The 131034-nt window shown below is 36.8% G+C and overlaps 5 protein-coding genes and 1 pseudogene across 9 annotated transcripts; 3 read left to right on the forward strand and 3 right to left on the reverse strand.

The window, feature by feature from the left end:
* Positions 1-30043: 30043 nt before the first annotated feature.
* LOC113039226 (urokinase plasminogen activator surface receptor-like) lies at positions 30044-31663 on the reverse strand. Its single transcript, XM_026197109.1, has 5 exons — positions 31462-31663; positions 31241-31369; positions 30817-30948; positions 30500-30640; positions 30044-30399 (listed from the first exon to the last, which is right to left on the reverse strand). The coding sequence occupies exons 1-5, from the start codon at positions 31508-31510 to the stop codon at positions 30188-30190; spliced, it is 663 nt and encodes a 220-aa protein (XP_026052894.1). The 5' UTR covers positions 31511-31663; the 3' UTR covers positions 30044-30187.
* A 3550-nt stretch (positions 31664-35213) lies between these two features.
* On the forward strand, positions 35214-39454 carry LOC113038972 (phosducin-like protein). The gene is made up of 5 exons (XM_026196792.1): positions 35214-35316; positions 36136-36319; positions 36447-36628; positions 37052-37339; positions 38720-39454. The coding sequence occupies exons 2-5, from the start codon at positions 36145-36147 to the stop codon at positions 39002-39004; spliced, it is 930 nt and encodes a 309-aa protein (XP_026052577.1). The 5' UTR covers positions 35214-35316; positions 36136-36144; the 3' UTR covers positions 39005-39454.
* Positions 39455-40309: 855 nt separating this feature from the next.
* Positions 40310-59269, forward strand: LOC113038973 (protein transport protein Sec16A-like). 4 transcript variants are annotated; one of them, XM_026196794.1, is made up of 31 exons: positions 40310-40459; positions 43333-46255; positions 46369-46484; positions 47827-47921; positions 48010-48127; positions 48210-48396; positions 48475-48643; positions 49285-49427; positions 49717-49778; positions 49881-50019; positions 50121-50360; positions 50534-50631; positions 50721-50802; positions 50891-51008; positions 51089-51200; positions 51315-51420; positions 51909-52049; positions 52133-52246; positions 53066-53240; positions 53327-53709; positions 54033-54080; positions 54504-54665; positions 54759-54839; positions 54916-54972; positions 55059-55179; positions 55772-55912; positions 55986-56074; positions 56355-56408; positions 56777-56836; positions 57215-57292; positions 58285-59269. In XM_026196794.1, exons 2-31 carry the CDS (start codon positions 43382-43384, stop codon positions 58348-58350), a joined length of 6429 nt encoding a protein of 2142 aa, XP_026052579.1. In that variant the 5' UTR covers positions 40310-40459; positions 43333-43381; the 3' UTR covers positions 58351-59269. The 4 variants fall into 4 exon arrangements, with proteins under 4 accessions (XP_026052579.1, XP_026052580.1, XP_026052581.1 ...); XM_026196795.1 differs by having other exon boundaries at positions 48213-48396; XM_026196793.1 differs by lacking the exon at positions 40310-40459 and adding an exon at positions 42421-42962 and having other exon boundaries at positions 58285-58350.
* Positions 59270-59750: 481 nt separating this feature from the next.
* Positions 59751-62138, reverse strand: LOC113038974 (uncharacterized). Of its 2 annotated transcripts, XM_026196797.1 has the most exons (8): positions 62045-62138; positions 61734-61826; positions 61224-61335; positions 60944-61056; positions 60753-60852; positions 60495-60616; positions 60325-60419; positions 59972-60160 (listed from the first exon to the last, which is right to left on the reverse strand). In XM_026196797.1, exons 1-8 carry the CDS (start codon positions 62136-62138, stop codon positions 60119-60121), a joined length of 771 nt encoding a protein of 256 aa, XP_026052582.1. In that variant the 3' UTR covers positions 59972-60118. The 2 variants fall into 2 exon arrangements, with proteins under 2 accessions (XP_026052583.1, XP_026052582.1); XM_026196798.1 differs by lacking the exon at positions 60325-60419 and having other exon boundaries at positions 59751-60160.
* A 30-nt stretch (positions 62139-62168) lies between these two features.
* On the forward strand, positions 62169-64284 carry LOC113038975 (60S ribosomal protein L28-like). Its single transcript, XM_026196800.1, has 5 exons — positions 62169-62322; positions 62875-62968; positions 63617-63740; positions 63844-63962; positions 64150-64284. Exons 2-5 carry the CDS (start codon positions 62885-62887, stop codon positions 64237-64239), a joined length of 417 nt encoding a protein of 138 aa, XP_026052585.1. The 5' UTR covers positions 62169-62322; positions 62875-62884; the 3' UTR covers positions 64240-64284.
* A 5105-nt stretch (positions 64285-69389) lies between these two features.
* Positions 69390-120778, reverse strand: LOC113038976 (collagen alpha-1(XXVII) chain A-like; annotated as a pseudogene).
* Positions 120779-131034: the final 10256 nt, after the last annotated feature.

A 131034-nucleotide genomic window follows, 5' to 3' on the forward strand; every position in this document is an offset into this window, starting at 1 on the left:
ATGAAAGAGCAATAGATAAATGGCAATAGATTCTCCATTTGTGATTTGATGCCAAATGTTTTTATGTGTTTTAGAGGTTGAATTAATATCAAATATCAAAGTTACTACCCAAACTATTTCTGAATAGGATGTCTACTTAATAAATATATTATGAAATATTTCATAATAAATTATGAAATATATGGTTCAGAACACTCAAACAATGAATGGAAATCAAGAGTTCCCGTATATAAACTAGTGGATAAGTTTGGTACTGCATCCACAAAATCGTACTTAAAGTTCATCAGCGTATTAACACTTTGCATGCATGTTCATGACACTAAATTAGAAAAACTCACAAAATTTCAAGAAAAACAAAATAGGTTTAATAGTATTTCAGATATTTCAGATAGAAAAATGCTTATTTTTACCATCTTTGGCTGACAAAATATATTTCTGTATTGAAATAGTATACTTCAAGTTTATTTTATTAAGTATGCTATACTTAAGTAAATTTAAAGTATATAATTTTAAGTATACTTTACGTAGAAAGTATACAAATATCATGGTTCTAGTAGTATACTTGAAAGTGTACTGTTGCAGTACTACTTGGGGTTAAACTGGCCCACTTTCTAGTATATACAAGTATACTATAAGTCAAGTCAAGTCTGTTTTATTTTCAGTTCTTCCACATGTACAGTATATACATACTCAGACCCTTTGGTGCATACAGATAGCACTAACAGTAGAACATTAAATACAGATAATAAGATAAAATATTATTACATGATTACAAAGTTTGTTAAGTATAACAGTAGCAAACTAGAGTACACAACTAGTTTACCTCTGTGATTGAAGGTTGTACTGCAGTTATACTAAAAGTACACTTTGAAGTATAGTCTCAGTAAACTACTAGTTTAGTAGTTTTATACTGCAAGAATACTCACAAGGTTTCTTTAAGTGAACTTTACATCATACTTTAAGTATACTACCATGTCCTTATTTAAGTTTTAATTTGTATATATTTTGTTATATGAATATCTGAACATACAAAACATCCAATGCAAGAACAGGGTATCTGCTTGTAAACAAAAATACTTTATTCTAGCTTCATGCGTTCTTTTTTTAAACACTTCGATGTGGGTAAGTTTTATAAAAAACAAAGAAATATAATTTTGAACAAAAAACTGAAAAAAGACTGAATTGGATTCAGAATGAATTTTTAGTATCTGTTGATTCTCTTTCTTCTTCACTTGGAAATTCTGTACAAAAGATTTGTACTAGCGCCCTCTCTACAGTATAACAAAGAAAACATGGATTCTAGGAGCACAAGAAAAGTTCAAATACATTTAGACTTTTATATAAGTATAAGTCAAGTATACTTAAATATCGTTTTAATATATTTCTGAGGAGTACATAAAGCCCATTTCTGAGAAGTACATAAAAAGTAATAAGCATACTTTCCTATATTTGGTTTAAAAGAAGTATACTAATAGCACACTTGAATAAACCTATTTTTCTTAAGGCAAGCAGCACCATCTCCATCAGTCAAATATATCAGCTGTGATTCAGCTGATGTGAAGTTTACTAGTCCAACTTGTGTAACTGTTGTTAAACTCATGCATTTTGACATTTTACTGGTACATCTTATTGCATTTTTTTTTTTTGCAATTTGCACAAAAATCCTTCAGATCCATACACTCGTAACAGCTGAAAGAGTATCCTTTATTAATAAAATAATGAGTGAGAGAAAGTGAGAAATACATTAGTGATCTGTATTTGCACCCAGTAGCATTACAAACACTATTTGTCATTTTACTTTCAGTGAAAAGAATGAACAGAAGAAAAACTGAGATTTGCAGACCCCGCTCTGATCAAGAGGTGAATAAATTGACGTCTGTTTCAGTGCTCATTTTATAGTTTTTAAAAGGGGAGGGTCTTTATAAGCAAATGACAGTTTAAAAGAAGTAGACATTACTGGAAATGTAACCAGAGTTATTAACCACCATCTACTGAAACAAATCAAGCAGTAAATCAGAGACAGTTGTTAATGTTCATGATGAGATGACATTACTGTATGTTTAAATGTTTAGCCAGATAAACTGACCCCAAACACCACTGAAATAAAGTGTTTGGATCATCGCCACTCCTTATGAGGATTAAAGCAAGTTATTTTCTTGCAGCTCCATGTTTAAACTGCTTAGAGATTGCCAAAATTGTTACCACAATGTGAGTCATCTTCATATACACACATATATATATATATATATATACACAGTATTATTCAAAATAATAGCAGTACAATGTGACTAACCAGAATAATCAAGGTTTTTAGTATATTTTTTATTGCTACGTGGCAAACAAGTTACCAGTAGGTTCAGTAGATTGTCAGAAAACAAACAAGACCCAGCATTCATGATATGCACGCTCTTAAGGCTGTGCAATTGGGCAATTAGTTGAAAGGGGTGTGTTCAAAAAAATAGCAGTGTCTACCTTTGACTGTACAAACTCAAAACTATTTTGTACAAACATTTTTTTTTTCTGGGATTTAGCAATCCTGTGAATCACTAAACTAATATTTAGTTGTATGACCACAGTTTTTTAAAACTGCTTGACATCTGTGTGGCATGGAGTCAACCAACTTGTGGCACCTCTCAGCTGTTATTCCACTCCATGATTCTTTAACAACATTCCACAATTCATTCACATTTCTTGGTTTTGCTTCAGAAACAGCATTTTTGATATCACCCCACAAGTTCTCAATTGGATTAAGGTCTGGAGATTGGGCTGGCCACTCCATAACATTAATTTTGTTGGTTTGGAACCAAGACTTTGCCCGTTTACTAGTGTGTTTTGGGTCATTGTCTTGTTGAAACAACCATTTCAAGGGCATGTCCTCTTCAGCATAGGGCAACATGACCTCTTCAAGTATTTTAACATATGCAAACTGATCCATGATCCCTGGTATGCGATAAATAGGCCCAACACCATAGTAGGAGAAACATGCCCATATCATGATGCTTGCACCTCCATGCTTCACTGTCTTCACTGTGTACTGTGGCTTGAATTCAGAGTTTGGGGGTCGTCTCACAAACTGCCTGTGGCCCTTGGACCCAAAAAGAACAATTTTACTATCATCAGTCCACAAAATGTTCCTCCATTTCTCTTTAGGCCAGTTGATGTGTTCTTTGGCAAATTGTAACCTCTTCTGCACATGCCTTTTTTTTAACAGAGGGACTTTGCGGGGGATTCTTGAAAATAGATTAGCTTCACACAGACGTCTTCTAACTGTCAAAGTACTTACAGGTAACTCCAGACTGTCTTTGATCATCCTGGAGGTGATCATTGGCTGAGCCTTTGCCATTCTGGTTATTCTTCTATCCATTTTGATGGTTGTCTTCCATTTTCTTCCACGTCTCTCTGGTTTTGCTCTCCATTTTAAGGCATTGGAGATCATTTTAGCTGAACAGCCTATCATTTTTTGCACCTCTTTATAGGTTTTACCCTCTCTAATCAACTTTTTAATCAAAGTACGCTGTTTTTCTGAACAATGTCTTGAACGACCCATTTTCCTCAGCTTTCAAATGCATGTTCAACAAGTGTTGGCTTCATCCTTAAATAGGGGCCACCTGATTCACACCTGTTTCTTCACAAAATTGATGACCTCAGTGATTGAATGCCACACTGCTATTTTTTTGAACACACCCCTTTCAACTAATTCAACTAATTGCCCAATTGCACAGCCTTAAGAGCGTGCATATCATGAATGCTGGGTCTCATTTGTTTTCTGAGAATCTACTGAACCTACTGGTAACTTGTTTGCCACGTAGCAATAAAAAAATATACGAAAAACCTTGATTATTCTGGTTAGTCACATTGTACTGCTATTATTTTGAACAATACTGTATATATATATATATATATATATATCAATTATACATTTGTTGTATTCCAGGTTAAGGAAAATTAATGATAAGTTAATGAAGCTGAAAGCAGAAAGGCAATGACAACACAGGGTACGCTGAGATGCTGACCCTGTAAAGGCAGAAAATTTGAGAAAATACAGAAATAGATGGCACAAAAGAAAAATGCATGTGAAACAAGCAGATCTGGGTGCAATGGAGAACCGATACAAGTGCAGGTTTTGTAGAGATGCACAGCAGAAGTGCAGATTAAAAAAGCTGAGACTTGACATCACCATAATATCCTGAACCAGACAATGATCCACAGATATCCAGTTAATATTAGGCCCAAGAATGGAGTTTTATGTAGGTTATGCAGACACAGGTAGATTAAGGAAAGTTAAACTCTTTTGCCAGGACTGTCAACATGATAGTTAAGACTTGTCACCTAAAACATGAATGAACATTTTGAATCATTTTAAACATCAAAATGTAGCATTTTTCTCTTTAAGATACTGATTCAGTTTTAATAAATTGTATTGTTGGCATAAAATTTTGTGAGAAGATTTGTACATTTTGTAAAGAAATTTGCAGTTTTGTCAGAAGTTACATTTCCAGTAAAAAAAAAAAAATAACACACCAGCATCTCCATCAAAATAAAACAGTGAATTTAAATCCATCATGGACTTACCAATTTTGGTTACTGCTTTTGAACTAATGCATTTAGAAGATCCACTGGGACATGTTTTTACCGTCTGATCTGAACAAGACCCCATCACACCCATACATTACATTTACTCATTTAGCTGACGCTTTTATCCAAAGCGACTTACAATTGCTATATATGTCAGAGGTCACACGCCTCTGGAGCGACTAGTGGTTAAGTGTCTTGCTCAGGGACACATTGGTGCCTCATAGTGGATTCGAACCCGGGTATCTCACTCCAAAGGCATGCATCTTATCCACTGCGCCAACACCACCACCACACTTACCTAATGGTTAGAGGGTTGGACTCCCAATCTAAGGGTTGTGAGTTCTAGTCTCGGGCCGGACGGAATTGTGGGTGGGGGGAGTGCATAAATGGCTGCCCACTGCTCCGGGTGTGTGCTCACAGTGTGTGTGTGTGTTCACTGCTCTGTGTGTGTGCATTTCGGATGGGTTAAATGCAGAGCACAAATTCTGAGTATGGGTCAACATACTTGGCTGAATGTCACTTCACTAATCACTAATCACTAATCAATAACATTACAAACACTCTTTGTCTTTGTACCTGCGGTGAAGAGACTGAACAGAAGAAAAACTGAGGTTTGCAGATCCATCTTTGATCACGAGGAGAATGAAATGGAGTGTCTCTCTCAGTGGTCTTTATGAGAAAATGAAAGTTTAACAGAAGCAGACATTACTAGAAACATATGTTTTACATTATAATCCAATGAGTAAACCGTGTCCTGAGTGACTTTTGTAAACGCCAACGCCACGTTTTTTTTTTCTTTTTGAAAAATGTTAAGGCGTTGTCACATTTGGTATATTGTTTCACAAGAAAAAGTTGACAATGGCACTTCTTAGTAAAAAACAAACAAAAAAAAAAAACCTGCCAACGTTTTGGTTACAAGAAGCAGCCGAGGGTGTCTTTTGTTGCTATAACAAAGGATGCAATAATACAAAAACATAATGATGATAATCTTAATTAAATAAAGTACCAAAGCCAAAAAGAATGAAAGGGCAAGAGAGGGAAAGGGGGGATGGTGAGTGACCAGTTAGAATTGTATGTTGTGCTGCTGCACACAGGGTGGGGCATAACCATGAGTTTCCTTTTCTTTGAAATCATGCATGATCAAATATGACTTTAGTGGAAAAACAGAAACTGAGCCTGTAATGACCCAGAACACAACAGACTGAGATATTTAGATCATATTCTCAAGTACATGACTAAAATTAGTGTGAAAAGTTTTATTATTATTATTATTATCATCATCTGGTCCAAAAGACTATTAGAAAAAATATACTTCTCTTTATTTGTTTTTAAATATAATTCTAATTATTATGGTTTATTATGGGTGGGGGGTTAACTATTAGAGTCACCATTGCCTCGGGACATTGCTTTTTTGGCATTCCACTCAACTGTCACTCTATAAATTCTAAAATAATAACATGTATAATAGTTATTATTATTGTTAGTAAGCAAGGGTCATACCCAGCAAAAATAATAATTTAGCTTTATTAAATATTAATTGAGCAACGTAATTTGTGTAAAAGGATGTAGAAAGTTTATGATTAAAAAATAAATACAAGACAACTAGTTGGGCCTTATGGCAATAGTGATTGCAAATGTAAATATAAGTATTATTTCGGGGGTATATGTACTTTATTAAGTACAATAAAAAATGACTACTTGTACTTTGACTTGATTATGTTTCTTATGTTTGATTATCCCCCTTAATACCCCCCCCCTTTTGGGTAAGAATAAAAAGCATGACTTTCATTCCATCATAAGAAAATATTTCTGGAATATGCATCTGAAATAGCATGTATTTACACAGTTTATGGGCCCTATCATACACCCAGCACAATGCGACACAAGCTGCAGCGCAAGTGTGTTTGCTAGCTTAATTAGAAAATGCATTTGCGCCCATTTGTGCACCCATGGGTGTGCTGGTCTAAAAAAGAGGTGAGTTCAGGTGCATTGCTGGTAAATTGCTATTTTAAGGAGCTGCAAATAGACTGCGCCATAGACCAACTCAAACCTGGTCTAAAGTCTGTCGCAATGTTTTTTCTTTGTTATTGAAAAAGTGTGTTAGTATAGGCCGGTCCGCAACACGCATTCACGTTGCTTATTAAACACTATTAGCTCCGTTTCATCTCGTAGACGTGTTCTGTCTTTGCGCTTACCAAATTCCACTGTGTAAATGGCAAATCTGTCGAGGCATGAGCACAGCTGGCTCTTAAAGGAGATGGAAGAGACACTGATTGGTTTACTGCACGTTACGCACCCCCCCCCCAAAGAAAAAAACCCATTACTCATTAAGAGAATGTGGACAACCCTTTTAGACCATGTGCCCGGGAGTGCCAACCATTTTTCCTCCGTTAAAATAGCAAAAGTGGATTTGGACACACCCTGAGTGCACCTGCGCCGTTTACACTTTGCATTTAGAACGTTAAAATAGGGCCCTCTGTATCTCAGAGGGAACATGGATTCATTTAAACTGCAGATACAGTTGTATAAAAAGGCATATTTTTTAGTTTTTAAAATAAAACTTGAACTGACATTTGAAATAATTTAAAACATGGGGGGGGGGGTTGTAGTCGAAATTTGAAATTTAAACCACCAGTAGGTGACAGCAAGTGAATGTTAATGATTGAGTCACTGAGATTCAACCAATTAATTCAAACGGCTGGTTCATTCAGAAACAGAGCATTTGAATGTGTTAATGAGTGAATCACTGAATCATTTATTCAACCGATTTGTTCAAAAAGCTGATTCATTCAATAAGTAAACACCGTCCATTACTCAGAGATGCAAACAGTGCTGTGAACTTTGTTTGGACATATTTTTGTTGGCAAAATTTTGCATAAACATTTTGCATATGTCTAAAATTTAAGTCATTTATCGCTTAACTTGTACAGTATAATATGATTATTAAATGTGTTCATGAATCTGCTGAAAAACGGTTCTCTTTGTGTTATATAGATTAGGTTAACTACAACTACAATAAGTCTACAATTTAAAATGCCCAGAAGTCTATTTTATTACTCTAGTTTTACGAGACTAATAAATGAATGTGCATACCCTCGGTGTGTGATTTGGTAATATGTAGGCTACGTGATAACATCAGATTGCACATCATTCCTACAACACTTACCATATTAATCGCAGACAATGCTATATCACACACTGCGACTTGAGTGGAAAATCAAATTATCCACAGTTGAGCGTGTCGTGCTGCATTGTTTGCACGTGAGCAAAGGTGTTTTAAGGAGTCTAACTTGCAAACGCCAGACCATTGATTCGTCAAACCTGCTTTCCTTCAGTCTGTTCTTCTGACTATTTTGTAGTAAGTAACAAATATACTTTTGGGAAATGTATAAGACTAAAAGTCTTTTAATTAGCAAATGTAGTGGAGTAAAAATAAAAGTTGGCTGAAATATAAAAACTCAAGTAAAGTACAGATACTCCCAAAAAATACTTAAGTACTGTAACAAAGTAATTTTACTTCATTACATTACACCACTGCTGACAACCCAGGTCCTTCCACAAACTGTCTTCAACCACTGGACCTCAAAATCTCAAGGAAGAACAGTAAGCTGAGCACAGACCTTTCAATTCTCCATATATGGATGTCTGGATATGGAGCACCTTTGGACTGACTCCACCTTGATGTCCTAGGACCATTTCCAGAATCCAAGTCAGGCAACCATTACATTCTTGTTATAATTGAAGAGTTTACCCGCTGTGTAGAGGCATTCCCTATTCCTGAACAAGGAGCTGAAACAACCCCAAAGAGGTTGGTGTTTGACTTTATTCCCTGCTTTGGAGTTCCCCTTGATATTCACACTGACTTAGGATGGAACTTTGAGAGCTCACTGTTCAATGAAGACCCAGAACACACCTACCATCCAGCATCAAACGGACAAGTGGGAAGATTCAATAAAACGTTATTGCAGATGATATGGTCTTACGTGGATCAAAGTCAACAGAATTGGGATGAACATCTTCCCCTACTCACTGCGGTATACAGGAGCCCTGTGCATTCAGCAACAGGTTTCACACCAAATCAGCTGATGCTGGGGTGAGACATTTTCAAGGCACATGACATCTGGTTAAGGACAGCTGAAGTTAACAGAAAGGGTAGAGTTTGTTCATGAACTGCAAGCTATCCTGCAAATTGCTCATCAAGTAGTGCGTCAGAACTTACACTCTGCTCAGATTCGCCAGAAGAAGGTCTACGACTTACAAACCAGAGAGAAGTCCTACCAAGTCCTACCAAGTGGGTGATCTTGTTTTAGTGAGGGTCAGTAGCATGAAAAAGAGATACAGTCCAAGACTTCAATCTCCATGGCAGGGAACTTTGTCACAGAATTCCTTGGACCAGTGCTCTACCGAGTCAAAGACAAAAGAAGTGGGAGAGCTGCATCATGAACTGCATCACTGTATCATGATCATTTACAAATCTGTGATCACATGACCTGGATGCAGCGGATGCGACAGATATACACCGGCACTGAGGAAGGCTTATTGGTTCGCTTCTCTCCACGCCTCCAAGGACACTGATAGACTAACAGACGAGAGCACAACACTATATTCAATCACAATGTGTTCTGATGAGGGGGATTTAAAACAGGACATAAAATATTGTATTACTTATAAAATATGATATTTTGATGTCAAATTCTTGGTAACTTTTATAAATGGATCTCAGAGAACAGTGCCATTCATGACACCTTTAAAGTCATACTTTTTTACTTTTGCTCATGTATGTTTTTGGCCAGATACTTGTACTTTTAATTGAGTAAAATTTGCACTGAGTAGCTGTACTTTAACTTGAGCAAATTTTTGAGTACTTTTTACACCACTGGTCTTTGGTGACAAAACAACAAAAGTTAATATAGGATATCTGTTTTGTATGAAATGGCAAAGTGTTTGTATTTTGTTTCGTTATTTTATTAAGTTAATTTAGAAAAATGTGAATTAGTTAGTTTAAACACTTAACCTAAAAAAATGTGCTCTGAAGCATATCCAAACATTTGTGCAGAGAATGGAAAAGTCAGTGCGATCACTTGCATTGTAAATATTTTAAAATACGCCTCATTTTTGCTCACAAAGGTAAGAGAAAAGAGATCTGACTTGTGTGTTTTCTACAAACCTTTGGACCTATACAGCCTATACTGGGCGGCAATGATGCAAAAGAAAGGATGTTGATAAAGAGAAGTTACTGAAAAAAATCAGGCCAAGAGTTTCACTTCAATATTCTGAATTGCTGCAATAGGTGAACATTTTCAGATTAAAGGAAGTTGTGATTTTTATTTTTAGTTAGTGTTTTGTGAGAAGAATAAAATAAGAATCAGCCCTGTACAACATTAATGTAGTACAACTGAAATAATTGTTTTTAACTGTTATCTATTTAGTTTTGATGAGAAGGCTAGTTTGAACTTGCTGCTTGCTAGCAGCTGCTTTCTTCATGGAAGCTTTGCATTCAAATATTTCAACTCAGATAAGTTTTTAGTTTCTAATTATTTACTTTTGTGGCAAGCAGCAATGTAATAAGCGGGAAAATGTAGATCCAGCCAGCTGTTATCACTAAAATAAAGATGTACACTGATGATGAATGATGATGCATTTATAGACATCATCTCTTATTTATAATCTTAATTCAAATGATGAATGAAAGTCTGGCAGTAATCAGTTTTGAGTGCTACTGAAATGTTACCCTGCCTGGTTTAAATTTTTCAAAATTATGAATAGTTGAAAATATTACAAATGTAAAAAATGAATCAATTTTTGAAAAGTTACACTACTAATTATATTTTAAATAGGGTAACTTGTAATCTGTAACCTATTACATTTCCAAGCCTTCACAACACTGTGGGACAAAAAATGTCAAGTGTTCACAGAGCTTTATTTTTATTTTCAATACTTCCCATTTTAAAATTAACTTCTGAATGTATGTTCATTAATCCCTATAGCAGATGACATAATTAAATTTAGTGGTACTTCTGATTAAGTGTTAAAATGCAGTTGCAAATATTGTACAAAATAATTATCACCACTCTTCATTTGCACCAATAAAACGTGCAACTTTTGTTTTACTATCAAATTCTATGCAATATCTATTATTAATTTTTAACATACATTGGAAAGGTTTCAGTGACCACTCACGAGATCTCTGCAAAAAGTTTCACAATTTATTTCCAGAACATGATGCAAGATGGAATACACTAAGCCTTGAATACTGCTGCAGCAAGTGTGGGTATTCAGACAAGGGGTTTGTGTCCAAGTAGAAGATGTTGTTTGGCTCCTGCAGGCTAATTATTGAGTGATTAACTCTGGAGTGCTTGCACCTGAACATGTGACACGTGCAGCAAAGAGCCAATAACTGGGAACGTGTGGAGAGCATCAGCAAAGCATCATTTTGATTAACTTCTCGCAAAAGTCAGTGCAATTCACTTTTCTGCTGAAGATTAAGAGAGGCCATTATTAAAAATGTAATAAATTCAAATGCATTTTCAAGGCAGGAATATAATCTCCTGCTGCAGTAAAAGTTTGGCAGCAGAAAGAAAATAATTTATATATACACAATTTAATACCAAAATTGTTAAATTGTTAATACCAAACTGTCAGAACAGTTTTTGTGTTTTTTGTCTTGTGAGTCACAGTGTTTTTGTATGTCTTCATCGTGTCTACCTGTCTTTAAGTGTGCATACAGTCATGAGTTTCTGCTTGATGTCAGCAGCACCACATTTATAGAGTTAAACTCTGCGCACACCAAAAGAGTGTTCTCAGTGTAAAGAGGCAGACCACTGAAAAGCTTCATCTCTACTCACAAAACTGAAATTGCACAAACAACCAGCTCTAGCGATTTGCCAAACATTAAGCCAGATATCAACAGACAATGCCCCATTCACAGAAAACCCCATCGCTTCAAAAGGTGCAGAGCCTTCAAAGCTAATAGCGTTAAGGAACAGAAATTTTTTTTGAAGGAGCATAAAATCGGTTTCAGATCTTGTTCTTCAAATGATCTTGTGGCCAAAGACTGTGAGTGCACAGAGTGTGGCAGTGACAAACATGTCACAGCTCTTCATCCTGGACCACCCCCATGGATGCTAAAAGCACCCAATACAGACCATGGCGGGGAGAAAGAAAGTGCAAACTCTTCCATTAACTCGGAATGCACAGAGGTCTGTGGGGATGCCAATAGCTCAAAAATCTGTCTCATCAGAGTTCACCCCAAGTGAGAGCCAGACAAATTAACATCTATGCTATTCTCGACGATCAAAGAAATCGTTCACTTGCCAGGTCTGATTTCTTTGTCCTCTTTAATCTCAAGAGCACATAATTTCACTACACTCTGCGCACATGTGCTGGAGACACAGAAATGTCTGGGATGCGAGCTAGCATCCTGAAGCAGCAAAACAACACCCACATCTCAAATCTATTACTCATCTCATCCCTCCTCTAGATCCAAATGCTCAAATACTTCTTCTTCTCTGACGTGATATCATCCAAGTCCACAAAGTAAGAGAGCAAAACAATGGGCCACAAAATCCTGCATATGCTCAAAGACTGGACCTAGGCTGGGTTGTGGTTGGCGAGGTGTGCCTCAGCGCTGCCTACAAGCCCTCAACCGTGAGTGTTTACCATACAAACATTCTAAAAGATGGACGTCCATCCTGCTTTAGCCCATGTTCCAATAAAATCTACCTCAAGGAGAATGTATCTGCACAGCCAAGTGTTAAAGTCTCTTTCCTTCCCCAGTTTGCTCCCAGCCCATTAGCCATCTCAGTCTTCGAAAAAACAAAAAATTACAAAAAGATTGCCCCTTCAATTGAGGGAAGGCAGTTCTTTCAGTTGATGGACATGGAGGTGTTCATGGATGACACTAATAGCTGGGTAGCGCCCCTTCCATTTCATTCTTCTAGACAACGCCTTCCAAACAACAGAGAGCAAGTTCTGAGTCGTTTCAACTCTCTCTGTCGCACTCGCACACTACACAAGAAACCAGAGATGAGAGAACACTTTGTAGAGTTTATTAAGAGGATCTTTGATAATGATCATGCTGAACTAGCACCTTCTGTGACCCCAGGGAAGGAGTGCTGGTACATCACCCACGCAAGCCTGGTTAAATTTGCATAGTGTTTGACTCCAATGCACAGTTCCATGGTGTATCTTTGAACAATGTGCTGTTAACAGACCCAGATTTTAACAACAGTTTACTGGGAGTCCTGCTGCGATTTAGGCATGAGCCTAAATAGCCATCACTGCAGACATAGAACAAATGTTCCACAGTTTCGTTGTCAGAAAGATCATAGGAACTTCCTCCACTTTCTGTGGTTCAAGAACAATGATATGTCTGAAAACATGGAAGAATAATGCATGAAAGTTCAGGTCTTTGGCAATAGCCCTTCCCCAGCTGTTGCCATTTATGGTCTTAGACGTGCTACCTTGTACAGTGAAGCGGAGTTTTGTACAGACGCGAGACATTTCATTGAAAGCGACTTTTATGTTGACAACGGACTTAAGTCACTTACTTCCATCAGTGAAGCAATAAGTTAGCTTAAGACCACCAAAGAAATGCTCACTATCTCTAACCTAAGACTCCACAAATTAGCATCCAAAAGGCCTACTGTGATGCACGCATTCTCTCCAACCGACTATGCTAAAGACTTAAAACATCTAAATCTAGACACTGATTCAACCCCTTTGCATCGCAGTCTTGTCTTGAGTTGGTTTCTCCAGAATGATACATTCCCATTCCACGTCAACCTCAGTGACAAGCTATTCACACACAGAGGAGTCCTGGTGAATGTAAATAGCTTGCACCCTACTATTCTACACAGACAACAAAGTTGCTCTGGGGTACATCTGCAATGAGACCCAAAAATACAGAAGTGGCGGTACATTCCAAGCTTACAAAAACCTGCCGATGTTGCTACTAGGCCAGTACTTGCGTGCCACCTAACTGAAACAAACTGGCTCACTGGTCCACCTTTTCAGCAACATTCAGCATTCACCCCTGTGAAAGAGGGCCCCTATGTTCTCATCGATCCGGATACAGACATGGAGGTGTGAATGCATGCCACAACCTGTTTAAAATGGTCTCGGTTGTCACTGCTTCGAAAGATTTTCTTCTTGCAAATTTTTAAGGGATTCTGGATAGTTGGAGCAAAAACACACATTAATGGCATTCTTCACAAGTGCATCACTTGCCGCAAACAAAGAGGTAAACCAGCTGAACAGAAAAGGGCAGACCTCCCACCTGACTGCATCAGCATGGAGCCACCCTTTACTAACAAGTGGCTGCTTTCTAATCCTGGGACTAAAGGAATTTACAGAAGTACTACCACCAAGTGCATAGCACAGCGGAGTAAGGCTAGCCTGGTCGACTTTGGCTTCAGAGTTAGTGGGTGATTTTTTGGCAAAAAACTGCTTGTGCCATGCACCACAAGGTGGAATTCATTTTATGATGCTGTGACAAGAATAGTTGAAATACCCATGACTGACTTGAGTACCATCTCTAATCGTTTAGAGCTAAAATGTATTAGTGAGAGGGAGTTTTAGTTTCTGAGGGAATACTGTGCCATCATGAAGCCTCTCACAGTTGCTCTGGATATCCTGCAAGGAGAAGAAAACTGTTACTATGGCACCCTCCTGCCCACAATAGAAGTTTTGATGTCGAAGCTACTGGAGATAAAAGCCTGACTACCTGATGCCATAGTTCAGGTAAGAAACATTCATCAATATTCAAAAGAAGCTTATAGATGTAAACATTAATATTTTTAGCTGAGCAAGCACCAATACAGCCTAAGAAATGTAAAGAATGAAAAGTGCACAACATAATTTTTTATTCTATTCACACACACACACTGTAGTGCATACCCACTGGATGAAAAATAAGGTAAGACCTAGTAAGGACCTTTTGTTGCTTCAAATAAATAAGCACACATTTGTTATTAAAAATATTTGTTTGTTAAAAATAATGGTTAATTTAGTAGCCACAGTGTCATTTCTGTTATATCTTAGAACAATAATTTTATGCATAATAAAATGCATTACGTTGTATTGCTAGGAAAAATGCTGTTTTTTGTTTTTGTTTGTTTTTACATTTTTATGGACATATAAAACAGCAGATTTTGCACTTTGCACTTAATTTGTGGTTAGGTTGAAAATTGCTCATATATTTCATTTTTAAACAGCATTTATATTTTTTATGTTTTTTATTTTTGAAAGCATATAATTTATGGTTGTCAATAATAGCAGTTTTTTGGTGCTGAGTTTCTTGAAATTGATTCTGAATAATTCATATTGCTTTTATTTATTTCAAAATGTTTTGTTTTATGTTGCACATTGTTGATAGTTTTCATACTTCAGCTGTGAAAGGAATGTTTTTAAGGGCTGCAGGAGTAGACTAACAAACTGAAGAACCCCCCCCCCCAACTTTTCCCCATGCACCACTGAACTCTGAACCTAAGCACTCCAACCAGATCCCACATCCCCAGGCCTTTCCACTCCCACCCTCTGACTAACACACTATGACCTGCACCAGACACTTTGTGCAGAAGTGGTCTGCTTACTACCTCATTCAGCATTTAAATGATCTCGTTCAACTTCTTCTGTCAGTTTAAATAAAGAACTGCTCTCTGTGCTTTTTGTCACTTTAATCACACTGAAAAAGCTGTTTTGCACTACAATCATTATATCTGCACTGTTTGTTTACTCCACTGGTTTGCACTCTATCTGACTTGTTCTGCTATACTTATAGTTGTTGTTTTTTTACATTAGCTTATTTGTATATTTGTATAGTTGTATTTTATATTTATCTATATTTTATGTTCTACTGTGAGTGTTATCTGTATGCAGCAAGGGTCGGAGAGTAACGCAATTACAATTCTCTTTATGTATGTGCTGTACATGTTGAAGGACTGACAAAGCATCTTTGACTTGACTTCAATATAATGGTGTATGAAAATATATGCCTATGCATTTTAAAAGTTGTATATATATATATTGTAACAACCCTTTGTTTTTTATTTTCTTGTTTCTGTCTCTCTATTTTTTCGAAAATGTTTTGCCTTGGCCAAACACCCACACTTGCGGTCTTTGCACTTAACGCATTTCCTGTTTTTGCGCCAAGTAAGTTTCCTGTTTTTGGTCCACGTGAGTAAGAAGACCACAAGTGTGTGTATAACTTTTCATTACCTGATGGGACACACTTAGTTTGGTAAGTCCATAGAGTAAATTTTTTTGAGCTGTTGACTCTGAAACGCAGTTTTCTTGACATCTTTCAACTATTGTTATGGGAGTATACATGTATTTCTCGTAGAACAATAGTCACCTGCGAATTACACATAATTTATTTCTATAAAATAATAATTAAAATAGCTATTAGGAAAAAACACAATTTTATTATTTTAAAATTAAAGGGTTAGTTCACAGTTTGCACAGAGTGGCCAAGTCTCATCCATAAGATATGAGGGAGACAAGCGGCTTTTCCACAGCAATATAATTTTTTATGGTAGGCCTAAGTGGTTGCAATCAATTTATTTGAGCTATATTTATATACACTAATTTAGTTGATTAACATTCAGCTAAATGTATTTAAATGCTGCAAAAATAAATTGATTATTATATATCATAATAGCAACATTATTAATGGACAACTATGGCTATATCTGGGAAAAGACATCAGCGCAGTCTGGCGCAGAGAAAATAAAAATAAAAAAGCCCAAGATGAAGCCTGTGCATCACTTTCAGGAACCTTCATAATCCTGTGAACCTTTTTTGACTGTTGACGTTAGTAATGTGTTTTAATGTCAGCAATAATTTAACCACCAACAACAACGCATTTGACTTAATATTCTAGTTTTCATGACTTAAAATATATTAAATAAAAACAATGAGGCAATAATTATTGGTTAATTAATAATAATCATATGGTTTTATTGAATAACACTGTTAAAATATAATGTACAAAATAAATAATTTGCATGATTACAAATGCCTGCAAAGGGCAACAATGGCCTGGTAATAGCTGTTGTTACACTTACAGGACGATCAAATCCTTTTTTAATATTGACCAAATATTTAATTCAAATATCCACTTAATTTTTTATTTTGGACACCCTTTTGTGATAGAAATGCTAAAGCCTCTTTAATTTCTTCAACAAAACATGTAGACATCACAACCCTTGCAAAAATTAGCCGTGGCTTTATTGAAGTAAAACTGCTTAATTTATATATTGTGGGATTTCTGAATGCTTAAGATTATAAAATCAATCAGACAACTCTATTAATAAAGTCATAGCCATATGTAATTGTCCAGGGCTCAATTGTAATTTATAAATAATACAATTTAATTAAAATTTATTTATTTACTTTTATATATTATTAAAGTTCTATTTTGGGCCATTATATAGCTACGTTTTTTGTTTGTTTAGTTTTTTGAAGGAGGGTACACAGCAATACAATTCTGCTTAGGGCAACCATTTGGCCAGCAGTGGCCCTGCTTCTATTTCCTGTTTCAGTGAATCCAGCTGTGCTTCAGATTCTACAGCTGCAGCAGAAACTGATTGATACACATATTTCTATTCTTCAATAAATAAAAAAACTTGTCAATCATGAAAGTTTGCTTTTGGCTGTTCTACTATCGTTAACCAATCAACATATTAAAATTCTTAGAAACAATATAACTATAAACCATAACAATACAACTTACAAGATCAGCAGATTTATTTATGTGAAATAGCCTACCCAAACAACCACAGACACATTTGTCACACATAAAAAAAACACACACATCTCACATATAGACCAATATAACAGGTTTAACGGAAGTATGTTCTGAGAAATCACACAATAATGATCTGAAAGTAATATTTAAAGTTAGATTGGTGACTCAGTTTAATTACTGCAGATTAATATGTAGCTGAACTGTTTCTTCCAAGATGTTGTGTCTTAAAGGTATCCTCTATAATTGTTCCATGGTTTATTTAAATATAATAATAGTGCACTATACACCTTTGAACTGCATGGGAATTCTCACCCCACCATTACTCAAAATGCAATGTTTTGCTCTAATGTTTATAAATACAAATTTAAACATATGGCTATGAAGTAAATCTAAAATTCTAGCAAACTGCTCATTCTTGAATCAAGATCTATGTCTTTTATATGCCCAAAAAACGTGCATAGTGCACATTTAAATACTAAATATCAATTTATATTTATTTATATTGTATCAGACAAAGGCGGTCAGGTCAAAGAAAAGTAAAACAGGAGAACTACAAATTATTACTTTTTTTATTTATGCATTTGGCAAACACTTTTATCTAAACTCTGTTTGTGCGTGTTTTGCTCCCTGTGACCCAGTTTCTGTCTCCCGTGGTGTTTGTGTTCCCTGTCTCTGTTTATTAGTCATTCCATTCACCTGTGTTTCCCCAATTAACCTGCCTTTAAAAAAGCATAGTTCAGTTTTGTAGGGTCTACCAGTTATACAACAGTATGTGTGTGTGTGTGTTCCTCCTGTGTTTCATGTTGGATATATCCCTGTGTTGGATTAATAAAGACTCTCTCGATTATTATTGACTTTGTGTTCCTTCTGGCATTATATTGTGACAATCTGCTTGTAAAGAAAAACATTTTATTCTCGCTTAATGCATTCTTTTTTTTAAACACTTTGATGTGGGTAAGCTGCATAATAAATGTAGATGGAGTCGATCAACACCCCTAAGCTTGAATGTAATTATTACCTCTTCATTGGTCGACATTTAATTCCATGAAGTTAGTTTTGATGCTGTTTCATGTCAGATGATTGTGTTATATTAAATGTCTATGAGTAGATGTGTACTAGTACTGTCACCCCCCATTTTTTAAATAGGCATTAAAGTGCACTATCCACAATACAATTGCTGTAATTTATGAACACTTTGGAATATAAATATAAGGTTGGTCTCTTTTTAAAGAAGAAAATTAGCAGATTTTGGCAAAAGTGGAACTAAATAATAAAATGTGTACTCTAAATAATATGCACTATATTAATTTTATTTTATTTATTATAAATATTTTACATAACAGGTTTTACTCTAAAATTGGTATAAAATGAAAGCCTTGTGTCTAAATAAGTTATGTTATAAATTTGAAGTTGAAGTGAAAAAAAATTAGGTTCCTGTGAGATTTTATTTAGGGCATCATACCACACACAGCCACTGGGAGTCATCAAAACTAATTTTGCTTAATTAATTTTTCTCTAGATTTCTCTTTGAATTTTATTTCTATCTCAAAATAACCACCAAATATGAAATACTGAGACTCAGAGCTTTCCAATGATATGTTTGTTGCCAAGATTATAAAAAGTTTTGGTTGTAGAAGACCGTAATGCATTATGTTTTGACACTTGACCCTGAGGAGGAGGTGACCGCCTTTAGAATTTAAAGTACCATTTCCATGGTCAAACAATGTCGGATTTCAAAATGGTTCAAAATGGTTTCACAGGATGAATCTTGGGCTTCTAAGCTTTCAAATGATATATGATGATTGCTAAAAGATTTTATAGAGAAAAAGAAAACAACAAAAAAGAGTGCCAAGCGTCCCACAGATGGGACGGTGACAGTTATGGGGCTAATATCCCGGTTTTGAACAGGTTATTGGCTGCATGTTTTTAGGTTTTTAATCTGATCCACTACTTCATTACCTTCTATTCCTATTTGTGCAGGTATCCAAAATAAATGTTTTGTTTTTGTTTGTATTCTGAACAAACTGTAAAATGACTGACGGAATGTCTTGTCTAGTTGAAGATTTGCCACTCTTTAAACTTGATAGTGTACTGAAAATGAGTCTGAACATATGAAGGTATATTAATGTCTTCAACGCACTGAAGAGCCAAAAATATGGCAATCATTTCTGTAGTATAAACTGACAGATGATTAGATGTTCTTTGTGCTATTCTATACCTTTTTGCTTTTCTATAGGCTACTCTTGGAACATATATTGCTGCTGCTGCTGCAGTGTCATGTTTCAGGATCTTTTTTTAGATCCCTCTGTGTATATGAGTCAGGGGCGGACTGGCCATCTGGAGCACCGGGACTTTTCCCGATAGGCCGCTGGCCAATGTGGGTCGCCCACCCGCTACACAAATATATATATTTTTTTAAATGACGGAAATCATAACATTACATCTCTTTTCTACGCAAATGAATGAGTGAGTAGATCACGCTGCCTCGGCCGATAAGGAGTGTGTTTTGTTTGCATGAGTGTTTTTTGCCCTCCCTCCCTGTTTAGTTTGGTTTACTCCAATGCATATCATAAAACGCCCCATTTCACGTCGTCTGATTTACAGAGAGAGAGAGAGAAATTTATATGAAACAGCGATTATCAGAGCAGCAGGCATAGACGTCACCCCATATTGGGGACAGACAGTTGTTTTTTTTCGTTGTTTTTGTTTTCCGTTTTTATATATATAAATACAGAATCTGGATTAAAATGTGTTTGATTTAAGCCTACATTTCAAAATTTTGTGTCATAAAATTATATCGCGCATACAGCTCAACTAACGCGATCTTTATAAAGGTGTTTAAACAACAATACAGGGAGTGCAGAATTATTAGGCAAGTTGTATTTTTGAGGAATAATTTTATTATTGAACAACAACCATGTTCTCAATGATTCCAAAAACTCTTTAATATCAAAGCTGAATATTTTTGGAAGTAGTTTTTAGTTGTAGCTATTTTAGGAGGATATCTGTGTACAGGTGACTATTACTGTGCATAATTATTAGGCAACTTAACAAAAAACAAATATATACCCATTTCAATTATTTATTTTCAGCAGTGAAACCAATATAACATCTCAACATTCACAAATATACATTTCTGACATTCAAAAACAAAACAAAAACAAATCAGTGACCAATATAGCCACCTTTCTTTGCAAGGTCACTCAAAAGCCTGCCATCCATGGATTCTGTCAGTGTTTTGATCTGTTCACCATCAACATTGCGTGCAGCAGCAACCACAGCCTCCCAGACACTGTTCAGAGAGGTGTACTGTTTTCCCTCCTTGTAAATCTCACATTTCATGATGGACCACAGGTTCTCTATGGGGTTCAGATCAGGTAAACAAGGAGGCCAAGTCATTAGTTTTTCTTCTTTTAGACCCTTTCTTGCCAGCCACGCTGTGGAGTACTTGGGCGCGTGTGATGGAGCATTGTCCTGCATGAAAATCATGTTTTTCTTGAAGGATGCAGACTTCTTCCTGTACCACTGCTTGAAGAAGGTGTCTTCCAGAAACTGGCAGTAGGACTGGGAGTTGAGCTTCACTCCATCCTCAACCCGAAAAGGCCCCACAAGCTCATCTTTGATGATAGCAGCCCAAACCAGTACTCCACCTCCACCTTGCTGGCGTCTGAGTCGGACTGGAGCTCTCTGCCCTTTACCGATCCAGCCACGGGCCCATCAAGACTCACTCTCATTTCATCAGTCCATAAAACCTTAGAAAAATCAGTCTTGAGATATTTCTTTGCCCAGTCTTGACGTTTCAGCATGTGTGTCTTGTTCAGTGGTGGTCGTTTTTCAGCCTTTCTTACCTTGGCCATGTCTCTGAGTATTGTACACCAGGGCTTTTGGGCACTCCAGTGATGTTGCAGCTCTGAAATATGGCAAAACCGGTGGCAAGTGGCATCTTGGCAGCTGTACGCTTGACTTTTCTCAGTTCACGGGCAGTTATTTTGCGCCTTGGTTTTCCACACGCTTCTTGCAACCCTGTTGGCTATTTTGAATGAAAAGCTTGATTGTTCGATGATCACGCTTCAGAAGCTTGGCAATTTTAATAGTGCTGCATCCCTCTGCAAGATATCTCACTATTTTTGACTTTTCGGAGCCTGTCAAGTCCTTCTTTTGACCCATTTTGCCAAAGGAAAGGAAGTTGCCTAATAATTATGCACACCTGATATAGGGTGTTGATGTCATTAAACCACACCCCTTCTCATTACTGAGATGCACATCACCTAATATGCTTAATTGGTTGTAGGCTTTCGAGCCTATACAGCTTGGAGTAAGACAACATGCATAAAGAGGATGATGTGGTCAAAATACTCATTTGCCTAATAATTCTGCACACAGTGTACACTTCCACTTGCATGTATTAGACAATCGGAATATCAGATATTTCATGCCATAGCTAACACATTTGTGAATATTCTGAATAAAAAAGGAAAAATGACATAAAAGCAGATCATCATTCATTCGGGAAACACAGCTGCAGGTATGTTGCGTTTCATGCATAATGGGGAATCTTTGGGGATTTTGCGCTCTTCTTCGGTCAGAACCACGGAGAGCGATTGCGGTTAGGTCTATGCACCGAAACTTTTAACAATGCTACAAAATATTTAAAGAGCATCAAGCTATTACTGTATTTATGTTTACGCACAGATAATATAACAGTAGGCTATATTAGTCAATATTAGTCAAAAAGTCAGTGATTGGATAACGGTTTTTATTTATTTATTTATTTGTTTTATTTAACATTTTTAATTTAAGGCCCAGCCTCAATTGGTCTGGCCCATCCAAAACTGGAATCTTGGCGCCGTGCCTGGGCCACACTGAGCCGTGCTTAACGCCCACAGACGTGAAAGGAACAACCTCACATCAAGCGCAAAACAGCGGTGTTTGGAGAAGCTCCCAGGCAGCTCCCTGCAGCGGCACAGAGGCCTGAACCATATACCTCAGTGCACACATATGGACATTGGGAATTATATTGTTTACAATGTAAGTCAATTTGCATTCACGCTGTTAATGGCTTAATCTAACCCGGACATTTACATCTCGCAATCACACATTTAACTACCCTAGCTAACCCAGAACTTGTTTGTCCACTTTGCAGCCCCCAACAAAAAAAACCTGGAACAGTATGTGTCATTGGGTTAAAATCAAATTATAACTAAATATACACAGCTTTAGCATACATCAAAACATGTTGGAAACGTTCGTATACATTGAACATCTCGTTACAATCTAGTGTTCAGTCGCAGTTAATTCTAAATGCAATGTAATTACAATACGCTAAAACGCATGTGAATTAACTTTGGCCAGTACAACACTGTTTTCATCACCTGCTGTAAATGGACCCAGCCACAGCAGAAAGCCTCATAACTTTCCAAACACTTGTGGCTTTAAACTACTGCATTGTGTAGTAACTTAAACCAAAAACAAGATAATTCCCAATGTCCATGTGTGCATGGAGGTAAATGGTCCAGGTCTCTGTGCCGCTTGAGAGCTTCTCCAAATACCGCTGTTTTGCGCTTGGTGTAACCTAAAAAACGGTATTTCATTGTTTCTATGTTTTCCATATGTATCGTGAGAGGTACTGGAGCAGTTTTTAACGCAGCAGTAACTTCCAGGCATGGTAAAACAGAGCAGAATTGCGAGAACCTCCTCTTAACAACACATTTAAAAAATCCTGTTTCGCCGCCGGTATCATTCGTTGTCGCTTTCATTCTGTTGTACTGCGGAGCTTCTGTCACGAAAACAAATTCCTCGTATGTGTAAACATATCTGTCAATAAAGCTCATTCTGATTAGGATTCCAACATGGCGGAGACCGTGATATCGAGGGAGGGGCTTTGTGCTATGACGACAACTTCTCATTCTCAAAACGTTCACTTAAAACATAACCGACTGTGTTTACAAGAATACTCGAAGAGACAATTGTTTTGAGATAATTGTGTGTGTATGTGTTCATTCAGAAGTTACGATACGCGAAAGATGAAGTAATACTTTGTACACGCATTGTCTGAAATGCTGCTCTCAGCTGTGAACGAGTGCGCGCAAGCTCCGAACGCGCGCAAATTGTTTAAAACAAGTGCAAACGATCAACTATGATCCGTTTCACTCCTTCAAGCGAATTAACAACTCGAATCAAGTTAAAATTGTTACATCACTATTCAAGATAGCCGTCGGTCAGAGCTGTGACACATTTTGTAGCCTGCCTTTTTACGATTTTACGTGCCCTGCATCTCAGATCTATTTAGTTTGTGAACCATTGGTTTCAACACTGGTTTCGTTCAACAAAATAAATTATTATTTTAAAAGATTAACTCAAAAGAATCATCTGTTCACGAATTGGATCATGAACTTCTAATACCAAGTCAAAGATTATCTATTATTGAACATCTCGAATAAATAAAGACTCCAAGTTCATCTGTAAAGCACATAAAGCTATCGTTTGACTTTATAAACTTATATTTCATGCACGATTCGTGTGGATCTGTTAACTGCATGCAAAGTGTGAGTTCTAGGAGAAGGTTTGTGTCGTGATGAGCATGTACAGCTGCTGCACGCAGGTTTGTTTGTTTAAACGGAGGATCAGTTGCCCTATTGGTTAAAATCCCCAAACTGTATACTTAAATATTAAATTAATAAATGACATCAAAACAGGGGCGGATGCGTTATGATGTGGTGGGCTGCTGTGGGCCAGAAAGACCAGGGCCACTTTTTGGTCCCAGTCCACCCCTGGCCAAAGCTGATTTCACAACATTGTTACTACACAGATGCACCAATGCTGCGAGATCCAGTAAGAAGCATCTGTATCGCGTTCTTATCGCTAAGTAGTTCTTTACATATTCCTTAACCTCTCTCTTAAACTTATGGCACGATTCCCGACACGTTCGTACGCTAAGTATATCTTCTGTAAGTCACACTTTCGTAAGGTTGGTCTGGACCATTTGTAAGCTCTCTCTTAGTGTTGTTTGAGCTCAAGACGCTACTGTACAGCAGTCTTTAGAAATCAACGCAGCGCAGTACAAGTCATGCTGACAATGTTGTGGCTCAACAATGATTTTATGTTATGGACATTTTAAGACTCATAATAAAATATGTTCGCAATGGATACAGGCCTATTTATGAAGTTGACTTTATGTTGTATCAGAACTTATATGGAGGTAATTAGCCTAGGCGATTTCGTAATGTAATTAAAGCGTTTAAATTGGCAATCACTTTTGATAATTAAAATCTGGCGAACAATTTGGCTCTAAATGGCTAAGATCTCTAAATGGGTAAGCATGGTGGTGTCCAGTAAGCGACCAACTATGGCAACGATCCAACGTGTCCTTGTATTGAATCAAAGACGGCGCCGGCCACGGAGCAGTTTAGTCAATGTCAGTTTTTATATTCGGCAAAACTTAAGCCCTTTTGACATATATATTAAAATATATTTAAAAAATATATTTAAAAAATTGCCTACCAAGAAAACTCATTATGGAGCTGCATTAGGCTACTTTCTCAGACCTGCGCTTGCCAGGCTAACCCCTCTTTCACCCCTATTTCACACCGCGAGCGTGAGCGCACAACTACATCGTCACTGCAGCAGCAGACTCTCGCGAGTATTCACATAGACATATAAATAATTAAATAAATATATATAAATAATTGCAAATCGTGTTCGGCAGACAGTATAACCATTTCAAACAATGGGTATAATTCTTTCAACATTTGTTTTTATAATAATACACCATACTTTCACCCAAAACGATTAATTAAAAAGTTTAAATGGGTAGGCTACATACATATTTGTTATAGCCTACTTACTTTTATTTTCTGGCATAATTGTTAAAACACTAGAAATTGTCATTGTTGTTAAAACTCTTGACATGCTAATTCTGTGAGCACGTTTTGTGTTAAATCACATTTATTTTGTCCATCATAAGTGGCTTTCACTTTAATTGAGCGTGAGCAGCACAGCAAAAATAGACCGGACGCCGAAACCCCCGCTGCACTGCTTGACGCTCACGCGCTGCTCCTGGTCCCGGTGTGAATGCACTCATTGATTAACATGGACGCCGAAAAAAATACGCGCTGCTCGCGCGCCTCTCATGCTAGCGGTGTGAAACAGGGGTAAGGGACACTTCGGGGAACACACTTAGGAACATAAACAACTTTGGTAAGATGTTTATGGGGAACCGGGCCCAGAAGCGTAATGCTGACTGAAACCATGGTTTTGTGGTAGTAGTTGAATGCATTACATCCTTCATTTACGGGTTTGTACAACCTTTTGAGAGAAAATTCTCTCAATGACTTTCAGTGACTTTTAAGTATTTCACACAACTATTTCCAGAACTTTAAAGCTCTAAAATGATCCAGTTTGAATATTTTAATGGGATGAACAAAATATACTTTGTGGTAAACAAACACTTATGTAAAATAAAAAAATGACATCATATCACAATTATATCAGTAGAAAGCAGCAGAGAAGCACTTATTGACTTAATACTCATTAAGTTCTACTTTTTCTCTATATTTTGAAATCATAAAATCACTATAAATATAAAATCATTAAAAACAGATATTGTTAGAATTTTACACTTTTTAAAAATGTAATAAAAGTCAAACATTTTTCTTTAATCAGACATAATCACTGAAGTTCGTCAGTTCCGTATGCTAGAAAAATAATGGTACATTTAATAAGAGTGGTATATATAGGCCTATACATTTTCTGTCTATCAATAGTAGATGTAAAAGTACATTTTGTATGCATCTTAACTCAGGTTTACTGCTTTGCTATCAAATGCAACCCGATCTCACGGCAATTCGTAAATTTTTCACAAGGTGGCTTATTCGTACGAATTCGTACGACCACACTCGTACAAATTCATACGATTGTTGCCAAATCGTACGTATTTTAGGAGTTGCACAATTCGTATGAATTTGTATGAATGACCTACACCTAACCCCTCCCCTAAACCTAACCGTTAGACAAATCGTATAAAATCGTACGAGTGAGGTCGTACAAATTCGTACGAATAAGCCACCTCGTAAAATACGTAGCCTACGAATTGGCCGTGAGATAGCGTTGTCAAATTTGTATAAACAATAAACAAACGAAAAATAAGCAAAAAATAAACATGAAATATTATTAGTAACTGCACTTATTAATGCAAAACATTTTTTTTTTCTTGGGATTAAAAGATCTTTATTTTGAATACACCCACACATCATCCCCTGCCCACACATCTGCTCCTGGCGCATCGTCTGTAGAACTTGATGGCGCTGGTGCAACTGCTCTTAAATGATTTGAGTCTGGAGCCCTGCTTGGATCGTTTGTGATTCTGATTGTAATCTTTCTTGCATTGTCTTGAGCCTTCACTTTGCCAATTATAAGCTATATTGTTAGTAGCTGGATAGCCCACAGTCATTATGCTTCACCATATCGCCCTCTACTGGATGTAGAATGCTCTGCAGTACATTTTGTCATTTCAGAATGTAAAGTTCTACTACTGTAGTTATTTTGCTTAAAGTAACTCAAAAGTAATACAGGAGTCATGTAACACATTACAATTCTGAGACAGTAATATTGTATAGTAAGGAATTACTTTTGTATGACAGTAACAAGTAATCTATATAATGTATTACAGTGTACTACGCTGAGACTTGTCATAGCACTTGATTTTGATTGCTTTCTATTGTCTTCATTTGTAATTTGCTTTGGATAAACGCATCTTCTAAATAACTAAATGTAATTGCAATGTAAATGTCATTCTGACTGCACTCATTCACTGCAGAGGATCGGTTGGTGAGCAAGTGATAGAATGTTACATTTTTCCAAATCTGTTCTGATGAAGAAAAAGTGTCCCAAGGGTGAGTAAGTTTTTAGCAAATTTTTCTGTTTGTTTAATCAAAAGCTCTTGTGGTGTAAGATAAGGGAATGAGTGTGTTTATTTTGTAGCTGATGTGTAATAAGTTCAGCTACAAAGGTATGCAATATTTTAAACATGTATTACATGTTAGATCAATTGTTGGTCATTGCACATGGTTTTGAAAGCCTCCATACTAAAAAAACAAACAAAACAAAAAACAGCGCAGACATGTGTCTGCATGGTATTTGTGAAGAAAATGTCAGCAGTTGTGTAGGCATCGGTGAGTCAGAAAAACAAACAGGATGTTTCTGTAAGTCTTCTGAGCATTGTAAATGCAACAGTTCCAACATTTATCTTGTCATCCAAATTAAAAGGTGCATCCAAAAATACAAAAAGACATACAAGTTCTGTTGTTAGATGAGCTACTGTTATTTTATTATGTTTTCTAAAGCTATCATATTTTCTATTAGATAAATGGCAGGGCATTTATTAATACATTAAATTAGATTAACATAACACAGATACACAAATAACCTATGTATTTGTGTGTTATATAGCTTACAGAACAACATAAGCTTACAAAACAACATATATATTTGTTAATTTAATATATACATTGGTGGAAATTCTTTATAAATACGTGGACTGATTTGTGCTTTTGTGATGCACATACTATACAAAGGCATTAGTGGTTTTCTGAAATGCGAAGGCAAAGTCCCCTCTGTGTGTTTTTAGTGCAATGTAACAGATTCATGTTCTATTTCCATCTGATGTTTACAGTTTCTGGGTTAAATGCATATAAGGAAACAATTTTTTATCTCATAACAAGCAACCAATACGAAGATACATATTTATATTATTAACTATACTATTAATAGCCACTTCAATTTAACAAGTTTAGGTTTGTGTGTTTAATATTTTTACATTGTGTCAAACATAAATGCAAAGCACAGTAACGAGCATCTTTGTACAAACTTGTTAGTTATTATGTTTTATATTATTAGTATCACCACTTCTTTCTGGATTAATTTGATGAATTATTGTGATAATGTGCTTAACTAAACTGAGTCTCTAGAATAAAATCAGACTCACTCAAGATCACTCACTAAAGTCACTTACGTTCAGTTGGGCTCAAGGGAGTTTACTTTCCTCTGAACCTTTATCTGTACAAAGTCTGCGTCTGTCACAGACACTTGTGACTCATATTTCCATTACATCTGTCGGGTTATGTGGGTTCTGTGTGTGTGTGTGTGTGTGTGTGTGTTTGTGAAAAAAGGCTGTCCAGTACTATATGAATCTGCATTTGTATACCCTTCATGTGATTCAGTTTTGTTTATTTAGTTTCTTTTGAAATTTTATAACCTGCATTTCAATACGGTTACATCATCTAATAACTTATAAATATTTTATCATCTTATAAATATAAACGAATGTATATTGAACATTCTAAAATAGGCTATTTGAAGATGGGATATAAGATTTTGTGATTAGTAAAAAGTTTTTAAAAAGTTTATAAAAGTTTAGAACATGTATCACTAGCTTGTAAAAAAGTTAATGTTTTCATTTCATTCGCCACTTTCACTTACATTTTACTATATTTACAAATTCTCTCTGAGCAATTTACTCACATCCGAGCAACATTTTAATTGGTATTTTTATCCTGTAAATAAATCAATAAATATATGAGTGAACATGATTGATACAATCAGAAAATACCATATTAATACAACAGAAAATGCACAGAGCTGTAGTGTAGTGTTGTTGTAAAGTTGGTGTTTTTCTAGTGTACAAAAGATCATCTGCCGCCACCTGCTGATAAATGATGCTACAGACACTTTCGAATTTGATTCAGTTACATTATGTTCCAAAGAAGTAGGTAAAACAAACAAATAAATAAATAATTAAACCGGAAGAAGTTTATTTTACCCTTTATTTCTTCTAGATGTCACCCTCTTAGCAACGGAAAAACTGTTGATAAATTCTGTAGCTGAAAAACACTGTCTTTTACAACATGATGCATTGTTGCAGGTCAGCCCTCAAATCTGGCCCAGATCCACTTTCATGCAGAGTTTAGCTCTAACACTAATCAAACAGACCTGTGCATGTTAATCAATGTCTTCAGGATCAATAGAAAATCACAGTAGGTGAGTTTGATCAGGGCTGGAGCTAAACTCTGCAGCGCATTGGTCCTCCACGAGAGGATTTGAGGATCCCTGTTGTAGATTAAACCAGTGGTTTCCTCCCAACACTTCACATTTTGCATTTTTGGGAGTCTCTACTAATAAGTTGATGACCTGAATCAGGTGTGTTTATTAAGGTGACACTGAAAACTGCAGTGTTGGGGTGCCTCAAGTACCAAGGTTGGGAACCACTGGATTAAAGTGTCAGTTCACCCAAAAATTAAAATGTTGTCATTAATCACTTATCCTCATGTCGTTCCGAACCTGTAAATGCTTGGTTTGTCTTCAGAACACAATTTAAGATATTTTAGATGAAAACCTGGACTGGCTTGAGACTGTCCCATAGAGTGCCAAATAAATAACAGTGTCAAGGTCCAGAAAAGGCATGAAAGTTGTCGTCAGAATACTCCATCTGCTATCAGATGTGCAATCTGGGTTATATGAAGCGAAGGGAACGCTTTTTCAAAGGAATTATCGAATAAAGTAGTTATTTTTGTTTTCTTCACTTACAAAAAAAATATATCTAAAGAATTTGCATACTAAAAGATATTTTTTAGAGGTTGAAAAAGACTGGAAAAAACAGGACATTACATAAAAAGGTCAAGAAACTTCCATTGGACCACTTGGTTTGACACCAAAATATTTTATTAATTCAGTACTGTATATCTATTGTTTCTAAATCTAAATCAGGTTCAATTAATCATATTAGGTCTCCAAAGATATTATAGAGAAAATACAAGATGTATATGTTTGTGAACTGCATCATGGTTTGTCTCTGCTGTAGCTCTGCTGGATTCAGTGCAGCAGGATGAAGGAGAGCAGAGAAAGGCAGAGGAACAGGAAGCTCTGAGAGACGCTCTGAACACCGTTACCCTCAGAGACGCTCTGAGCACCATTACACAGATTCCCTGAACAACATGAGATGACCTCCACATTGCTAACCGTTGAATGACAGATTTCTTTAGAGATACAGCCTTTTACAACCAATGGCTGGCCTCGGGAGTTCTCTGATGAAAAGACAGAAAACAAAGGTTAATTCAGGCTAAGCTAGCAATTGGTATCATTTGTATCAAATGTTTAAAATTATGATGAGACAAAAATAATGACTTGAAAGTTCTTTTTCCTCCAGATTCTTAGGTGTTACTGTAAAGCAGCCGTCTTCACTTCCTGAACAGCTCAATATGTTTGAGCAGCTCTTCTCATCACAATAGTAACATTTCTTTCCATTAGGAACCATAGTTCTGGGATCTACGGGAGGAAATTGTTTTTATTTTTTTTTGTACAAAATATAATGGAATAAATCTAATTAAATAGCTATTTTCAATCATAACTGCCAAGCTGCACCCGACGTTTAATTTCCTGATGAAGTAAAATAAGTGTTGACTTATAGAGAAGATATTCATTTGCATAGTAAAGTGCAATACCTGGAGCATATTGGATGTTACACAGGTCTGTGTCACAGCATTTTATGACATTCCTTAGAAAGCCAACATTTTGGGAACCACTACGACAGTCAGCAGAACAGCCTTTAACCCTTGACATAGTAGTAATGCCCTCTAAAAATATCAATGATACAGGAAAGACCAAATTATTTTACTTTTTTTGATGGACAGTTTATTTATAAATATTTTAAAGAAGCAGTCAGAGTAAAAAAAAAATAAAATAAAATAAAATAATTTTTTTCATTACAATGATTTTTTTTATACTAATTGAATTGTTAGCATAACAACCTGAAAGATAAACAAAATCAATAATATATCAATTCTATGAGAAGTTAAATTTCCACTGTTATAATAGCATCTTCATCAGTTATAAAAGTACAATTCAAAACATCCTAAATGGACTTACCAACTTGCTGTACTACTGTGGCACTCATGCACTTATATTTCGTGGGGCATGTGTTAACCTCTTGATCTGAACAAGAAACATCCATAGGACCATTGCGTCTGCTGCACTCATAACAGCTGAGAGAGTGTCCTTTAGTAATAAGAGAGGGAGACAGTGAAAGAGAAACATTGATTATCTATTTATAAATAAATATCAGTCAGTCAAGCTATATGTCTTTTTACCTGCAGGGAAAAGAACGAACAGAAGAAAAACTGAGATCTGTAGATCCATTTTTGATCAGAAGGTGAATGAGATAACTTGCCTGGTGGAGCGCCCATTTTATATCTTATCAGAAGGGGAGGGACTTTATGGGAAAAGTAAAAAAAAAATAATGTTAATAACCTTGAAATGAAATAGTCTAGCTTATTCAGTTTGTTATGAATAATGACAAAAAAAAATATCATATCAAATAACATTCTTCCTGTAACATTTTGCAATATATATATTTTTTTAAATTACACCCCAGTTTAACAAATTAATAAAATGTGATCAATGTATTTTACAACTTAATAAAGGCTGTACAAAAATAAATTTGATGATTTTTTTTCCTGAACAGGTAGTTCTGTACAATAAGAAAGTCACAGGTGTGAAGCCTCAGTTCAAAACCAACTATTAAAAAAAAGTAAAAAATTTAAAGATGCAATAGCTGCAAAGGGAGGATCAGCTTCCTTTAAACACTTGTGGTTCTGAATTCATTTACAAAGTAAGTGTTCACCCGAAGCATACGAGTGTTCAGGTGTTCACATGCTTTTGGCAATAATGTGTTATTTTAAACTGACACATATAAATGGCAGTATTATAATTATTTTGTAGCTTCAGAGAGGATAAAGGCATGCATTAAAAAATTTACCAAAATAACAAAATCACCTTGATCACCTTCAGCAAAAGTTAAAATCCTTAACAAGTTATTTGTCTGAACATATGTATGATAATTTCAGGCATTCTCATTAGCTACACAAACCAGAAACATGTTAGATCAAGTGACGTCAGTTAACCTTTAGTCATTGCATGCGATGGTCATTTGATAGCATTGTGAAATACAGTAGGTGTTGTTGTGGCTCTGTTCTATAGTGATAAATAGTGAAAGGGGAAAAAAATCACAAAGCTGTTTATAAACTGAAGGCCTTTATCCCTGTATGATATTCAGTCTATATTTTATAGAACAAACTTTAAACTTGTATTCTTACATTTTATCCTCTAAAAGTGCTCAGAATCACAGAAAAGAAGCATCAGTGTGTGCTGTGTGTCACAGTGCAAATGTGGTCTGGATGTGGTGTGTGTGTGTGTGTGTGTGTGTGGTGCGTGTAAGTGGAGTGTGTGAAATGAGTGTCTGTGGTTGTGTGGATATCACTAAAGAGGAAAAAAGGAAAAACAAACATGATAACCAGAATGCTTTTTGTAAGTCTCTTTTTAATTTAGTTTTTTTTATTGTCATATTGTTACAATACTGTTTAAAAATAAGCATACACAATATACATTTTTGATGCACATTCTAAGATGAACATTTCACAGTGGTAGTGGACATCTGAAAATAAACATTTTATTTTATTTATTTGTTTTGTACTGTGCACTCTATTTTTCAGTTGTTGCTTACACGGAACAGTATTTACCATACAACACATAAAATAGTATAATTCTGATTATATATTTATTAACATGAATATACTTTTTATTATTTATTTTATATTATATATATATAATATAAAAGATTTATTCAGATAAACACCAGAGTCAGTCAGTGTAATCTAAAGACCATTGCGATGTTAAATTGCGAAGATCTTGAGTTTTCGTTTAAGGGCGTGTCATGGTGGTGCGAATTTCGATGATTTGCCATGAAAAATGAAGTTGCTATAACTCAAACATACAATGTCCAATCTGCACCAAACTTCACATGTTTGATAAGACTCCTGACCTGAACAGATCAACATTCCCAAATTTAGTAATAGTCATAGCGCCACCTGTTGGCAACAGGAAGGGAATGCTTTACGCTGCAATGAACTACTCATAGAAATTTAATAAAATTAACATTTTATTTTGGTCTGTCTAATCTAAAGGCCTTTGTGATAGTGAATTGTGAATATCTTGAGTTTTCGATAAAGGGCGTGTCCTTGGCGTTGTGACAAAATTTGATGTCTCGTCATTGGAATAAAATTTGTAACTCAGGCATAAAATGTATGATCTTCCCCAAACTTCACATGTTTGATAAGAGTCCTGAACACAGCTGAAGGCCAATATTCCAATGGGTGTGGCAAAATGGCTCGATAGCGCCACCTATACACTTTCAACATAGCGCGCCTCGAGCTCCATTTCACGTACATGTACAAAAAACGGTACACACATGTGACACAACAATATCTACAAAAAAGTCTCTTGGTAGGAAATCCGAATCCCAGCTGGAAGTTGGTTATTTAGAATTTTCTCTGCAAAATTGGTGTCGTTTTTGCCATTTTCAGGGGTTGTACTTTAACAAACTCCTCCTAGAGATTTATTCAGATAAACACCAAAGTTAGTCAGTGTAATCTAAATACCTTTTCGATGTTAAATTGCGAAGGACTTGAGGTTTCGTTGAAGGGCGTGTCCATGGCGGCCTGACAAATTTTGATGTTTCGCCATGAAAAAGGAGGTTGCTATAACTCCAACATACAATGTCCAATCTGCACCAAACTTCACATGTTTGATAAGACCTGAACAGATCAACATGCCCATATTCAGTTATGGCCATAGCGCCACCTGCTGGCAACAGGAAGTGACATGTTTTACATTGTAACACACTACTCAAAAGCTTTGCAATGTTAAATTATGGAGATCTTGAGTTTTTGTTAAAGGGCGTGTCCATAACGCCATGACAAAATTTGATGTCTCTCCATAGGAAGAGAAGTTGTTGTAACTCAGGCATAAAATGTTCGATATCCCCCAAACTTTACATGTTCGATAAGACTCCTGGCCTGAACACATCTGAAGGCCAATATTCCATTATAATGATAGCGCCACCTGTTGGCAACAGGAAGATTGGCACATATAAATGACTTTGACATATTCCACTTATATTTACGACATTAAATGCATATTTCTCACTGTTCGCCTTTTTTTACTAACGCAGCTGGCTGGCGGTGAGCCCAGGTGCGAGGGCCCGTTCATCGCTGCTTGCAACTTTAATGTTTATATGTTTCTTTATATTTTACTGTTTTTATTATTATTATTATTATTATTTATTTATTATTATTATTGTTCCTCAAGATAATTTTGGCTGGTTGCTATGCTTTTCTAGAGTGTTCTAAGTTTGTAGACATTGCTATAATTACAAAAATTACAGTAATGACTAATTGCAACACTAAACACTGTTGTGTGTGCAGGTTATGTGCGCACCTAATTAACCATATTATATATAATATATTTATTTTTTTTGACAAATTTGTACCCAGACCTGAGCTAAACCTGACAAAACTCTCTTTTGAGCATGTCCTCATTTTATTATGGTATAAAAAAGGGTGACTTGGCTAACGAGGGGGTGCATAATCTGGCAGGGGTGCAGAATTCAGCACAATACCAGAAAACAACAACAATAAATTTGAATTTGCTTCCTATTAGATTGTTTTTATTAATGTCTGAAATTACCTCAACCCAAAATGTAACCTTGCAATAATGCAAATATACAGAAATAAATAACCGTTGTTCTGACAAAACTTGTGCAATATTGATGTGCGGTTGCCCAGTAGAGCAATCTGGTCGTTTCTGTATCAAGTGTGGAATGTATAAAACATGAATCAAGTCTTGGCTGTATATTTTCTAGCCCTATCCTAGTAATGCCTTGATTGGCTACGCAGACCTGGCAATCCTGTACCGTAAAAAAAAAATTGTCACCCAAACATATGTGAAACGCCTTCTCTCAATCGTTTCAAACTCTTATTGGTTGATACTCGTGTCAATCATCTCTTCAGCATTGTGATTGGTCAGTACTTGTGCTTCCGTTGTAGATCCAGTGTTGCATCTGAAGTGGCTGTTTCAGCGATAAACTGATATAAAAGAGACACATATTGGTAAGATTCAGTCGGGTTAACAGATGATAAATGGTTTAATATTCATAAAACACATCTTGTTTATAATATATGTACTCTAGTTTATTAGTTGTGTCGTGTTCTGGTGCGTTAACTGACTAGCTAACATACTACGTTAGCACAAAGAAGGGTTAGCATGTTAACATAGCAAACACTAATCGGGATTCTCACGTACTGTAATTTATATAATTTAGATTTACACTGATTTTCAATGGACAAATCATACTCCCAGTAAGTGAACAGTGATTTCTCATGTCATTAAGGTAGTTTATTACTAAAACATTAACGTTACCTGATGTGTATAGTTAGGCAGTGGGTTGTTTGACAGATAGCTGTTCACTAGATAAATCTAGAAATATTTCTTACGAAGTAAAGGTTATGGCTTTATGTATTTACATTAATAGAAGGGTGGTTGTTGTTGTTTTTTTTTTTTGTAACTTCAGTCATTAATCTAGATTTCCTCTCCAGAGTGGATGAGGGCTAATTTTAATTTCTAATTATAATTTTCTGATGAGGATATTTTGAACTAGATTTTTTTTTACCTAATATACCTAGGTATTATAATGTTGTGACATTGTATTTATCGTTTATATTTTGAGAAATTCAATTAATATTGTTAACTACTTGAACTATGTGATGTGTTACCTTTCATCACCTTGTATTTGAGTCTTGTTTAGTGGTTTGTATAATGGAAAGCTGTCTGTGCTGTCTGCTCATCTAAAAACTGCCGATTTTGATGTTTCTTGATGTTCTCAGCGTGTTGGTTGTATGTTTTCTGTGTGTCTTTCACATGTATCTCAGTTTGACATCATGACGACACTTGATGATAAGATCCTTGGGGAGAAGCTGCAGTATTACTACAGCAGCAGTGAGGATGAAGAGAGCGATCATGAGGAAGAGGAGAACGCATCCAAAAGCATCCGAGACCAGGAGGTGCTGGATGTGGAACTGGACTACAGCGCAGATGGCAGTTCGGTCAACACTGGTACGGTTAAATGGCAATTATGAAAACAAAATTTGTACTTCTATCTCTCACAGACTCTGATTAAAAGATCCTGCATCCATGTTCATCAACCACACTTCTGTGAAACTGAATGTGTTTTCTCCCACAGGGCCGAAGGGAGTGATCAATGACTGGCGTAAATACAAACAGCTGGAGAACGAGCAGCGCGTGGAGCAGCAGAAAGAGATGGAGCGACTCATCAAGAAACTCAGCATGACCTGCAAGTCACATCTAGAAGAAGAAGCCGACAGACAGAAACAGAAGGAGCTGCAGGATAAGATCGCAGGCAAAGTGAGAAGCACTCTATACACAAATTATCATACTGAATGGCACCGAATATCACAATATGATTGTCTATTTTATTATCATTATTTTTTTAATTTGTAATATTTTTCAATGTTAATATTTTTTTGTTAATATATATTTTATATTAAATTTTTTACTTGTTTTAGTGCTTAAAAAAAAAAAAAAAAAAAATATATATATATATATATATATATATTGTTGACTGAAGTACATAAAATGTTTTAATTTGAATAACCTTAATTATTTATATCAAATGGACATTACGTCTCATGTTTAAAAATAAAAACAAAATAGTAAAAATATAAGCAAATTGTACTACCTTTTTTTATATTCATTGCACTTTGCCCTCCTCATTCCGAATATCATCAACAAAATTTAATTCTCCTTTTTTCTTGTATTTTACTTCAGATGAACCTCCGTGTGGATGATGAAGAAGAAGAGGAGGAGGATGATGATGATGATGAAGCCTTCCTCCAGCAGTATCGGCTGCAGCGCATGGAGGAGATGCGGCGGCAGGTGTGTGGAGGGCGGCGCTTCGAAAAGTTGATTGACATCTCATCGGGGGAGGAGTTCCTGCGTGCCGTAGACGAGGAGGGCAAGAACACTCTGGTGCTGGTCCACATCTACGAGCCAGAGGTGCCCTCCTGCCAGGCCATGGATGGAAGTCTGCTCTGCCTCGCACTGCAGTACCCAATGGTAACAATGATGAAGAAATGTTTTCATTATAGGGCTTTAAAGGAATAGTTCAGCAAAAAATTTACTCACCGGCAGGGCATTCCGGATGTAGATGTATTTGTTTATTCATCTGAACTGATTAGGAGACATTTACATGATTTGCTCACCAGTGGATCCTCTGCAGTGAATGGGTGCCGTCAGAATGAGAGTCCAAACAGATAATAAAAACATCACAGTAATCCACACAACTCCAGTCTTGTGAAGTGAAAAGCTGCATTTATAAGAAACAAATCCCTTAAGATATTTTGACTTCAAGTCGTTGCTTCTGGTCCTTTGTCCATAATAAGATGTCCTGCGTTGAAAAAGCCCACCTCCTGTGTATTTAGAATTGTTTTGGCTTGTAAGTTGTGCTTGATCTATGCAGATTTCTCTCCTGATTCAGACAGTACAACTGTTATTATGGATAAAGGATTCATATTTTTGTTGGAAGTAATGGTTTCAAGTTAAAAATGTCCTGATGGATTTGTTTCTTACAAACACGCAGCTTTTAACTTCACAAGACTGGACTGGAGTGGTGTGTATTACTTGAGCCCTTTTCACACTGCCATTCCGGCAAATACAGGGGTAAAGTGTTCCTGCAATTGTTCCCCGGGTCGCTAGATTTGGCACTTTCACACTGCCAGTGATGACCCGGTATATGTGCGTGCTTTCACACACAACCCTTGAAGATCCCGTAACGACACGTGACATCAGCGCGTGACGTGTAATGTACGAGTCGACAACGCTTGGCACGTTATACTTTAACTGAAGCAAGCAAACGATCTCTGCGTCAGCGCGGAAAGTGAGGAACTAACTGATCTCTGCGTCATTACAGTTTGCACATATGTTTTCGTCGCGAAATGTTGATCTTCCTTCAAAACAGCCGGTAAAAGAGTCGCGCGATAACGCGCGTCATCACTTCGATACCGAATTAGATCTGGCTTTTGTTCACACAGCGCTCGTTCCAGATCGATTACCGCAATGTTACTAGGTCCCCGACCCGGGTTAAATTCGGTAATCAATTCCGGGACGTGGTTGCTTTCACACAGAAGGCGACCAGGCAATGTTACGGGAATATTGCGGGTCCGACGTGCAGTGTGAAAGGGGCTTTGTGGTTTATTGTGATGTTTTTATCAGCTGTTTGGACTCCCATTCTGGCGGCACCCATTCACTGCAGAGGATCCATTGCTGAGCAAGTGATAAAATGCTACATTTCTCCAAATCTGGCGAAGAAATAAACTCCTCTACATCTCGGATGGCCTGAGTAAATTTGCTGAAATAAAAAATTTTGGGGTAAGGTGTTCTTTTAGTTTGTATTATGTTGAGATTTCTTACTTCTTTGTTTCTCTCCATGACCTGCAGGTGAAGTTCTGTCGAGTCCAGGGCTCTGCGGTCGGCACCAGCGCTCTTTTCCGCAGTTCAGCTTTGCCGGCCCTGCTGCTGTACCGTGGCGGTGATCTGGTGGGGAATCTGGTGCGTGTGTCCGATCAGCTCGGAGATGATTTTTACGCCACAGACGTCGAAGCCCTGCTGCAGGAATATGGGCTTCTTCCCGAGAAATACACACAGTCAAACAAACACTCATCTATTCGCAATGCCGCTGTCACTCACCCTGACGATTCTGACAGCGACCTGGATATAGACTAAATGTGTGATGTCTGTATACATACATGCACACCAAAATATACACTCTTGTATACTTCCACATAGTGATTCAGACCCAATACAGTGACCAAAAGCAAACAATGGCTGCAGCTAAGTAAAATGTGAGATACACTACTGTAAACTCTGGATCTAGGCATTTCACAGATCATGATTACTGGAACAATACAGTAGATATCATTAGATGTGTTTATATGTGTGTCTTATTTCTGACACTTCCGGAATCGGGATGGTTTCTTTATGCAAAAAAAATGCAAAACCCTTCAGAGAATCCTGCATCGATGTTTCACTATTTATTATAGTTTTAGATGTATGTGTTTGTTTATTTGTGTGTTCTGGACATATTAGTTTGCTTTAGCCTCTGTTAGTTTTATACATTTTGTAAACATATCCATCAAGACAATTGCATAAAATAAAAACATGATTGTAAATAGACCCTTGTCTTGTTTACTTTCTCTGCATGTTAAGGAAAAAAATTGGTTTACCACTTATTTTATTTTGCCAATGCTTACATTTCTGGTCGCTTTCTTGTGTTTTAGTTAGTGTAATGTATATATTTAACAGGCTACTAGTGTTGCAGTACTTTTTTTTTTCTAATTCATGTTGAGTTAACCACATTTCTGACTTATTTTATTCATATATAATGTAGAATATAAAATAATGAGAAAATATGCATAGTAATACATAAAACAAATATTTTAATACAAGCAAATTCATACAAGTATAGAAAAAAACATAATTAAATTTTAAATAAACTTAAAATGCATAATTTAATAGATTTCATAGAGGAATAACATTTCCCAATATAACCAATCATTAATCCAGTATATTAAAACCATATTTTTTAAGTAGAATATATAAATATAATGTTATGTTTTTATTTACTTTGATAATGTAATCTAAAAATATTTAGAAAGTATTTTGAGAAACTGTATGGAAAAAATCTGCTCTATTGACAGTATGGTATTTATTTTAGAGAAATATGTCGAATTAGTTTCAAATCTGAGAATAAACAGTGGACCGCTTCTCGCATGTTTATGTGCAAAACATTTAGTAAATTATTTACACTCCTAAATCAACAGAGGGCGCCATTAAGCTGTAAGTCAGTCAGGCCAGCATTTGATTTTAAAACAATGCTGTGAACGTACAATTAATACAGTAATTATGTTACTATTATATTTTAAAGAAAATTACAGCTCACACTGAGTAAATTGTGGTGTTTATGTAATATTTTATGTGTGTGTTTTTTTTTGTCGTTTATGGGGAGGAGCCAAACTGGAAATATCCATGACGTCACATGTACACGTCTCCAAGCAGGACGCGTTCGGCCAAGATGGCGGACAAGTGTCAGCCGCGGTGTCCTGCACTTTTCTGAGAAACTCCAGCTGTTCTCGTATCGAGTTTTGTTTGTATCTGGGCATCTCGACTGGAAGATAACGGGTAAGAGATCCCTTATGGACCAGTATGTTTGGCGCCGGACAATTCAGTGATTTGAAGGATTAACTGTAGTTTTTTAGCATGCTAACGGCTAGTGGCCCAGTCAGCTGTCACCTGTGATTGCTCGCATCCTCTATTTACATTTCTCATGTTGATTTTTTTGAGTTTCTTCTCGTGATCTTTCTAAATTGTACCGTCGAGGTCTGTAGTTACATTTCAGGCTTAATCGATTAGTTACGTTGTGGTTTAACTACTCCTTTCTGTCTTTTTCCTGATTGATTTGCACTGCTTTAAGTTTATTTAGTGTGTATGTTTTGTTTTTACAGTTTTTCCACTAAGCATCATGATCCACATTTATAGCATTCCATTATTTTTGTGTGTTTTCAATACATCGTTGCAAAACCTCTTTTAAGTACAATTGCTGATGTAATTATAGAGACAGGAATTAAAGACCAGGATGTGACATCAGTGGGTTAAATCCAGTGAGGGGCGCTATACGTGTCCGTCTTTAAGCCGGATGTAATGCAATATATTGCAACATTCTTTCTATATATGCATCTTGTGTGTTTGTGTGTGTGTGTATATTTATTTATTTAAAAAAAGTTTAATATAATGCTTTTAGCCACAGATGAGAGTGTTATAGGTCATGAAAATCTTAGCAGACACAAAACATCTTGTAATGTTACATTACCAAGAAAAGTAGCCCACTGTATGGTAACACAATTAGACTATTATATGGCACCTCAACTGAATTATCAGCCCTTGGGCTCCAGAAATTCAATTATATCCTTTCTATCTGTTCGCAGTATTGTTTACAATCTGTTCAAATGCAGTGTTATATCTGTGTGTTTTGTGATCCATAATGGCTAAAAGTGTAAACCGAAACAAGATCACTGTGGATGTGGAGCATCTGTTTGAACAGCTTCTGATTATTGATTGTTTGTATTTCCCTCAATTTAGATCAAGACTGAAATGAAACCCATTAAAGTATAAGAAATATAGGTGACCAACATAATGTTAAAAACTACCATATATATTCAAGCTTCTTTAAAGTTACTACCCTTTGACTATGTTACAGCTCTGCAAAGAGCTTTCTAAAAAATAATGATAAGTGCAGTTATACCGCCATTCGAAAGTTTGGGGCATTTCATTGATATAATAATAATAATAAAAAAAAAAACAGTAGTAATTTAAAATATGATTAAAATATGTATTTATTTTTCATTTGATTATTTTTTCAAATGTAATTTATTCCAGTAATGGCAAGGCTGAATTTTCAGCATCATTACTCCAGTCTTTATTGTCACATGATCCTTAAAAATCTTTCTAAAATATGCTGATTTGATGCATATTATTATCAATGTTGAAATCAGTTCGCTGGCAATATTCTTCTTCTTCTTATTTTTTAAACCATGATAATTTATTTGATGAAGAGAAGGTTCAAAAGACCAGCATTTATTTGATGTAGAATTTTTATTTGAATATTATAAATGGCTTCGCCATCACATCCTTGCAGAATTAGTAATCAATTGTTTTAATATTTCAAAAAATAATCTTACTGACACCAAACATTCAAGCATTTAAGTTGAATATTGTAAATCCAAATGGTTTTAAACATTATAGGAAATATTATATTCTGTCAAATGTGTCCAAATGTTTGACCAGCGCTGTATTTGTTAAGTCAATTCACCTTTATTTATATAGCGCTTCAAACAAAAAAGATTGTGTGAAAGCAGCTGAACACCATTAATTAGGAAAACAGTGTGTCAATAATGCAAAATGACAGTTAAAGGCAGTTCACCATTTCATCATTCAGCTCAGTTCAGTTTAAACAGTATCTGTGCAATCATTTGCAGTCAAGTCAACGATATTGCTGTCAACTATGCATGCCAGAGGCAACAGCGGCAAGGAACCAAAACTCCCATCGGTGACAGAATGGATAGAAAACCTTGGTAAAAACCAGGCTCAGTCAGGGATCAGTTCTCCTCTGACCAGACGAAACCAGCAGTTAAATTCCAGGCTGCAGCAAAATTTGTCAAAGTGGTGTTATTTTAGTTGCAGTTGGTGTGACTGTGAACATTGTTGTTTAATGATAAACAGTGTATTTTCATAATCAGAATCTGATTATGTCCCCTGTGTTGTAGATTAAACTGTAGAGGTGAGGCCCCCTGCTTTAAAATAATGTCTGACAGGTTTCAAAGTTCAGTGTAACTTAATGCACATTTCTAACACCAAGCCCACAGTGTGCCTAATATCAAGTTTCTGATCGTGGTGACTGTTTATATGCCATCACAGTGGAATACTGCAGGCTTCACACCTGCTCATCATAAAGCTTATGAATCTCTGATGGTGTTGTAATGTTTGTTCAATGTTAGAAACTTGATCAAAATTGATGCTACTTTCACAAATGATCAGCTTATAAAACAGATGCATGTCTTGTTCATGAATTGGTGAGACACTCTGTTTGCAACCCTCTACGGACACCTTGGCAAAAGAATCGCCATTGGTTAGTAAATGTTTTAGTTTACTCGCCAGTCTAAAATTAAATATTTGATATACTATTTTTTGTACTATTTTACATATATATGAAGATTTGAAGTGATTTACTCTCATTTTAGAGGGTTGATTTGTGTCTACTTTTAGAGGTGCCACATTGCCCCTTTGTTGACATTCTCAGCAAATTGTTTAAAGCAGAATAGTCATTGTTATTTTAGCTGAGCAGCTATTAGCAGTATTAATTGAACTTTAGATATATGTAAACATAATGCATGTTGATAAGATGGTAAAACCAAAAAATATACTTAAACCATACTTATGGTAAAACCATACAATCTTTGCACCAATATATGACACAAAACTGTGTTTTTCAACTATAGGGAGATCTCCAGTAAGTGTAAAAACTTTGGAGACCTGTGAGTGTAAACGATGCAGCCCCCTCCTCGGACAGGTCCTCCTGGGGCTAGTGGTCCCCCGCCTCCCTTCGGTGGACCCAATGCCTTCAGAAGAACCAGACCTCACAAGCATGGGCCTGCAGCTGCTATGACACTGGCTGCCCCACCCACACAGCCAGTGACTGATCCATTTGCCTTTGGAAGACAAAGTTTTTCACCCATGGCAGGGGGCAGCCAAACTCCTCTCACAAACAGCAACCCACTTCCTATGCAAGGTCCTCCCCTGCCCGGGTTTAACCCGATGATACCACCACAAGGGCCAACACCAGGAGCAGCGCAGGCAGCCTCTCCTGGCCCACCATCAAGAATTTTTACACCACAGCCTGTTCCCCCAGGGCCCGCACCAAGCTCTAACCCTCGGCATGCAGAACCAGGATACTTGAATTCCCAAGAACCAATGGCCTACATAGCACAATTACCTAACCCTGCTCCTTCCTTCAGCTCTAGTTCATCACATCCACCCTCCACTGTCTCAACACCTCCAGTTCAATCCCAGACTCCTTTTCAATCGCAGCCAACACCTCCCCCACCTTCTCACTGGGTGCCTGACCACAGAAGCCGCCCACCTTCTGTTCAGAACTACTTTCAGCCAACTAGTGATCTCCCATCTCAGCCTTTTCAAGCTCAAGCCCCACCTCCTTTGCCCTCTTTCCACACAGCCCGACCAGTGACGCAATCTCAGAATCAAGGTCTGTCAGATCAACAAAATGTGGCTGGGCCTGCTGCAACTCAGCAACAGAACTCCCACTTCCCGGCTCAGAATTATTTCAGTCAGTCAGGTGGAACCTCAGAGCCATGGTTCAATCAAAACCCACAGGATCCGTCTCAGCGTGCCTGTCCTGTCTCCTACTCTGAAGTTCCCAGTGATTCCGGAACTCTATCAATGTTTTTTCGGGGCAATGATGTTGAAAATGAAGAAACTCTGTCAAGTGAGGGACGTGTAAATGGGATTCAACACCCTTTCCCTTCGACGAATGAGTTCTCTGGTCCATATTTGAATGACACTGGTAACATTCGAGCTGGGGCAGGACCATGTGATTCTGTGGAGAATCAGGAATTTGTTCCAAACCAGGAAGTACTCCCTAGTGAGCCTCCTACAGGCCATTCCTTTGAGGGGGTGCCTAATTTGGAGACACCTGACACTGGTCCACGTCTTGCTCGCTCTTCAAGTGTTTCATCCAGCTACAGTAATGTCAGTCACAGCAGTGGACATGGTCCTCACAGTGGTAGTCACATGCCTCGGCGACAGCAAGGTGTTGTGGGAACATTTATCCAACAGGAAAGTCCCCGCCCACCAGATCACCCTCCTTTGCATCCTTCCACTGGTGGATACTTTGAACAGATAGACTCCAACCCAGCTGCAGAGGCAAGTCCAACTTTCCCAACTCCTAGCCCACCTAAACCAGTTGGTGTGTTCCAAGCGAGTGCAAATTCTTCCTTTGAGCCTGTCCGCTCACATGGTGTAGGAGTTCGACCTGCTGAGGTTGATCGTGCACGTGTGGTCATGGAAAAGGGTGGTCGTGACATGCAGCCTGGCAACCTAGAACAACCCCCAGACAACTTGGAGACCATTTACTTACCGCAACGCCGACCGCCATCTCGAGCTCAAGCAGCTCGACGCCCAATTGAGAGTCCCGCTACTACACTCTGGGCTCAAAATGACACTGCCAGCCTTGGTGTTAACATACTGTTAGCCCCTGCAGCGCCCTCTCTGTCTGCAACATTTGTTCCAGAACATCCCTCTGAAGTCATTCAGCCACCGGAAGATGGTCCTCTTGATTTGCATCCAACAAAGCCAGATCCACAGCCTCCCTCTGAAAACCTAGAAATTCCCCCAGACTCCACACCTCAGGCAAGTTTGGGATATGCCTCTTTGCTGGTGACGTCGCCTCCCGTTGAGGCCCTGAACCAGCCTTTGTTGATTGCACCACCTTCAAGTTTGGTGTCGTCTCAAAACCTCTCACAACCCTCTAATCAGACAAGTCCTCGACAGACAGCAACACCTGTGCACCCACCACCTCAGTCTTCTGAGACCAATCAAATGCCTCAGGATTCTCCTCCAACAAATCAGCCACAGCCTCTTTTCTCTCAGACGCTAATAAACTTTGACACTACTTCCACTCAAGGTATCTTGAATCTAGCACGAGAGACAAAAGATGTTCAGCCCACTGTTCAAGAACCCCGACCCGTTCTCTCAAGGGCTCAGTCTATTAGAAATGATAGCCAATATCTTCCACCTTCTGTTTCTCAAGCTCAGACTTCTGCCCCTGCCACCACTCACAATGAATCTTCGAAATACGAGCTGCTTGATTTTTCTATGCATCTACCACAAGTAACAGTCCCAGCTGTCTCTCAGTCTGCCCATCCTGCTAGCTTGGTGAATAACACACAGGGCTTTTACCTGCAGGTCACCAAAGATGCACAGCAGGGTGGGCAGTCAGACAGTGAGGCTCTGCCTCTTCAGCAGATCTCTAACCCCTCACGGCCCTCCAGCAACCATCCCAACAATGATCCCACTCGCACCTCCCACCCTGCCCATCCACCTCCATCTCAACACCAGCCTCCTCCACAAGCCCCTCCAACTCAACCTGGTGCCCCTCCTGGTTCTGGATCTGCCCCACCTTCTTATCCACCCCAGTCTGCAAACTCTGCCCCCCAGCCACTTCAAGAACCCCAAAGACCTCCTTCATCTCTAGCTGGTCAGTCAGGGTATGGTGCTCCTCCTGTCATGCCACCTGGTCCGGTTTATTCAGGGTATTACCCAGGACCCTACCCTGTGAACCAGAATGGAAGACCGCCTTATCCACCCCAGTACGCTGTGGATGCCAGATCTCAAAGTTACCATCAGGTGCAGTTATATAATGATCTAGTGTGTTTCCACCTAACAAAGCTTCTAAATGCTAGACTGAAAACATGACTTAGTATAATATTCATATTTTTCTGTATGTTTACATTTTGTAGGAGGATCCTCGATACGGCTGGTATGATGTTCAGCTTCCCAGCAGCCAGAATTTTGACCGTCAACCAGAGAGGTCGAGTTCTAGAACCAGTCAATACTCAGACAGACCCAATTCCAGGTCAGGTCACCCACCCTCTTTCTGACACTTTGAGCCTGTTTTCACACTTGGTCTCTAATGCTTGGTAGCAATTAGAGTTTCTAATCCTGATTCTGTTTACGTTGCACATTTGTGTCCAAACCATAGTAGGCTTGCATTCCATAACTTTCTAGAAGCAGCTGTTTATATTTATTTATTTACATTTATGCATTTAGCCAATGCTTTTACCCAAAGCGACTTACATGACTTGCTAGATATATATTCTGTAATTTTTTTATTTATTTACATTTTTGCATTTAGCAGACGCTTTTATCCAAAGCAACTTACGGTGCATTCAGGATATACAGTTTTCATATATATTATCCATATTTAAGAAATTTGAAATCATTTGACAGTGGATTAAAAAATAAATGTGTAAAATAAACATACGTATACTTTTAGATGACAAAGTATTTTTCACAAATAAATAAATATTTTTTAAAAATTTAATTAGAAAAGGAATTAACCACTGTAACCATTAGGACACTCACACAAACTTCCTATTCTGGGAAGTTTGTGTGCATTGGGAATCATATTATTCCAATAAAGTCAAGGTAACACTCGATTTACAAACAACACAGTGAAAATGACATAAATTGAACGGTGGACGATTGCATAACACGCAGCATAATTTGAAATGACGTAAAGTTTAAAACATTCAATTTAAGACGGGTTGACCGTCACACAGAGAACAAGCAATCAAGCCGGATAAAAATGCAAACTTCACAAGATTGATTCTGGATTCGACTCAATTTGTAAGGTTTGTGAAATTTAAATATTTATTAGCCATTCAAAGATTTGTTTAAATGAAATAAATGCGTATTTTCTTAATGCTGATGGCAAACGAGGAAGTATAATATTTGCCTTTGTATTACTAATATTATAAAAGCAATCGTTATAATACTTTTTCTATACATGAATTCCATTGTTTAACCATTCTTTCTGATTATTAGACTTCTATTCATATTAGACAGAACTGTTAACAATGACAGTAAACAAGAGAGAGAGTGTAAGCACTGTTTAAACTCAGGCGCTGCCTTTCTCAGCTCCATGAAAATAAGTCCCTTCTCGAACACATCGGCCGAGCAGAAAAACTTATTGGCCGATACCGATATTTGAAAAAAATGCCAAATATCAGACCACTATTTTAAACTATAATTTAACAAGCACAATATGGTTCCTGAAGGCAGCACCTGTAGACCAATGTTTCAGCCAGACCCAGAATCTGATGTAAGTCTTTAGCTCCAAAAGCCCTAGTTTAAAAGCATGCTTAGATTGAGCTTTTTGTACTTTTGTTTTTAACTTTTTTCATTTTTAATCTTAGACAGGGGAATCATGAAGATCTTTCTAGATCCAGCCGTAGTGCCTATGATGACTACTATGCAAACTACTATAAGAGACAGTTTGATGCCTATGGAGGTAAAGACAGCAATTCAGACACTTTTTCGCAGTGTACCCAAGGGTTAAATTTGTTATCGGTTTTGTGCTTATGAGTGTGTGTATTCAGATAGGAGCAGTTGGTATGATCCAAATGCTGCTTATGATCCACGCTACAGAGCCTACTATGATCCAGCATATGGCTGGTACTATGGAGATGCCTACTACAACCAACCATATCTAAACAGGTACACACATACACTTGTGCAGTCAGTATTTCTGTACATGCTGACACCTCTGTAACTGAGTCTTCATGATAATGGTTGTTAGCAGAAGAGAGGACTATGATGTTCCATGGCGGTATTACCCTTGGTATGACTCTAGCTTTGATGAGTGCCGCGGACGTGACCGAAACGCTGATGATTTTGACCGCCGTTCGATTCACAGTGAACAGTCAGCACACAGTGTGCGTTCATCACACAGTCGGCGCAGTAGCTTCAGCTCCCGGTCACAACAGGTCTGTGTGTGCTTTAGATCTTATTGTGCCGGAGTATGTGTCTGTGCAATGTTTATGACTAATTTCTTCTTTGTACAGAGTCAAGTGTATAGAAGTCAACCAGATTTGGTCAGTGCAGCCTATGATGCCACTGGGACTACTCTTCCAGTGGATTACACCTACAGCCAGTATCCTAACCCTTCAGATACTGTAGATTACAGTCAGATTCCTTACTCTTCAGACAACACCTGGACCGCCCCAGAGCAGCGTAAGTATCACACACAAAGTACAATGTCTACCATAATGTGTTGCATTTAATGTTGGGATTTTTTTTTAGCCACAGCCTTCTGTGATTTCATTATAATTTTTCTGCTTGTACACCATGAATCCATTTTACAAACCGTGTTTTTAGCCTGTCCTGAATCACTAGGGTGCACCTATAATAAGTGTTTATATTCGGACTATTTTAGATTGCTTCGGGGGTACCACAGCGGAGTAACCCAGTACCTTTGTGATTCTTCATAGACATAAACATAGAGAAGTAGCTCCAGCTACAATGTTCTTCCGCAAGACGCAAGCAGTTCTGTTTATTAGCCGCTAGAGCGTCAAAAGTTCCCTACCGCAGCTTTAACAAAAAATCGTAAACCGGAATCGATCAAGAAAATTGCAGTCAGTGCATCTCTAAATTCAGTTTAGAGATTTTTTTTTTTTCTGGTTTTAGTTAACAGTAATAACCCTGGCTTGACATAAGTGTTTCCCAGCATTCGCTCTAGCATTAAAACACTTAAAGCATCAAGTTTACACTTAATGCACATGCATTAATTAAAGCTTCCTGATTTTTTTCAACGGGAAGTAAAATGGTCATGAACCATTTTTCTCTGTCTTTCTTTCATTTTTTTTTTTTCTCAGCTCCTCCAAGGCCGTTGACCCCGGAGAAGTATTCTGTTCCTCATCGCTGTGCTCGGTTTGGTCCTGCTGGTCAGCTGATCCTTGTCCAACCCAACCTGCCCTCTGCTGGTCAGCCTACACTTGTAGAAATCCACAATATGGAGGTAACAATTTAATCCAAATATCCTGATTTATACATCAGTTGTGAGTCATCACTGATATCTATAGAAATTTCCTAGTTCAAATCTAAAATCAGCTTGTTTATCAAAGGTTCCTAGTTAATTACCTACATTGTAATTTAAAAAAAAAAAAGTATTAGCCTTAAAAAAAACTGATTGAGATACCTTGCAAGTAGATGTTGTTTAACTTTGTCCTTGATCCACGACATTGCAGTTTTGTCATATATTATTATTGTTATTAGCATCTGATATCTTGGCTGTGATGTTATTCCAGACGATACTGCAGGATTCTCCAGAGCAGTCAGAAATGCGTTCGTTCCCTGGCCCGCTCCTCAAGTAAGAGTCATCCTTTAGGCATACACGTGTATACTCTGGCAGTGTTAGAGCCACGTACACAGTCAAACAATCCAGTCATCATCTTTGTGTGCATGTCCACAGAGAAGAGACTCATAAGGTGGATGTCATAAAGTTTGCTCAGAACAAAGCCCAAGAGTGTTTGCGAAATGATGACCTCATCGACAAAGACTCCGCCTACCTCATCTGGGAGTTCATTGTGCTGCTGTGCCGCCAAAATGGGGTGAGTGTTTGTGCAGCCCTAACATTAGCTAATCATGTTAGGTTGCTTGTTTGATACCAATTAGTTCAAGCATACTGAATGTTTTTTTGTCTTTGTTTTAGACGGTAGTGGGCACAGACATCGCTGACCTGTTGCTAAAGGAGCTTCGCTCTGCCTGGTTGCCGGGAAAATCACCCAATGAGGCTAATCTCATCGACTTCAATAATGAAGCAATAGAGCATGCCGAGGAGGAAGAGGCGGGGCCAATATCCCTTCTGTCAGACACTTTCATGGGGGTGCCAGAGAATGTTGGCAAAGAGACCGAGCGTTTCAGAGAACTTCTACTATTCGGCCGCAAGAAGGCAAGATAAACTGAATGATTTTTTTCTCCCCATTCAGCCATACAGATTTTTTTTTGGTTTTGCTGTTCCTTAGCTGATCACATGCCTGCATATTATTTTATATGAAGGTAAATTGTGTCTTTTTCTGACCGACAAAACCATAGTGGAAAGACAGTTTTGTGTATGTTTGTTAGGACGCCCTGGAGGCTGCTATGAAGAATGGCCTGTGGGGTCACGCGCTGTTATTGGCCAGTAAGATGGACAACAGAACACACGCCCGTGTCATGACCAGGTAAACCACATCTACTTAAAATGACCTAGGGCTGTGTGCTTTCACAGCTACAAATAGGGCTAAATTGTGTTCATATTTGTCCTTTTCAGATTTGCCAACAGCCTGCCTATTAACGACCCTCTTCAGACGGTGTACCAGCTCATGTCAGGACGAATGCCGGCTGCTGCTACTGTACGAGAGAGTCTGTGTGTGTTGGATGTATAAATATAGTCATTTATACAATACTTGTCTTCATATAAAACTTCTGTTTCTCCAACAGTGTTGCGGAGATGAGAAATGGGGCGATTGGCGACCTCACCTGGCCATGGTGCTGTCCAACCTCACACACACTCTGGATCTTGACACGCGCACAATTTCAACCATGGGGGACACTTTAGGTACATAAATGTAGATTCAAAGCATACACACATATTGTAGATGCAGCATTGGATCTGTAAGACTGTTCTGTGTTTCACAGCATCTAAAGGTCTAGTGGATGCAGCCCATTTCTGTTACCTGATGGCTCAAGTGGGTTTCGGTGTGTACACCAAGAAAAGCACCAAGATGGTCCTTATCGGCTCCAATCACAGGTGTGTAATAACACATGCATATATGTATGCACACAACTGTACACATCAGGGACCAAAAATGTGCAAATAAACATTTGTTTGCACTAACACCTATTCACTCGGTCTCTCTCCCAGCTTGCCATTTTTGAAGTTCTGCTCGTCAGAGGCGATTCAGCGGACAGAATCCTATGAATACGCTCAGTCTCTTAGCTCTCAGCCTCTCTCTCTGCCAAACTTCCAGGTGAGACAAACACATAACATGTATCCACTCTACTAGGAATGTTTTCACAGCCAGCTAGTTAGTGACTGACTATTATAGATGCTATATAGGGCTGCACTGTATACCAAAACAAAAAATCGATATTGTGATACAGTTCAATGCAATAGACAAATTGTGAATAAATTGTTAAGCTGTGTTTATTTTCATCGACATATAGTGGCTTGGTTCATTTCCTGTGAATCGAGCTGATTTGTGAAGCCAGAAGAGCATATCATGAGCTGTACGTGTGTAAATGAACACAGTGCCACACCTCACTCTGAAACCAGTAGTACATATTTATTTGCAGAAAAAAAAAAGTGAAAGTTACTGTTGAGTTTGAAAAGTTAAGTTAAAGTTTAGTTTGGTAACTGAAGGATATTTGAGTTCGTTTTCCAATGCTGTGCAGACTTAATCTCTATAATCCACACAAGTCCAGGAAGGTCATGACCTTTTCCCTTTGACCTATACAGGTGTTCAAGTTCATCTACGCGTGTCGACTGGCGGAGGCGGGACTCTGTGCTCAGGCCTTCCATTACTGTGAGGTCATCTCACGTACCCTGCTGAGCTTACCTGAGTACTACTCACCTGTGTTCATCAGTCAGCTCATACAGGTACACAAATTAACACTCATCCGAGGATTCTGCCTTTAAATTTACACTTCTGCCTAGTCCCTTCTTCTTGTGTTTGATTACAGATGTCTCTGAGGTTGAGGTTTTTTGACCCTCAGTTGAAGGAGAGACCAGAGCAGGAGTTGTTCATAGAGCCTGATTGGTTACTGCATCTCAGACAACTCGATGGACAGATCAAGGTGTGTGTGTGTGTGTGTGTGTGTTTTATCCATAAGTCATCATGCCAGTGACACACATTGCTCTGTTCCTGTGTAGTACCAGTAAATAAATCATACTCTTCGAATTCACGGGATGACACTAAATAGGGCTGATAGGTGAAAAAAAAAAATCATTCCATGGATTACTGGGATTATGAAATCTCTAAGGCATTGATTTATTTATTTAAATATGTGCATTTCAGAGTGATGCATTTCACTGTGTTCATTTACATGTTCATTTTTTATTATTAAATGCTATATTTTACAGTGAATTAGTATTACATTGGTAAAATTCGTTGGTATTCGTTGGTATTTTTGGTAAAAAAATTTGTTTAAAAAAAAGTTTATTATTATTAATTATATTGATGCGTAATCGCTATTTTATTTTAGCAAATTGTGCAGTCGTGCAAGAAAGTGTCGAAAACCTTGAGCTCTTAAAAAAAAAAAATCTAATTTTGAATCAAAGTAACAATTTTTAACAGAAACAAAAAAAATATATTTCACCCAAATCAACAATAGGTCTGTAATATGTTTTCTTAATGATCATCATCATCATCTTAACACTTTTTATAATTATATTGATACATTATTGTTGAATGTTAGAAAAAAATGTACAGCCCTGCATAGAAAGCAAACAGCTGGATAACCCTTTTTTTTATCACATAAAATTTGTCAATTTTTATATAATAAATAAAAAAAATCTGTTGCACTTTCCCCCATCTCAATCAGCCCTACAGAGATACTGGTGTACGTTCACATTAGACTGTTTTCTGATCACGTGCATGTTGTTGTGCCTTTCAGGATGGTGCGATCACCTTACGTGCAGATCGCAGCACCCCACAGCTTTATCACTGCAGTACACCCAGTTCAGAAGACCAGTGCAGCCCGCCTGACCCCTCGACTCTGAATCCTGATCCCCACAATCCTCTAATGACCTCCCTTTTGCCCCCAGGTGGTGTTCAACTCATGCCACCAGGTACGTCCCATTAGAAAATGTGAACTGAAGAAGAATCAGTTTTGATTCTTTGATCATTCACCATCCTTTTTTATCGTCTGCTTTAGCTCCTACCACTATTCTTCAGGATGGGGCGGTTCCTCTGCAGCATGCCCCGCCTCCGGGGGAAAGTGTTCCATTTTACCCAACAGCCCAACAGGGGCAACCACAGCCAAACTTTGGAGCACAGTTCCAACCTGAAATTCATGACCAATACATGCCCATGCCACCCCAACAAATACCCCAACAAATTCCCCCACAATTTCCGACGTACAGCCCTACAGAATTGCCTCCACAGATGCCACTAGGAATGCCACCTCAGATGCCCCAGCCAATGCCAGGGGCTAAACAGGGCTCCGCCCCTTCCTCTCCTCAGCAGTTCCCCCAGTCATCTCCAACATTCACTGCCCCTCCTCCACAGGGGAAGGACTTCTATGACATGGCACGCATGGTGAGTTAGAAAAAGCTAGAAACAGTATTCCTATTTAGCGCCAAACTCACTCTGGCTGTTATTACTTTAATAAGTAATGCCTTGCATAAAATCCAGAATCATTACTTTAAATGGAATATAACACATTTTCTTGGGTTTTGTTGCCTGTTATTCCAAGTTTACTGCCAGCGCCAGTGTAGGGTTATATTGCTTATTAAAATGCATTAGATTGTATTACTCATGCAAAGAGTAGATTGTGTTAAATATTGAATTTGTATGGAATATAACACTTACAGAATATTCTATGAAATGTATTAAACTGATTAATCTTGTTGTATTTAAAGGGCCCAGGCAGAAGGTCACGAAGCACGTCACAGTCGTCAGTGCAACTGGTATAGTCTATACATATACATACACACAGTACTGTTCAGTTTTTTTATTGTAAATTATACTTAAATATAGTAAAATTACAGTAAAGGCCTTTATGATTTTACTAAAGTAAATGAATGTGTGAATCTGCACAACTGTGCTCAACATTAATAATAATCAGAAATGTTTCTTGAGCAGCAAATCAGCAGCAGCCTATTATAATGATTTCTGAAGGATCATGTGACACTGAAGACTAGAGGAATGATGCTGAAAATTCAGCTTTGATCACATTTTGTAATATACATTTATATATACAACAATTATTTTATCTATTTGAATAAATGTAGCCTTGGTGAACAGAAGAGACTTTCAAAAACTAATTAAAAATTGACCAACCACGTATTTTTAAACATAAGTGTTTAATCAAATGTTGGCTTGACTTGCAGGCATCAGGTCGTCGGTCTCGCACTACGTCGGAATCGTCCAATCATTCTGGACGAGAGCGCAGCAGTTCTCTCATCAACCAGAGCTCTCCACCTCCCCCTTCTATCCCAGAGAGTCCACCACAGGACGAACCCAAGAAGACCAAGAAAGACTCTCCCAAAAAAGTACATACTCGTATAAACACATACAGCCACCCACTGGACATGCACTAGAAAATCTTTCAAATGAGATGAATGTTGCACTTCATTCTTCATCAGGGAGCGAGTGGCGGCTGGCTGACCTGGCTGTATCCAAAACGAAAGAACGAAGCGCATCTGCCAGACGACAAGAACAAATCTGTAGGCACCTACTTCCTACAACATCCCACTTGTCTTGTTTCGCAGCATTGATTAAGAGAATGCTTTGATTTTTCAGATCGTGTGGGATGAAAAGAAGCAGAAATGGGTGAACCTGGATGAGCCAGAGGAGGAGGTACAGCGTAGGAGTTCATGCATTTTAAATTCTGTATTGTATTGTGTATGTATCGTTGTGAATGATGGGATTTGTGTGCGTTTCAGAGCAAACCCCCTCCTCCTCCACCCACCGGCTTCCCCAAAGCTCCAGTGGGCGGGATGGGGCCACCAGGAGTGGGTGGTCCACCGGGGGGGCCACCTGTGAATATTTTCTCCAGGAGAGCAGGTGCGTCACCTTTTCTCTTCCTAATTACTACTTAGTGAGAAATCTGTCCATTTATTCTTCCTCTAGTTAAATTATAAATATGTATTTCCTCCGAAATACTGTAAAACAGTCATTGCTGCAGTGTTGTTTTCGTGAACTGAAACTAAAATCATTAAAAATAATTTGTTAATTGAAAGAAAGCTTATAAAATTAATTAAATGAAAAAGCACTTTATATTAATAATAAAAAATAAAAAAATCCCAAATATTAAAAGGATGCTTTATAAATAATGGTATATAAATAATAATGAAATACACGGTGCCAAATATATTTTCATTTTTAAATGAAACCAAAACTATAAAAATCAATAGTTAAAAAAAAAAAAAGCAATTTATAAACTAAATGGACTTGAAAAGGAATGTAGCAAAAATACAGCATGTATTAATAAACAATAATATTTATCTGTGTATTTTATTGAAATATTAAAAAATATTAAATGTTGGACAGTTTTACCAAACTGATTCATGAAAATGAATCAAACTTCCCAAGCGGTTTAAAGCAGAGATGCTATGAAAGTGCTCTTGGCTGTTTAGTGAGCGTTTGTGTGTTTCAGGCACTAAGAGCCGTTATGTGGACGTGTTGAATCCCGGTCGTGGAGGATCTAAACCGGCCGCGGTTGTACCGCCTCCTGCTGATCTGTTTGCTCCCCTCGCACCCATGGCCATGCCAACCAACCTCTTTACACCAGCTGGAGGTGTGTTTGTGTACATCAGTGTGTTCTGTATATCAGTGTGTGTCTGTGTGAAGTCTAACTCTGCTGTTTTCAGCTCCAGACGAGCAGCAGCAGCCGATGGAAGGTAGTGTTCCAGACGCCGGTGGAGAAAACACAGAGCAGACTAGTGCCACAGTCCCACAGGTACACACTATCAATATAATTTAGACTGTACTTTTGTCCCACAACCATCTTTTTTTGTGCATTAGCAGCACACAGCAGTTCTCAGTGAAACATTGCCTTGTTTTGGTTAACAGTGGAAACTATTTTTGGTACTTCCCAGATAAATGTCTGATTGTAAACGTAGTTAGAGAACACATGACATTACCTGAGCTTTTCTACATTTAACATTTCATATCTCTTTGATTTGCTCATATTGCTTTATTTATTTGTATCTGCTATAATGAATGTGTTTTCCATCTAGATGTTTAATCCGAATGCTTTGCCTCCCGGCTCGGAGGGGACACAGTCTGGAGAGGTCAGATCCTCCTTTAATACCTTATCACTTCTTCTTTAAAGCTGCTTCATCCTGTCACGCCCCGCTCCTTCACCCGTGAATGCATATTAACACAGTTATAACCACACATATGCTCACACTTACTGCCTCTGAAACACACACACATTGTAACTTGCATCACTAACTGTATTCTATGATTATGAGCTTTGATTATGATCACACAAAGAGCATGAGTGTGTGGGAGTGTGTTTGAGAACTACACGCTATTGAGGCGTGATGCAATCCTATTTTAATGATTGACAAGAGATGTGTGATTTAAGATGGCGGTGCATGGGATTAATCAGGGTTTGTGGTGTTTTTGTTTGTTTGGTTTATTCCTACTGTTCTAGCTGTCACGTTCTAGCTCAATGAGTTCTCTATCACGAGAAGTGAGTCAGCATTTAAAGCAGGTATTTTCAGCTGATTCTTATCTGAAACACACACACGCACACCTTTTCCAGTCACTGCTGTAATTAAACAACAGTGCTTTTTTAACGCTGCATAGAAAACCCCTTCACACATGCTGTCTGCACGCTTCTAACTGTAGCCACACCTCCAGCACGACGCCTGTAAGTTTCACCAGCAGCCCTGGCTGAGTAACCGACCAATAGGAAGGGCTCTTGGATTTCAGAGGCGTGCTGAAGATCGAGGCTCCACCCCCTTTTGGTGCACAACATATTAGCCAATCACGTGCTGCATGCTAATCAAGACTTTCAGTGGGCATGGCTGTCTGTATCCATCGAGATTGGTGTTGATAATAAACAGTAATCGCTAATGTGTTCTCATAGGTTCCTGCTCAGCCGCCAACGCAAGGAGCTCCACCTACAGGAGGCGTGACCTTTTATAACCCCTCCCAGTTTGCGCAGGTAAGAATCACAAGGGACATTTTAAGGTGGTTCAGTGTTTTTATTGTTGGCTAAAACAATTGCAAAATCACTTTTGCTCATTGAAAGAAAGCTGAAATAAAGTAAAATAGAAATGTTTGATTAAAATGAGGATTTGCAATGTTGTTTTTGCAACTAAACTAAATAAAATGTTTAAGTTGAAGTACTAAATTTACTAAAATGAAAACTATATGAAAAATATAATATAATATATAAATATTTTATAATATTACAAAAATAAATGGAATACAAGAAATATTTTGCAGAAAAGCACATAGTGATAAAACCTGAACTAAAATGAAAAAGAAATATTAATTAAACTATTAAATTTAAATCAAATGAAGACTATAAATCTAAAAGAAAAATTCAAAATATTAATAGTTTTTAAATAATTCTAAAATAACACCGTGCCAAATACATTTAAATGTTTCATGTAAGAAATTAAGTTTTTTTAAATAAAACCGAGTAAAGATCTAGTTGAAAATAATCAGGTGATACACTAAATGAGCATGAAGAAGGATGATATTCGTACTATTACAACAAAACATAATGAATAAACTTAAAAAAAAGAAAAAGAAAATAGATATCACCATATGTCCCACAGTACATTATTACAAAAAATAGTTTTGTATTTCTAAAATTCATACACTTCCAGAAAATACCTTTGGACATTGGATAAAACCAAGTTAATTTTGATAGAATTAAATAATTTTATAACACTTTATTACATTTGTTTTAAATTAAACCTGTTGAATTATAGGAATAGAACTCTGGTAATAAAAGTGAGTTTGGAAAAATCTCCATTTTGAGCCTTTAAAGATGTGTGCTGTAATTGAAATATACAGATTCAAATAGATAAAATGCAATAAAATGAAAATGGATGTTTTCTTTCCACTATTCTGAACCAGTGCATGAAAAAACAATCGTTTTTCCATAGAAACAGACTTGTAAATGTCTTTCTCTGTCTTTATCAGTCTGTTCCCACAAGCCGTGCTCGACCTGGTCGTCTGGGACCGAGAGAATACCCCGCAATGAAATAAGAGCATCGCTGTAGTTCTAGATCAAGCTGTGGTTCTAGAGCCGATTGGACTGAAGTTTGGTTCCTGCCAGGACTCCTGGAAGCGCTGGCATGCCGCCCTCAGCCTCCCGAATAACAACATCGTCGCTGTCATGATTATGGTTTTCCCATCCGTGCTGAAGTTGAATGGACCGGACTCGCTCATTCTCTGTTACTCCTTCTAGACTCTTCGTACCCATTACTCACTAACTCTAGCGTCTTGTTCTGCCTTTGTACGGACCAGCGGCGCTTCCTCAACATGAGCAGTGTGAATATAAGTGCAATATGATTTTAAGCCCTGTGTAACTTGATTTCCTTTAGTAGTCTGCTCATTTCAGCAGGGCGAGTGTGAGTGCGTTTGTATGCATGAGTGGGGAGGAAATGTGGGCGTGTCTTGCTGATGGACGCCAGCCAATGCATGAGTTAGGGGGCGGTCTGACCTGTTGTCATGGGAACAGTGCAGCACCAGAATGTTTTAGATATTTATTAAGCTTCCGGTGGAAACGCCGTCACCGGACGGGATCCGTACATCAGAGTGAGCTTGTGTATTCATCTCTTTAACCGTCTCCTGAATGAATCCTTCATTTTGCCAGTAGCTAAGAATCATTCATTTATATGATTTACCAAAATCTGTGATCATTGTGCGCATTTTTGTTTTGTAAAATATCACTTATTATTTTCCTGGGTTCATCTCGCTCTCTGATCGGTTGTCTTCGTATCTCTTAATCACAGCCATTATTCCTTTGCTCATTCCGGGGTTCTTGTTCCCATGGTAACAGCGGGGTTTTGTAATTCCAAAGGTCAGCTCTGTTTGAAGGAAGCTCTGACTTTTCCAGTGTGTTTAGAAATTGACTGTACAATTCTTGATAAAGTGATAATAAAGATATTTTTGAGCTCTTTAATACTTGAGGTTTTTTATTTCATAATAAAAGTTATGAGGTTAATATGAGGTCTGCATGCATGAACATTTAAAAGAATCAGTATTTAAAACAATTGTTGATGGATATCAGTTATTTACCATTCAAAAAGTTTGGGGTAGGTAAGATTGTGCAAAATGTTCTTCCAAATTTTTAAACCAAGGCTGTATTTATTAAATAAAAAATACAGTAAAAATATATTTACAACAGCGAATATATGTAAAATATTATTGCAATTTAAAATGTGCTTCTGTTTGAATATATATCATAAAATGAATTTTCAGCTTCATTGCTCTATTCTTCATTGTCACATGATGTCAGGAATAGAAAATAAAATATGCATTTATTTCAAATGAAAATCTTTTATATATTATTAATGCCTTTTTACTGTCACTTTTTAATTTAAAACTTTTTCCATAAAATGTGTCTGTAATGTTTTTTGGAATGACTTAAGACTGTACAAAGCTACAGACATAAACTGTGCATTCTTTATTTACTTACAGCTGATTGACAAATGTAAATGTGCTCATGAAATTGGAATGTAAAAGCCATGACCTAGTGGTTAATGCACATGCACTAGACATATTTAGCTGAGGTGCTCATGCAGGTAAAGCAGATTCAAATCCAGCCTGATGCAATTCCACCTTTTGTATCTTCACAATCTTCTCCTCTCCAATTTCCTCATGTATATCAATAAAAGTGTCAAAAGTCCTAAAAAGGGATTCCATGTAAACAATGTCTTGAATTATACAAGTAAACTACTCAGCAATCCAGGCTTAAAAGTCCCAAGTACAAAGTTCCTTGTAGTCACGTGATCTGCAGAGACTCCAAGCCTCAGGCTGACATTTCTGAGTGTTTTGGGCTCAGAGCGCCCACCTGTGGACAGAGGAAAACATTTATTAAAAGTGTTGTTCACTGCTTTTCTTTTAGCTAAAAGTGAGGAGTATTATTTTAAAAAGCCTACACAAATGCATACTTTGTCAGCAAGTATACAAATTACAATAAAGCCATGGGAGTGTGTGTATATCTGGTTAAAGTACCAATGCACTTTTTGCTCTCTGAACTGCGACTTCCAGCATGCTCCGGTTGGACAGAATCTGTTTCAGCATTCGTGAATCCATTTCCAGCAGCATCCCTAATGTTCACACATTCATCAAATCACACAGTGTGCACATAAACATCTCAAATTCAACTGAGCAGAGTAACTCACCGGTGATGTCAGCACAGTGGGTGGGGTCTAACTGATGCACAGCATTGAAAAGCGTCTCGCCAATCGATTCCACTTCCTCTCTGTCAGAGCCGTCACTCACATCTGTCTCCTCATCACCCTGCCTGAGCCACAGATAAACACAGCAGTTCTTTCTTGCATGTTTGAAACTCAATATCTTCCCAATACACTGCATCAGATTTACTGAATGAAATCCAACACTAGCTCAATGCTGCTAATAAAAAATCCGAAGGCACCTACTCCTGCAAGGTCTTCAGTGCGATTTTAACTTGTTCCTCGAGGAGCGAGTGATCCGACAGCAGCTGAAGCACCGCCTCCTTCTTCTGCTCCAATAACATTCCTGAATATTTGTCATGGAAACATTACAATTCCAACAGCCTTTTTGCTTATTTGCTATTGTTTTGTTTTTGGCAGTATGTGAGTAAATGTACCTGTTATTTTCTGTGTGTGTCCAGTGCTGTAGAGGTCAACAAGGTCATACAGCTGTTCACCCACAGAGTCGGAGGACGCAGACGCCGCATCATCAGTGTGAGACATGGGATCACTAGGAACAGAATACGACAGAAGTTATATTATGTACTGCCTGAAATGTGAAAAAGGTTATTGATCTTCAAACATTATGTAACTGTGAGTATCGTACACTGTTGCCATGTGGTCTCAAATTGACAAACTGTGTTCATTATTTTGCATTTAAGTTCAATTTTGTGAAACCTGTTGTCAGGTGATGTGAGAGCGGAGAGTGCTCTTTCCAGTGCTTTATTCAGCAGACCTTCATCATACAACATCTGAGACACAACAGAAGCAGGCAACTCCAACAGCATACCTGCAAACATCACACAGCTACAGTTAAACTAGAATCAATACGACAGACAGACAGACAGACAGAAAGACAGACGACAGACAGACAGATAGATGACAGACAGACAACAGATCGATAGACAGACAAAAGACAGATGACAGACCGACAAACAGACCGACAGACAGACAGACAGACAGACAACAGATCGACAGACAGACAGACAAAAGACAGATGACAGACCGACAAACAAGACAGACAGACAAGACAGACAGACAGACAGACACACAGACAGAAAAACAGACAGATGACAGACAAACAGACAGACCGACAGACAGATAGACAGATGAAAGACAGATAGATAGATAGATAGAAAGATATATATATAGAGAGAGAGAGAAAGAGAGAGAGAGGTAGGGTATCACCTGTAAGTTTAGGAGTCATCTCAGTGTATTTAGGATATATCAGATCATATAGTTTCTCTCCCAGAGTCTCCACATCTTCATCATCCTCCATCACTGCAGCAATGGGTGATGAATATTATCTGATTATTTAATCATACGAATAATAATAACATCTGTGTGCACGCCGCTGTCATTTATCTGATCTATCTCCCCTCAGTGAGGCTGAATAGGAATCATAATAATGTATTTGCAGCAGACATCCCAGAGCTGGGTTGTTGTGGTAAGAGAACGCATGAAAATGACGTGGAGCAGACAGAGCGCGTGACGTATACCAGTTGCACCACTGACGTGAGCTGTGCTGTTCGTCTCCATCCGCGCTGCGCAGAAAACATATAGTCCTGTTGAAAATATACATTTGAAGAACATTTTTTAAATACATTTCCAAATAACTATTTGAGAAGACATCTTAAGCATATTTTGGTAATTTTACACAGTCTGAAACAGAAGGTGAATGACTAGTTGACTAATCCTCACAGAGGCGTAAGGAAATACGAAAGCTCCACCGGAACTGGAACTCCTTCCTTTCCCTCGCTCTTCCTCTGCTGAAAAGGTAGCGTGGTCGTCTTGTGTTTCTTTTTAACGGTCGATTAAAAGGTTTATAACGCACATTTCAGCATTAGACTATATATTTATGTCGAATATGTTATAAGCTGCGTATGAACTATAGCATTTAGTGTAGTGGCCATAAAAAGGATATTTTTCTAAAAGAAAAAGTTGTGCTTAGCGAGGCCTTCAGTGAGTGACTGGTCAGCACACCGCTAGTTAAGATGAAATAAAGTTTGGATTCTCTCACAGTCTATGCTTTACTTATTTTAATAAGTAGGTTTATATGGTATATGAGGTTCTTCGGGTTGGCGATTAGACATGATTACTGGCACTATTCGTCTGTAACGTTATATGTTATGTATAATGAGATTAATGGAAACGTAAATTAAAAATACAACGGAGAACAAAAACTAGTAGAGTAATATAGAAAAAAAGTTTATTAATACTTCTGAAATATATTAAAGTGCAGTTCATGGATGTGCATTTGATGTTAAACTGTAATTGAATATGGTCTGTCTGTATATATGATAATTGTTGCTTTGTTTCATGCATTCAGGACCGTCATCATGGCATCACCTCACCTGCAGTGGATGGTCATCAGGAACACCTCCAGTTTCCTAATCAAGAGGAACAAGCAGACCTACAGCACCGTGAGTCACTCCATTCAGCTAGACTGAGGACGCTGCTGAGACAGGGCTTTACTGGGTTATTGGATTGGTTGTGTTTAATTCTTATTATCAGTTAGCTGGTGTTATGTATTTCTTAGTGGTGCATGCAGAAATACAGGTTCAAAAGAAAGAATGCAGGCTTTGATTAAGCTCAGAAATTCAGAATTACTTTCTAGTTGTAAAAGTGCTGTTCATCAGCTGCTGTGTTACTGTAATGAACTGGATGAAGGAATAGGAAAACTGACACTTTTGAATATAAGTGCATAAGCATGATTTATTTGCCTGACGTATGCCTTTGTTTCCAGTATCAAATGGATGTCATGACCTGTCTACTGTTTCTTCAGATCTGTGTAATTTCATGAACTTATTTCAAGGGACATTTAGTTTGCACTGAAATAACCTTGGTAAAAATAGTCGTGATGTTATTCAAACTATGCAGTTATTTATCTAATTTCAGTGTGCTTTTAACTGTTATTTGTGACTGTCAGAACAAATTTCTGATTCCTCTGGAGAATTGCTGTAGTTATTCCTCTGTATTAATAATTTGACTGAAAATAGTGCATGTTTTTGTTTTGCTGCATATAAAATAACCGCTGCTTTCTGACCTCAGATATTCTTCCTGTCTTTCAGGAGCCAAATAATCTGAAGGCCAGGAATGCTTTCCGCTTCAATGGTCTCATTCACCGCAAGACCGTTGGCATCGAGCCGGCCGCTGATGGCAAAGGTGTGGTCGTCATCTTGAAGAAACGTTCAGGTGAGTGTGCACTTACAGGTTCAGGGATTAATCTAAATGTCTGCTCTGAATCTGTTTTTAAATGTCTGCAGGAATTTAGATTTTAAAAGCGTGCTTGTTTCAGGTCAGTGTAAACCTGCCACCTCCTACGAGAAGATCACCATCAACAAGAACTCTCGCACAACTCTCGCCAGCGTGAGGAACATCATCCGCAAAAATAAATACAGGAAGGACCTGCGCATGGTGAGTTCACACAGCCCAAAAGCCTCTTTTAAACATACATTTTATATTTTGTTATTTGTAGTAGAACACATTTTGCTTGTAGGAAATACTTCTAAACAAGAGGTTGAAGGCTTCAAAGTGAAAGCATGCTGTTTCCTTAAAATCAACTATGGAGTTATAGTTGAGTTCTGCTCTCTCTGTCTTCCAGGCTGCTCTGAGACGCGTAAGCGCCATCCTGAGGAGTCAGAAGCCTGTGGTTGTGCGAAAGAAGCGCACCAGGGCTCCCAAGAGTTCATAATTATTTGCAAATAATAAAGCTTAATAAAGCGCTTCTGTTCAAAGTTTCTTTATTTCCAGGTCTCATTTGTATCAGTCCACACACACACACACACATGCAATGTATTGAACCTGAAATGTACCTGTACAATATACTTTTTTTTTTTTTTAACTGTTACTTGACATACATCAAATTTGGATTTTCTTAAAGTTGGCTAAATTTTTCTTGGTTATGCGTTTTATCTAAACTCTGAACTGAATGCAGTTAAATGTTTAATGGATTGAGGTGTTTGTCATACATCTAGATTTAATGGCATGCTTGAGTCAAGCTAAAGTATTGTGCCCATTGAACATGATGTTTTATGTAAAAGTTTTTCTTCTGTGCATTGCAGAGGGACTTTTCACTTAGGTTTTTTTTCTTTACATGAGGGTGTAAGAATCTTGCCTAACCAAATTTATATGTAAAAAGTAGATGTAAATGCATCCTGCAGTTCCTGCTGGTGCTCTTGTTTTAGCCATTGAGGTCTTAAAGTCTGTAAGCTAATCAGCAGAAAGCTGAATTCACCTCGAACGGAACGTGCTTTGTTCCCTTTAATGTTATTCTAAACCTGGCTCCTTAAAACTTGCACAATATATTATTGATAGTGTAATTAACATAAAATCTTCCCCTCTGCTGCAGCTCTCAAATCTCATTTGTTTGGAATATAAAATATGTATAGCACATTTTCTATGGTGTATATAGTGTGGTGACACTGCAGTGCAGGTGTGGAGTTGATCCGGTTGCATCAGTAGAATCTATGACCATGCTCTAATTCATGAGTTCACCTAATGATTGGATTGATCAGGATAAAGCAGAGCACATCCCTCTCAGATGAGTGTGTCTTCATCCTACAGTTCTGATGTCAGGTGTATGTTCAGGATGTGTCACTCGCAGCAGTGTGTTGTTGTTGTTGTGTGCTGTCCAGCGTTTGAGCTGCAGGACACCATCCACGCTCTGATCAAGGATAAGATCCACTTCCACGACCAGCTGGAGATCCTGACCAGAGAGCTGCGCCAGCTTCTGTTACAGCACAGCAGTGGTGTGATCTGCTCTGAACCTTGAACATCTTGGATTCTGTCTGTCATCTTCAAGTTAAAGGCAGATTAATGCCAACTTTCACTTATTAAAAAGTTGTGTGATGTGTTTTACTCCAGCTCACACTCATGAACACGATGAGGAACTTCATCATCACTGGGAGGAATGGTCACAGCACAGTGAGTTTCAAAACAACGTGGAAGTTTGTACCAATAGCCAACAATACATTTTATGGGTCAAAATTATCAATGTTCCATAAAGATAATTTGTTTTTGTTTTTTTGTGAATGTGTGGTTACCATATCAATGATTGACAGATCACAGACACTGACTACTGTTTAAAAGTTTGAGGTCACTAAGGTTTTTTGATTGAATGTTTTAAATAGGATACTTTTAACAAGCAAGGATCCTTAAACTGATGTGAAAATGACATTAAAGACATTTACTTGTTAAATGTTACAAATAATTTCTATTTCAAATTAATACTTTTATAGAACTTTATATTTATATAATATAACTTTATATAATATAATAGAACTTTATATTTATCGAAGAATCCTGAAATATAAAGCAGCACAACAGTTTTTAATGTTGATAATTATCGGAAATGAGTTGCAAATAAGCATATTGGAATTATTTCAGAAGAATCATGTGACACTGACTGAAGACTGGAGGAATGAGACTAAAAATTCAGCTTTGATCAGAAAGAATAGCCTTTAAAATTTCATTTTAAAATATATTTAAATAGAAAACCTTTTACAGAATTGTAATATTTATATAGAGTTGTATGTAGTTTTTACTGTATTTTTGTTCAAATAAATGCAGCCGTGGTAAGAGGCTTCTTATTTTTTTAGATCAAGGTTCTGCTGTTTCAGTTGTAGTAGCAGATAATTTTTTTAAAGCAATTGTAATTTATTCTATGACAAAATATTATGTAATAAAATATCTGTTTTGGATATAGGTGTAATAGAAAAGACATCATAAGCATTTAAAGTCAGAGTGATTATTTATATATATATATATATTATTTTGATTTTAGTTTTAGTACTTATTTCAGTTAGTTGCCTCTAATTCAGTTATCCAAAAAGTTTTTAGTTTTACATAAAACTGTCAATTGAGTAGTAATGGATTGAAACGTGTTGTAGGTATCACACCTGAGACTCACCTGCTGTTGGAACATGCTCTCTGTGGACACCACCTCCATGGCTCCGCCCACTCCACCTCAGGACACGTCTCCTTTGTACTGATCACTTTTTTAGTTCTTGCACACATTCTTTTGTGAAGAGTAGAACTACAGTGTGAGTTTATTCAACTATTTGACATCATCCAGAGCAGGTACATCTAAATCCAGTTCGATCAACACTGATTGTAAATCTTGGTAAAGGATAATACAGACTACAGAGTAGTTTATCAGGTCAAAGTTTAAGGCCAGTGCATGTGTTTTTTTTCACCCTGAACATTCTAAATTCTTGCCAAATAACAAACTTGAAAATGTAATGTACTTATAAGCTTATATTTGTACAGGTAATTTTTTTATTTTTTGGAGTATGTACTAATATGTGCCAGTAAAGCAGGTAAACCCGTCTTCAGGTTAAATACTATTAATCTTTGTATGTAGAACAAGGTCAAAAGAGTTTTTTAATGCAGCTATTTTTTTTATTCAAATTGCTGCTGTTGCAACACACCTGGTTGAAGTGAAGCGATCATTTGTATTAAACTCAACAAGCAATCACTGAAATAAACCGTTTGATAATGTTACATGATTTTAATAAATGGACAAATAAATAGTGTACTTGTGGTATGAAATTGTGTATTTTTTTCTTGGTATGTTATCCTGGGAATTTTATAGTTAACATCATGGAAAATCTTAGATTTTTAAAAATGTATGTTCTAATTTATTACTAGGCCTATTTGATTTATCCACATTTGCAGTTCATGATTTATGCTGTTTTATTTGAATGTGCAAGTCAAATACTACAATAATAAAGTGCTGTAGAGGTAAAACGATTTGAACTTCTGTGTTTACAATTATGCCAATGCATTAAAACAATATAAGATATACCAATTTTCAGTTTTAAGCAAGATAACAAGGTATTTTATACAGCTAAAAAATTACAGGAAGCAGATAATAATGGACAGAAGCCTTGTGAAAATGCACCCGTTCTAACGTTAAAAATAGTGTCCACTGATTCATAATAGGACTATACTATTTTATATTATTAGGCACAATTATCTGATCAGTAAAAACATTTGTAGCTATATATTTTGGTAAATTTTGACATGAATGGATATGAGGCTGTGAGGGACTCAAGTAGGCTACAGCGTTCAATGATTTTGACTGGTGTTTAACACCATATGGATTGATCACATGACTAACGTCTTTCAGGTTAATAAACGTTCATTAAACACAAAACTCAATAGAAATTTTTGAAAGTTATGAATTGTGGAAATTACTTGATCTAGGACCTTTACACACGGTGTTCCTCGAAAAGACAAATGATGATATATCCCATCTTTACATCAGCCTCGTTTTCATACGCGTTAGATTCAATATGGCGTCAAACCTGATTGAAGTCTGCTGTTTTGTACTAATCAATCAACGGCACCAAACGAAGAATTTGGTGTAAGAAGATTTTTATTGGGTATGTAAGCATTAATTCCAATTCAGAGTCCACATATTTAACCAAGTACCAACAATGAGGAAAACTGAGGACGTGTTGAGAGAAGAAACTGATTGCGATGAAGCCGACAGAGATGAGATTACCGAGCCTTGAATTTAAGAGTTGAATTTTCACAAACAGAAATGGCAGAGCATTGAGGTAATCACCTTCTGACACTGAACCTTCACATGTTTTAAACTTCAGAAATAATATAGAACACAGTCCTGGTACAGTACGACTTTAGATTATTATTATTATTATTAATATTATAGACAAAAATAAACAGGATAGAAAAATAAAAACAGATTGAAAAAAGCAATATAATGTCTTCTCTGGAACCCCAAATTTACACATAAAATAAATCTATCAACCGTAAGAGCAGTTGGCATACGGATAATTAAGTTACCTGGAGAGAAACTCTGTCACAACAGATAATTTGGTTAAAAGCGCGTTTGTAAAATTTAAATAACATTAAATTAGCAAAAGGGACTGACTGTATACATCAAAGCCTGCAGAATTATACATACGATCATGAAGAATAAAGAAACAAAAAGATCGAACAGAACATCACTAGCGTCCTTTTTGTAGGGAACCCAATATTTCGGTTGTATTGAGATTACGATCATTATTTGCACATGATGATGGACTTTCTGATGACAATTCCAGCTACAGAAATGTTTTCCCTTACAAAAGGCATTCGATTGTGCTAGTGAGGTGAAAGTACCTCACGTCTGTACCACAGAGGAAAGCAAAGCACACAAGCCTATCGCGTCGTGCATTCAACATGCACAGATGTGCTGCAAAAACGCTCATCGCATCTGAATTAAACATGGATTTTGGCTTGTGTTTCTGAGAGAACCTTTAGAGTACACAAAAAAAACATAATTCAGAACAACATGGGCACTAGACAAAAGAATCTTCACAACAGCTTCAAATTAGCACCAGTTAGCAAGATAAACCTTTAATGGGTGAATCTCACAAAAACCTGTCCATAACAAGACTTAAGTCATATTTTACCCCAAAATCAAAAGAAATACATAAACCTCTGTGATATTTCGTGCTTGAGAGTAAAAAAAAAAATTATGGATAAAAAATGCTAAATGGCTAAATGTGACTTTTTATTTGCAATTCAGATTCCAGGCTTGAAAGAAAAGTCTGTTACTATACTGTTATCTTTTCTCTATTGTTGAAAAAAATGACAAAAAAAATAAAAATAAATAATAAAACATATATTTTGCATAGTCAAAAGATTGCCTTTGAGGTCCACTTTTTTGCATTGTGATATTTCCATGACACCCACATTATTGCCTGAAATACTTATTACTGTTATTCTGTAATATTTCAGCAATGACAAAGTTCTGTATTACTGTAATAATCTTTAAACAAAATAATTCAAATTATAATAGTAACTATAAAAATATGAAAAAGAATTTTTTTTGGAGGGGGGGGGGGGGTGAATTTGTTTCACAAAAATGTCACCATGCAAATTTGTGCTTTCCTTCTCTTTTCAGGTGAAATATGACCCAGATGTGCTTTCAAGAGGGATGCACCCTCATAAACCCTTTGAACAAGACACACCCATTTGATTGAGACACGCCCCCTTAAAGTGACAGGCTGTTTTAAAAACAAGGGCCATGTATGTTGATATGCACAGGTGTGTCTATACGTTTGCTAGAAACATGCACCTTCATATGTTTATTGATCCGTCACATAAACACACACACATACACACACACACACACTCACAGTCACACCCAAACTCATTTACACAAACACACACACACACACACTTCCCTGTCTGATGGAGTGTTAAAATGACACGTTTGAATGACAACACCCCTGAAAAACCTTCCTTAATGAGACACACACTTAATATATAATCAATAATCAATTATTTTTTCTTCGTTTTCCTATTGCACTTTAGCATTTTTTTTTTTACATGTGATAAAATTACCATATAAAAGATCCGATAAACAATAAATGTATATGTACATATAATACCTCCCAATGATCTTATTTCATCTCTTCAATATACTGCTGATTCTGCTGAAAAGCACAAGTATTATAATAACTTATAATTATAATTAATATTATTATTATTATTATTAATAATAATTTGAAAGAGAGCAAGCACCAAAGAAATAGGCTGAAACAGACAGAAAAGGAGAGAGAAAGACAGAGCCAGAGGGCTTGGCAGTTTCTCCGGCCCGGATGTCCTGAGTGTTCATCCCTGTGAGATGATTGGCTTGTTTTCTAGAGGAGTCAAATCTGATTGGACATCCATGGCTGGTAGGGGCGGGATTTCCTTTAGAATGTAGGAGTCTCTAGTGCTAAATCCCCCAAAGCCCCGCCCATACCACCTCTTTCTGTTTCTGCAGTCCAATCAGTGGCTGAATGTCGAATGGGGCGGGACGTAGGCGGGGCCTGTGTGTTTGATGAGCACACACACACTCATAATCTCCCACACACTACAGGAAGCACACAGGTCCGACTTCTAGGTGAAAGCGAGATGAGGCCGTTGTCTTTGGTAGGTTGCCTATGCGTACGACAGGAAGTAAGGCAGGGTCCGACACCCGGAACAGGAAGTCAGTGTGTTGCCAGCGACCATTTAGTTGCTATAAAATACAAAACACCTAATCAGTGAAGACATGCATACAAAAGTGACTACAGGAAATTAATTTGTGACTAAATTCATGTGTTATTGTTAACTACAATTAAAACAATAAAAACAATTGTTTTCGTTATTGGAAATAAACTTGAAATTTAATTTTCTTTGCACATAATGCTAAAATTTATGTGGCTGTTATTAAGTGAAGGTTACTAAGGTGCTTTGGATGGTTGTCAGGTGGCTGATAGCTTCTTGAAGGGAACGCTCACCCAGCAGGTGTCTGTTAACACATCCGGCTCCAACGTCTCTCCGGTCCACGCCTGGAATTGAACTGCATTCTGGGACGGTGGCTCGGAGGGGGCGTGGCTCCAGATTGTCACGTTCAAGCAGTGGATAGTGATTCGTTGCTCCGCTCCGGCGCTCAGCAGATGCAGGAAGTTCATCTGGACACGTCCGACACTGAACTCCAGCTGCAACCAGACAATGAAAAAGCATTATTATGAACTGCTTTTGTAAACAAATCCTTTCAAGATACAAGGACATGCATTTATCAAATCAAAAAGCAATGATGTAACATCTGAATGTTGCGGACCTTGGCTGTGGTGATGGGCCTGAGGCAGGTACGTCCGCCACCGGTGAAACTGCACGTCACTTCTATAGAGTCTGAGGAGCAGCCTAGGTTTGGGTCGATCCAATAAGTGCCTGAAAATAACAACACAAATATATTATGAATATGAAAATGATAAATGCTTAATTATTACAACTATCTACAGATTCTATATGTGGTATTTAGCTCTACAATGAAACTATTTTCAGGTGCAACACACGCACCATCGTTGAGCGTGTCCCGGCAGCCGTGCAGGTCCTTGCAGAGTCGAACGGGATGATCTCGTGTGCCCAGCGGGTTCTTCAGGCTGTGGACCAGAGAGCTCAGGTAATGGAGAGTCCGCAGGATCTCTGGAGCCTGATCCAACATGGGCATGTCCATCAGCCCCCGAGCCTGAGGGAGCAGCAAGACAGCGTTAAAAACACAGTCAACGGTACAACTGGACTTTAACATCCTGCCAAGGTTCTTTCAAAGGTACGAACAATTCACATTCTTCTAGTAATCTAAACAGAATGTTTGTTCAGATGTGTTCTCAAAACATTAGCATTAGAATGTTTTATTTCTGAAATGAAATGAAACTTCTGAAACTACTTGTTTTAGAATGTTTGGAGAACATTCAAAAGTAACATTGCCTTCATGTTTGATTTTTTTTTTTTTTAAATTGAATGTTCCCTTAGTGTATGCATAACTGCCCTGAAAAGAAACATTTTTAAAACATTTAAAAAAATGCATGTTCAGAGAACATTTAGAAATAACATTATCATAAATTAATAGAAACATTAGCAAAAATGTTCTTAGAACATATGTTTGTTAAGTAGATAAATGGCCAATAGAACATCAAAAATCATAGTGAATTATTTTTAATAAACAGGCTATGTCCTTTGTGTGCGTGTGTGTGTGTGTGTGTTTGTGAATGATCTCACCTCTACTTTCTGTGTGTGTGTCTCCATAAAAACTGGCTGGGCCAATCCAAGTCCAAAATCTTGTCTCTACAACATACATGCACATGAGCAAACTTCATAACGCAGATACACAGAATATAACACTGAATGTGTGAATAAATGAACAAAATAAAGTGAATCAATACAAAATAAACCAAAAAAATATATCATTTAAAATAAACAAAGAAATAATGTTATTGAAAAAGCTTACCAATGCCAATGGGATTCCTAGTGGACCCTGTAGAGAACCGAATAGTAAAACAATCAATCACAAGCATCATGAATAATACTGATATTATTTAAAACAGTAGAGATAGGTGTGTATGGGGTTACTTCAGTTTGGGGACAAAATTGTTCCTACAACTGAGTAGAATCTGACAAAACGTCTTGTTGGGGACCATGTAAAACAATATACATTTAAAATGGGTTTTTAACATTATAAAAATGGAACAGTTTCTGGGTTATTCTGCTGTCATTAAGCTTAGATACGAATCATTGGACATATATGCTAGGTCCTAAAAAGCTCAAGTAAGCTCAAGTGTGTTTCTGTTCTGAGAGAGTCTATTAAAAGAAAGAAGTGTGTGTTTTACCGGAGGTCCAGGAGGTCCACGTGGTCCAGGAGCACCCTGAAAAACACACAAATAAACAAGTTACAAACAGACAAGCGTTCTTAAAATAAACACAAGCAGCAGATGATGGGAAATGCTGTGTGTGTCATTGTAAAGACTCACTCGAGGTCCCTGAACACCCTGTGTGAAAAAAAAGAATGTGTTTATGAGAAACCTGTAAGATATACTGTGATATCAAGATCTGAAGAGAAAGAATGAATCATGTCTCACCATCTCTCCTTTGTTGCCAGTGTCTCCTCTCGGGCCCTACAGAGAGACAGCAGTGTGAGAGCAGAGGTCAGCAGAGGTCAACACACACACTGCTCACTACAGTTGTGTGTAAAGTGATGTATACTCACCGGACTGCCGATAGGGCCGATCACACCAACAGGTCCAGCCAAACCCCCTCTACCCTGAAACCAACATGGAAATATTACAACAAAAAGAGATGTTATGACAGACAGACAGACAGACAGACAGATGTGTACATGCTCACCATGCTGCCCTGTGGCCCTTTAGGCCCCTGAATGCCCTTCAGTCCAAAGTCTCCAGGAGGCCCCTAAATTAAACAAGCCAAACATCAAGCCCACATAAACAAACACACAGTTGTGCCTAACCCAACATTAATGCTGGTGTGTGTGTGTGTGTTATGAGCAGCACTAGAGGATTTATGGAGTGGAACATTCAGTGGCGACCGACAGTATTAAACACATGTCTGTTTATCACTGTCAGGACCACTGGTGGTCTCTTTTTTTTCCATAACTCTAGTTCATCTAGTTAAACCAGAGGCATGAATGAGTCTGAATGAATTAGGACGCCGCAACCACACTGCGCTTGTCCTGTTTTATGAGCTCACGGCTGCGGCTTTCGGAGAAAGTCCTGCTCCTTGACAAAAATACACCTCGGTGTGAGCGTGAATTATGATGCTCTTCGAGCGTGTGGATAAAAACATGCTTCCCAAAGGAAGGACCTCTTTCAGAACGGATAAATCTCATCTCTGTTTGTTTCTCTTGGGCAGACGCACACAGACGATCACATTTCTGTTTTTAACCATGAATAATGGTTTAAATGGGATACCTGGCACTGGGTGATAAAACTCACCTTCGGTCCAAACATTCCCAGCATCCCTGGAAAGCCGGGTTCCCCGATGTCACCCTAAATCAAAGATTAGTATTAATATTTCCTTCCAAGATGAACTCTGGGTTCTTTTGTAAACAGGATACAGTCGGTTGGGGAGTTCGTAGGGATAATAACAGTATTTCTGGAGTATTTTTGTCTGGGTGTAGTACTCACAGGTCGGCCCTTAGGACCCCGGGCTCCCTGCGATCCAGGAAGACCCATTCCTCCCTTAAAACCTCTCTTTCCTGAAGGGCCAGGATGACCAGGAAGACCCCTCTCACCCTATTCATGCACAAATATAACAAATACAATACATCAATAAGAGAAATAATAATATTATAATTAGCATTTTGTCTAGGATGCTAACGATAAATCAATCAATCAATCAACTTTTATTCTTTCATGTAATTATTTTTGTATTTTTCCTAGGATGTGAATAAACAAAACAAACGCATAAATAAGTGATAACGGTGGTGAAATGTTATTCTCTGACCTTTGCACCAAATGATCCCTGTGGACCTGGTAAACCGATGACGCCAACTTTTCCAGGTGCTCCGGGTTTACCAGGCAAACCAAACTCACCATCATCTCCCTGATCGCCCTGAAACAAAGAGAAGGATGTAACTAATAGACCTGAAGACAGAGATCAGGTCAGGAATCAAAGATCCGGTCTGGAATTCTTACTGGTATTCCTCTGCTTCCATCTTTTCCTGGGATCCCGTCTGTGCCAGGAACGCCCTCCTGTCCTTCTCGACCCACTGTGCCTTTCGGGCCATGCAACCCCACAACACCCTGATAAGAGAAAATACAGAGAAAACTGTCCATTTAGAAAGTGATTAAGGAAGAAATCCTTTCTAGTGCTGATTTTAATTACATTTTCATGTAGTATTGTTATTTACTTTTATGCTTTTATATTTGGCAGATGCTTTTATCATTTGAACTGTGTCTGTTTGCTGATGGGAACTTTACACCAATGATAATTAACCCTTATTTCTTAGTGAGATTCACCCTAATAAAACAAAAGAGCTGTGTGTTCTTACCGGTGTGCCTCTGCTGCCACGCTCTCCCTGGTGACCCTGTTTACCCTTCTGACCCTTTGAGGCAGAGAGGAAGTGATAGAGAGTAACAAAGCATGTGAGAAAAACGAGCAATGCCAAGACGAAAACCACAGGCATAGAAGTAATCACATACAGCACGAACGTACTGTACACACACATCTAGCCCTTATTGCTGAAGTATGTGACAAGACTCTGATTTCTACCACATGTTGTTTAAGTCTGCCATTCCAAAACATAAGTAATGAAATCTGAAATCCAGTAGAAGATATGCACACATGCTAACACACACATGAGCTGCAATCATAGCATTACCTGTTCTCCTTTGGATCCTTTAGGGCCTTGTATTCCACGTGGACCAGGATCACCCTAAAAATGCATTACAAAAATAAAAAAAAATTTCTTCTTCTGTGCATATTTGAGAGCAGGCATGTCTGTAATTAAGATCTGATATCATATTATACGCACAGGTAGACCAGGAGCACCAGGTTTGCCTCGAAAACCATCAACACCTTGCTGACCCTGCATATACAAAACAGAGATAAAACCATTCAAACATTTTCATCATGAGAAATAAAATAGACTTTAAAATACAACAACAAAAATTATATATATATATTTATATATATATATATATATATATATATATATATATATATATATATATATATATTTACCGTTTATGACATTTCTCATTTTATTTTAAGTTTATATACTAATGTAATAAAAAGTATAATATTATTGCAATGACACTAAATTATCAAAATGATTCAAGAACTGAAAGAATAATTGTCAAACAAAAAAGAAAAAAGATTAACAATGTAAATCAAACTACATATAAAAGGTTACTTAAGAAAATCTATAAATTAATAACAATTTATTTATTCATATTTTCTTTTTTTATTAAAAAAAAAAATTTAAATATATTTTTTGTGGAGAAAATCTGAAGAGTGGTGCTTGATCATGAAAATCTCACCATCTGTATAAAGTATAAGCAATGTTTTTAATATTATTGATGCTTTCCTTAACAAGGATTGCTAATAATATTGTATATAGTCGCTATCCAAAGTTCTATCATTTATCTATTAAAACACATACATCTTCACTCAAACCATATTTTTGCTGGTGGTAATTTTAGTCAGATACTGTCTTGAAATAGTATCTTCATGTGATCTATAACATATTTTTTATGTTTAGCCAATTACCATAAAAGACTGCCTTTAAACAATCTATTATAGGAAACGGTCACATGATGGTGTGCGCTGACAGTGCACAAGCAGCTTAGCTAATGCACTTCATATGAAGTTAGACAATACTGGTCTTTCTTATCTCACCGTGTATCCTGGATCTCCCGGTTCGCCCCTGTCTCCTCGCTTTCCAACTGGACCCTGAAAATACACAAACACATGCATCAAGCTGCAAATATCGCTAATGAAATTAGAGGAAATCCCAGACAGATATAAACAGGATAATAAAAGAGACTCACCCGGAGTCCTGGAGGACCAGTAGGACCCTCCACCTTCCCATCATCCCCCTGTTCACCCTAAAACATTGCATAATGTGAAACATCAGATGATCACAGAAAACTGATTCAAGGCAGTTCATATTAGTGTGCCTAATTATATATGGTAATATATTATATGATAATATTATGATGCCGTTTCATTTTAATATTCATTTGACATTGTGTTTTAAAAGCACTTTCAGGTAATAACAATGTAGTTTAAACCTAAGCTTTATGTATTCAGGTCCACGTCTAGCATAGATTCAACCATGATGGGTGACGTTATTGTGCAGGTCACATATGTCAAAATTTATATAATATATTTTACCTTTTCACCCTTTGGTCCCGGGGATCCTATTGGACCTTGAGGTCCCTTGTGACCCTGAGAGAAAGAAAGAGCTTTTAAGCACTAGCGGACTTGAGTTGATAAATCAGAGCACTGATGCGAGTACTCACCTCGTATCCTGATATTCCCGGATCTCCCTGCATCCCCATACGCCCGGGAGCACCCTGGGACACAGTGGGAAAGTTAAAGTCAATGTCAAATTTACTGTGCTTTTTAGCTAAATTCATAGCTCAAAGATGACAGAGAAGGAGAGGTAGACACGTTTCTTGTGCAGGTTAAAAGCAGAGAACTGATGCATCTGTTTACCACATGTCCGATGGTTCCTCGAGAGCCCTTTGGTCCGGTGGTTCCGATTGGTCCGATCTTTCCCATGGTTCCAGTCTCTCCCAGGTGGCCGATATTACCTTTGGCACCCTGCAGGCAATGTGAAAGTACAGTCAATACTGTGCTTAATAGATTAAAGATAATTGCATAACTTCAACCAAACAAAATGTTATGTTGAACTGGAATGTCTTACCTTAAACCCTGGCTTCCCTCTCTCACCATTTTTACCAGGCTTTCCTTCAGGACCCTTAAACACACATGCACAAATGAGGGAAAGCAACGAAAACAACCCCACCATCAATTAGCAAAACAAAACTGTATCTGTTATTTTTAAAATAACTAAAACTATTAAAATAGTTTTTTACCTGAAATAAAGCTAAAGTAAAATATAATATGTGAAATATTAATACAATAAAATACAATATTTGGCCGAACTACAACTATTTGGAAATCTGGAATCTGAGGGAGCAAAAAAATCTAAATACAAAATCATATACAAAGTTGTCCAAATGAAGTTCTTAGCAATGCATATTACTAATCAAAAATTAAGTTTTGAAATATTTACAGTAGGAAATTTACAAAATATCTTTATGGAACATGATCTTTACTTAATATGCTAATGATTTTTGACAAAAATAAAAAATCAATAATTTTGACACATACAATGTTTTTTTAAGCTACTGCTACAAATATACCCCAGCGACTTAAAACTGGTTTTGTCATATAATATAATATAATATAGTGTAAAAAAATGTACTTAGAAAACTAGAAAATTTAATTTAAATCTTGTCTTGGAAACTAAGTTGAGGTAACTTGAATTATTAAAACGAAAGTATGTAATAAATTAATACAAAATTGAATTAAATTAATAAAACTTAAGATAAAATCACAATTAAAAATTTAAATATAAATATTAAATAAACAAGTTAAAATAGAAAATATAATTCTAAATAATCTATATTAATCAATAATATTATAAATAATACTAAAATAGTTTTTTCCCCATGCAATAACTTTTCTGAAGGGCCAGGGTTCTGTAAGTCATTTTTAGACATACTTGTTGAGATTTGTGTCAATTTAGTTTTCAAAAAAAAAAAAAAAATGTTTTTAGTGATAAATGTAATTTGTAATATGCAAAAAAATTATATATTTTTACTGATCATAATCCAAAGGCATTAACCGACCACTGTTACAAAGGTTACCTGGCAGATTTAAACATATATATATAATTTGTAAATATTGAATCTTTATTCATATGTATATTTTAAGATTGCCTAATCTTTTGGGTTTTACTTTTTGGGTAGTATACTGTTGTTTCATTTACTAGCTGAAAGCCCTGTTCGCAGGATGTGTTTTGATGTATAAAGTAAAGTATGAGTGTGATGTTCACATCTGCATCACTCACTCTGACGCCAGTAAGCCCAGGGTCGCCCATCGGCCCTTCTTTTCCCTTGATTCCCGGGTCACCTCTGACACCCTGCTCGCCCTCTCCGCCCATGTCACCCTTCTCACCCTGTTCAAAAAACACATTTTTTTGTTCTACATTTTTTTGTGGTTTAAATATTGTATTTTTGAAGAGATGTGAATATTTGATTACCTTGGCACCATCAGGGCCAGCCGGGCCAGCCTCTCCTTCTAAACCCGGTTCTCCCTGTAGCAAACAAACAAAATTATGTTTTTGTGCATTCATATACATCAAATCCATGTTTCACAGATGCATTAAACACACACCCTCGTTCCGATCAGTCCTGCTGCCCCAGCGTTCCCCACAGCCCCCAGTGACCCCTGCAAAAATGATGAAAAGACAAAATAAGAGTCCGGACACACAGGCAGTTTTATTCTTTCTAGCAAGTTCATGTTCCTTTTATTTAATTACACAAGTCCAGTCAGCCAAACAGGAATTATGACCAATGACGTGTGACAGCACATCTGCGTCTGCCAAGCGCAGGCGGACATTATCTAACTTTAACAATGCAAATATAGTCATATGGTTCCTCTTCAGACTGCGATTGCGACACATGCGCTGTGCTACTCATTACAGAACCTCACTGGGGCCTTGAACTGCCAACCAAAAGCAGATTTAGCAACAGTTATTTAGTGCAGCATAATAGCACCTCGAGCAAGAAGATTATGGGAAATGGGTAAACAATAATTTCAGGCTCTTTTCGTGAATAGGATACAAAATAGGACCCAGAGCTCTTAAAAAGTAGCTATTTTTCCCCAACAAATGGGCAGAAAAAGGAGGAAATTGTTGATTAGCAATCTCCAGAAGTCTAACTAAATGTTATATGGGCTGTTATTTTCAATTTCTTTTAAAGCGTTGTATGGAACTTTTTCAAAGCTGCTTCTAAAATTCATGACCTTTATTTGTTCTTTTCTATTTAGTTCAATAAACATAAAATAGACAATTAATTCGATAAAACACAAATTCAAGGTTGCCCAAATAAACGTATAATATATACAATATAATATAATATAATATACAAACTACTAGTAGAAAATGTGGAATAATTAAATTAGTTTTTCTTCTGCTCGTCAAGGCTTTTGATCAAGATACAGGAAATTACTGTAAACAGTAATACTGTGAAATATCATTACAGTTTCAAATGAGTATTTTCAATGTGAATATATTAAAAAATTTAGTTTATTCATGTGATGTAATGCTGAATTTTCCCATGATCCTTCAGAAATCATTCTCACGCTGATTTGCCGCTCAAAAAACAGTTGTTTTTATTGTCAATGTTGAAAACAGTTTTGACTCCTTCATATTTTTGTGAAAACCCTGACGTGCTACCATTCAAAAGTTTAGGAAATTAATACTTTTATTCAGAAAGGATGCATTAAACTGATTCAAAGTGACACTGATGACATTTATAATGTTAATAAAATGTTATTTTTATATAAATAGTGTTTAAAGAGCCCACAATTTATCCCACCTTTTCTCCAGGTTCTCCTGGAAGTCCGGGATCGCCAACTTTTCCCGCAGGGCCCTGGGAAAAAGAGAGAGCATACATTTTTTCTATTTCCATGTTTTTTTGTTGCCAAAACAGATGGATTAATGAGCTAAAATTACATTTATTAATCAGTTATAAAGTATGACAGAGTGTGCAAACAGGATTAAACGGTAATCATTTTAATCTCAGTATCATTTACAATCAAAGGAACCAAAACAGACAGAAGTTGTGTGTTTGTGTATGTGTGTATTACCTTTGGCCCTGGATTTCCGGGAGGCCCGAGTGTTCCTGGGGGCCCTGGAGGTCCCTGGTCCCAAAACAAACAAATCATTTATTAGTAATACAAACACACACACACACACACACATTTCAACATTACATTCTCCCATTATCTGAAGCCAAATAGTCAAACTGTGAAGCAGATGTGTATGTACAGTCTCAAAGACTGGAAGAAATACTGCAGATCTTATTTACATTGTACAGCTACATAATCACAAACATTTAACAAACTACAAAAGACAACAGAATGCCAAGAAAGGCTCATGAACCTAATTCTCATTAGAAGTCGATTATTCTATATATTTCAGGGCTGAACGAGACAATCAAAACTCATCTTCTAGAGTTGCTCAATACCCAGAGGACACAAAGCAGATTTCCAGCTCTCAGTTTACATAAAAAAACACTGGGAAATGTGTTTCTGTGAATAAATAAAGCATCACTCACTGGCTCCCCTGCGATGCCTTTGTCTCCTGTAGCCCCGGATGGCCCTTGAATGCCCTACAGAAGTCCAATATTTGATAGAAATAATTAAATGATGCAACAAATAAATAAATCAATGATTAATATAATAACAAATCATTAATAATAATAAATTAACATTTGAAAAAGAAAATAATATAACATTTAAATATATATAAAAAAAAAATTTACCCGTGACTTGAATTGTATTAATGAAATGTTCTCTACAAATAATATGAATTATTATTACATTAATATATTACATTTTTCAGGGCAGCCCTAAAAATATGCAGTATAATAGAGAAAAATACAGTAAAGAAATTTCAGTAGAGAAACTAACCGGAAATCCCTTTGGCCCCGCCTCCCCAGGCTCCCCGATCTTGCCCTGCAAAGAGATTGGACAGATGTAGAAACTGTTGCCATGGAAAAGACTGGAGACATGGCAGCAGTTACTGTAGAAACACAATCAGAAACACAATGTAAAAACGGGAATCTTACCACTTGTCCTGGGAAACCGATTTTTCCAGGAGGACCATCAGGACCCTGTGAGGAGACATTAATGAAAGTTATGTTCAAATGTGCACGGGATTTATCTTTGGTCACTAGGTGAGCTCTGGAGGACAGCGGCCTTCACCTTTTTGCCTTCGGCGCCGAGTTCTCCTGGCATACCGTCCGGACCTCTAGGACCCTAAAACAGAGGTGCAAATCAGCACATTAAATAACAGGCTGAGATGTCTTAATACACCGAACAAAAACTGGTTTAGAAACAATTTCTTGCACATTTTATAAATAATTACAAAGAATCGACAAGTAATAAAGCTTTAAGGCCCGTGAAGCCGTGGTTTACAGTGAATTTATAACAACTAAGGGGCATAAACCATGGCTTCACAGGGCTTATTGATTTTATAAAACTGTTATTCTTTATACGTAGTAAGATTTCACAAAATAAAACGGAGCAAATAAAGTGTAATGATATGAATAAAAACAGTATTCTTGCGCCAAACAATGTAGTTCCTCAAAAAACAGTTGTGGTTGCAACAAAGTGGTTGCCGAGCAACACACAAATGTAAACAAAGTGTATGTTTGTAGAGTAATTTAAAACAGCTTCGAACGTGGCTTAGCCAATCAGAATCAAGGACCGGAACTATCTGTTTTATAAAAATAACACTTTATGGGTCTCATTCATGAAACACGAGCAGAACGAATTTTTGTGTAAATCGCGTGTAAAGTGGTTTTGGCGTAAATTTTCGGATTCATTAAAACGTTCGTATTTTCCAAATGTTAGTTGGTACGAAAGAAATCTACACCTGCTCCCAGCCACGCGTAAATAGTGCGTTTAACTTCTGAATGTTTTGCTCATTAATACGGCTGCATTTTAATTAACCTTAATCGGGTACATATTTACACAGCATTTTGAAAAAAAAAATATATATATTAATTACATACGGTTTTTCTTTTAACTTTTATTATGAGAGCCAGTAATAGGATCTGTAATATGCTGCCAAACTTCCTTTTTTAGGACCTGATACGCCACTAGTACGCTTGAAAATAAAATGTGGCATTTTGAATGAACTTCTGATAATAAAACTTCAATTTCTGCAGATGAGAAATATTTCTTTTTCAGTCGCTTTTGAGAAGACATGTTGAAATCCTTCGTTTGGTGTCATAATATGATGCTCACATATAGTTGTCAGTCGGATTTAATAGGCGGGATTTATGGTAATTGAGAGTGAGAGTGAGCGTGCACGCGCGTCCCATTTACGACTGATTGGAATTCATTAACACACACACACATTTCACTATCACATCTGACGTTTACGAAGTTTTTGTGAATCAGGAGAAGAGTTTTCGGGAAGTTCTCTTTACGCGCAAATCACTCAGATATTTACTTGTATATTTACGAATGTTTCATGAATGAGACCCTATGTGTTTATGTATAAATAACATGTAAAAAGTTTGCACTTTAAAATAAAAACTACTATAGAAAATACTCACTGAATCATGAATACTTACATGACTATTTAATAAAAAAACATTAATATATTTGAGCATAGTCTCAATAATATCCATGAGTTAATCCTTCTTATGACATCCCAAACAGCATGTTTGTCCCTCTCCTGGCCTGAACTGCAAAAATATGAGCAGTGCAGCAGAACGCACATACTTTAAATCCACAAGTATATCTTCAAACGCTAGGGGGCGCTACACTGTAGGCTTTAGATGTGTGGGATATGTTGGGTTTTTTGGGGTTGTGCATGTAGGTCAATGAGGCTCTTGAGGGTCTAAGCATGGCACAGAACTGTGTTCCATCTGTCTTTGTCTGGATGCACATCAAAATCTCACATTTATGCTACACAATCCTTAACAAGCGAATCATCTTCACCATCACAAACAGCGGTTTGGCTCTCCTATAAAATCTGAAGACATCTGAACACAAGGACTTCATCAAGAGACCAGACACACATTCGCTCCCTCTCGAAGAATGCATGTGCACGCTGATAATTACAGTAACTTATGGCATGTGCGTCCGGCCAAAAAACATCAGACTGAAGAAACAATATCATCACACAGGCTCTGCCAGCTGGCACACACTCTCTTTGTCTGAAGGTACTCAGTAAAATATGCTGGAAAACATCATATGGGTTACTACTGTTATTAATGTTCCGGACATCTTGTTACACATCCATAAACCACAGAAAATAAAGTGGCTCATTACTTCTCAGCACCTATTAGTGCCGCAAACGACGTCATTGTGCAAGTCCCTTGTGTTGTTATCTAACCAGAGTAAATCTGATCTTCTTCTGTATGCTTCAAATACAGACATACATCGACACATGAACGTTTGTGAATGTCTTTCTGAGGTGCTGATACCATACTGAACTTGAGAAGAAATGAGGACATTAAACAGAGAACTCTGAACCTTAAATATACAGAAAATAGGTCAGAATCATGGCCTAATGTTCAGCAAGTCTTAAGTTCCTTCTTCAGTACGTCTATGGGAATTTCTTTTAAATAAAAGAGTTGGGATTTTGGTCAAATATCTAAAAAAATAGAAATATCACTAAAATGTAAGAAGGGGGATAACAACAAAAAACATTAACAACAATGCATGTATAATAAATAATGCTTTTTTCTACCATTGATGAATTAGTTACAGTTTCACCTTTGCCTGTATGAAGTATTTCTGTTTTAAATAAAGACAATGATCTTAAGTAGTCTTAAGTAATTGTCAGCATATCACATACACGCTACTCTGTTTTGGCCTGTTCAACTTCTCAGTGATGAAGGCAGGAAGCAAAAAAACGGGGTTAAATCCCCACCATTGAATTAATAAATCATCAGGACAACAACTTGATTTACGGACTCAGTAAGGGGCTCTAACTAAGACCAGACCGCGGCACAGAGACACTCAACTCTCCATTGCATCCCTCTGCTCAGTCTTCTCTCCAGTTATTCATGTTGATTCTGCTGGTTATTAACCGTGTGTGTTTTCAAGTGTGTGTGAGCTAACACAGTCTCGGGTGTTTCTGTGATTGATAGCTGACAGTGAACACACAGACACACATTCATAAAGATTAATACCAAAATTACTTATAGTATATCTATCTATCTATCTATCTATCTATCTATCTATCTATCTATCTATCTATCTATCTATCTATCTATCTATCTGTCTATCTGTCTGTATGTCTATCTATTAACTAGGCATTAACTAGTCTACCAATTAAAATAACTAATTAAGTAATTCTAAATAACTATCGGACAAATAATTAGATTATCATAGTAACTAAATAACAAAGAATCTATCAAAAGACTAACATGCCTGCCAGTTTAACTAAGAAACTATATGTTAAACTAACCTAGCCTAGTGAAGTTTAACTAAGAAACTATTTATGGATGACTACAGTCTGCCAGTTTAAGGGGCCGTTCACATATCGCGTCTTTCGCGCGAAATTTCCGCGTCTTCATGGAGAGAGCACGTCATGGTTGCTTAGCAAAGGCAGACACCTCAGGAGCGTAACTGCCCGAGCGCTTTGGAAAGAAGGAAAAAAGCGGCGCGCCTAGCGTTTTCCACGCGTTTTTAGGCGCGATATGTGAATGGCCCCTAACTTAACTACTAACTAAGAATTTATCAGTCAGATTATTTAACTTGTCAGCCAATCTAACTCAGAAAATATCTATTGGATGACTAACTAGTTTAAGCAACTAACTTTAAAAGAAGTTAAGTTTCACTAACAAATAATCTATTTATTGGATGACTAATTAGTCTACCAGTAACTAAATAACTAAGAATCTATCTATCTGACAAGTTAACTAGTCAATCAGTTTAACTAATTAGTCATCTATCTATTTATCTCTCTATCTATCGCACAACTAACCTAATCAGTTCAACTAACTAACTAACTAACTAACTAACTAACTAACTAACAAACAAACAAACAGTCGATCTATCAGATAAAAGCTAGTTAAATAACTAGGGTAATTAAAAAAACCTGTTAATGTTTAAACAGCTAAAAATATATTTATTGACTAACTTGTCTACCAGTTTAACTAAACTACCAAATAAAAAATTGATCTATTAAATTATTTAAATTGTCAGCCAGATTAACTATGAATATATCAGTTGGATGACTAACCAGCCTATCATCTTAACCAACTAATAAAGAATTTACTAACAGATAACTTAACTAGCCTAGTTAAGTTTAACTGAAAGAACACATTTATTGGATTACTAACTAGTCTACCAGTTTAACTGGTCTAACTAGTTTCTACAAGTTAAATTACTAAGAATCTATCTATTGGACAATTTAACCTGCTAATCAGTTTAACAGATGACTAACCTATCAGTTTAACTAACCAACTTTAACTAACTGACTACGAATCTAAATCACTAAAACTAAATTAATAATTAAAAATATATTGATCAAATAACTAGGCTACCAGTTTTCTAATTAACAAACCAACTAACCTACCCATTAAAGTAACTATAACAGAAATGTTGGGTTTGGTGGTTTATAATCATAAAGCCACTGGTTTAGTCCCTGGCCTGTTTTACTGTAGAGAAAACCAAAAAACTGAGTTCCACTCATGATGCCCTGATGACTTACCCTTCTGCCTTTAGGTCCTCTCAAGCCGATGGGTCCACGTGATCCCGACGGGCCCTATAAAAATAAAAGACCATTAATTATGCAGACTTATATTTCTTTTCAGGATTTCTGTCAGGCAGACTGGCTCCTGTCTCTCTCACTGCTACTGTCTGTTCGGTATCTGTTTGTTTTGTCCGTCCAAACTACAAGCACAGAAGATTACACAGAGGTGTCTGACAGCTGACGGACAGTACAGTGATGTAACGACAGCAGATGATGTCTGTGTATTGCCATCAGCTTGCTTTTAACATCCAAACTATCTGAAGTATCTGCTGTTGACTTACTGGACTGCCTGGTGGTCCTGGTGGGCCGCTCTCTCCTGGGGTTCCTGGGTGCCCCTGTAAGTGATGGGAAACATGTAAAACACGAACACACACCGTACAAAACATACAGTATGTACAAGTCATTGTTTTTTGGCTCAAGGTCTAGATTTAAAGTCACACCAGAGGTGTTCAGCTGGGATAGGCTTTCTGCAAACCTCTAAAATAAATACTATATTACAAAGAGATATCTTCTATAGTATGTCATGATTACACCACCCTGCATCATTTCCACTGAATGAAATCCACAAATGGTTTCATAATAATTTTGGGCTGCTGATTCCATTGCCTCTGTTTTGCTCAAGCACATCATAGATTCCATACGGTTATCATCACATTTATAAAGTGAAGAAGTCTTGTATTCTCCCCTAATCAGCAGAAAAACTGCGACAAACAACACATTATTCCTGTCTGAATCTGAGTATTTTATAACTATTTATTAAATTCTCAGCTGATTTGTACATGTATGAATGATTTTGAAGGTATTATTTTATGTCTAATTTTTATGCATTAAAGCTAATACAAAGCCCACACAAGTCAAACATACTCGTTAAAGAAATTAATTACATGACTTTTGCACTCAGCATCACCTAATTAGGTAATATTAGGCATTTAATGGCTGCTATCATATTCATACAGTATGTCAAGAAAACAACATGGTATTACTGTACTTTTCCACAGTCTATTTTATGGTAATATTGTGGTATGTTTTGTATGTTTGTTACCCATATTGCAGCCACAATTGAAATTAATATTCTAGACATGTGCAAAGCACACATGAGCTGATGACTGGAAAGAAGTGGGCCAGGTAACTACTGTAGGATGAACAGTTCTTCCTGTTTTAAACAACATTCATAATTGGAGACAACGAGAATGAGGGAGGAAGCGCATATTAAGAATTGATGTGTGGTATTTGTGTGTATGTGTGCCGTACCGTGGATCCTTTCTCTCCTGGAGGGCCAGGCAATCCCATCTCTCCACGATCACCCTTAGTAAACCACAAAACAGAACATTTTCACAAAGGCTTAAATGTGTGTTTTTTTTTTTTTATATTTTCGAAAGAAGTCTCTTCTCACCACGGCTGCATTTATTTATTCACAGATACAGTAAAAACAATAAGACTGTCAAATATTAATACAATTTAAAATGTCAGGTTTCTGTTTGAATATATGTTCAAATGTAATGTAATCCTGTGATGCGCAACTGTATTTTCAGCATCATTCCTCCAGTCTCCAGTGTCACATGACCCTTCAGAAATCATTCTACTACGCTGATTTGCTGCTCTCAGGTGTGTCTTACCTTCTCTCCAGCGAGTCCAGTCTCCCCTGCAGGACCGATGAAGCCAACGAGACCCTACAAACACAACATCATCAGTGTGAGGGTCAAAGTGTGTTTAAAGGCCATAACTCAGTCTGTGCACTCACCCTCTCACCCATGGGTCCGGCGTTTCCTGTCACACCCTGCTCGCCCTGAAAGACATCAGAGAGAGTTTGAGTGACCGCATGTGTGGACGAGATTTGTGTGTGTTTATATTCTTCTCATGTTCTCACTTTGACCCCTTCAGGTCCAGCAGCCCCAGGGAAACCCTGACTGCCCATCAGACCCTGGAAAAACAACACAGACAGAGAAGAGAACATTACTTAGGAGACAAATAATGATGAGAGACCAGGCTGTACATATAAACACACTTTCATGGGGTTTAAAAAAATGAAGCCTAAGAACATAATTTGATATAAAATCTTGATTTTTTTTTAAAAATGTTTTTTATTTTTTATACATATAACACATTTTATACAGTGGTATTTAAAAATGCTTTACAAAATGCTAAATAATATTTATAAAAAAATTCAATTACTACTTGAAGCCTTTATATATATTGCATTTCATATATTCTTTATGCAATAATTATGCCTTATAATGCAACTTACCATGCATTGCTTCATCTCATAACAACAGTTATAATGCAAATATAATGCATCTATACTATTTTTGTTTCTTAATTTATATAGCTTATTCCATACTGAGAAGTAAATTTAAAATGTGTTTTACAAAAAATAAATACAATAAAAATAAATACAATAAAAAGTAAGAAACTGATTTTACTTAAAGCCTTTATATAATGCATGAATTATGCATTGGAATAGACATTATAATATATTGTATGATCTCATTATTAACTGTAACCACAGTTATAATACATTATATTACTTATTTTCTAATATTATTTATTGCTACACAGAAAAATATAATATATACTGTAATACATTATTTAACTGAATTTCACTATGTTCAATTTATTTCAAGATGATGTTCTAGAATGAATTTTTTGACTTGCAGTCATGCAAATTTAATATGCATTAGTTAAGCCACTCAAAAGTGGTACTATTAGCATGTGATTTTTCTTTTTGTTTTTGTTGAAATATGAGATTTCTTTACGAGATTCACCCATTAAATATGGCACATGTTTGATTGTTTGATTATGTTGGAGCTATTCATGAGTATGCATACTAATGCAGAAGAGCTGCGGTCAGAGAACATACTGAAAGTCTCACCAAGACATATCTAATTACTGACCGCACAACAGAGACACACAGAGAGATGAGGAAAACAGATACCTGTCTGAGGACAGAATGATGGAGAACATCCAGAAATGTTCTGAGTTTGTGCCAGAGAAGCACTGAGTTCAGTTAAACAAGAAAAAGTGGAACGACAGAGAAGGGAAAAGAGGAAAACAGAGACCAGAGCGGGAATGTTATGTAATACAGAGGCTGTTCGCAGCGGACTCTGAGCGTCCTGCTTTACGATGTTGGATTTATTGATATATTGATATATTAAACATGATTAAAGCTATTCGGAATTGAAATCCACTATAGCGCCACCTTGTGGTCAATTGGGTGAATGTACATTTTGCTGAGCTCTCACAGAATATGGAAATGCCAATGGACTCTTGGTCATTTTTCAACCACAAATCATTTAAATATATAGATTTTGCATAATATATTTTTGGATAGGTTCTGAGGTCAGTTCACCCAGAGATGTATATTTGCAATACAGCTTTAAATTAATTAATTAATGCAATACCATAATCAAGGCAACTGGCCTCTAAATAAATCTAAACCACACATATCCAATTCACAAAATTCAAAATTGCAAACAATTTGTTATAAGAAAAATGATGACGACAGAATAGACTGCGCCAGAAAGAGAAAAATAAATATCGTTTTGCATAAAGAGAATGAAACCTGTGTGTAATGAGACGTCACGTGATCTCAGTGTGCTATCTAAATTATTATATTTTTATTTATAGAGCAATGCTAGAGGTAATGCTTTACATAAAAAATTACATATGAATAGAAATAAAATAAAATGAAATAAAAATTTCAACCATTAATTTAAAAGAAAATAACCCCCCCCCAAAATTTTTTTTGAAATACATTTTACAAAATTTATATTGTATTGTTTTTTTTATATATTTCAAAACAGTCTAAAATGATCAAAATGCAACACCATCATCAGTGCAACTTTAAAGCGCCTGAAACAAAATCAAAATTACACATTTACGATTTACGTTTTCAAAACTGCAAATAAAAAAACCTTACTATAAACAAAAATATAATAATAATAATAAACAACCAGCAAAAACAGGGAGATTTTCATACGCAGATTCACAACTCACCTCAAGTCCCACTGGCCCCGGTGGTCCTACAGGACCCTCATCGCCCTACAAAATAAAATCAAGATTAACTCATTGTTGTCTACTTAAAGCACTTAGAGCTAATAGCAAACAACACACACCTCTCGTCCAGCTGCTCCACGAGGTCCAGGTAAACCTCTGGCTCCAGGCTTACCCTACGAAGAAAACATTTGTCAACAGGATGACGCTGTAAAATAAGTGTGCAAATATCAAAAGCACTAGGTTTTAGAAGGTTTCCTCTAAAACAACACACCTTTGGGCCCTCGGGTCCATTGAGTCCAGGTTTACCGATGTCACCAGGGAAACCCTGCGAAGGATTGACCACAAATCAATGAGTACGTCAGCCAATCAGAATCCAGTATATTAGCTGACATCATCACTAGAACAAGCTGGTGCAACACATTGAGCCACACAAAAGCTTCAGTGGTACATGTTGATTCATACCTCGGCTCCTGGTGGGCCTGGTAATCCACTGGGCCCTCTCTCGCCTGTCTTGCCCTTCAAAACACACAAATGCACACTTGACCAGCTGTACACTATGAAATAAAATGAACCTTCAGATCAATGGATCTTACTGATACTGCACTCTGGACCTATACATGCTCAGATTTGAGTGCTGATAATTGAACAACTTCTGATATCCAAAACTTGCACTTGCTCTTAGATTATGTATTTAAAAACAAACAAATCTGCATAGATTAACAAAAACAGAAAAATAAATACTTATGCAGAAATTGAAGTTCAATTACAAAGTTGTATTGTTTTTTTTAAAATATTTAATTATGGCAACAACAACAAAAAAAAAGTAATTCTGGATGACATATCATCATGTCATTCCGGAAAGCAATAATTACAAAAAAACAACTGTTTTGCATAAAATGTGACATATTTTTGAGTCGTGAGTGCAGTTTTTCACCCGAAAAGGTATATTTACAATGCAATTTACAGTTTCAATGCAGGCTCTAAAATCACGCAGTTCAAATATTTTTTTTAAAACTGCAAACATAAAAAAAAAACCACTAAAACAAGATCACCATTAGACAACAAACAACCAGAAAAAGTCAAGAAACTTTTACATGCAGATTCCCATGTACAACTCCCTTCCATAGAACAAGTTTTGAAGATATGTACTAGTCGCTCTTTTACATGCAATTACAATGAATGGACGATTAGGCTTCAAGCTTCCAAACTGACTTAAAGCACCATAAATGATACTCTTAATATGCCTTAAACTAAAAGCATCATTCCTCATGGGAGCTAATTACAAAGAAAACTCAATTCAAATACAATTCTGCAGAATTTTTGCTTTTGTGTTAGACAGAAGAAAGTGAATCATACCATTTGTTGAACAACATGAGTAACCCAGTCCAGTTAATGATGACTGAATTTTCAGATTGAGTGAGATATACATACGAAATACAAAACAGTTCAGAAACAAACCTGTGGTCCTGGTTTCCACGAGGTCCTGGTAAGCCTGGCAAACCCTGCACACCCTGAAACAAACAAAGATAAAACACACTCATATTAGCACAAACACTCATTCAGGAGTAACTGGACAGATCCATCACAACACCAGACATGTGACAGGGGAACATGGAAGGTATACCTTGTCTCCTGGGAACCCAATTTCCCCTTGTTCTCCGGGAAGCCCAACGTCACCCTGAGACAGGAAAGTGAAAGAGAAAGAAAGAGCCAGAAAAGAGACCAGAGAAAGTGATGGTTATGTTAGGGTAAGGTCAATTATGTTTCCACGCTATAATAGCAGTATGAGAAGAAGCTTGATTTGAACACACACAGTCATAAACGGCTAAAGCAATGATTCAGATTTAATGCAGGTTAAGCTCCACAGACAACATTTATAGCATAACATTGATTCTCACAGAAAATCATTTCAACTCCTATCTCAAGTTTTAAATCATGGAAGGTGGTAAACCAATAGTACATTCACTAAACAATGCATGAGCTAACACGGGACTAAGGTCTAAGAATCTGTTGTATGTAACCTAAACCCAATTTTCTAAATTCTGCATTATAGAAAAAGGCCAGTACATGTTGCATTCACCGATTAAATTATTTCCACTGCTAAATTAAAATTTTAATGAATAATGAAAGGGAAAAAATGCAAGCTTTGCATTTCCACTTTTAATGCATCCAGACTGTTGGCCCTATAGACTTTCAATCATTGTGCATTTATTTATCAATTTATTTATTAAAACAAATATACATATTGTTTACTTATTAAAATGTTATTTTTGACAATTATAATCAATACACCAATCAATAATATCATAACACTTCCAATGCATATGCATGTATTTATTTAAACATATTTACAGATTTACTTAAAGTGTTTTTCCTGTAAAAATGTGTAAAAATGTATTCATTTAATAAAAAACTAAATTATTGACCAATATAATCAACACAATGCCATTAAAGCTTTAATAAATAAATATTGTTTATTTATTAAACATGTATGCATTTATTAATAAAAAAAACTAAATTACTGACCGTTATGATCAACGTTATGCCATGATCAACACTTTGTCTGTTAATAGCATGTATTGCATAAATAAATAAATAAATAAATGAAACAATATTATTTATTAAACTGCATTTATTTATTTACTCATTTATTAGAAAAAGTATTGACCATTATAATACACTCTGTTGATACAGTTCAACATGTATTGAACCAAGAAACAACTCTCTCTCACAAACTAACACAGAGAAAACCTGTTTGTGTTTGTACCTTAAATATAACATTGTCTTCTAACTGACAAAAAGAAAATCTCTTTGACCACACACTAGTTAAGGCTGGAGCTTTTAAAACATGCGTAACACAGGGTGGCCAATTCCATCACATGCTGCTGTAAAACAGGCCAATAACAGAGTATTCAGATCACCTTATCACCTTTCAGTCCGGGCTCGCCCATGTTCCCCGGGACGCCCTGGAACACACACACACACACACACACACACACAAACATATACGCTAAAGTGGCTGTGAGTGATGGAGATATGAGTGGGTTTCATATGTGCATGACTTACCTTCAGTCCGTTTGGTCCTGGCAAACCGATGATCCCGACAGGACCCATATCACCCTGGAGAAGAGACGGGAATGAGTGCTGTGTGTGCTTTTAAGTGTCCAAAAAAATCCTGATAAAATCTTACCAGCCATATCACACATCACTGACAATGTTAAAGACGGGATGTGATTTGTATTAATGATTAATTATAACTTTAAATATGCTTGCAAAACTATTGCTTGTGTTCAGCACAATTTCTTAATGTTTCTGAAAGTCTCTTCTGCTCACCAAGGCTGCATTTATTTAATCAAAAATACGGTAAAAACAGTAATATTGTGAAATGTTATTACAATTTAAAATAGCTGTTTTCTATTTGAATATATTGTAAAATAGAATTTATTCCTGTGATGCACAGCAGATTTTTTGGCATCATTACTAAAGTGTCACATAATCCTTCAGAGATGATGCTAATGAATGATTAATGAATAAAAGTTCAAAAGAACAGCATTTATTTGAAACGTTGTAAATGTCACTTTTAATCAGTTTAATGCATCCTTGCTGAAGAAAGGTTAATAATTTCTTAAAATATTGACACCTAACATCAGTTAAAAAAAGTTAGTCTATGTCTAGGTTAAAATAAGTTCCTATGCATTCAAACCCATTTTTTTTTATAAATAATGGTTCTTTGATTTCCTATATTCTGCAACCTCTATAAACTGTAGGAAATACATTGTATTTCACCTGCATATAACCTCAGCAAGCTCTAAATCTTCACCAGCTTTTGTCACTAAGGTCATCTGGTCACCCTAGCTTAGTGTAAATACTTGCATTAAACAAAAAACTTTACTCATCATGCATGAAGCATTTGTTTTTTCAAATGTAGACCTGTTCAGATGTCTCGTTTATGTCAGATTCAGCTCACTTCAAATCGGTCCCTAAAATACAGTTAAATAAACCATTTAACTTACAATCAATCCAAGGACACCAGGAGGACCAGGAGCTCCTATAACACCCTGAGATAAACACAGAAACACACAGAGCATTATGCTTTCCTTCTGAAACAAGTACAGACTGCTAGTTCTTCATGTGTCAGTACATGCATGCACCTCTGAGTGTGTCGTATATAATATGTGCTGTGTAAATGCACTCTCTTCATATTCAGAGGTATCAATATTGCCGTTCAAACGAGTGTGTGTCGTCGAGCGAGAATGTGCGAGTGTTTTTGTAGAAACAGAGACGGTTTGTTGTTGGCTCTGTAGCAGCGTGCCGGAGCCATTTCCTCTCGTTCCCCTGGTGTGATGAAAGGATGAAAGGAGCACTTCACTCCTCTTTTCAGGAAAGGGAGAACAGGAAATGAGAGGACTTTCAACTTCCTGTTTTTACAGTCCCCATATTTACAGGTGAAAAAGAGGCGGGATTTGACTCAAAACTCTTCCTGGTATAATGTCACCTACTCCAACCAATCAGAGACCTTTTTGGAATTATCATTTTTAACTACTTAACAAAAACAATTATCATCAAGTATATATGGCCTAAGGACAGATTCGATGTGAATGATCTAAGTGGAAAAATAAATAACTGAAATACATAAATAAATACTACTGGGAAGAAAAAAAAATCCACTTGGCAAAAATACATAATCTATCACTTTACCTACTGAAATACATAAATAGAAATATTTACACTTAATTAAATAAAAAATAATAATTTGACAAAACACCTTCCCTGTTGATATAAATACGTTCAACTGGACAAAAAGACTTGATCTAACACCTTCCCTATGAATAAGAAAACGTATAAAAAACAAATAAATCCCCTTGACAAAAACATAATCTAAAACTTTCCCTATTAAAATAAATAAATCAAATTTATACTTGAATCAATCAATCAATCAATCCAAGTCAGCCAGCCGACAAATAACATGATCTTACACCTTCTTTAATGAAACAAATGAAAACAATTTTATTAAATTAATTAATTAAATAAATTCAAGTGGGCAAAATTGCAGGATCTAACAATTTCCCAAATGATAAATAAATAAAAAATAATAATAAAATCCACTAAACCAGACCAGTATGATCACGCTGGGAGACTACATACAACCAGCAAACTACTTTAGGCTGGTTTAAGTTATTTATATTCAGCATATTCAGAATTATATTCACAGCCTTGTTTGTATTTGACAAATTAAATTTGGATTTCATACCAGCTTAAAGAAATGTGTACAGAAGCTACAACACTGCTGTAGTGTGTGTGTGTGTGTGTGTGTGTGTGTGTTTGCACATAAGTGGTGAGTGGAAAATTGTATTCAGCCGAGATACCGGAAATACACACACACAAACACGGATGCTGAGGGCATTCACCCTGAACACACACACACACACACACACACACACACACACACACACACACACTTCCACTGCTTGTTTTGGAGCCTGCAAACACTGTGTTCATGTGCATTTCTCATCAGCTCTGTTGTGAGTGTTTTATCTGGTTTATAAGAAAAAGACAAAAGAATCCACATGAAAACCCAAATGTTGAACTCACTGGCTCCCCGTCCAGTCCTGGTGGGCCTCGCTCTCCAAAATCACCAGGAAAACCCTGAGAGAGAGAGACATTACAACACATCACTATCACACTCACTGATCATCTAAACAATTAATAAAGAAACTAAAGCTGCTTTGTGAGTGGTTGCCAGGGCACTGTTGCTAGGGTTCCTGGATTGCTGCAAGGCCATTGGTATGCTGTTGCTAAGGGATTCTAAGTGATTGCCAGGTCATCAGTATGTGGTGACTTTAGTTTTTTTTGAGTGTTTTTATCATATTGCTTTCCTACATGTTTCCACTAAACCGTGGATTAGGACACTGTTCAAATCAATAAACCTAAGCACGAGCAACAGCTCTACTGATGATGACATCACTCAGAGCCCTGCTGACTCAACAGATGTCAAAGGTTGTGCTGATTTAAACAACCTCAGTATGGCTGATTCTGCATCTTAGTGTGTGTGTGTGTGTGTGTATGATCCAAAGAACAATACAAACTCTCTTTCTCTCTCTCAGACACACATAAAAATAACTACAAATTAATAAACTATTATTTTCAAATATTTATGCAGGCAGTTTATAATGGGCTCATTTTGAGAAACATTTTATTCATTTGTTACACGGCAGGGCCATACCATAAAATGAGCACATTATATATATATAAATATATATATATATATATATATATATATATATATATATATATATATATATATATATATATATATATATATATATATATATATATATATATTAATACATATTTATACATACATATACACACATATATCATTTATATTACTTTTATTTATTTTTTTACATTTCTCACACATGCTTACAGAAAATTCACATCTGTATCTATAAAGTATGTTGAGACAAAACTTTACCGGCCTACCCATCTTGCCCCTCTTCCCCGGTGGACCAGGACTACCCTGAAAAAGACAAGAGAGACAGAGAAAGAGACAGTAAATAAATGCTAATAACAGTTAAAAACCTTGTACCATTAGAAAGAAGAATTCTACATTGTTTGTGTGTGTGTGTGTGTGTGTACACTCTGTTATCGTATGACTCATCCAAACACCCTCAGCTGAAAGCCAGAACCAGCTGGAAGTAGTTTCCACTCTTAAAGCACACACACACACACACACACATCTTAATGATGGGATCTACTGTCATACATCTTTTGTACCAGTAGTGGGCAGCACTTGATTTAAAAAAAAAACTACAACTAATCTATTTCCATACTAACAACTGTAACAGGATTTAGAACTACACTTAGAACACTACGAGAACTGCATTTGTTTTTCTTCAGGAAACACCTTGTCCTTGTAAGAATAAGCAAGGATCAGCATTTACCCAAATACTATATACAGTGCTGGGTTGATTACGTACAAATTGTAGTCCATTACTAATTACACATTACATGGGAAAAAATTGTAGTTGGTAACATAATCTGGATTACACATATTAGGCAACGTAATCTGGCTCCTTTTCGATTACTTTTCGATTACTTCTGACCTAATTTGTTTGTCACAAAGACTAGAATGGGATAATTGTGTACCATATTGATAAAAAAAAAACAGCGAAAGAAAATACATTCCATTATTTGTTTACATCATTAAATGCATTAAGCATTGCAGCACTCACTATATACAGTAGTATGCAATATAACATACTGTTTTATTGCATACTACTGTATATAGTTAGTTGAGTTGTATTTAACCCAGCATTTTTTAGAGTGATATATTCACTGAATTAGCAATGAGATGGTTGCAACTGCTAATTCAGTGCATATATCACTCAAAACAATGGCGGGTTAAATACAACTCAGCGCTAGGCACGGTGACTATTGCTTTGTCTGATATTACATATTATAAGAGTACACTATTAAAAATGATGGGTTAAATATAACCGAGGGTACTCTTAAAATATATAATATCAGACAAAGCAACTGTCTATGTGCTATTAAAGGCTACATTTATGCAAGACAGATAAGATCAGTATGCAAATATTACAATTAAATAATTGCTGTTTAGATAGTTAGATACTTTGAGAGCGGAACATTCAATAATGTTTTCAAAATTGTTATCTTACACTTCTGATCTTTACACTTTACAGGCGTTTAAATGGAGTCTGAATGGACAGCATACGTTTAGTAATTAGTGTTTGGTGTTTAGTAGACTATGAAAAGGAAATGATGTCATATGTTTCATCATGTCGTTGCATTAATGAGGTATCTGTGGGAGTTTTAACAGATTCGTGTACTTTAGTGGTGTTGCACAACGGCCATTTACTGGAACATTCGCCCACTGAAGGAGTGTGTTATGATCACGACTGCTGAAAAATCAGTCATAACATGAACAGACTCACTCTTTCACCATCAGCTCCAGGTAAACCAAAGAGTCCAGGGATTCCTATGAAACCCTATAAAGACAACAGAGAGAAGCTCAATACTTCTGGAGGAAAACAAGAAAGAATGAATGGTTGCTAGGGTGTGCTAAGTGGCTGTTTATTATGCTATCCCCATTAATTACATAGATTTATTTTTGTCATGGATCAACAGTTTAAGGAGAAACATCAGAGACAAAGTAAATACTAAAATAGAAACTCTTCAGAGCAATTAAACAAACCCAGCTCATAAGACTTTTATAATCAATGGCAATCCAGCAGCAGACGTCCACGTGTGAACTGATCACACGGATGGACAGATGAATGGAGAGGTCATGGATGGATGAACGGATGGACGTCTTCGTGTTGATGCAGGCCATGAAGTAAGTGTATATGCCCATGGACTGCATGGTGCTGGCCTCCACAATGTAGTCCAAGGGCACATACGCTCACTTCAGGGAACAAACGATGAAAACATGCACAAACAAACACAGGGTACAACAATAACACTCACTCACATCCAGCAAAAACTCAACGCAAGCTGCTTTTATGTTTTGGTATTAATGTTATTTTATGAAAACACCCAAGATGGCTTGAAGAACATAGATAAACTGCATATTGTTAGTTTGTCATATTTGATAAGTTAAAGCTTTTATATCATCTTTTTACTTGGCTACAGCAATGCCTTTGTCCATATTAGGAATTTCCTGGAATGTTTTATTACTTTTGTGAGTCATATTTGGAATTTCTGCACAGGAGCGCCCTCTGGCTTCCAGTGTACTAGTAACAGTTGCAGTAATAACAGAGCTCCATAATGCTTACACCACCCTATTTTGAGTAAAAAAGGGAAAAATAATACTTCTCTCCGAAGAAATTTTGAAGCAAACAGTGCTGGGTAGTAACTGATTACATGTATCTATGTATGTAATCTGGATTATGTAATCAAATTCCAAAAATTTGAAATTAGATTTGTTTTTTTTACTGGATTATGTTACATTTTAAAATACTTGTACTTAGACTACATTTACTTTTTTAATGATTACATATTTTTTGCACAAGTCTTTGTCTTTTGAAGGCTTCTGTCCTTATTAAACTAATATTAATATTAATATTAAACTGCTTCATGAAATCAAGTTTAAGGCACCTAGAAGTGTTGTTAATGACAAGGAACGAAAAAAAATTGTAGTTAGTAACATAATCTGGATTACACATATTACGTATAAGTGTGCAACATATTGATAAAAAAAAAAAAAAAATATATATATATATATATATATACATATACATATATATATATACATATATATATACATATATATATATATACATATATATACATATATATATATATACATATATATACATATATATATATATATACATATATATACATATATATATATATATACATATATATACATATATATATATATATATATATATATATATATATGTATACATATATATACATATATATATATATATATATATATATATATATATATATATATATATATATATATATATATAATTAAAATGCATTAAACGTTGGTTTCCCATACTGCACATAAGTGGTAAATTCATATAGAAAGGGGGAAAAATGAATTGGGCAAACCAATAAATTATGAATAACATATTGCCATTGTGTAAATAATATGTAATCATCATTCCATAAAGAAGTAAATGTAATCTGATTGCGAGTATTTAAAATGTAATACAATGTAATTACAGGTACTTTATCTTTGGAATCTGATTACGTAATCCAGATTACATGTAATCAGTTACTACCCCGCACTGATTGGGAGACACATGTGTATGTGTGCTGACTAAAGACAGCAGGGCCTCAGTCTGATTTTAAACAGGAAATTCCAGCCAATGGGGGCGGAGCCTAGCCTGATAAAGAGCCTTTAATACAGCTCGACTACAAACACAACAGCCAAAGCGTACATGTGTGTGAGCATGGTATATAAAGTGGTAGAGTGAGAATAAAATATAAATTGTTTCTGAATACATCAAATAGACGACAGGGCAATATAAATGAAGGTGGCTGTCCATGCAAACATGTTAATGTGACCGTAGGAGGCTAAAAACACACATAAACGCACACTTATGGCTCCGGCAGCTGTCAGCAGCAAATTTGTCATGCTTGAGTCTCTGTTGACTCAAAAAACAGAAAGAGGAAAAACCAGAGGGATGAAAGAAAAGAGTAGCTGTAGTAGTAAAAATCTCTCCTCTGGAGTCAAGGTCGAAACACTTGACATTAGCTCTCAAAACAATGCAAATAACCTAGCAACGGTAACTATAGGCCCGCTCAAATGTCACAATGACAGCGCTGTGAGATGCAATCATACATCAAACGGGAAGAAGACGTGTACACACCCGAGCCCCTTTCGGCCCAACAGGCCCTATTGGACCAGGTAAACCCTGGAAGAGAAGAAAAAGAGAGAGAGGCTTCAGAAACAGGATGAGGATTTAATCAACACAAGTCATTTAACAGGCAAAATGGAACCGAAATTAATAGCTTGTTGCTTTTGATAAGCATCCAAATTTATATGCCCACAAGAACAAAAACCATGATGAACTTTTAATGGTTTTTATCATAGGCTTCATATATTAAACAGAGCCACAAAACACTTGTAAATGCAATGTCATTTTTTTATAGATAGATTTTTTAATCTTTTATATGTTGTATATGTTAAATATATTTTTAAACATATTATACATTTTCTTTAATCAACATTTTAAATTTAGGCAGAAAATAGCAATGGATAAATGTTTGACGAAAGAGATTTTCTTGAAAGAAAAAGGGTTTATTTGCAACGATGAATGGATAAATGAATACATGATGTGAAATAATAATTTGACTTATTGGTTTATTTTATTATGTGAGAAGAAAAATACTTAAGTTATATTTGACAACATAATGATACAATTGACCAATCAGATTTATGTTTCCCAAAGAACCGTCTTATGTATTTCAATACAAGCAACTGCAATGAGCTCAAGATGTGTTAAAAAACAAAGGCCTGTGGCTTCTGGACTGGCATTTCAAAAGGATGGAGATTTATTCTGATTAAATCCAAAACTCCATCAATGAAAACAACACAAGCGTGTCAAAACATCTCAATACTATGCGGTCAGAGTGAGCAAATAAATCCTTTCCTATAATTGAACTCTGTGATTTTCAATAGCAGTGGCCCGCAGCTATACTGAACAAAACCCAGTATCTATGCCAGGGCAACATACTGCATATCTTCCACGAGCAGTCAATGAAAAACAAAGCAAAGAAACTCAAACAACAAACAAACACAAGCATGCACACACACACATACACACACGCACACACACACACACACACACACACACACATACACACCACACTCCACAGCAGAGGAAGATCTACTGCACCTGCCTGCCAGGATAGCCTTTGGCTCCAGCTTCTCCGACAGGACCTTGTTCTCCCTGTAAAATAAGACAAAAAGAAATGCTGGTTCTCCTATATACATTAAAGCATAAACATTTACTTTAAAGACCAAAAGTCTGAACATGTGAAATGCATCAATGTCACTGCACTTTATTTGGAGCAAAACACCAAACGATGGATTCCTTTTACAGAAAAAGCACAATCAAGCTAAATGTTTTTGTTTGTTGGGATTGAAATGATAAATCAATAGATTTAGCACCGACATTGAAGACAATATTTAGTGGAATATATTATTAATATATAGTGTTTATAGTCAATGTGATGAGCTACATCAAGCTGATTCAACATTGAGTTAACATTGTGAACTAATGCAATGTTTTTTTATACACATGTGTGGTTAAGCCTATGTAAAATTAAGACTGTCTTATCCATTCAGTGTAATAATATAGGAGCAATGTGTATATATATTTACTATAAAGTAAATAGAGAAGTTATATATGTGACACATACATGCAAAATGTGTGTAGTTATGACATCTCTTTCAGTAAGGGCTCAGCCAATGGCATGACTTTGGGGGCGGGCTGTTTGTTTGTCTGACCAATAGCGAACAGGGAGAATGTTCCGTTTAAAATCAGTCCCTATTTTGCAATTCTGTTTGGTGATGCTAGGCACAGAAATGACACACTTAGTCTCCAGAGTTATGAAAAACACCCTCTGAGCAATAAAACTTTCCTCTGGGTGTGCGTGTTTGTCTTTCCTCTAACTAAACTTTTGACTTAAGGTTTACCTTAAATAACACAGAGGGCTTTATAAGGTTATTTTCTTGTCATGTGAATGACTGTGTGTGTATTGTAAGAGGTAAATCTTTCCAAGGAGTAGTGATGACTTGTGACGTAGGTTTTTAACTTGGATGCGAATATCCTCACACTTTGAGTGTTTGTTTATGTGCTTGTTTGTTTGTGTAACAGTGTTTGTGTGTCTGCATTACTCACTGGTTCCCCGGGAAGGCCTGGTGGTCCTGGATGGCCTTTTTGTCCCTGTTCACAAGGAGGACACATGACGATTTAATAAACACTTAGTGATTTAAACACACACATACACAAAAAGACAAATGAAACGCTACAAACCAATTTCTAATAAAAGGATATGGAAAGACACACACACAAATACTCATCTCCCACAGTGAGCGTGCATTTTACAGATCCATCATAATTGACCCAATCCATCTGTAGTCAATAAGGAAAGCACTGCGATATTTTCCACACATGCCTTTATGTTGAACAAAATGTGCATCTGCACATGTGCATTTGCAACATATGTGGATTTCAGTGAGCAGACATGTATGTGTGTGTGTGTATATTGCAGATATAAATGTTTTTCTGTTATAGTCAAGATCCCACGAGTCTCACAGGCGCAATATTGTGCTGACTACAGCAAGACATTGACAAAGAGCGGAAAATATGCATCAAAGGCGGAACAGAGCAAGAGCCGGGTTTGAGGGAGGAATATAGTAAAGAGTGAGACCTCACGAGTGCGCCAGTGGACAGACAAGAAAAAGTGGATAAACTATGAGAATATTTTCCATGTTACATGGGAACCACACTTCTGAATGGCTTGTCTTACAAACGTGAGAACATAAACGGAACATGAGCTGCTAAATAGATAGACAACTTAAACAGATAGACAGACAGAAAGAAAAGTTAAAGATACACTGACAGACAAACAGAGAAGTCAGACAGAATGACAGACAGATAGATAGGATAGATATATAAACAGACAGACAGACAGACAGAACACTAGCGTGAATAATCATTTCTAGAGAAATGCAAGCAAGAACATAAAACTACAAGACACACACAAACGCACACACACTTTCTTCTCTGCCAAACCAGTGAAATCCATCCTGTCACACTCAGCGTTTGAGAGATGTCTGGTTCTTCCATTACGTTTGTTTGTGGGAAACCCAGCTCTGATTCCTGCCTCTACCTCCACATTCCAGCGAACAGCCACACACATGTACCATTGATCTCTGTTTTACATTTACAAGCATTTAAACACTTACATACACACAGTACACTTAAAAAATGTTTCTTAATAACTTAATAACATTTTAACATAATCCCTTATCAATTTCTAAGAATCTGCGTTGTTTATGCATCATCTAGCCGTCCAGCGTCAGAACATCTTTTAGAGTTTACAGTAGAATCTGTGTTAAAGGTTGTACTGGATCAGCTGCTTAATCTGTCTGGCCCCTCAGAAGAATCACAGGCTGCTTTGGTTTATTATTGGTTTCCGTTATACCCGCATTCATTCACTCGTTCATGACAGGCTGCTGTCCGTTTTTCCAGAGGTTCTCCTCTACATCCTGATGTCTCTTTCTCTACCCACAGACACGTAACACAAAGCACATGGACCGCCGCACAGCCTGCCAGGTATTCAAAAACACACTAAACCACATGTACAGACATGCCATTAACACCTCATTTTAATAATCAATGAATCTATCAATTATTTCAGCGAAAAATCAACTAATTGGTTAATAACCTAAAAATAAAATAATATTTTAGTATTTTGAAAAAAACATGCTTATATAGTTTTTTTTCCTGTAAAAAATAAAATACAATAAATTAAACAACCTAAAATTTGTCGAAATAACTTAAATATCCGAGTTAGTATATCCAGTGTTATACATACAAATCTAAATAAAAAAGATTTTAAATTAGAAATTAAATGGAAACCAAACACAGCACCATTATTAGTGCTCTTCCATGATAAATGTTGATCAGCCAGCCATTCATGTGTTATCAGGTTAGTTGCATTTATTTATTGGCTCTAAACCGGCAGAGACTTGATAATGACACTCACTGTCAACTACTTTTATAATAGACTTTGATTGTATTTATAGTTGTTGCCGCTCTAGACATAACATATGCATGCTCACGACCATCGTTTAAATCCGCTACAGGATTTTTCCAGAGATCACTCTGCTAGATCCTTCCAACGCAAACACACATACGAAGCTGTAAGTGCTATTGCTTACACTAAAACGCCTGGCAGAGAGTCTAAAATTGCTTTAATCATGCACAGCTGAGACACACACACACATGTGCTAATGGTCATAACAAAGAGAGTCACTCATGGTGAACGACTGTACGACTCTCAATAGCCTTGTTTGACGTGTGTGAGCGTGGAGTATAAAGGAGTGATAGACGACTCATTGGGGATTCCCTCTAATGTTTACACTGGGTTTCCACAGCAACAGCAGACACAGCGAGACAGAAGGAGTGGGAGCGTTCAGAGTGTTTGTGTGGGTCTGGTAAGCAAAGAGGCAAACATATGCGCTCATGTCACCCAGCAAGTGCACAGCAACATTAGTGATGAGAAATAATGAAACAACGGAGAGAATGATTCAAGCGTTTCAGAATATCTTACCTTACGGCCTTCTGGCCCGACTAAACCGACAGGACCAGGCAGACCAGCATCTCCCTACAAACACAGAGAGCAAACATGAGGCACAGCAAAGCCCCTTCTTCTCATCAACAACAATGTAGCTGTTGTTAGCATCTAAATGTATTCATATCTTCTCACTTTTTCCCCTTTTGGTGCTTTTCCAGGAGAAAGTCCAGGGTCTCCTTTTTTCCCCTGAGAGAAAGAACGACAAAACAAAAGATGAATCGTCTGGAGAAAATGTTGCATCATACAAAGCCCGGTCGTTGCTAATTAGATTAAAGCAAAGCTGGTATTTCATCCGCTTTGAGCTTTATATGTTACAGTAATAACGTGTGCATGTACATGTGTGTGTCACAGACAGAATAAGAGAGCGAGAACATGTGGGAAGTTTGACTCCGGGCCGTTGCACCTTAACTAGGCTTGTCTTCAAAGGCCGGCTGAAATAATTAAACACAGAAAGCAGAGAGCGTTCAATCACACAAACACACTCCCCGTTGGGCTTCCTGGCTGTTTACCACCTTTGTAGTGTTTACAGGGATGAAAAAAGGCGGACCAATCACACGGCGGGACATCACACGCATACATAACTTTGAAGAATGTTTGGTGGCTTTGGTTTATAACCAGTGTTTAATACTACAGCTACACTTCGCCACACAAACACTCATTTCTGTATCATGGGAAAGTCTTTCCACTACCTGCTGGGCTTCTCATGAGCTCAAATAAATCAAAGGGCTTGTGTGTGTGTGTACATGTGTGTGCCTGTGTTTCCAAAACCTTGTGTGCAGCCCAATAGTACTGGCAGGCGGTGCGGTGATGAATATAACAGAAGGGCAAACAGAGGAAGATGAGCAGAGCAGTGCACGGGATCAGACTGCACATTGTCTGACGGTAAGTGTGTGTGAGTTGGTTTTTACCTTCAACCCTGGTGGACCGGGTCGACCTGGCTTGCCGTGTGGTCCTGGGGGTCCCTACAGGAAACGAGATATAAACAATACACACATTAGGAATGAACAATCATGCAAAACTGAATGCATTTAATAGTTGACCCTCTGACGATCGTTAATGCGCCCCTTGTGGCCATGTCAAGAATGCACCTGAATTACGAACTGCTTCATCTTTTCTAGTTTGATGCCTTTGCATTCACGTACTTGCGTACTTAAGTATGCTTTGGGCATTATGTGTTTTTAGTTTACAGTGAATGGATCTGAGATGAAACTGAAGATTGAAGAAATCTTCAGAAACTGAATTTGACTTTGACCTTTCTTTCGACCCTGGCGTTGTTATTTTAAACGACTTCCCATCTTAGGTCAGGGGTCACAGTGAGGGTCAAGGTCAATGGGGGTCATTGGAGGGAAACAGTCCATAAACAAGCCCAACAGATTGAGTGATACCATGCACGAAAACAAGACAAAAGCAATGCAAGTATATAAAAACAATAGTGTGTGTGTATCTATATAAGGGCTGTGTGACTATACTGAATATTGATGAAATATTGAATATTACATTGTTGCTAACATAATATTAAACACACAAGAATAAAAAGAACCAAGTCTCTTATTTGCACCCAGACAATGTGATTCACTAAATTATTTTAACCAAAGTGTCTAAATCAATAAACACAAAAAAATGTTTTACATTATATATATATATATATATATATATATATATATATATATATATATATATATACATAAGGAGTGAATATGAACTGATTATATTATGTGTTACCATTAAAAAGTTTGGGTTCAGAAATTATAATTAGTTTTCCCTTGAACGATGACTAAACTGATCAAAAGTGACAGTAATGATATAATGTCACAAAAGATTTCTATTCTATAAATTCTGAACATTCTATTTATCAAAGAATCCTGGGGGAAAAAATATATACTGTATCACCATTTCCACAAGAATAATAATAAAAAATAATCAGAAATGGTTTTTGAGCGGTAAATCAGGATATACTGTATGATTTCTGAAAGATCATGTGACACTGAAAACTGGAATTCAGCTTTGCATTACAGAAATACATTACATTTTCAAATATATCCAAATGGAAAACAGTTACTTTAAATTATAATAATATTTTACACTATAACTGTATTTTTGGGAACATAAATGCAGACTTGGTGACAATAGGAGGCTTCTTAGCCGTGCATTAGGAGAAACCAAAGACTGAGGAGAGTGCAAAGAAAGCGCAAACAGTGTAGGCTGACTTTACTGAAAGACTTCTTTGTTCTAACAAGCAAACACACTCACTCACACACACACACACACACACACACACACACACATATACAAATAACATACACATTTAACATGAAAAGGGTGCCGGCTGAACAAGGCCTAGCAGTCAGACTTTATAACACATGCTCTAAAATATTTAACACACACACACACACACACTTTGATGCATGCACACTACGTTGACTACAGTTGCTAAAACATCACCTCGCATCCATGCCATCCTGTCAACAAAGGTCAAAGTTCAAACAAAGTCTCATGGCTCTATGGCTTTCTGTGTTTGACTGTGCTAGAAGATTCCTTACAAGGACTCTTCAGTCAAAGGAATAGACCACCCAAAATTGACAAATCATCCATGTCAAATACTCTAAAATACTTCAAACACAGAAGAAAGATGGAATTTACTACCTGTTGTATATGTTGCACATATTTTTATATAAATATTTGAGTAAATAGAAAAAAGAGATAAACAGGAATAAGAAAGGGCAAATGAGCGCGTGTGAAAGTGAATGAGTCAGGCAGATCCAGAGCGGCGCTTTGTGTTTTGTTCTGAGGTCAGTTCGACCTGCTGACCAGACAAAACACAGAGACACTCACTAAAGAAACCAATAAAGCACAAACACACTGGAGCGGACAGTGTGTGGCCCTGCAGTTTACACACTTCCTGTTTATACCTGAGGTCAAAGGTCAATGGCTTTTTTAGTCTAACACACACACACACACACTCACCCGAGGTCCTCTCGCCCCTGGCTGCCCTGGTTTCCCTGGAGGTCCCGGGATTCCCTATGAAACACAAATAAGTGCTCTCATGAATCAAACACACACTCACTGCACAAGTGTGCTAACAGTGCAGCAGGGCTCCTTTTAAAAACTAAACAGCAAAGAGGAAACAGGAAGTCATTCCAGGGAATTTCCTTCTTCTGATAATGAGCTATAGACTTACAGGAGACCTGTAGATCCTGAATCCCACTGTGTGTGTGTGTGTGAGTGTGTGTGTGCGTGTGTGTGTGTGTGTGTGTGTGTGTGTGCGTGTGTGTGTGAGAGAGAAAGAAAGAGTGTGCAGTGTGTGTTTATGAAAAGATCCCTGTGGTCCAATCCCACAATCCTACAGTGCTCAGATTACGCAACTGGCTGTTTTTTTGCAAACACTCTGTGTATTATATGACAGCAAAGAACATAAGAAATATTTTAATATAGTCTCTCATCTTGTGAATGGTTCATTTCAGTAAATAAGTACAATCACAGAATCAAGTATTTGTTTCTGAAAATCATTTTTAAAATCTAAAAAATGGATATTATTATTTTTTATAAATAGCAAGTATAATTTTTTTTAAATATTTAAAAAAAGAGTTTAATATTAATAAGTATTACATATTTCAGAAAATATAAATGTTTATGAATTATTTAGTAAATAATTTAAAATTTTATTTTAAGGATTTTACAAAAATTTGTATTTTATAAAATAAGTATTATTTTATGTATCATATAAATTATTTATAAAGTAAATATTTATAAAATTAACATTTATTTTTATGTAAAATATGTTATTATATATATATATATTTTTAATATAAATATAAATAAATGTATTGATATTTTATTTTCATAAATCAAATATATTTTATTTATAATAATATAATTTATAATTTTTTTATAATATAATTAATCTATAAAATAATTAAACATTGCTAAAATATATTAGTAAAAGTAATTTGTTATTTTACATCAAATAAAAGTTAAATAGGTTATGAATGCTATTTCTTGCCGATTGATTTCTGTATTTCAGTATTTTAGTAACAAAAATTAACAATTTAATTGATATGCCAGCAAAGGCTGTTTGGCACCAAAAAAAAGCACCTCCTTTTTTTCAGAGCATAAACATACTTCAAATATCGAATATCATCAAATGTCTAAAAATATCACGGTTATCCGGTAATTTCCCAGTTCTATGGCTAAAGCGGTATCATATGTATCAGCTAGTTGTTGAAACAGAGGGTCAGTTGGGTTTTCTGTCCTGCACCCCCAGCGCAGTGCCACGAGGCACAGGATGAAAGCCTTCATTGAGAAGATGAGTGTGTGAGTGTGTGTGCTGCTGTGTGTTTATGTTAAGAATCTCTGAGCTCTAGAACTATGGCTCTGTTGATGGAGGCGGGGGATGGGGCTTTCTCACCCACATACATGTACACACAGCCCCCCACAACCCTCCAACCGCCCCATCCTAAATGAACACCCAGATACTCCCATCATGCAACAGTGCTTTCAAACTGTGCTGCATGCTTGAGTTCGCAGTATGTAGCACTTTGTGCACAGTATGACACAAATGACCTACTCCATCTCACAAAGCAATTCAACTTCTGAATCAATCTGAAATACTGCAAGCAGCACTATCTATATTTGTCTTTGAATTATTAATTAATTGACCAATTTTCAGATACTTTTGGATTAAAAATGCAAAGTAACTTATTATCGAACACCACTCTCTAAATTACTCATGCGAGATACCAGGGTTACTGTCGTTAACTAAAAATAAAAATATTAAACTAAAAATATTAAATGCATTTTTATTAACTGAAATAAAGTGGACTGAATTTTTTTTAAATAAATAAATGATTAATACTAAAATGAAAAATGTTGAAATAATTTCACATGAAAAAGCAAAGAAACTTAGTATCTAGGGTTAGTATCTAAATAAAATTACAAAATGATGACAAACTAAATTAAATGTTGCCTTACTTGAAAAACTAAGTGAAAAACTAAAACTAACACTGAAATAAAACTTACTTAAATCTAAATAGTAATATATTAACTATTTAGTATTAAGTATAGTAGTATACGTATTTGAATCACTAAAATTATTAACTTGAAATTTAAATGAATCTAAAAAGAAATGAAATTGAATCCTAAACAGCAATATAAAAAATCTGATAAATATATATATATATATATATATATATATATATATATATATATATACTAAAAAGTAAAAAAAAAATTCATATAACAAAAAAAAATACTAACACTACACAAAAAACCTAAAGTATACCTAAAAATGTATTAAACCTTTACAGTAATATAAAAAAATATATTAAACCTAGTAAATAAAACGTTTTTTAAAAGTTAATATTAATAAAACATACAATAAAATGAAAATAACAAAAAAAAATAACATTGCAACCCACAGTAGAGACAACAACAGTTTACCACAGTTTGACCCCGTTTCATGCTAATTAAAAAAATTAGTAGGCAGTTAAAAGCACATTCTGCACAGTATTTAGTAAGCAGTAGCATTCATTCTGAACAGAGCTTGTTAGCGTCACGCTCACAGTGTTTTTGGGGTTATTGTATATTTAAGTAACGCTAAAGATAGTGGCTATAGCTCATTATCTCCGAGTAAACGGTGCAATGCAGCACGGGGCTGTATAAATGCAGACTAAGAGCGTGTGTCCAATCGCCGGGTGTGTTCCTGCCATTTTAGTCAAGTACCTCCTGAACGTGTCTTTATGGTGGATGACGGGGGCTTTTAGGTAATTATCCTGCGGTAATGACAGAGAACATTCTCTTGGCTGCTACACACACACATACCTGTGATCCCACCAGATTACACAAAGGTAACCACAGGGATGTGCAGACATAAACAGACACAAGCTAAAATGGGTCATTGTTCAACATGTGGGCCGTTTTGTCAAGTTTAGTCAGCTATTTTGGAAAATGCCCTCTAGAGAGTCTGAGTATGATGTCATCACTAACACTGAACATCCTTGCTAACTAAAGAGATTAGCTTGAAATCAGTCAATTGCTTGAATTGCTGCATCTCCAGGATTTTTAAGATGTCGCAGTCCTACTGTTTAGATACGGCTGGCTCACATTTAGCACAGGACTTCAGTAATAACTCACTTATCTTTATTTGTTTTGGGGTCAAAGGTCAGGTGGTTGTTTTTGAAATTCGGTCTCTTAAACAAGGTGGTTTCTGATTGATCTGATTGAAATCCATGGATGGAACGGGATTCCCTGCTTGAGTGTCTGGACGACTGATAAAATGTTCACTACTTCCCCTGACCTTTGACCCAGCTTTAAAAGCACTTCGGTCAACGGCTTTCAAGAAAACACTAACATGAGAGAACGATGAAGTCACTTGCAAACTATACAGGCATTACCAGTACACTTTTGACCCAAAATTAATCACAACGACACAAAAATAAAAGCAATATTGAGCTGTTTATATCCTTTAAGGAGCATTTGATCCACCTGGAAACATATATAATTTATATAATCATAACATTATATTTTTACCAGCATAAAAGTATTTCTTGTTTAGTATGTGATGTTTGTGCTTTTCCAGACAATTACAAAAGAATGTATAATTAATTAAACATTTGCATTTGTACTTGAAAGGAAAGGTTTATGAACTGTTCTGCAACCAACATACACTGGGGTCAGGAAGATTTTTATATATATATATATATATATATATATATATATATATATATATATATATATAAAGATGTATATAAAGTCACAAAAGCTTTTTCTTCAAAGGTTTTTCTTTGTATTCAATCCTGAAAGAAATTAACTTACTGGAGTAATGATGCTGAAAATTCAGGTTTGATCACAGAAATAAATTACCTTTGAAAATATTTTCAAATAAACAACATCTATTTTGAAATAAAATAATATTTCACATTATTTATTGCATTTATGATTATATAAATGCAGTCTTGGTGAGCACTTTATAAAACATTTTAAAATATCTTATTTATCCCAAACTTTTGAATGACAGTGTATATATAGTTTTTACTGTACCTCATTAATCAATATGCACATGGTCCCTTTAAAAACGTCTTAACTAAGCATGAGAAGTGATAAAACTATCTCTCCCATGTTAAACAGATTTTTTTATCCTGATGATGACAACCAGCTAAACTTTAGGGAAACCATTAGGAAACCATGGGAAATTTAGTCAGTCTGCTGGATTTAATTTGTATGGTACCATGCGAAATAGTCCCGCCCACAAAGAAATTTCATTGGTCAAGAATCTTGCTCCACGTTTAACTGAGTTGGATATTGCCAAAAATATTTCCTTTACATTTATGTACAGTATATGTGTCAATATGTGTGGCATGACTATTTATTTCTACTCATGTGCACATTTTTAGCAACAAACTCAAATTAATCGAACACAAACAGATACAAACAATGCAGCTCTCTCACCATTTTCCCGGGATCTCCTTTTTGTCCCGGCGGTCCAACCAGAAGTGAAAAGTATGTGGGCTCCACCTCAAAGCTCTGGAAATCGTTGAAAGCCGGGAGAGTAACAGATTGGACAGCGAACCATGGAGTGCTTGGAGTGATAGGTATTTTTGGCCTGTCAAGAATTACTTTGGGGGTTTCCAGAGTTTTTGGTGGTTTGTTTGGTGCGGTGGTGGTGAACGGAGTGGATTTGGGTGTCGGAAGGATTTTTTTGGGTGTAGGGTTTGGGGCGGTGGTGGATTTTGGGGTTGGGAGTGTGGTTTGGGGTGAGCGCTGGGTGCTGGTTTTGGGCTGGAGTGGCTTTTTCTTGGTTGGCGACGGTCTTTTGGGGGCGGTCGGTTCTGGGTCAGATAACGGTTTGAGAATGCCATTATGTTTCTTTTTAGGATTGACAGGTTGAGCACCAACAGAAGTGTTCTTCGTTGGGTTGATCTTGGTGGGCTTTGGCGCAAGGGTTGGTTTCTTTACTGTGGGTTTTACAGCTGCTGATTTGGAAGGTTTTGGTGGTGTAGGTTTGGGACCAGTTTTTTTTGAACTTCCAGATTTGGAAGAAGTAGTTCGAGCAATTGTGGGCTTTGGTCCGGAAGGCTTAGTTGCACTCAGCTTTGGAGACGTTTTTCCTGGAGTGGGTTTGGATCCAGCTGGTTTAGTAGGGGTAAGCCTGGCCGCTCCTGGCTTTGAGGCAGTCGGCTTGGGGATTTTGGGTGTCCTGAGAGTAGGTTTGGGGGAGACAGAATTTAAATATCCCCAAGATAAAGGAGCTTCAAGTCCTGTTTGAATCAAGGAAAGGGGTGGAGGTGTGGTAGACATGGGTTTAGCTCGTACACCGTCGCTCGTTCTCACTGCAGAAGACCCTCGTGCGCCATTTATGGATGTCCAAAGGAAATTAGTAGGAGTGGGAGTGAACGTGAAAGTGCGATTAGGTGGTAACGTGTGGGTCAATAGTGGTGGGGCGTGTCGGGACGGGAGGGGAAGTAGAGCGGGAGGCGCTGGCCTGTAGGTGTCATTTTCTCTGCACTGCCTGCGGATGGCGCTGCAGTAGTTCTGCTGCGCTTGTGCCGAGGGCACCACATCAAACTGGCAAACTGCACCTTCGAAAGGTACCGCACCCGGAAGCAAAGCGCTGGTGCCTCCCAAGCGGAAGGTCCCGCGAGGGTTCAGGCGTTCAGGAAGTACGGGGAGTTTCTGCGTAACTCCCCCATCGCTCTCTGAGCAGGGAGAGTGTAGGGTCACTGATTGGCCGTTTAAAACGAAGGCTAGATGATGCCAGCGCCCGTCGTGGAGGTTGTACGGGAAGACCGCGGCATTCCCGGGGCCGGTGTGAAGCGTGAGCTTGCCAGGCGAAATTTCCAGCCCGAGCTGAATCCGTTTCCCGGATAGGACGGAGAAGAGAAATGCTGAGTTTAATCGGTGAGACCGTATGCTCAGGACGATAGTGCAGTTCCACAAGAGTTCTGGAGGGAACACGGAGCGTGTCGCTGTGGTAACTCGTGCCCGTGTCGTGAGGATGACTCCAGAGTGGAGGGAGATGACGCCAGCGGGAACGGTGCGAGAACCGAGCTCAGCACGCAGAGCCAACCGCTGCAACACGTCCACATCTGCAGCACAAAGCAGAAGACACCTTAATAAACACATATACACTTTCACATTAGGACGTATATCAATTTTATTAATGAAAAGTAAAATATAAAATAAAAAAGTATGTATATTATGAGTTTGATCAGAGTGGAAACTAAAGTCTGCAGCGAATTTGGCCTCCAGGACAAGATTTGAGGAACCCTGATATACATAATATATAAACACACACACATATGTGACCCTGGACCACAAAACCAATTTTTTAAATTGAGTTAACATCATTTTAAAGTTTTATTAAAGTTAATATGCAAAATTAAAGTTGCATATTACAAATCAAATATTACGTTTTGAAATATTTGTGGTAGGAAATTACACACACACATAATTTAGATGACTAACACAAATGAACACATTAAAACCATAAAACTTTCAGTTTGATTTCATGGCATCTTGAGGAGATCCATGACTCCGCATTACATCATTTTAATATGCTAATTCAGTTTTGTGCCATGTGTGTTAAATTCCAGCGGGAAAACTTCCTAAAATGAAGAAATGAGTTAACAGCTGCATGTCTGATGCCAGAACTCTAATGCTAAAAACTGGCTAATGACAAGGAAAATTGATGAACTTATCACAGTGAACTTGTGTATGCGTGTTTCACTTGGGTCAGCGTTTGGCTTCACGAAGCCAGGACTGAGCCAAGAGTATGAGAACAGCAGCAGAAACTACTTCATTCACACAATAGAACACTGTCTGAATAATGCATCTGATTGCGTAAATGAACGTGTGTTTCACATCAGTATCATGAATCAACAGTCAGCAAAACCGTGAAGGACTATCAGTGGTGCATGTTACTGTGCTGTCATCAGCTAATCAGTGCTGTCATAACATAATATGTTGGTGTAATTAGTCACATGGCATTTATAGCTAAAGTGACTAGCTCAAAAAATAAAAAAAAAGCACATATTCAGCATATTTATTAGGCAAACCCTTAATGCTTATCACAGGATCTTAATGCCTGTGATCTTTGGTTTGATTTAGTACATTTATCATAATTTTATTCCCAGGCCTTTTCATATGTGTGTTACTGTCTAGAGATAAGCATGAATCAGCATTCAAGTGGGAACATGATGTCATTTTTTTCCTATAAAACAGACATGCACACACACACACACACACACACACACACACACACACAAGGGGTTATAGAACATGTTTTACTGAAGAAAAAGTGCTTGGAACTCACATTTGGCAGGAGAACATTTTAAAGTCAGGTATGGAAACTCATACATATGTGAGGGAGGGTGTTTGAGTTTCATGACTCAAGGTTTAAAGTTTAATGTTGTAAAACTTTCCAAACTTAGCAGAAATTGCAAGAACATGAAACTTTATTACTGTGCAATAATTCAGTGGCCTCAAAAATCTACCCTTTCCATTGGCAATCACACATACGCAAACAAATGTTGCATTTTCATAAAGACAGAACTCATTTTTGTTTCACATCTTACCTTCAGAGAGTACTTGGCTGAATCCAAAAGAAGTACAGTAAAGTAGAATACACAGAAGAAGAGCTCTCCTAGGGACACACAGAGAAAGGCAAAGTTACTCATTTGAATTTCCACGATTTTTGCGGCTAGCAGAGTTAAATGTTGAATCAGACCTTTACATAACAGAAGCCACTTGTCAAAACATCATCATTACAATGGAGGTACACATTTCAGGCTTCTTGCACTGGCCTCAACCCAAACAAGTGGAAAATTTTACTGGCAGCGCCATCTTTCCGGAGCGAGTGGAGCGAACCATCAAACCGATGGATGATGCCGGCCAGTTAAATGTATTTCCATGTTTATAGTCAATGAAGCAATTGTGCTGCGTGTTTCTTTACTTTCTTTTGGAAAATGTGCACACGAGTGTATACATTCAGAACAGAGCTTGGTTGCGATTACACATTGTGAACAAACTAAAATGAATTTCCCACAGTTCAGCATTTTACAAAATCATCTTTGTGATGCATCAACATTAACATTCTGGCCAATACTGATTATTTTCATGTTGTAGTCGATAAATAGTCAATCATAGTAAAACACGAAAAATTTAAATCAATCATTTTAGATGCTACAGTGAATCTAGCCACCCTACCATTAAAAAATGTAAATTCTATTCAGCAAATATGCATTAAATAATTAGAAGTGACTGTAAAGATGTTTATATTGCAAAAGTTTTCTATTTCAAATAAATGCAATTATTTTGAACTTGAAAAGCCTGAAAATAATCAAGCAGCACAACTCTTTTCAACTTTGATAATAATCAGAAATGTTTGTTGATCAGTAAATCATCATATCTGAAGGATTTCTGAAGGGTCATGTGACACTGAAGACTGGAGGAATGATGCTGAATAAATACATTTGCATCATGGGAATAAATTACATTTTAAAATATATTCAAATAGAAAGCTGTTATTTTAAAAGATAAAAATAATTCACAATTTTGCTTATTTTTACTGTATTTTTTAACAAATAAAGGCAGCTTTCGTGAGAAGAAGAGAATTAAAAAAACGTTAATTATTCCAAACTTATGGCTGGTTTGCAATACAAAAAAATATTTTGATATGTGCTGAAATACATTTTTTACACTTTAAGTGAGTGTCAGATGAAATCAAAGGTAATCTATAAAATAATTTACACAAATATCTTATGCTGGCTGTTAAAAAACGCCTAATATCGGTTTACCGTAACAAACACAACTTCTACATTTTATGCGTGACGGTACCACAAAGGAACCTCAGATGTAGTTTTTTGCCAGACTGACCCTGATGGACTTTGACCTTTGAACCCTAACCTCAGATTTCACAGGCGCATGAAAGAGGAAGTGACTCGCAGGGGAAGGATTTCAATTATGATTGGCAGGATAGACGGCGCGCTAAACCCCCACCGTGTCTGCGGACATATCTGTGTGACTGAGACAGCTGCTTTTAACATTACCTGCTGACCACAAAACACACACTCTTTTATCTATCACATACACACGCAGTCCTAGACTCCCCCAGGATCCCGTACCCGAGTCAGGAGGTGAAACATCTCGCCGCAGAGAATCTCAGCCAATCAGAACGCCAGAAACACCAGCCAGTCTGACCTCACAGTTAGTAAGCCACCACAAACAGACGAGTGAGAATCGGTGTGTGTCGCAGCTCAGTGTGCTCTTTCTATTGTGTGTGTGCTGCAGAAAATGACTCACGTATGTGTCAAGCATCTCTTGAGTCTCATGAACACTGTGCTTTTTGTAGGAAATGTTGTATGAAAACCTGCATGAGAAAACTGACATATTTACATCCCTCAGTGTCCTAAAATATCCAATAACTCAAGTTATTACCCAATAGCCAAAGCAGATTTAGAAGAGGAAGCGAATACATGTGTATTGTTTGAGGGACTAGCTTACAGAAGCCTTTTTCTGCCGTGTGATAAAAATATAAAAAAGTTATTGGAAAAGTTTATCTCATTTCAATTCTGACTTTTAGTTCACAAAATTCTGAATTTATATCTCAAAATTCTGAACTTTTTCATTAATTTGGAAAGAGAAAAAGTCAAAACTGGGAGTTTAAATCTCACAATTCTGACTGTATTTCTTGCAACTTTAAGGGGAAAATAAATATTTTGAGAAGAAAAACCCAGAACTTTAAGCAATAAACAGAACAGCAAGAAAAAAAAGTCAGAATGTTAACATATGAACTCAGAATTGTGAGGGGGAAAAGTCAGAATTGGGAGATAAACTTTGCAATTATCTTTTTACATTAACAAGCTACCATTAATGTCAGTCAGTAAACTCTACTGGGAGATGTTGCCAATTGAAAAAAAACAATCAAATAAAAATAAATACTCATTATAATTATGTAAGATTATGATATCATATTATTAGAAGTCTATTGCATGAAAGTAAAAGTGTATTTCTTGTTAATAGTAAATTTAGCTCTGGTGCTTCCCACTTCCAGGCCTAAAAAAGTTATTTAGTAAGTGGAATTCTCTCAATGGTAGCAACCACATATACACAAATGTGTAAACTCACACACACACTAACACACACTATGTACACAGACGACTGAAAAAAGCCCCATCCTTGCATACAACAACCCTTCTCTTTCTCTCACTTGCTTCAGTAATAGGGGAGTGGAAAATTCCTTCCGTTCGGCACACAGTGATAGACATTGATGAGGAAGAACCTGACCCCCGCTCTGCAACACCTTCTCTCTGGATTTTTCTCTGGACATTTAGATGCAAAGTACAAGTTTGTGTTAAAATAGTATTTGTGGATATATAAGAAACAAGAACATATCTCTCACACAGATGCTCCTAAATAATTATACAGTATATATTCATGTCTGGTCGTGAGTTAGTGCAATGTAGGGCGCACCCTGGCGGACAGTGAAGGAAGCGCAAGGGATCCGGTTACAGGCCGCTCACAGGAGCGATGAGCGCCGGCAGAAAACACACGACCAGCGGTAGAGAGCGCAGAAGAGACCGCGGAAGATGCACTAAAGCAGAGGAACTGTACAAATAATTATGAAACGGATAGTTGATTGGTTTATTTAGCGTTTCAGCTTTGCAAAAATACCCGACTCACACAGCTATGACACGAAACACCTGTCCACCAGCTCCTGTGTGTATCACTGCGCACTTCAGGACTAGATCTTTGAGCGGAAGTATGGCACAACTTCATGATAAAACAACGTTTTATGGAAAACATATAGGATATTGTGTTTATAACTGAATAGCATCACCACACTACAATTTCTGTTTCATATTCAAGATTGCTGGAAGTTGTTCAAGTGCTTCATGTCCAAGACTGACTCTTGGCCTTTTCCACTAGTTTCGTTTTTCATTTATTCGTTCACTTAAACAGACTTTTTCTAGCTTTTCTGCACCAGATTCGTGCAATGCATTTGTTAAGATATCATAAAATATGTTGTATAACGGTAGTCAAAATGGTATAAATACCAGCAAATTTAAACTCTTCAGTACTAGCAGGGTTAATATGTATAACCTCTATAGAGTATTTTTTTTACTTGATTAAACATTTGCTGATTTCTTAGAAACCTTAGGTTCCATTAATCTCAAATCTACTCGCGAACGTTCTATTATAGAACGTCGGATAAAACTTTCCTGGAACATTACAACTGGGGACGTTCCTGGAAACCCCCATTGGATTCTCTGTTTACGTTTCATTGCATCTAGCTGTCCTGTCAGCTATTCTAAGACCTGAACACGTTCATTCATTCATTTGTAACGCGTCCACGGTTGTGGGTGTGAGGAACGGAAGTCTTGTTTGTTTAGCGTTACGGCGCGGTTTGCACTGTGATGCTCAGTGGCAAATACACAAGTACACACACACAAGCACAGTGAGCCTATTTGGAACCGAGGTGTCCAAAAAACCGTCCAAGAATTCCATGTTTCCACGAGCGCCTCAAATACTCAACAGTCAAGAACCTAGAGCGCGTTTCTAGTGCTAAAAACACAGGAACGAATGATGTCCTCTTGACACATTTCCCCGCACTCTGCCGCTACACCGATTCTGAATCAACAGTGCAACCAGTTTAGTCCGATTCAACGATTCACAGGCTATGAGTCGGTTCATTTAAGTGAATCAAAACACTTGGATCTATTAAAGCGGTCACTGAATTAAATACATAACTGTTGGACTCGTAATGAACCAAACCCGGACCGCTTGTTAAAAGGCTACAGACAACACAAACAAAAACGTTATACATTTTGTTGAACTTGCTGATGTTTTTAAATGAATTTAATGTTATCAGGTAGGTTATGTCAGTATATAGTAAAAAAAAAATACGTTTGCAACACTAAAATGAAAAATAACATATAATATAACAGTAATTCAATCTATTTCTCAGATGCATTAAAAATGAAATGGAATCATAAAGGAACCTGAATCGTTCATAAGAGTTGGGACAATTGCCATCCCTATTTCCTAAAAAAAGAAAGAAAGAAAGAAAGAAAGAAAGAAAAAAGAAAAAAAGAAAGAAACAGCGACAACACGTCTTTTGTAAAAGGCTCCACACTAAAGTTAGAAATGAACCCAAAGACCCGATCCACAGACAGTCATGACCATATGCTCTATGCCTGGGCGCAAAAGCTTTATGTTAAACTGACCTTGGGGTTCTTGCACCTCTCCAGAAACCTACACCGCCTGCGCATAACGATGGTAAAGAGCTGGCTCTTGCACGTCTCTGCTGGTACACCTGGACTCTTTCAGTTAAAGATCTGTTTCTGTTCAGTTCTGAACTCTGGCCAAGCTACACAGGTAGAGCGGCGCGCACGAACAAGCGCCCATTCACCCGGCACCAACACACACAAACCAGCGCGCCCTGCGCAAACAGCCAAGCCACCAAGCGCTCTTTGTCCCCGGTGTTACCGGCGAACGGAGGTGGCCGACCTGCGTGACCCTTGTGTTCCTGATATGCGGTAAAACTGAAACTTACTTTGCCACCAGACGAGAGGTTCTGCGGACTCTCCTTCGGGTCGCTAAATTCATTTGTATTCATTTGTCCCGGCAGTCAAAATCCTGATCCGTTAATCTGCGTGACCGCGTCGCTGCCCGAGAGCGCGAGCTGTCGTCTCATGCATCGGATAAACCGTGGTGCGGAATGAGCGCGATCTCCCACCGGTCTGCTGCGCGACACCACCATAAATCCCTCCCGTGGAGCGACGGGAATAATCCGCGGGCGATTCTGTCCGGTCCTGCCCGGGTGCTGTAGGCATTTATGCCGGGTTGGCAACGGTTACAGCAGCTACTGGATGTTTGGTGCTTGGGGGGTTTGAGGAGTCAGGAGTGGAAGTTTCATCCTTTTTCCTTTTTTAAATAGCAGTTTGGAGAGCAGCTGTGGCGAGCGCCGGGTGTCGGGTTTCACGGGCGCCGTACATAACGCCCCTTGTGGGACGGCACACCGGGACACTTCAGCTCCTGCCAAGGTTAGGCTACCAATGGGCTTTTCACACTTCAAGATGTTAACCCTAGGTCAATTTTAAGACAGAATTAACTCTGGACCGTCTTGTTCCAGGTTGCAAAATGTTCATGTTCTGTATTTCAGAATTGCTTTATTGGTTCAGGCAAAGCAGTAGCAAGCACAAACTTTTTTTTTTCATGCACTGGTTTTTCATGAAGGTTTTTTTTCTCTCATACTAATGGAAAGTCTGAAATGCACCTTAAATTGTTGTATTACACTTTATCAATTTGCATCTGTCAATCAATTTCAATACATATTTTTTTTAATTCAGGTGCTTATTCTGGATTTCCGCCTTAATTTGACAAAAACTCTATACACATACAGTGAAAGAAAGTCAAATGCCTAAAGTATATTCCTAATGTAATCAGTCAACTGGAAGGATGTTGATGTCATGTTTTTATTCCCTATTGCCTTAAAGATGATTAATAGTGTCCTTAAATCCATATTATTTATTTCACTAAACTGACACTGAGCTGGATAATGATATTTTCTTCTGTAGAGCTGCAATTAAAAAAACACTTGAAAAATCATTCCATAATCAATTAATTTTGTGACACAGCGGAAATATTCAGTTTTTGCATCTATGAATTGACTTTGAAAATATACTAAAACAAATGTGACAACTAGCCTCCGTCTCCATCTCCGTCTCCGTCTCCATCTCTTATCCAAGATAAAAAAGAAAACAAGAACTGGACAAATACACCATGTGAACGACGCAACTTCTACATCTGTATGAACAGGAAATCAAAACTGAACCTATTTACTTTTTTGATGCAAGTTCCTGATTTATCATTATTCTAAAGAGAAACACTGTTTGTCACTGACACAGCTTTTTAATCCTCCCCTCCAAACACCGGAATCAGAGACACTTTTCACCATCCACTCAATTGTTGATAGATAAAATCAAGTCCTGTCCCTTCTTTTTCTATCACATATTGTGTTTCACTCTGAAAAACATCATATTATTAAAGTAAAACAGGTTGCAGGCATCCTTTTAAGATATAGACTAGTTTTCTCAGAAGCTAAATGGCATGCGACTATAAGTCTCATGAATATTTAATGAGGCAATCATTGAGGCAGTTAATGACTGGATGTCTGTTACTAAACAACTTAACATCCTAGGATTACACGGTTTCAGATTCTAGTGATGCTATAACTTCTTGAGCAGGGCTTTATAACCTAGGGATCAAAAAGGTTCTGAAATGTTTAACTTTCTTAACCTGTGAAAACCTCCAGAGAGTCTGAAGTCCTGGCTGCTCCCTGCAGAGCTCTCAAACATGCTCTGTGCTAAATCATTTAAGCATGAAGAATAACAGCAAACATTTTAAGCATTCGTAGTTTCTGTATGCTTGTTCAGAGCAGAAACAAGTCTGAAAACTTACTGCGCAAGGCATTTTCTCTATAATTATGTGCAGTTTGGATGTGTACCCCCCATTTAAACCTGACAATTTGCCATGGACATTTAGCAGCGTGAATTTAGAGCTTATTTACCTCGCTGTAAAGATTTTGATTCTGATCTAAATATGGGCCACACATGCCCACATCCAGACCAGGACCGTCCCACCCTGTAAACGCGAGAGTATTTAAGTACACATTTCTCCCGTACCGCTGGCCATCAGCAAGAGTGGGTTTTTCCCTCCATCAGACACTTGACTTATTCTTTCATCTTCATGCATGATGTTAGCATCAGTTTAGTGTTATAAGTCACTGATAGATCATACAAACACACCAAGCAGGCTGCGATGAGGCCACACACCTGCATACACCCGGCTTTAAAAGAGGGTTTAATGTTAATTTACAGTAAGATAGAAGCTCTATGCGGGTCACATGAATCTTAACACATGAAATCAGTGTTTAACAGAGCATATAAAATATTGCAACATAAAACAGCTAAGCAGAACTCGGTTAAGTCAACATGAAATCAAATTGAACCTGATTTATATATAATATATATATTATATACACACACACACACACACAGAGAGAGAGAGATGTTCAAACATTTGGGATCAGTAAGATTTGTAATGTTTTTAAAGACGTTTCGGATGCTCATCAAGGCTGCATTTATATAAAAAAATACAGATAAAAACAGTAATATTGTGAAATATTATTGCAATTTAAAATAATGGTTTTCTTTTTTGTATACTTTAAAATATAAAAATATTCCTATTTTGAAAAGCTGATTTCATCAAGTTTTCAGTGTCACATGATCCTTCAGAAATCATTCTAATTTATTATCTAACTGATTTATTATCAATCAAACAGCTGTGCTGTATAATTTATTTATTTAGTAATATTTTTCAGGATTCTTTGATGAATAAAAAGTTAAAAAGAACATCGTTTATTTAATCTTTTGTAATAATATGCAGAAATTAATACTTTGGCTCAGCAAAGATGTTTTAAATGAAAAAAAAAATGATTGTGAAGACTTATATTGTTAGAAAAGATTTCTATTTCAAATAAATGCGGTTCTTTTCAACTTTTTATTGATCAAAGAATCCTGAAAAAAAATTCTCACAGGTTCCCAAAAACATTAAAAAGCACAACTGTTTATTTTTAATTTTTTTTATTAAATAAATTCTTAAACCACACTAATTCCTTTCAAACCTCAAGCTTTGTTTTATCATCAGCAAGAGACTGTGCATGTGTGTGAAACAAAGAAACCGATTACTTTCCTGAAATGAAGCGTGAATGAACTGTTTTGGCTTCTTTTCTGTGTTTTTGTCCAATCTGTCATTACTGTGGCACGAGTGCATTCAAACATCTGTGTATCTTTCTCTGTTACACTGTTATTCATGTATCGGAGAATGTTAAGACCATGTCTACAAATGAGGCTAATATTTCCTGCTAATCCTCTTTATGAACTAATCCATCATCTCACAAGAGTTTCCCAGAGCTCAGAAACTGTAGCACCACAGTTCAAAGGTCACTGGATGGCTTCACGCTCAAATATGGCTGGAATACTACATTACTGCTTACAGCATACCGTGAAGTGTACTATTTTGGGTCAATTTAAAATATAATAATGTAAATACTAATGCAATAAATATTATTTGCATATAGGTCCATCCAGTTATTATCTAATAAATATTTAAAATATATTTTTGAATACAGAGTTATTGCATTACAGTGGAAACGGAAAGTCAAGTCGAACACATGTACGCATGCATCGTGCATTCAATGCCACATACTTAGTTTGGCTTAATTGCCTACTACATAATTTGGGAAATGTTGTGTTATGTAGTCATCACAAACGGAGCGAAAATTCACATAATGTGCACACTAGTTCAAGTATTAACATAATACTGATATAGAAGATTGTTTCTGCCATGGAATTAATTAATTAAAATAATAATTAAAACTTTTTATTAGTTTATTTTTCACAATTCTGACTTTCAGAATTATAACCTAATAATTTAACATGCAAAAGTAAGAATTGTGACATAAAAAGGTTGCAATTACCTAAAAATTCTGTTCTTTCTACTTATCAAAGAATAAAAAAGTGAAGTATTTTAATTACATATTTATATATATATAACATGACAAAGTCATAATGATAAAGTCATAATTGTGAGATATAAAACAGAATTGTAAACTGTAAAGAGTGTATATATCACTATTATGACATTTTTCTCAGAATTGTAAGTTTATACAGTATCTTGCAATCCTATTTTTTTTTTTCTTCAGAAATGCAAGGAAAAATAGTGAGATAAAATTCTACTTTTTAAATATTTTTTATGCAGTGTTTTGTATCCTGGAAAATGTTTCGCAAAGTGGTGTAGACTAGTAACTACTGTCTTATTCTGAGCATAAGATCCACCTGTAGCTCATCTCCTTCTGCCTCAGGCTACACACACACTTCGAAAGCAGACACACACACGCTGTTGTCCAGGACACTTACTTGGAGTCTCTTAATTATGTGCTTTACACTTAGTTCCTCCTACTGTGTTTCAGTCAGGGTTTTATTCAGTGTTGCGCTAAAATTACAGCCTAGCTTGTGTGCATCATTGTATGTGTGTGTGTGTGTGTGTGTGTGTGCTTTAGTGTACCACCCAGACTGCTTTGATTATGCTCATGCTTGCCCAAAGCTTTAATTACAGTCCAAACCAAATGATCCCAATACTCCACAAATAACCCGGGCCAGACCAGATCAAACGCTCGACGAGCTCACACACCATCATTAAGCAGGACACGCCCCTAAGTCTGCCAGCCACGCCCTGAGCCAATCACAGAGTGGCATCCAAGGAAAAGAAAACATGAAATAACTCATAATACTCATAAACTAACAAACGATGGAAAGTCTTTTCCACAAATGACCAAATAATGATCCATGCTCAGCAAAAGGCAACCTCAAATGACTCTAAGCTTCTTTATCATCTAAACTCAATCAACCAATGATAAATTTGCCCATTTCAAGAGTTTTTAAATCTTTAATATGTGCAAAACATAGTGCAAAAAATCTATATGTGCAATAACAACAAAGATTAAATATAGCAAGAGAGAGAGAATGAATTGTAAGTGGTGTTTGCCCATGCAAAATAGTAATAGCTTACTTTAGTAAACTCCACTAATGAGAAAGTTAATAAATGAGAAGTAGCTTGTTGACCACAGCTTTGGTCAGTTATCTGTTGGATTTGTGTGCATGTGGTGTTTTATCAGCTGTTCTGTGTTTCAGTGCCGACCACAGATCATCAGGATAATAGCTGTAGAAATTACATGAATTGGTCTGGCAGATGCTTTCCTACTATTCTTATTGCACTGAACACAAATCGATCATTCAGTGGTTTCGGGAGCAGCAGGTAAATGACTTGATTAAAACACACTGCAGAGTCTATGGGTGCCAAAATAAACATGGAGCTGGAATGATCTCATTAATCTAAAGACTATGAAAAGCCTCATAGATATCAGTGTAGGAGATATGAACGTCAAGATCATTAATTCACAGTGTTCTTCATATTGGTACAGAGAAAGTCTCTTAACAGGACAGAAAAATCATCAAATCAATTGTTTCTTCAAGAAAGATTCATGCTGAATACTCTTGCTTCTCAGATATTTCATCATAAGTTCATCTCAAATGATCTGAGCTGCTATCAACATCAATATTGTATTTATTTTCAGTGTTTATAAAAAATAAAAAAGGTTTACAGTTGATTTTATCATGCAGGATATATGGGGAATAACACATTTTATGATTTTTTTATTAATAATAATGATAATAATATAAATAATACAATAAAGTATTACTAATAATAATAATAATTAATTATCTTAATATTTAATTAAATTATAAATAATAACAAATCAATAAATTATATAATAATAATAATAATAATAAATTATTAATAAATGAATAATAATAATACAGTAAAGTATAATACAATTGTACCCTATTGTACAATACTAAAGTATTCTAAATCATAACAATTAATAATTTTGTATTATTTAAATATTGTATTAAATGTTACATATTGTAATACATTTGTATATATCATTCAATAATAATAAATGATAAATTAATACATTAAAATTAACAATAATAAATACCTAAATTTGTAAGTAATACTACTATTAAACTGTAAAACAAAATAAAATGAAGAATTTAGTAAGTTTAACTATTTTGTTTTACAGAACAATAAAATGACTCATATTTATGCCTTTGCTTTTAAACTGTTAACCACAGAGCTCTTATTCTGACCCGAAAACTGCAGGGAGACCTTAAACTTGCACATTTATTAAAACACACACACACACAAACACACACAAACCATACAAATGACTTTTCTGAGTCAAACTGTGTTTTTCACCAAAAGATGACAAGTGGCTATAGTCATTATTTATCTGACCAAAAATATTTGAGATGTCACCCACAGCATAAACCCTAAGACAAATGTAAATCTTAGCAAAATTCACATCTAATAAAAGTGGAATATAAAAAGGCTTTAAAAAGGAACAAAAAGTGAAAGCAAAAGAAAGTAAAGCACTAGATTAGAGAGCAAGGCCTCCACCCTTTAACATTGGTTTCTAGTGTTTAAGAGAAACACACACACACACACACACACATACATATAAGCATGTACAGAAACATAAATATCCACATAAGAACACACTTTCACTCCAAAAACATACATGCTATACCCCACCCTGACAAACACACACATATAGATCACACACAATCACACACACACTCACAGGCATTTCCAAGTGTGGTGCTCGAAACCAAAGTGCGGTTGCGTGCACAGCAATAATCACCAACCTGCTCTCTCATAAACACCACCAGAATAACCTACACACATGATTTACTCGGTCTTAACAGCACTAGAATAACCAAGACACACACACACACACACACACACATGCTCTGCAGACATGTAATGTTGTACTCAATCAGAGGTCTATGAATAAAGTCAGCGCGAACACGCAAGTATAAACACCGTCCTATATTTTGAGCTGAAGGAGGAAATGCAAACCTCACAGTAATGCGATATCACAGCATAATGAGACTTATGATTATTGTAATCATACGTTTCTGTGGTAAACAAAGCGAGCGCAGCGTCTGAACGCGACCCAGATGGCTGTTCGCAGATTCATGTTTCTTTTTGCTTCATTTCAGAGAAGACTCGTCAGATTTCAGATGGAGCGTGTTGCTCTTCCATTGTTTCTCAGTTGCAAACCAACTTTGTTTCTCCCAAAATTCCTGAGGAGGAATAAAAATAGAAGCATTGCAAACCATTGTTGTTCTCGGTTATGTCTCGTTTAACCCTTTAAATCCTACCTTGCTACACAAATATCCAAGGCTTTTGCTGAAAATCTTCGACATTCTGTCATCTGATTGATAGTTGACACTTTTTTTACCAAGTAAAAGGCCTTTTAGTATAATTGTAGAAATGTACACCTTCAGCTGATGCTTTAGGTGACACATATTAACTTAAATATTTTTGTAATGTTTTAAGATGTTAAGATTTTTCTTGGGTCTATGGTGTGTGTGTGAGTGTGTCTGTCATATAGCAATTTAATGTTTTTCGTAGTAGACAAAGAAACACAAACTAGCATTTAACAGTACGAGTTCCAGTATGGACACAAATAAGCTTGTCTGAGAGAAACAGAGACATAATTAGGAATAAAACATTTTGGATCAAAGAAACACGGATTATGATGTGCATATGAATTTAAAGTTCACCTGTGCACAGATACGTGTGTCTTTGCACGTAGGCCTGTGTGTGTGTGTGTATTTAACAAGCTCAAATTTGCTTTCACTTAAGCGTGAGAGAGATCATAGGATAATTTGTATGCTGTGAAATTCCATCTGTTAAACACACACAGTATACATTTCTGGAAAAAAAAAAAGAAAGAATAAAGGGCTGTTTGCAAGCGCAATCAAAGTCCTATGAGGAGTTTTGGGGCAAAAGTTTTCAAAATGTTATTTTTCTTTTGAAGGAAATTAATACATTTATCAGTAAGTATGCACTGAATTGATCAAAAGTGATGGTAAAAACTTTTAGAATGTTATGAAAGATATATATTGCAAATAAATTCCGTTCTTTTAAACTTTCTAATCCTGAACTGTTTGCACAAAAATATTAAGCAGCAGAACTGTTTTCAACATTGATAATAATTAGAAATGTTTTTGAGCTGAAAACCAGCATATCAGAATGATTTCTGAAGGATCATGTGACACTGAAGACTGGAGGAATGATGCTGAAAATACAGCTTGAATAAATGACACTTTACAACAGAAAACAGTTATGTGAAACTATAATGCTATTTCACAATATTAGTGTTTTTACTGTATTTGCAGCTTTGGTGAATATAAGAGACTTCTTCCTAAAAGAAAGAAACCTTACCAACCCCAAGCTTTTGTGTGTATGTGCTGAAGTTTAATCTAAATACTCTCAGACTGAGAATACATCGATCACATATACAGACCAACATCCATCCAAACCCTGGACCTCATTGGAAATTCTCCATTTTATTGTTGCTGTATTACAGAGCTCATGTTTGGTCTAAACTGGAAGTTTTAAAGCCTAGCTTAAGGGTCAGATCAGATAGACGTTCTCCACTATAAACTCACACACAACAGCTTTTTAAGTGCTCAGGCACCAGATAATAAAACGTCTAACACTGTACGCAGGAAAGATGAGAGAACGGTCAGACCGGCATGAGCGTAGTCTCTCATTTAGAGATCTTCACATGCTTTAAACGTCTCTATATGTTCATTTACTAGATCCTGTAAAAACAGCCACAGTAAGGCATGCTGGGAAGTGTGACGCGAAAGAGGCGGAGCTTCGTGAAATCCAGTCACGCTAAACTCTCAACACAAACACTATAAAGAAACAACATAACATACACACAACTGCAAATAGTGCTTTAAATTGAATTATTACATTACTGTTTTGTACATGCAATGAGGGTTATTCTAGTAATTATAGTATAACTAAAACTAAAACCACAAAAAATGTTATTTATAAAATAAACATTCATATAATAATAATATTTTTTTTCAGCTAGTTGCCAAGGTCAAAGCAATTTTTCTAATTTTTCTAAGGAATTTCTCAAAGGAAGGTTTTAGGAGATTTTTTTAAACAAGTTTTGCTTACTTCTGGGTACCAATTTGTCCCCAATATATGGTTACAGTAATTAGGTACACACACACACACACAGACAGGTTTTCCTATCATTATGGTGACATTTCATAGTAGTAATGGGTTTTATACTGTCTCACCCTACACCAACCATACTGCTAAACATACCCTTATGAAAGTAACGCTGTTTTACTAATTTCTACAGCTGGTTTCTTTCCTGTTATGCATGGAAGTATTCAAGAGGCATTTTTGAATATTCATGAACACATAGCAAACATTTTCTCTGCAAACAGGAAAATATCTAGCAGTGATCCAGTGTAAAGCTGAATGCTTGGCAAATGCAATTACATGACAGGCCACTAGGGGGATGCATCCCATATTAATTCATAATAAAACACTTGTTATCCCTCTTTCTGTCTTACCCAATATCTCTCCTTTCTCTGCTCTCTTTATTTCCCTCTTTCTGATGGTTTCTTCCCTCGTTCTCTCTCTTCCTAGATTCCTGTGATGCCGGTAGTGTAAGACTTCATTCAGCTCTTACAGACCGAACAAATATTTGCCTTCGTCATTATGACCCCAATAAGTCACCATAATCTTGCCTCTGTCTCTCTGCAACACACACACTTTATAAAGTCAGTGCAGCACAAGAGGACATTGTAAAGAAAAGGGTCGGCCTGGAGGCTATTATTGTATTTAATAATTCTGAGAATTATACATTTGATGTACTATTCAGATTTGTTTTGATATAAATCAAAAACTGCAAATATGGGTCAATGACGTGATGTTAAGACTCAAAATCGGTTTTAATACATAAAATGACTAAATAACCCTTTTGTATGATGAGCATTATTTTGATTTATGTTTGAAATTAATAAAAAATTGTAAATGCAATTAAAAGAAAATAGTTTGCATGATTTTTTATAGTATTTTAGTTTTTTTTGAGATTAATTTATTTATTCAAATTGATTTTATTGATTTTAATTGTATATTATTTGTTTTATCATCTTAAAACAGCATCTTAATGATGGGTATTTGATTTCCTGAGTGGTTTATCAGTTATTTCCTGATCTTGGTGACAGTTGGAGGGTTTATGGCGATTAGTGTGTGTGTGTGTGTGTGTGTGTGTCTGTGCATACAACATTTTGCCAGTTCTCCTCATCTGTCTTGTGGCAGCAGGAAATTAGTAGATTTCCCTTTAAACCATGTGATTTAGGGCTCTCTACATTCTATACATGCACACACACACACACACACACATATGCTTGCACACACACACCACACACACACACGTCTATAATCACCTATCTAACCTTACAGCACTTCATTTCACTAATAATGAGTGACAGAGAGAAGGGGTGGACTAATATATCCATCACATACACACTCCTGCCCGGGGATGAAGGAATAAACATTTCATTCCCCTGGCCAGCATACAGGACGTTTATATGATGTAAGAAAGAGTGAGTGTGTCCAAGGTGGGGTTGGACAGAGATTAGGTGATTATACCGTTGCACACTAGCACGCTGTTTCATTGGCTCTTACGTAAGAGGCTCAGAGTCTTGTATTCTTTTCAATAAAACTCCATCGGTAGGATACTGACATTCAGTCTTCCTAATGCACTATAGATCC

The sequence above is a fragment of the Carassius auratus genome, chromosome 21 (genome assembly GCF_003368295.1).
Source record: "Carassius auratus strain Wakin chromosome 21, ASM336829v1, whole genome shotgun sequence".
NCBI classification, from domain to species: Eukaryota; Metazoa; Chordata; class Actinopteri; order Cypriniformes; family Cyprinidae; genus Carassius; species Carassius auratus.

What these genes read in the sequence shown, in the direction of transcription:
- LOC113039226 (XM_026197109.1), bottom strand. Translation starts at nt 31,510, where the DNA reads ATGGATCTACAGATCTCAGTTTTTCTTCTGTTCGTTCTTTTCCCTGCA. An exon ending in GTTCGTTCTTTTCCCTGCAG is followed by an intron (nt 31,370 to 31,461) that starts GTAAAAAGACAT and finishes TTATTACTAAAG; the next exon opens with GACACTCTCTCAGCTGTTAT. An exon ending in TAACATCCAATATGCTCCAG is followed by an intron (nt 30,641 to 30,816) that starts GTATTGCACTTT and finishes TTCCTCCCGTAG; the next exon opens with ATCCCAGAACTATGGTTCCT.
- LOC113038972 (XM_026196792.1), top strand. Translation starts at nt 36,145, where the DNA reads ATGACGACACTTGATGATAAGATCCTTGGGGAGAAGCTGCAGTATTAC. An exon ending in AGGATAAGATCGCAGGCAAA is followed by an intron (nt 36,629 to 37,051) that starts GTGAGAAGCACT and finishes ATTTTACTTCAG; the next exon opens with ATGAACCTCCGTGTGGATGA. An exon ending in TCGCACTGCAGTACCCAATG is followed by an intron (nt 37,340 to 38,719) that starts GTAACAATGATG and finishes CATGACCTGCAG; the next exon opens with GTGAAGTTCTGTCGAGTCCA.
- LOC113038973 (XM_026196794.1), top strand. Translation starts at nt 43,382, where the DNA reads ATGCAGCCCCCTCCTCGGACAGGTCCTCCTGGGGCTAGTGGTCCCCCG. An exon ending in TCAGCTCCCGGTCACAACAG is followed by an intron (nt 48,397 to 48,474) that starts GTCTGTGTGTGC and finishes TTCTTTGTACAG; the next exon opens with AGTCAAGTGTATAGAAGTCA. An exon ending in TGTTCAACTCATGCCACCAG is followed by an intron (nt 53,241 to 53,326) that starts GTACGTCCCATT and finishes CGTCTGCTTTAG; the next exon opens with CTCCTACCACTATTCTTCAG.
- LOC113038974 (XM_026196797.1), bottom strand. Translation starts at nt 62,138, where the DNA reads ATGTTCTTCAAATGTATATTTTCAACAGGACTATATGTTTTCTGCGCA. An exon ending in CCACTGTGCTGACATCACCG is followed by an intron (nt 60,420 to 60,494) that starts GTGAGTTACTCT and finishes TGTGAACATTAG; the next exon opens with GGATGCTGCTGGAAATGGAT. An exon ending in AGAGAGCAAAAAGTGCATTG is followed by an intron (nt 60,161 to 60,324) that starts GTACTTTAACCA and finishes CTCTGTCCACAG; the next exon opens with GTGGGCGCTCTGAGCCCAAA.
- LOC113038975 (XM_026196800.1), top strand. Translation starts at nt 62,885, where the DNA reads ATGGCATCACCTCACCTGCAGTGGATGGTCATCAGGAACACCTCCAGT. An exon ending in ACAAGCAGACCTACAGCACC is followed by an intron (nt 62,969 to 63,616) that starts GTGAGTCACTCC and finishes CCTGTCTTTCAG; the next exon opens with GAGCCAAATAATCTGAAGGC. An exon ending in CATCTTGAAGAAACGTTCAG is followed by an intron (nt 63,741 to 63,843) that starts GTGAGTGTGCAC and finishes TGCTTGTTTCAG; the next exon opens with GTCAGTGTAAACCTGCCACC.